Source organism: Pristis pectinata, chromosome 8 (genome assembly GCF_009764475.1).
Source record: "Pristis pectinata isolate sPriPec2 chromosome 8, sPriPec2.1.pri, whole genome shotgun sequence".
In the NCBI taxonomy this organism is placed as follows: domain Eukaryota; kingdom Metazoa; phylum Chordata; class Chondrichthyes; order Rhinopristiformes; family Pristidae; genus Pristis; species Pristis pectinata.
In genome coordinates, this window is record NC_067412.1 from 87,785,761 (window position 1) to 87,929,939 (window position 144,179).

Here is a 144,179-nt window from a genome sequence, read left to right on the forward strand (position 1 = left end):
ACTATTGCAGGAATCTGTAGAATTTTGTAAGGTGAAACTTTTTTTTCCAGGAGATTTTCTGTGAAGACAGGCAAAATATTTGTTTATTTTTTCTATCCCTTCTTTATTCCCAATACATTTTATCCTATTTCTGTCTATAAAATGTCAAATTAATTTTTTCTAATTTTTTACACACGTATAGAAGCTTTTACAAAGAGTTTTTATTTTTCATACTAAAATACTCAATTTTCTTGGTTCTCCTTCGGTGAAATGTGAAACTTTACCAATCCCTAGATTGGCTGCCCTTTTGGCAACATGATCATCCCTTTCCTTTGTCTTATGCTATCTTTAACATCTCTTGTTAGTCAAGACTGGAGTACTTTTTGGGCTTTTGTGCCTTGTACGATATATATTTGCTGTAAACTACGCATCCATTCTTGAAATGTAAGCTATCGCCCATTTACTGTCAGAACATATAATGTAGTTTCACAATTTGCCACAGCCAACTCGTGCCTCATAAGTATATTGCTTGCCTTATTTAATTTAAGACCTTGGATTCAGAATGAACTAAATCACTTTTACCTTGATTTACAATTCCATCATATGATCTTGCTTTCCAAAAGGCCCCTTAACTACCATGTTATTAATTAATCCTTTTTCATTGCAAAATGCTAGATCTAAAATAGCCTGTTTACTTGTTGGTTCCTCAATATGCTATCTAGAAAACCATCTGTACATACTCTGCATTATCACTGCTAACTTAGTTTGAAGTCTATGTATAAAGTCCCCCCTTATCACCCTTGTTACGTATGCCTTTAATTTTCTGATATATGCTACGACCAACATTACCACCACTGGTTTAGTAGCCTAAAAACGACTCCTATCAGTGTTTTCTGCCCTTTGCTGTTTCACCCAAACTGATTCTATAAATGTATTTCTAAGATTCTCCGTATGTAGAAACAGGTGAGCAGGGGAATGATAAAATTCTTGGAAATGCACGAAGGAGAGTCCTCTCAGGTTAGGGCACATCAATGAATTAGCAATTATATCATTTTTAAACAAAAAATCTCATAATTGTTTTTACAAAATGTAAAGTAGAAAGTGACATTTTTGACTGTTGCAGTTTTTTCTGGTTTCATGGATGGTAGAATTTCCTGTCTTTGAACCCATTCCTATCTAAACATCTGGGGCTTTGATGGATATCAGACTTTAAATTTCCTGTTTGTTATCCAGAGAATGGTTCTCGCTTATTTTTCATGCAGATCATATCTACGTCTTTTTATTATGATAAATGAGTTGTATCGATTCATAATGATAAAGCAGTAGCTGTATATTTGAGAAATAGTGGGGCGGGAATCTCAATTCCTCCATCTGGTTCCTCCATTTGGTGGCAAATAAAACAGCAACAATCCTGATTTGGTAGAATTTGGGTCCTTTCTCAAATGATAGCACCCATCATACTAAGCAGGAATTAGAGCATAGGAAATGAAAATCGAAAACTGCAGGCGCTGGAAACGTGAAATAAAAGCAGAAAACTCTCAGCAATGTCAGGTGGTATCTGTGAAAGGAGAAACACAGTTAACAGTTCAGGTTAGAGAGCCTTGGTCAGAGGGTTGTAAATGCACACTAAATTGAGCTCTTCATTTTCTGTCCAATACTTGTGCGTTTGGTTGTGGGGAAACCAGGCCTAAGCAGAATAGTAACTTTAATATTACATTGAATTTTCTAATCATTGGGTGTGCTCTTGGGTTTCTTTCAACTTGATTAATTCTAAGCCAAAAATTATCCAGTTTTGTGCATAAAATTAGGAATGCTCATAAAGATTTCAATCTTATTATAACATATGCCCATTAATGTAAGCTTCTACCTTGTAGTTAAAGGAGGAACGTTATCATAAACTCTGTTCAGTTTTGACTTTGACTTCAATCTATTGACTTTGATTTTCTACTGAACCTGCAAGAAAACCAGATCAGCCAAAATGATCAGAAGAGATCACTGCATGAGGGTAACTACCATATGAATAATTGGGATATTTTAATTCTCTTGTCATTTTGCAACTTTTGTGGAAATTATACTAGCTGAAACCCTCCAGGCCCTTCAACCAATATCAGTCTGCCAAAAACAATGTCCTCGTGTATACAGAAGTAGATGTGTGGAGGTGACATCCATATGACTGACAATAGATCTCAAAGTCAGAAAACCAAAGTGCCGGGAAATTGGATCACACAGTATGTTTTGTTCATTGCTATGTGACCCAAAGTTGATTCTATCTGATATAAATCACATGGAGGCCGATAACTAGTGATGTGCCACAGGGTCAGTGTTGGCAACCTTGTTATTCGTTATTTATATAAATGATTTGGATGTGAATGCACAAGGCTTGATCAGTAAGTTTGCGGATGACATGAAATTAGGAAGTGTTGTTGATAGTGAAGAAGGTTATCATAGATTACAGGGGGATCTTGATCAGTTAGGGAAGTGGGCTGAGGAGTGGTAAATGAACTTCAATGCAGATAAGTGTGAGGTGATGCATTTTGGAAAGTCAAGCCAGAGTAGGACTTATAGTAGGGCATTAGGGAGTGTAATAGAACAGAGGGACCTAGGAGTACTGGTGCATAGTTAGTTGAAAGCGGTGTCACAGATAGACAGGGTGGTGAAAAAAGCATTTAGCATGCTGGCCTTCATCAGTCAGGGCATTGAGTATAGGAGTTGGGACATTACGTTGCAGTTGTATAAATCGTTTATGAGGCCGCACTTGGAGTACTGTGTACAGTTTTGGTTGCCTTGTTATAGGAAAGATATGGTTAAATTGGAAAGAATGCAGAAAGATTTATGACGATGTTGCCAGGACTAGAGGACCTGAGTTATAGGGAGATGTTTGACAGGCTAGGTCTTTATTCCTTGTAACGTAGGAGAATGAGGAGTGACCTTTTAGAAATTGGAATTGGGTTATGATTATCACTTGTATCGAGGTACAATGAAAAACTTTTGCATACCGTTTAGACAGATCAGGTAGTACAAGGTAAAACAGTATGGAGTGCAGAATAAAGTGTCACAGCTACAGAGAAAGTGCAGTGCAGGTAGACAGGTGCAGGTCATAACGAGGTAGATTATGAGGTCAAGAGTCCATTTTATCGTGCTAGGGAACCGTTCAATAGTCTCATAACAGCAGAATAGAAGCTGTCCTTGAGCCTGGTGGTATGTGCTTTCAGGTTTTTGTGTCTTCTGCCCGATGGGAGAGGGAAGAAGAGAGAATGTCTGGGGCGGGCAGGGTCTTTGATTATGCTGGCTGCTTTACCGAAGCAGCGAGAAGTATAGACAGAGTCCATGAAGGGGAGGCTGGTTTCTGTGATCTGCTATGTCCACGACTCTCTGCAGTTTCTTGCGGTCAAGGGCAGAACAGTTGCCACATCAAGCTGTGATACATCTGGATAGGATGCTTTCTACGCTACATCGATAAAAATTGGTGAGTGTCAAAGGGGACATGCCAAATTTCTTTAGCCTCCTGAGGAAGCAGAGGTACTGGTGAGCTTTCTTGGTTGTGGTGTCTACGTGGTTAGATCAGGACAGGGTATTGGTGATGTTCACTCCTAGGAACTTGAAGGTCTCAACCCTCTCAACCTCAGCACCATTGATGTAGACAGGAGTATGTGCACCGCCCCCCCCTTCCTGAAGTCAATGACCAGCTCTTTTGTTTTGCTGACATTGAGGGAAAGGTTGTTGTCATGACACCATGTCACAAAGCTCTCTATCTCCTTCCTGTACTCTGACTCATTGTTTTTTGAGATACAGCCCACGACGGTGGTATCAGCCGAAAGCTTGTAGACGGAGTTAGAGCAGAATCTGGCTACTCAGTCATGAGTATACAGGGAATAGAGTAGGGGGCTGAGGACACAGACCTGTTGAGAATAATCATGCCGGAGGTGTTGCTGCCTATTCTCACTGATTGTGGTCTGTTGGTCAGGAAGTCAAGGATCCAGTTGCAAAGGGAGGTGTTGAGTTCCAGGTCTCAGAGTTTGCTGATTAGTTTGCCTGGAATTATAGTACTGAAGGTGGAGCTGTAGTCAATAAACAATCATCTAATGTAGGTGTCTTTACTGTCCAGATGCTTCAGGGATGAGTGTAGGGCCAGGGAGATGGTGTCTGCTGTGGACCTGTTTCGGCGGTAGGCGAATTGTGGTGGGTCAAGGTTTTCTGGGAGGCTGGAGTTAATGTGTGCCATGACCAGCCTCTCAAAGCACTTCATGATGGTGGAATTCAGAGCCACCTGGTGATAGTCATTAAGGCACGTTACCTTGTTTTTCTTAGGTACCGAGATGACAGTGGTCTTCTTAAAGCAGGTGGGAACCTCAGATTGAATCAGGGAGAGGTTAAAAATGTCTGCAAATACCCCTGCACAGGATCTAAGGACACAGCAGGGACACCATCTGGGCCAGATGCTTTCCATGGGTTCACTCTCCGGAAGACTGATCTTACTTCCCCAACGGTGACTGTGGGTTCAAGTGCATTGGAGGCTGTTGGGGTGGGTGGTGACATTCCAATCCCTTTCTGTTCAAATCATGCATAGAATGCGAGCCCATTATAGCATGTAAGCCCTGCCACAACTGACAGCTGATCTGGGACTTGATTTAGGACTGTTCAAATGTTTAAAATTATGAGAGGCATAGATAAGGTGGATGGAAACAGTCTTTTCCACAGAGTAGGTGAGTCCAAAACTGGGGGCATAGGTTTAGAGTGAGAGGGGAAAGATTTAAAAGGGACCTGGGGGACAACTTTTTCATGCAGAGGGTGGTGAGTATATAGAACGAGCTGCCAGAGGAAGTGGTTGAGGCAGGTAAAATAATATCTTTCAAGAAGCACTTGGATAGGTACATGGAGGGGTGGGGCTTAGAGGAATATAGGCTAAGTGTGGGAAATTGGTACTAGCTGGGTGGGTACCATGGTTGGCATGGACTGGTTGGGCCAAAGGGCCTGTATCCATGCTGTATTGTTTTATGACTCTTAGAAAACCTACAGCACAATTCAGGCCCTTTGGCCCACAAAGCTGTGCCGAACATGTCCCTAACTTAGAAATTACTAGGCTTACCCATAGCCCTCTATTTTTCTAAGCTCCATGTACCTATCCAAAAGTCTCTTAAAAGACCCTATCGTATCCGCCTCCACCACTGTTGCCAGCAGCCCATTCCACGCACTCACCACTCTCTGAGTAAAAAACTTACCCCTGACATCTCCTCTATATCTACTCCCCAGCACCTAAACCTGTGTCCTCTTGTGGCAACCATTTCAGCCCTGGAAAAAAGCCTCTGACTATCCACATGATCAATGCTTCTCATCATCTTATACACCTCTATCAGGTCACCCCTCATCCTCTGTCGCTCCAAGGAGAAAAGGCCAAGTTCACTCAACCTCTTCTCATAAGGCATGCTCCCCAATCCAGGCAACATCCTTGTAAATCTCCTCTGCACCCTTTCTATGGCTTCCACATCCTTTCTGTAGTGAGGCAACCAGAATTGATCACAGTACTCCAAGTGGGGTCTGACCAGGGTCCTATACAGCTGCAACATTACCTCTCGGCTCCTAAATTCAATTCCACGATTGATGAAGGACAATACACCATATGCCTTCTTAACCACAAAGTCAACTTGTGGAGCTGCTTTGAGCATCCTATGGACTTGGACCCCAAGATCCCTCTGATCCTCCACTGCCAAGAATCTTACCATTAATACTATAATTCTGCCATCATATTTGACCTACCAAAATGAACCACTTCACACTTATCTGGGTTGAGCTCCATCTGCCACTTCTCAGCCCAGTTTTGCGTCCTATCTACAGAATGTCCCGCTGTAACCTCTGACAGCCCTCCACACTATCCACAACACCTCCAACCTTTGTGTCATCAGCAAATTATGCGAATGAAATTGTGCCATTTTGGAAAATGGACCAAGGGGCTCTGACTGCAATCCATGTATAGCATGCCTGATATTTTCCTGTTCATTATGCACCCAGTTAATGCCATCAATTGACTTGAGACAAATATTTCATGTCATAGTGACAAAATTTGGAGCCAAAGTTCTAAACCACTGCTGCTGTGGAAGTCTCAGGGAGAATCAGGAGCACAGCACTCTGAATTCTTCCTTTACTACAAATTTGAAGGGACGTTCTGCTGACATTGGATAGCTCACAGATCAGCTTTGGAACTAACTATAAGCTATTCAAATCCCATTCTCGACAGAGCATGCTAAAATCATTAGGGTGTGCTCTTAGCAGCCTTTAGCTGCTGAGCTGCTCATTCAATGGATCCCTCCATGGTGACTGGGCTGGTTGCTCTCCATTAGTGTAGGATTTGGACAGCATTGCAGCCAACACAGAGAGGGTTGGGGACCAAGGGGAAGGAGCAGTTGAGGTACCATAACACTCTATTGTACCTGGATTTCAGATAGGCAATGTGTGTGCAGACTTAGGTTTCCCAACACTGTAATAACCAAGAAATGTGGCAGTGTGAGTGATGTTTCATTATGATTTTCATGGCATAACTGCTTCTTCTGTGGAAGTAATCCTCACAATGACTCTCAACTTATTGACCACTGTGTCACTCCAGGCAGTCCATGCTGACTTCTGCAGGATTTCTCAGTTTTGCTGCTCATCACAACATTGGAGAGGTTACCTCAGATCTGTACTCAAGAAGCAACAAGTTCAGTTATTTTGGCTTCACTGAGGAGAAGCTGGGTGGAAGGTCATCAGCTCGGTGAAAGACGCCATTTGGTCTGTCCGAAACTTGTTGGTCTCCAAGCTTTTGTGAGATGTCCGTAGGGGAATGCTGCCGACTGGAAACATTCCAGGCTGCAAGAGTACATGCTGAGGGACGCACTGAAGCTGGGTGCAGCCAATGCAAAGGCTTGGTGGGGAAGGACGACAGTTTTAGGGTTCTTCTGCCACTGGAGAGGGAGGGGCGGGGTCAGGCGAGAAAGCCCCTTCAATATTGTAAATACGGGACTAGGGTAGCCCCCAGGGATCACACGAGTGGCATCAGTGCTGTGTTTTTTATATAAAAAAACTAACACTAATGATTGATCTGTACAAGAATGTAAAGGCTTGCACTGTTTTATTATTGTATATAGTTTCTCTTTTATTATAAAAAGAGAAACTATATAACTATTATAAAAAACTTTATAATAAAGGTTTATTTTGGGAATAAAAAAAATTGGGATTTGCCAGCATTGCTGATTTCCCTTGAGGGCAAGCAGCCATCAATTGTACTCAAGGGTTCCATTAAATAACCTAGATCTTTTCACTAACAGAAAGGGTTTCCAGTCCCTAAATGCCCAAGTCTTCATAGGTCATGAGAAGAATTTTCTGATGTTCAATACCATGTTTCCTAGCAGATCTTTTCACCTCACAGAGTCCACACTGCCTGACATTTTCTGTGCAGCACTGACTACGCTGCCTGGACGATGCATAATGCACGATGCATAATGTTGCTTTGCAAGTCCACCTGCACAGTTCTTAACACATAAATTGATTATCTGTTCCAATAATTTAAGTGGATTGCAACAACATTCCTGCATTTCCTGATGAAGGTTATCCAACTGAAATGGTAGGCCAGGCTTGAGTGGCCGAGAGGTCTACCACTAATTTGTATGCTTGTCTGTTAATGCATAGAATTAAAACTGACAGGAACAGCAAGTGATTGCATGAGCAAGATAGTGTAGAAATGCGATCTGACCTCTACCCAAAATACATATTCCTTAGAGGAGCTGCAGCCTACAGGTGTTAGCGGAGGTTGAGATGCTTTGGCCTGCTGATTAACATCAATGGTGGATATTCACCGCTGCACTTGATGTAGCTGGGAGGGATGCACATCAACATATATTGATTAAATTGGCAGACAATAGGTAGGCAGTTGCATTGAGTGACTGATGTTTCAAGCCAGTGAAGTCCACATGCATTTAGAAAGAAGTCCTTTAGAAAAATCATTAAACCAATTGATCATTCTGATATTCAAACTGGGCAAGAACTGATGATGTCTCACAGTTGGATGCAATCAATGTATCGTCACTTTATCCTGCTCAAGCAATAATTTCCTGTTCCTGCCACTTTTAAATCAATGCATAACTAGACAAACATATAAATTAGGAAGTAGACCACTCAACTCCTCAAGCCTGCTCCACCATTTAATAAGATCATGGCTGATCGGTATTCCCATCTTCACCTTTCACTCCCTTGCTTATCAAATATCTCCCTCTTATTAAAAAATATTCAAAGACTCTTTTACCATTACCCCTTGAGGGAGAGAAAAAAATTTACTTCATCTCTGCTTCAAATGAGCGACCACTTATTTTTAAACAATGACCCCTAGTTCTAGATTCTCCAAAAGAGGAAACACCCTCTTCACATCCACCTCTCAGGATCTTATGAAGGATAAAGGAGAATCTGGAGAGCAAATTTTCATTTCACCAAGCAATCTTGCTCATATTTTTCAGTCTCCTGTCCTCTGAGTTTGCCAGTAAAGATGCTGTAAGAACAGGGAGGTCATATTCATTCATTTACAGAATACCATGGCAGCAAGGCAACTATAATGGTAGAGACAGATGTCTACACAGATAAGGATGAGATATCATAGAAACAGAAAACTTCATGGCCTCCATCTGTGCCTCCACTGCTTCTTCCACCTGAACCAGCAGACCCTGTGCGATGGTTGCCTTCGCAATGAAGTCCAAACTCTTGTTAAGAAGTGTGCCTCCTCTCCCGAGTGGAGATTATGTTCTCCTGGATCTGCACAACCTCCTCTGAGAGAAGAGAGATGGAAAGTTCCATTGTACATGTCATTGCCTGCAACTGGTGAGGCAGGCCTAACAATGCTTAAACCTTCATGGTACACCTTCATTGTTCTGATAAAATGTCATTGACCCAAAACATAAATTGTTTCTCTCTTCACAGATACTCCCTGAATTAATTCCAGTATTTTGTGTTTTTATTTCATCTTATCAGCATCCACACTATTTTACTTTTGCATCCACAACAGTCTGGACGTGAAAGCAACTCAATGGTGGACCTCATCTTGGTTGCCTGGGGCAGTACAGACGCAGCAACAAATTCCGACACCAGATTTCCCAGTGCCAGACCGCAGATTGGTAGTACCTAATATCTCTACCTGTGAAATGCATCTCTCTAACCTAATCTGTTCATTCCTCTATATCCCATCACCTGGGATATGCTATAGGGTGTCATGTGTAATGATGCACTGTTCTCATCATTATCATCCCCTTCCTCCTCTTCTCTCTCTAATCTTCTCTCCTGTTCCACTATCTTATGTATCTTCTCATGCTACTCCCAGTTAGTGTCCAGATATTGTCATGAGGGGGAAACAGAGGGACTTTCCTCATACCCTTCAAAGGGAAACCACAAGAGAGTTACACAATACTCGAGAAGCTTTTAGGGTGCTGGTGCAGCACATAATAACAATGATGTACTGTATGCTGTCTTAATCACAGACATTCACAATGATGAGAGCTGGCAAACTTTCGTACAGCCTTTACTTGTGATGTGGTATGTGTCTCCATGATCATTTTGCCCATGAAGAGATTGATCTCTTCCAGATACATGCACTAGGGAGGGCCATCTTCTCATGGATGGCAGTCCTATTTCTCACTACTTTTGCCTAAATGGATGAAATGAAGGACATTGAGTAACCTCTTTGTAATCCTACATTTGGATGCTTAACTTACGTGGAGGTAAAATATCAGTGCAGGTACAAGGTAGTAGGTGGTGTAGGAAAAGGTGGAAAGTATAGAGATTGTGTATGAGTAACAGTCAGCATGAGTGCGTGCCTCTCTCTGGATAACTGGGTCTGTATGAGAGAGTATTTTTAATGGACTGCAGCTCACCTTGACATATCTTGTGAGGTCACAAAACTTCTTGCAAAGGTACTCCATTTCTTATTAGTGCACTAGACAACTCAGGACATAGCCAACCAGCACTTCTTACACTGGCTTGTTGGGTTTCTAGGCCTCCCTGGTGTATTGGGCTTGCAGATTGCATTTTAGTACTCATTTGTACAAGTAATATATGCTAGTGCTGTTGCATGGTCGTTTTGACCAATTACAATATTTTAGAGGGAGACCAGATTTGCTGCTAGTGCTGGACACAGATGTATTAGCATGCCAAGAAAACAGTGCAATCCAATTTCTATGCAGAAGATGCTTTAGATGATATGCTGTCATTACTGTATTCTTAAGTTATTCTAATACATGACCTCTATAACCATCAGAACATCCTCAAGCCCAGAATTTCCTTAACATAACCTCAAGGTACTTCTTCAATGAACTATAGCAAAATCATATAAGGTACACACCTATGCTGTTGCAGTCTCTGACTGGAACTAAGCACTTACATTTTGAATAGGGATGCATTTCACAATTGATTTAATTAGAACTGGCATTCAGTTTTGTTGGTCTGCTTATCTATGTTCATACCATCTAAAGCATCTTCTGCATAGAAATTGGATTGTACTGTTTTCTTGGCATGTTAATATTGGTATTGGTTTATTATTGTCACTTGTACCGAGGTACAGTGAAAAGCTTGTCTTACAAACTGATCATACAGGTCAATTCATTACACGGTGCAGTTACACTGAGTCAGTAGAGTGCATTGATGTAGTACAGGTAAAAACAATAACAGTAAAGTGTCACAGCTACAGAGAAAATGCAGTGCAATAAGGTACGAGGTCACAACAAGGTAGATCGTGAGGTCATAGTCCATCCCATTGTATAAGGGAACTGTTCAATAGTCTTAGCACAGTGGGGTAGAAGCTGTCCTTAAGTCTGGTGGTACGTGCCTTCAGGCTCCTGTATCTTCTACCCGAAGGAAGAGGAGAGAAGAGAGAATGTCCCAGGTGGGTGGGGTCTTTGATTATACTGGCTGCTTCACCAAGACAGTGAGAGGTAAAGACAGAGTCCATCTGTGTTTGGCATTAGCAGCAAATTTGGTGTCCCTCTAAAATATTGTAATTGGTCAAAACGACCATGCAACAGCACCAGCATATATTACTTGCACAAATGAGTACTAAAATGCAATTTGCATGGTTCCTGACAGGACCAGTCTAAATTCAACACAGATGCTGTAGCCTGAGGTGCAGATGAAGCTCAGAAGCAATGGAAAATTGCACACATGAAAAATTTAAAGGGATTCAAGAATTAAAGACATCAGGAGAGCACAACAATATTTTTTCCAGCCTTATGAAGAACTCAGCGGATATCGCAAACCATTGAAGGAGTCTACCAAAGCTGAAGAGTTGGACAAACAAAAACAAAGGGATAGGTGTAGGTATATCATTGCAGACAAATGATAGAGGAACAGAGCAGAGCTGCACTATCACTACTACTTCCATTTCAAGATTGTTGTGTGGATGGTACCGCCTGCTTTAGATTATTAACTCCACAGATTGGTCTGTAAAAGGTAACTGGAAATGTAAGGGTTAAACTGGGCATGTAGGGGTTAATGGTGTGCAGCTATTATTCCTTCAACCATGGCGTGATATTGCTTCAACCATGGGTTGACCATAGTTATGGCTACAAGTTTTCAAGTGCTGGTGAGAAACAAATAAATATTTAAGGCATATCTTGCTTTGCTACGAGTTTGCTGTTAGCAGCTGTCCTAGAATGTGCAACTTCCCACAGAGGCTTCCCATGGATTAAATATAAAAGTAGGGACACTAACCTGTAAATCTCTGAGTGGGGATCAGTACAGAGCTCAGGTTACACTGTTTACTCTTTCTCAGTATCCCTCCCTCCCGCTAGCGTTAAAATAATAAAGCATTAATTATACACTTCTTGGTTCTGTTGTCGTTGGCTTTATTACAGCGTGGGTCAACTTTCACAGGTCATCCTGTATGACCGCAAGAGGTGCATGTGAACTTGGACTCACTTTGGTAATGGTGGATGTCAGTATTATTTCAGTAGCTGACGTCAACGCTCCCGAGTACCTGTTCCCTAGAAAGGCAATGGGTACAGGCTACAAAATGGTGGTTCACATCTTCAAAAAGGTATGAAAATCAAATTAAAAATCAGCTGTAGATTAGAGTGGAGTGCCTTCTTTCACAGAGGTATCAGCATAATAACAGTTTAATTCAGGAAGTGGATGCAAATTGAAACAAAAACCTGGAAACCAGATGCAAAGATCCAGCAGTTACCTTGGGAGGAGAGCACTAATATATTCTCAGGCGCTGAATGAATTTGGATGAAGTCAGTTAATGAAGAATTGAACCCTAGAGGAGGGAGTGGTTAATTACAGCACTGTTTTAGGATCATAGCAAGATCCAAGACTCCAACAGGAGACTGCAGGTGAGTAAAGCATATGAACCTGCGAAAGATCAGGGCCCCTCTCAAGCAGCAGCAGCCCAAATGGGCACAAACTGTTGGGACCACATTCGCGAGTTGCAGGCAATAGTCCTCAGATGAATATGGAACTGGATAACTGGGAAGCAGCAGAGCGAAAGATTGACTGCGAGGCCAGTAGATTTGCAACATGATCCAGAAACAAATGTGGTCATTGCAAGTTCTAGAAGCTAATGGATTTTGAAACAGTAACGCTGTGGGAAAGTGCAAGGCCCGGAAACCCAAGGGCCAAAAAGGTAAAGGAAGTCACCACCACCAAATCTAAGATCACTTTGTACAAATAGGTTTATCCAGAGGCAATAAAGGCAAGCTAGGCTTGAAAAATAATCCCATTATCCAGATGCATTCACCCAAAATGATTGCTGGAATCTATTTTGGGTGAATGTACTTGGATTTGATGGAAGTATATTTAAGATTTTTCATACAAAAAGAGGAAAAACAAGGTGATGATTGTGTATGCATCTTTATTACAAGAATCATGTTAGTACATGCCAAAACATAGATCTGGAATGACTATCTGAAGGGATGCTGGAGGTAGAGACTCTCACAACATTTAAGTAGTATCTACATGAGGACTTGAATCGCTGTGGCAAAGGAGACTATGAGCCAAGTACTGGAAACTGAAATTAGTGTAGATGAGTAGTTGATGATCAGTATGGACATGGTGGGCTGAAGGGGCTGTTTCCTTGCTGTACAACTGAGAGGTACAGAAGGTTGTCAGAGAAACAGCTCTTATGATCAAATTTTATCTCCAAGTATGATTTGCTCCAAAGGAATGTTCAATATTAGAATAGGAACTTTATTCACTGGAGCCTAAGAGAATGAGGGGTGATCTTAGAGAGGTTTATAAAATTATGAGGGGCATAGATAGGGTGAATGCACACAGTCTTTTTCCCAGGGTTGGGGAATCATGAACTAGAGGGCATAGGTTTAGGGCAAGGGGAGAGATTTAAAAATAACCCGAGGGGCAACTTCTTCACCCAGAAGGTGGTCCGTATAATGGAATGAGCTGGAAGGAGGCGATTGAGGACATTAATAACATTTAAAAGACACTTGGACAGATACATAGGTAGGAAAGGCCTAGAGGGATATGGGCCTAGAGGGACTAACTGAGATGTGGTGCCTTGGTCAGCATGGACCAGTTGAGCTGAAAGGCCCAATCCTGCACAGTATTTCACTATAACTTTAGAACTGATTTACATGTTAAATGCTATTTCAATAATCTCTTTTCACCTCATCTGAGTTACAGACAGGTGTCAATTTAACAAGTAAATATATTCTAATATTAAAATAAAATGGAAGCCCAAGGCCACTGCTTCATCTGCTAACAAATGCATTATTCTCAATGAATTACACAAGTCTACTACTATTTAATAGGAACCCATGTATTGTACTGGACATTTCTAGCTATGAAATTAACATGAACATCAATATCAGAAGGTAGCCATCGTAGGAACGCAACCCAAATAAAAATTGGCAGATTTTCCTCCCATATGCTGTATGAGGTGCAACAGTAAGAGAGACAGCAATCCAATGTGACTATCAATGAATTCATTGAAGTGTGTTTAATGCCAGAGGCAAGTTGAAAATTAAAATATAAGAAGTTGTTAAAACTGGTCTTTCACATTGGTGATTTATTCCTTCTCCTCTGCTTCCCAAGGAATGTCATGTAGATCGCTTGTTAGCCCAAGTGAAGGGAAGAGCCACACATAGTCAAAAATGATGAGTAGAACCCAACTAAATGTTGAGAACTGTGCTATCAGCACTCATTAAGTATTAGGTCTTTTACCATTTTTGACAGTAATTGAGCCCAGTTTTGTCTTTTTAAAAGCTGCAAACATTTTTAGCACAAGCAGCAGCAAGTCATCTTAGACGTAGGAGGAGAATTAGGCCATTTGACCCATCGAGTCTGCTCCACCATTCGATCATGGCTGAATTATTTTACCCTCTCAACCCCATTCTCCTACCTTCTCCCCATAACCTTTGATCTTCATTTTAATCTAAATAAACTTGAAGTGCAGCTTATTAAAATACTGGAATTTCAAAGTGGGGAGCACATTCAGATGGGAAATAGGAAAAAAGTACAAAGAGAACACACAGTGCAAGTTTGCTCAGTGGACAATTCTGACACTGTAAACAAAAATAAAAAGGGGATTTATTCAGCCATCTGTGTTGCTATCACTTTAGCCAGTGAGACTTCAAGTACAAGCCTAAATACTTCAGGAGTTGCAGGTAATGCACCATGTAATGTGCACATTATGTGGAGAAGAAAGCATGCGATACACAAGTGTCCAGAATTTATTTTCCCCACCTTATTCTCAGTCAATGTTTTGAGAGAAATGCAAGTTCACTTTCAACCTTCTATTATCCTGCGTAACTGTAGGCCAAGTCCACCTTTAGCCATTTGCAGAGGTGTCTTTTCTTCCTTGTTTTCAATATAAATACTTGCTCCATTCTCCACCAGCAGCTTGGCTTCCTCAACCCGTTCCTCATCACAGGCCAAGTGTCTGAAAAAAGAAATTTAAAACAAGGTCTTATCTCACACTCCAAATCCACTAGCTATCCCTTCAACTTCTTGGGCTCTTTTCCTTGGATATTCTTCAAATTCTACCACATTTTCAATCTCTGAGTTCCTTTAAAAATCACCTCTTTATTTAAACTTATAAACAGCTCTCCTAAACTCACCTCTGCATTGCTCAAGCTTCTGAAGCAAGTTTGGAATTTTTACTTAAGCCAAAATGCAATTGGAAATTTCTGTTTCTATTTGTTCCTTGGAATGCTTTAATTACTTGTGTAATGGACAAGTAAAGGCACAGTCCAATTTGCAGAAAGCAAACGCCTGCACTCAGGAATGGTCATGAAGTCAGAGAGATATAGCATGGAAACCGGCCCATCATCCTACCTAGTCCATGCCAACCGCCAAGGACCCATTTTGTTTAGTTTTTACACCAACCCTACCTTAACCTATTTTATTCTCCCTACATTCCCATCAATTCCCCGAGATCGTACAAATTATTTACATACTAGAGGCAACTTACTGTGCCCATTTGACCAAGTAACCTACAGATCTTGGGAATAATGTGGAGGAAGCCCGCAAGATTGTGGAGGAAACCCACTTGGTCACACGGAGACTATGTGCAGAGTTCAACAGAGCACCAGAGGGTCAGGATTGGATCCAGATTGCTAGAGCTGTGAGGCAGCAGCTTTACTAGCTGCACTACTGTGTGCCCTGGAGGGGTGGTGCAGTCTGGTGTCCATCATATATTTTACATAGAAACATAGAAAACCTACAGCACAATACAGGCCCTTTGGCCCACAAAGTTGTGCCAAACATGTCCCTACCTTAGAAATTACTAAGCTTACCCATAGCCCTCTATCTGTCTAAGCCCCATGTACCCATCCAAAAGTCTCTTAAAAGACCCTATTGTATCCGCCTCCACCACCCCATTCCACGCACTCACCACACTGAGTAAAAAACTTACCCCTGACATCTCTTCTGTACCTACTCCCCAGCACCTTAAACCCATGTTCTCTTGTGGCAACCATTTCAGCCCTGGAAAAAAGCCTCTGACTATCCACACGATTAATGCCTCTTATCATCTTATACCCCTCTATTAGGTCGCCTCTCATCGTCCGTCACTCCAAGGAGAAAAGGCTGAGTTCACTCAATCTTTTTTCATAAGGCATGCTCCCCAATCCAGGCAATATCCTTGTAAATCTCTTCTGCACCCTTTCTATGTCTTCCACATCCTTCCTGTAGTGAGATGACTAGAACTGAGCATAGTACTCCAAGTGGGGTCTGACCAGGGTCCTATATAGCTGCAACATTACCTCTCAGCTCCTAAATTCAATTCCACGATTGATGAAGCACAATACACCGTATGCCTTCTTAATCACAAAGTCAACCTGTGCAGCTGCCTTGAGCGTCCTATGGACTCGGACCCCAAGATCCCTCTGATTCTCCACACTGCCAAGAGTCTTACCACTAATACTATATTCTGCCATCATATTTGACCTACCAAAATGAACCACTTCACATTTATCTGGGATGAACTCCATCTGCCACTTCTCAGCCCAGTTTTGCATCCTATGTCCCGCTGTAACCTCTGACTACCCTCCACACTATCCACAACACCTCCAACCTTTGTCATCAGCAAACTTACTAACCCATCCCTCCACTTCCTCATCCAGGTCATTTATAAAAATCATGAAGAGTAAGGGTCCCAGAACAGATCCCTGAGGCACACCACTCCATGCAGAATATGTCCATCAACAACCACCCTTTGTCTGTCTTCTGTGGGCAAGCCAGTTTTGGATCCACAAAGCAATGTCCCCTTGGATCCCATGCCTCCTTACTTTCTCAATAAGCCTTGCAAGGGGTACCTTATCAAATGCCTTGCTGATATCCATATACACTACATCTACTGCACTTCCTTCATCAATATGTTTAGTCACATCCTCAAAAAATTCAATCAGGCTCGTAAGGCAGGACCTGCCCTTGACAAAGCCATGCTGACTAATCATATTATACCCCTCCAAATGTTCATAAATCCTGCCTCTCAGGATCTCCTCCATCAACTTATCAACCACTGAAGTAAGACTCACTGGTCTACGCTGAAGTAAAGTACCTCTGCTATTTCCTCCAGATCCATACACACTTTCCCACCGTTACGCTTGATAGGTCCTATTCTTTCATGTCTTATCATCTTACTCTTCACATACTTGGAGAATACCTTGGGGTTTTCCTTAATCCTGCCCACCAAGGCCTTCTCATGGCCCCTTCTGGCTCTCCTAATTTCCTTCTTAAGCTCCTTCCTGTTAGCCTTATAATCTTCCAGATCTCTAACATTACCTAGCTCACTGAACCTTTTGTAAGCTTTTCTTTTCTTCTTGACTAAATTTATTACAGCCTTTGTACACCACAGTTCCTGTACCCTATCATAATCTCCTTGTTTTATTGGAACGTACCTGTGCAGAACTCCACACAAATATCCCCTGAATGTTTGCCACATTTCACCCGTACTTTTCCCTGAGAACATCTGTTCCCAACTTTAGCTTCCAATTTCCTGCCTGAGAGCCTCATAATTCCCCCTACCCCAATTAAGCGCTTTTCTAACTTGTCTGTTCCTCTCTCTCTCCCCAATGCTATTGTAAAGGAGATAGTGATCATAATTCTATCTCCAAAATGCTCTCCCACTGAGAGATCTGACACCTGACCAGGTTCATTTCCCAGTACCAAATGAAGTACAGTCTCTCCTCTTGTAGGCTTATCTACATATCGTGCCAAGAAACCTTCCTGAACACACCTAACAAACTCCACCCTATCAAAACCCCTTGCTCTAGGGAGATGCTAATTGATACTTGGAAAATTAAAATCTCCCATCACGACAACTCTGTTATCATCACACCTTTCCAGGATCTGTTTCCCTATCTGTTCCTCAATATCCCTGTTACTATTGGGCGGCCTAGAAAAAAAAACAGTAAAGTTATTGACCCCTTCCTGTTCCTAACCTCCACCCACAGGGACTCTGTAGACAATCCCTCTATGACATCCACCTTTTCTGCAGCTGTGACACTATCTCTGATCAACAGAGCCACGCCCCCACCTCTTGCCTCCCTCCCTGTCCTTTCCGAAACATCTAAAACCCAGCACTTGAAGTAACCATTCCTGTCCCTGAGCCATCCAAGTCTCCGTAATGGCCACCACATCATAGCTCCAAGTACCGATCCACACTCTAAGCTCATCCGCTTTGTTCACAATACTCCTTGTGCTAAAATAGACACGTCTCAAACTGTCGGTCTGAGCGTGTCCCTTCTCTATCACCTGCCTATCCTCCCTCTCGCACTGTCTACAGGCTTTCTCTATTTGAGAGCCAACCGCCTCTTACCCAGTCTCTTCAGTTCAGTTCCCACCCCCCAACAATTCTAGTTTAAATTCTCCCCAGTAGCCTTAGCAAACCTCCCTGCCAGAATATTGGTCCCCCTGGGATTCAAGTGCAACCCATCCTTTGTTCAGGTCACACCTGTTCCAAAAGAGGTCCCAACGATCCAGAAATCTGAATCCCTGCCCCCTGCTCCAATCCCTCAGCCATGCATTTATCCCCCACCTCATTCTATTTCTATACTCACTGTCGCGTGGCACAGGCAGTAATCCCGAGACTACTACCTTTGTGGTCCTGTTCTTCAGCCTTCTGTCTACCTCCCTAAACTCACTTTTCAGGACCTTATCCCTCTTTCTACCTATGTCATTGGTACTAACATGTACCACGACTTCTGGCTGCTTTGCCTCCCACTCAAGAATGCTGTGGACCTGATCAGAGACATCCTGGACCCTGGCACCTGGGAGGCAACATACCATCTGGGATTCTCCCTCATGTCCACAGAACCCCCTATCTGTTCCCCTGACCATCGAGTCCCCTATCACTATTGCCCTCCTCTTCTCCTCCCTTCCCTTCTGAGCAGCAGGACCAGTCCCAGTGCTAGAGACCTGGCTACTGCTGCTTGATCCCTGTAGGTCATCCCCCTCAACAGCATCCAAAGTGGAATACCTGTTTTTGAGGGGAACTAAAAGCTAAAAGTTCAAAATCACGGTGTTATGGTTGGTACTGGACCAATGAAATGGCAAGTAAACAAAATCTAATTATCACAAAATTATTATTTTTAAATGAAAAATCTGCATCATGGTTAAGTGATTGAAAGTGGCAAATGAGGCTTTACTACTATTCAATAATCTGGTTTACAAGCAGCCATGTGATTTTATTTTAAACTAGTATGCCAGCAGATTTCTTGATGCACAAGCTGTATGTGATAGGTTATGCTAATGTAAAGGATGATTTTTACAAGGATGATGAAAGGATATGAAAAAAAACATTCGAACATTTGTGACAAACGTGTTCAAAGACAGTTAATTTTTTTTTGAACACCCAGGACAAGAAGCCTGTTTGACTGGCACCCCATCCACAATTCTAGATTCATTTCCAGCAGTACATCATGGCTGCAATGTTTACTATCTGCAGTTACTCGCCAAGCCTACTCCAATAGCACTTGCCAAACTTGCAAGCTCTACCACCAAGAAGGACAAGGGCAACAGGCGTATGGGTTAAAGGGAAATAAGGATTTGGTTGGAGGAAGGGGGGGGGGGCAGGAAGAGGGAAATGGTACAAATGGGATTGCTCCCCCGGGAGCTGGGATGTATGTGATGGACCGAATGACCACCTTCTGTGTTATTACAAGTTTAACGTTATTCTTCAAGTCATACACTACTTTTACTCTGAAATACATCACTGTTCCTTCTTAAGTCTGAATAGTCCCTACCCAACAGCACTAGAAGGACTACAATGTTTAGGAAGGTGAACCACCAGCACCTTTGGGGGAAATTAGAGATGAACAATAAAAGAATATTCTTGAAAACCCAAGCATGGTGGACATAGATCAAATGCAAACATCACATGATACTAAATGTTCCATGGCATTTCTTGTAGGATGCTGGATTATGAAAGGCAGGTGAAAAAATTAGAACCATGCCCACAGAGAAGAGAATCAAATTCTTGAGTGAACAGGTTATGTTTTCAGAGTTTACTTGTTTGTTCAGAAAATGCTTGTCATGGAAACGTGCGTACAAATAGGAAGTTCAAGACAGAAGTGCAGTTCAGAAGTAATAAGAAATTTCAAATGCTATAACATGTAAAAAAAACCTCCTGCATGTGACAGTTCAATTTCCATTAAATTAGACTTTTAAATTCCATTCGTGGATCTTCCACCTCACTGGAAGCAGGTGTTGGGTGACAAGGGCAAAGCTATTATATGATAATCAGTTTGTGGAGCGGGAGGAGGCGGGGAGGAGGGCTGCAGCAGTTGTTGTTTTTAAATCAAGCAGGCATTCTTTTCATTGTATCCTGGAAATTCCATGGTTGCTTTCAAACTTGCACTATAAAAATCACATATGAACAAAAATTTGTATGATACATCTCATGTATTGACTCACTTTCTAACAGAAATCTTTGAAAGTTAACTTTTCATAAAAACCTCTTAACATGAAGGAGACTGAAATGTACACCGAATTCATATTTCCAAGATGTTTAAAATCACTCAGCTCTCTTATTTGTTACATATATACAGACGATAGTGACAGGAATCATCTGTATATGTGAAGACCAAAGGCAAACAAAAGCTGCTTAAGCTACTTCATGTTTTACCCTTATTTCTCAGTACATACATCCCACATGAACTCCACCCAATAAGAGAGGAACTTACAGCGGTGTGTTTCCCTCCAAGTCCTGGAGGTTTGTAGATGCTGTATGCTTCAGTAGGAGCTGAACAAGACGGAAATTTCCTTTTGCTGCGGCTCTATGCAAGGGAGTAGAGTGGATGTTATCTGTGATATTGGGGTCTGCTCCATTCTCTAATAACATGCTAGCGATCTAAATCAACAGATAGTGAAAACAGATTAAGACTTACAAAAAAAAAGTGTGCAGCTTACAATTATAAATATTTTATAGTGCAAAGGCATGAGTAAAATGCTGTGGAAGATGGAAATCTGAAAGAAAAAGAGAAGATCATGGAAACATTCAGCAAATCAGGCAGTATCTGTGGAGAGAGAAAAACAGTTACTGTCTCTGATTGATAATTGTACTAGAAATGTTTACTCTTTTTTTTAAAAGAAAAAGAATGAAATTGTTCCCCAAAACTACATTTGTTCTACAGGAAGAGATTAACAAAGAGAATATTAATTCTCATTAGCAACTGGATGACAACGATCCTCCCATGCAACTACTGGGAATATCTCCATAAGGATGATATAACCATAAAGCAACAATAAAAAAAACATAATTACCTATCAGAATAAGAGACATAATATGACTGTTGATGATTGTAATATGAAACAGAGATCGCATTGACTTCAAAATCTCATGCCACAGCATCTCCTACTTGTTACACAATGTAACTACTTTAGTTGAAAGGGGGTGAAGTTGGTACATGGTAATAACTTGTACTTCTTTTGTGCTGCTATTCAAAAATGAGGATTTTCATCCCAACATGCATACACAGGCTATTTCAAATGTAAATTATTGAAGGAAAAGACTGACAAAAAATATCATGACATCAAGTCTGCACAAGACAAGCAAAGTTTTATAGAAATAGGCTCCTGAAGTCTGTTTAGTTTTCATCAAGCTGTAGATACGCCTATGCCTGACGTGTAACTGTGATTTGGTTGAGTGATGCCAGTGTAATGAACTTCCATGGACTGTATCTTTCAAATAATAAACAGGCCAAATGTCTAAAATAATACATGCAACTTTAAATGGCCATCAGTCAGGACTCCATAGTAAAGAATGGCCTAAACCAGATTGAACTATAGCTTAACTGGAAAAAAAATTAAGTTAACTATTACTTGCAGAATAACAGATGGAACTATTAATACCTAGAAGCTGAGAATGCAAGCCACTTTGTCACTCTGATATCAATAGAGCACAAATCCAGTTTTTGTCAAGATGTGCTTTTGGCTTTCTACGTTCTCTTCCCTGTACTCAAAAATATATCTACATCCCAAAAGGAGGTACAAGGTCTCAAATATGAAACAAACAGGGGCACGAGAAAAGAATAAAAAGCACCAAAGAAACCAAGTGCAGAGCTTTAATGAGAATTAATTTAGTCCACTGTGGTATTTGTTAAGTAGAACCTTTATTGGCCTGCTGGGTGAACCCAAAAGATCTGATGAAGACTATGATATTGGGATACCCTAAAACACTGAATACATGCAAACCTGATTCACATGCTACCTGGAGTGCAATTAAATTTCAACTGTTTATTAATTAGTCAACTTGGTGGCTTTAAAGAAAAAATAAACACATTTTAGAATTATACATTGTGCCTTATATAATGGAGTTCCTCTATTATTAAAAAATAACTTCGGGATATTAGCTCAGAATACATTAAGAACATTTGTCAGTGAATGCACAGGAAAACAAAATCAAATCTTAAAATGCTGTAAACTAAACTTTGGTGATATTTCTATTATAAATACACATTTGATCTTTAAAAGAGCACTCGATAGCACAGTCCTGCAGTGATTTGAAAGGCTACATTTCCTGATTTATTGAGAGAAATACTACTTCTCCTAATCACTATATACATTTGATGTGCATTGGGTCCACTGTAAATCACATTTCCAGTGTCATAAGTATAACACAGTAATTCTTTGCAAATGAAAGTTAAAATAACCAGAAGGATAGGGAACATACAAAATACAATGAGGGCTGAAAAGTTAACAGTTAAAGAAACTAGTAAGGCATGTGAAACCAACAGAAAAAGAGGCAACAGTAAAAGAAATCAATAAAGATAATCATATCAAAATTCTGCACCAAATTAGTTAGGAATATTTTTTCAGTATTCATCTTGGGTTCTCCACTGAACTAAAAACATTGAGAAATAGAGAGACAAGAGTGCAGATGCTGGAATCTGGAGCAACAATCTGCTGGAGGAACTCAGTGGGTCGAACAGAATCTGTGGGGGGAGAGGAATTAATAATACAGGACCAGAGAGAGGGATGAATAGCCTGCTATCACACTAATTTGCACTGCACATACTGCTTAGATGAATACTTAGGGCTGCAAATGTTTGTGCCACCACATTCCAACTCTGGTGGAAAAATTTCAATTGGTCATTGTAGAAAATTTAGATGAGAGAAAGTCAAATTGTCTATACTTTAAATGTTTTTCTTTATATAAATTATAATCTGTCTGGTATATTTTGAACCTAGAAAGGTTAAGATGACCAACGTGTCTTTGGTAAATGTTTGATATTTATGATTTTCAGACTGGTTTGAAAGGCTAATCAATCCTAAAAGATTGTGTAGGAGTTTTAATCACCTTCCTTTCTACGCATAGTTTCATTCTGAGGCAGACATTGTGGAAAGGCTGATGAGCAATGAAAGATTGCAAATTTACACATTACAATTGGTGCAACTAAGGAAGGGGCATGTGACGTTGAGCATCTCTGAGGAAGGTGTTGAAGTATGTGCTAGAGTAAGAAAAAGACTTTAAATTGGCTATGTTTGAATGAGCAAGTCGAAAGATTCAAGCACAAGAGCGCCATGGGCATTTGGGGAACTATGACCCAAAATGAATTACATCTCAAGAGAAATGGATAACAGAGCAACAATAAAACAGGGTATTGACGAAGGAGAAACTGACTCATTTTTAAATGTTAGTCTAATACCTCATATCTGTTTCGGGAGGCAGCATAATGCAGTGGCGAGCAGCCATTCTGATTGACAGCATTGACTTGAGCTCCTTTACTAATCAGCACCTTCACAATTTCTTCTCGGCCTGCTGATGCAGCAATGTGCAGGGGAGTCCAGCTGACCTGTAATAAACAAAAACGGTCAGCACAGTTCACAGACTCGATAAAATGCTAGGCCTAAGAAACAGAAAATAAATCGAATTGCACGATTGAATCAGTGCAATTGAATCAACAACAGAAGGAATGTGCACCACCTTTCAGCAGCACTGATAATTGGCAATAAGTTTACAGCTGCTGACTGTCTTGTGACTTTTCCATTTCCTGCTTTTATTTTGGGTGTGCCACATTTGTAGATTTTTCTTCTTTTTAGAATTTTTTACCTTCTATTTAATAATTGTTAAAATATGACATAAAATTACATATTTGTTCTGCTTACTGTCAGATTTATGAACCAACTGCCAGTAGGGGACATTCCCAGATTACAAATGAATGAAAGATCTTGTTTTCCCTTTAATCTGCCTCACAAAAGCAACTCAATTCCCTTGAGCACTCTGTTATTATAAGAGTGTAAAACACAACCTTATGTAATTCTGTCTCCATAATTAAACACTTTTGCATTATAAAGCAAGAAATTGTCTGTGCAAGTGTATTTCTTTTTACAGCCATAGAGCCACAGAGAGATGCAGCACACAAACAGGTCCACATTTCATTCAGAGAGAGGAGACTCAAGAGACTGCAGATGCTGGAATCTGGAGCAACACACAAAGTACTGGAGGAACTCAGCAGGGCAGGCAGTATCTATGGAGGGAAACAGACAGTCGATGTTTTGGGTTGAGACCCTTCATTTCCACATTTCATTCTTCCCACATTCCCATCAACTCCCCCAGATTCTACCACTCACCTACACTATAGGGGTAATTTACAGCAGTCAAATAAACTACCATTACCGTGAGTAAAGTATCAGCTGGGAGCGGCAAAAGGGCATGCCTAATGTAACTGAAATAATGCAGGTGCCAAGAGGTTTCTGAAAAGGATGGTACGTTCCCCCCAAATGCCACTACTTGGCCAAAATTAGAACTTAGCAAGGTCACAGAGAGAAGTCAAGAAATAAAGATAAAATAGGAAAACAGCACTCTGATACTGAAGGAATGTGACTGCACTTTAGAAACTGGAATAATGGACATTCACATTGTATAGCTGAGTGACCTTTATCATATGTTATTAAAGGCCTAAAATTATGCAGAGCTAAAAATATAGTGTTAGTGTCAAAGATAACATTGTTCAGCTCAAGTTCCTGGGAGTGAACATCTCCAACAGCCTGTCCTGGTCAAATCACGTAAATGCCACGGCCAAGAAAGCTCACCAGTAGCTCTACTTCCTCAGGAGGCTAAAGAAGTTTGGTTTGTCCTCTTTGACTCTCACCAGCTTTTACCGATGCACCATAGAAAGCATCTTATCTGGATGTATCACAGCTTGGTGCGGCAACTGCTCTGCCCAAGACTTCAAGAAGGTGCAGAGAGCTGTGGACACAGCCCAGCGCATCAGAGACACCAGCCTCCCCTTCTTGGACTCTGTCTGTACCTCTCGTTGTCTTGGTGTAACAGCCAGCATAATCAAAGACCCCAACCACCCAGGACATTCTCTCTTCTCTCCTCTTCCATCGAGTAGAAGACACAGAGCCCGAGGGCACGTACTACCAGACTTAAGGACAGCTTCTACCCCACTGTGATAAGACACTTGAACAGTTCTCTTATACAATGAGATGGACTATGACCTCACAATCCACCTTGTTGTGACCTTGCACCTTATTGCACTGCACTTTCTCTGTAGCTGTGACATTTTACTTTGTACTGTTATTGTTTTTACCTGTACTACATCAATGCACTCTGTACTAACTCAATGTAACTGCACTGTGTAATGAATTGACCTGTACGATCGGTTTGTAAGACAAGCTTTTCATTGTACCTCGGTACAAGTGACAATAATAAACCAATACCACTACAAATTTAATTTGAAAAATCAAAAGAAAAACTGCAGATGCTGGAAATCTGAAATAAACACAAGAAAATAGTAGAAATACTCAGCAAGTCAGGCAGCATCTGTGGGAAGAGAAACAGAGTTAGTGTTTCAGATCAAAGACCCCTTTGCAAAACTGGAAAAGAGGGAAAGACAATTTACTTTTAACTCTGTTTCTCTTCCCACAGATGGGGTGCCAAACCTGCTGAGTATTTCCCAGCATTTTGTTTTTATTTCAGATTTCCAGCTTCCGCAATTTTTTCTTGATTTTCAATTTAGTTTCAAGTTTCAGAGAAGGTGGGGGAGAAATGGATTTAAAAAAAAGGAATATCTGTAAAAGGCCAAGGCCAATGTTGCATGGGGATAAGTTGTGCAGGTCCTTCAGTCCTGTTAGTGGGAATGGTTAGAGTGTGACCATGGGAGCTTAAAATGTGAAATGCAGGTCTGTAGGACATGCTCAGCAGTCAGGCTGTGCTGATGGATAGAGAAAAACTAAGCCAATATCACAGATGGGTGACTTGCATCAGAAATGGGAAGTTCCAATAAAGACAGGGAAAGTTGTAGAAGTCGATATTGAATCCGGAAGGCGGCACAGCTGGAAGATGAGGTGCTATTCCTGAAGATTGCATAGGGCTTCATTATAACAGTACAGGATGTCTTAGACAGCAGGAGGGAATGGGATGGAAAATCCAAGAGGCAGGCAACAGGATGTTCAGGGTCCCTCCTGTGGACCAATCACAGGGGTTCTGTAAGGCATTTCCAGTGTTTTCTGTTCAAATTTTAATTTGATTTGAGTGAGATTAATTTATATTGGCAGTTTGTTATATATAAATCATAAGTCTGATTTATAAGGATATTTAAAATTTTGCTTCACAGGAAAAAAATTTACAAAAATTAAAGTACTAAATATTTTTTTAGAAAAAAAGCAAAGCTAAAATTGAGCAACTTACCATCCCCTTTGCTTCTTAAATCTCTGCCCTGCACCCTCCATTGAAATCTATTGGGTCTCTGATCCTGCCACAAGAATTGGCTCTGTTGCTCAACTCTGAGCAGACCGAGTGCATCCAGGACTTCCATGTTTCACAACAGATATGTGGAAATCCAGGGCTTTGTGTAGTTTCAACAGTTGATTGCCACCCACTTTATGGTGACCACATAACCACAAAAACACAACAACTTTCATTTATAAGCCATATTTAACATTACAAAATGATCTGAGACAATTTTAAGGCGTGAAATTGACAGTGCTAGATAACCAAAAGCTTTGTTGACAGTTAGGTTTCCAGGTGGGTCTCCTCTGCTGAGCAGCATAAAGGCAACTCAGGGAGGCCAGAGCTCTTGGGCTAGAAGGAAAGCACAGTGTGATGGAAGTGGAAGAAGGGCACGAGACTGGAGGAACCCAGTGCTCTTGGAGGATTGAGATGGTAGTGGAAACGGAAATGGGAAAGGCATGTCCGTGGAAGAATTTTAACAGGTGAAGGAGAATGTTAAAATGGAATGCAGCCATAGACGATAAGGAATAGTTGCAGAAGAATTAATCAACTCAACTCACATCATCTTTAGGATCTACTGGTACTCCAAGACTTAACAGGAAGTCTACAATGTCCTTATGTCCAGCTGAACATGCCCAATGTAAAGCTGTTCTGCTATCCTATGCAAATAGAAAGGAAAAAGAATTCAGATCATCCACTTAACATGTTGGGATTGCATACTATAAGCAATTAACTCCACAGATTCACTGCAAGTGATTTCAGATACATCTAAAGCTATGATCATTATTATGATTATATTATTATGCTCAAGAAAAAGTTCGATTTAGAAATGCTTTGCAGTCTGTGCATTATTGTAATGCAGCCAGGTTCCACAAACAAAAAGGGGATAAATAAATAATGTTTTCCCCAAGAAAGTCACATTGGTTGAAGAGAAAATTCTCTCCAAATCAGAAAAAAAGCACAAAGTTGAGGCTAACACTGATGTACACTATAGTGCTGAGGGAGTAAAGTAGGCTGCAAAATCTCCTAGCACCATTCCTTTAATTTTTTTGTCTAGTCTGTCTATTACTATAGTAATGCTATTACACCATCAAGAGTACAATTACTCTAATAATTAATAAAACTAAAATACTGATGTATTTGCCACTTCATTGGTGAGTGCAGTGGGTATCACAGGCAGAGCACAACAATGATTTCCTTGCCACAAATGTTGCTGATTTTCAATTGAGGTGTCATTAGTTAAGAGCAAAGATTGCAGGTTGCTGGAAATCCGAAATAGCAAAATGCTGTAGATACTTAGCAGGTCAGACAGTATCTGTGGCAAGAGGTTGGTAACACTCTAATAATATGTCAAAGTCATTAGCATGAAACATTAACTTTTTTCAAGAACAGCTATTTCCCTTCAACCATTCGGTTCTTGAACCAACCAGCAAAACCCTGATCACTACAATTTAGCAACACTATGGTCAGTTTGAACTTGCACCAAAATAGACTTCTTTTGTTCTAATTGTGGTCTTTCATGTAAAAATTGTGTAATTTATGTTTTTCTTGTGAATGCTGCTTATATGATGCTATGTGCCTGTGATGCTGCTACAGTAAGTTTTTCATTGCACCTGTGCATACAAGTACTTGTGCATATGACAATAAACTCAACTTTGATTTTCTCTCCACAGGATCTGCCTGACCTGCTGAGTAAGTATAACATGAAGTTGAGGAAAGATTCTCAGTTTGATTAACAGTTTGGCAGGCTACAAAATCAATGTGGGTTCAATGGTCATAACCACGTACATATCAGATATTAGGCTGGTTTGTTCTGTATAGCAGCAGGGTTTTATGGACCCACACAATCTGTGCAATGACCACATATATTTTGGTGCCACCCATATATACAGAGGGCAACTGTCAATGGATGCCAACTTTTACTTGTACACAGAATATGGACATTGCAGGCAGGTCCTGCTTTCATTGATGTCCATAGCTGTTGCAACTGATGCAACTGTCTGACTAGAATTTGCACCATAATTATTTGACTCATTGGCTTTCAGGAGGCTGTACAGAGGCACTGGAAGAAAGTCTGTGTGCTGAACTGGATCAACATTGAGGGTGGTAACACAAGAGATGTGATTATTCTCCTTTAGGAGTCATAGGACAGGTCTGGAAATTAATACTGTATCTTACTAATTTGATAGAAATTTCTGACTTTACCAGGTTAGTAGATCAGGTTAGACTCTGTCCATTTGGACTCCTAATACATCTTATTAAATTTTGTGGAATTGGCATCTTACACTACCAGCACATAAAAGAAACCAGTGTTTTAGGTGAAGGTGTGTACAGAACAACACTCATGTAGGAGTTCCTGGAATTTCCTTCATTTGTTATAGCAAGCAATTCACTGCATAGGCACTCCTAGAGAATACAAGATGTTTGCTAATGTCTTAGGGGAATTTTCCAAACTCACCAATGTTAAAAGTGACATATTATTCAAAACTCAAACATATCTGTGATATGCACTGTTCCCTTTAGAGAAGTTTGTGTAATCACTTGGCTCACTAGACTAATTAATTGGTTTGCTGGTTTTACCAAAGAAAAGAATAACAACATTGCAATGCCAAGCTCTGGCAATTAGACCAGTTCATCTGCAAGTCAAAGTAATGGCAGTACTGATGTTTCTTTGGCCAATGAAAGCTGCTCTTTTATATGTTTACCCTGGACCATCTCTGATAAGGTTGGAGTCACTACAAGCTGACTTCCAACCCTTCCCTATAAAGGACGTGGAGGATACTTCCAAATTATACTATTGTGCAATGTGCTGTTGATTTAAGAACTTATGGGTAGTCCATATGTTGACAGTTAACTGCATCACATGTGAACTTTTTTCCATTACTTTACTAAAAATATGGCTTGACCAAGAACCTGGTTGCAATTATTACATTTAGGAGCTTGAATAAAAAATATCCAAGATACTGTTTAAATAGCCCAGTAAGAAAACCTGCATCCAGCTGCAGCATAAAGTCCTTAGCACCTTGATCCTAAGCTGATGCCACTGACCTTGATGTACCATTATTTGACAAACTTTAATACAGCTCTTTCACTGCTAGTGAATTTTCATGATGAACATTGGACTACTGGGTTCATCTCTGCAAACCTGTATACCGGGTGGGATCTATCAGTGAAAAAGTCAGCTGCCAACGAAGTGGCCATCCAATGCACAAAAAAAACAGCTATTCATTGGAGACCAAGCTATTCATTGCAAGCTATTCACATCATCTGAAACCAAGCAAAGACACTGCTAAATGCAAAACACTCCATCACTCCAAGTCACTTAACTACTTCTCATAGCTCAGAAGTATGTACGTTCTACAGTAATTCTTACTAAACTTGCCCAATGGAACTCACATTAACCTTTCGGGCCCAAAGCAATGCATCTTCATGAAGAATCCTCGCTCCTAACTTTGGGCAAAGTAATAATAAAGTGGCTTTGCTTACTTGGTCAGTTTTTGTAGCCAAACTCTTGTTTGACAAAATAAGGGCCTTGAGCTGCTCCAGGTCCCCTGAATAGGCCAAGTTGCAGATCTCCACATTGGACACAGCACCGTCCATGCTGCTGAATCACTCCCTTAGCAACCAGCTGGGGATGGTCCCGCCCTCGACTGCCACTCAATATGTCAGACGCTCTGATTGGTCAACATTTTATCAAGCCTGCACTTCCGGCTATTCAGATCTCTGACCACGCCCCTTCTTCCTGTCAGTCAAACCCGTGATGACGTCTATCAAATCCTCCTGTCAATCATGGTAGGCCGACTTCCATCCACCAATCAGATTGAAGAAAAACACAACGGGGCTCAGCCGTATCAATTGGTGCGTAGAATCTCCCACAGCTTTCAAAACTTCCGGAGCTGTAACTCGAATTAACCAATGTAGTGAAAGGAATTCGACCACTGAGCTTAGGGCACCAGACACCTCTGTGCCCTCCTAGTTTTGAGCCCTAGCAACGGAGGCAGGGCTTCAGGCGACGCCAGCTCACACCGGGCACGACGTCACAGTCAGGCTCGAAGCCCTCTGGGAACTGTAGTTCAGTCAATCATGACCCGAACAAAGGAGAAGCGGGTGGAGGGACTACATGGGCCAGAAGGCACCGCGCGGTTTGCGCAGGCGCAGCCCTCTGCTGCTATGATGACACTGACAGAGCTGAGAATGGAGGCAGGTAACGTCCTGGCTGTTGGTCACTAAACTCTAATGTGTAGTCTCAAAGTAAGCCGACCTCTAGGTTGGTGAGCGGCGTGGTCGCGTTGAGTCCGTGTTGTTTGAAAACGTTGTCGTTGTGTACACGGTGACTAAAATCCGAGGGTACAACTTCACTTCTGGTTAGTGTGGTGATGCTCCCAGTCCCCAAGATTCCGGTAACTATTGTGGTAGTTCATCTGAGTTGGTCGTTCATGTCGTCAGTTATTTATTATATGTAATGTCCTCAACCCTAAAGAAACCGGTCTACGCCTTTTTTCTGTTGATGTTAGCCGGGTCGTCTATTTGTTGGATCGTTGGAAGGAGCCGCTCCTTCCCGCACGGCATCTGTTCAACTTTCTTTTGTGCTTTGTTTGTTTATACTTCTCGTCAGAAAGCTTGATCGATCTAGGTTAAGTGGGGCTTGCAATATGCGCATCTTAAATGAGATGAGAATTTAAGGAGAGCTTATTGACTCTTTTCACGATGACATGTACTTAAATAAAGTGACTTGGATCCAGATAGTAATAACATCCTCTGGTTGATTCTTGGTACAGAGTGTTGCTCCTTTTGACAGTTTGTGAGGATTGAGCACAGCTGCCCCAGTGCCACATTCCTGCCAATAAGTTTCAACATGTGAGGATGAATCTATTTGCAATGTGTTGCAGCAGCATTGAATAGTGAGATGCTCCTTGACACCATAGCAGAGAGAGAAGTTTTGGTATTATATTTATTTTTCTACTTACAAAGTAAATAAGTGGGTTTTAAGGAACTCGTCGGTGGGAATAGCTAATCAAAATTGGAACAAATTAGACCACATGACTTCCCCTAAATGAATTAGGGAGTAAATGAAGTGAGCTTTGTGGAGAAAGAGGCTCCCATGTTCAATCTTTGCTCTTTGATGAACTCTCTGATCTCAGTAGGACGGTGCCACAGATTATCTTTGTTGAAAGGGAACAAAAACAGCCTTAGTCTGGACCCATAATTTCTGTCAATGATTGACACAGGAAATCACATGGGTGTGGACCCTGATTGTGGAGAAGGTAGGATTTGGTAATAGTAATCCTACTACTAGTGTCATAGCAGTTATTGTATAGACTTCCCTGAAAATAGAGCCACATTTATTACAACCTGAAATATTTAATCGAAAGTTAAATATTTAGTCCAAGATAGCACCTGTCAGTATACTCTTTCAGACCTTCACTAGAATCTGCCACTGAGGCAAGAGAAACATATTTTTCTAGTCAGAAAATCAGACAACTAACAAAAGAGTAAAAAAAATCTCGAGCATGGTTTATTAAGTTCACCAGAGCAGAGTTTGTTTAAAATACTCACTCCTGGGATTTAGTACTGTTGGCAATGCTGATATTTATTGCCTATCCCTGTTTCCTTAAGAAAACCATTGTAGCTATCTTCTCATCATGCTGTCAAAGGTTTGATGCAGCTGAGAAGCTTGCTAGGCTACTTCAGAGGACAGTTTAAAGAAATGTCATGTATAGGTAGAGTAAGAATGGCAGGTTTCCTTTCCTGAAGCATATTGGTGAACCATGGCTTAATGACAATTGAATGGCACCATTGTCACTTCACTGATGTCAGATATTTTCTGAATTTCCTGATTTGCTGGGTAACAATGTTGTTGGTGGTTTTGAATGGTTTGTCAGAAGTGCATTTTGTTTGTGAAGAATAGCTATTCTTTACTGGGCCATCTGTTTTCTATCACTACAGTTTTGGCTAAGTGTGAGAACCAAATTCCTGGCTTTTCTGAGCTACTTGAGGACTTCCCAGACACTGAAGAGCCTACGTGGATTCTGGGAAAACAATATCACTTAAAAACAGGTAGGTTGGTTAAAGTAAATACATTGTAGCCCTCTCAAGACACTCAGCTGGTTCCAGTTTTTGAAATCTGAAATAAATATAGAGAAAGCTGCAAATGTTCACCAAGTCGGGAAACATCTGTGGAGGGAGAAACAGAGTTAACATTTCAAGCTGATGACTGTTTTGATGAAACTGAGTGTGGAGGTGTACGTGGATCAGTGGTGGAACAAAGATGAAAGTTGTAGTGATTCTGTGATGTGCAATAAGAATGCAAGTGTATAAAAACGTTAGAAACAGAAACATGAGGAGGCTGCTTGATTCCCATGCACCTGCAATAAAACCATAGGTGATCTTTTACTTCAGTTCCACTTTCTTGTCCCAACATGATAGCTCCTGATTCTCTTAAAATCCAAAAATCTATCAATCTCTTGATAAAAGATATTCTGTCTTGAATAACTTACCTGGAGACTGTGTCCTTTAGTACTAGACCCCAGCCCGGGGAAAAATCAACCCTGCATCTACCCTGCCAAGCCCCGCAAGAATTTTGTATGCTTCCATGAGATCACCTCTCATTCCTCTAATTCTAGAGAATATAGGCCCAATTTGCTTAAAGGTAGTCTGCTTATATTCCTTAGTACACTAATGTGTAACTTCAGTTGATCATATGCAATGTAATTTTACAGTACTTCTGTAACATTGTGAGCAGAGAAATGTATTGCTTGATTCTCAGTGTCTATTGTTTATATTTCTTCTTGTAGAAAGATCTGAACTCCTGTCAGATGTCAAGTCAAGGTTATGGTTTACATATAGGAAGAAATTCTCCCCAATTGGTAAGTATTGTGATTGTAATCAGTCCAGTTACCCGGTAGTTCTTTTAACTCAATGGGTAAATGCAGTTTGTGATTTGACATTGAAACACCAAGTAGAAGGGGTACACAAGAGATTCTGCAGATGCTGGAATCTGGAGCAACACACATAAGGTGCTGGAGGAACTTAGCAGGGCAGGCAGCATCCATGGAGAGAAATAAACAGCCAACAGTTTGGGTCGAGACCCTTCGTCAGGACCGGAAAGGAAGAGGGCAGAAGCCAGAATAAGAAGATCGGGGGAGGGGGAAGGGGAGGTGGAGGAGGAGTACATGCAGGCAGGTGATAGGTGAGTCCAGATGAGAGGGGGGAAAGGAAGGGGGGGGAGGGAGAAGTAAGAAGTTGAGAGGTGATAGGTAGAAGAGGCAAAGAGCTGAAGAAGAAGGAATCCGGTAGGAGAGAGTAGTGGACCATGGACTAAAAGGAAGGAGGTGGGGAATAGATAGACGCTGATCTTTCTGTTTGTGGCCTCCTGAATGATACAACAAGGCTCAAGACAAGCTCGAGGAACAATATCTCATGGTATTCTGATGAAGGGTCAAGGACCTGAAACATTAATGGTTTCTTTTTCCATAGAAATTTAATTCTGACCTGATTTTTATTTCATATTTCCATCATCTCCAGTTTTTTTTTATTTTCACGAAAGGAAACAGCCATTTAAGCTATCTAAGATCTGGAACATCTCTATCAAATCCCATTTCAGCCATTCCAAAAAAGACCACCCTAACTTCTCCAACTGTAGATGAAATCTTTCATTTCCAGACCATTCTAGCAAGACTTCGGCACTCTATGTAGGACTTAAGATAAGATAAGATATTTATTTATTAGTCACATGTACATCGAAACACACAGTGAAATGCGTCTTTTTGCGTTACTGAAAATGTGCTGGGGGCAGCCTGCAAGTGTCACCACTCCTCCAGCGCCAACATAGCATGCCCACAGCTCCTAACCCATACGTCTTTGGAATGTAGGAGGAAACCGGAGCACCCGGAGGAAACCCACGCAGACACACGGGGAGAACGTACAAACTCCTTACAGACAGTGGCGGGAATTGAACCCGGGTTGCTGGTGCTGTAATAGCGTTACACTAACCGCTACACTACAGTGCCGGTGTTAACCGCTTACACATCCTTACTAAAGTGTGGTGACAAGAATAGGACACAATACTCATTGCACATTGCCTAATCATTGTTTTGTAAAGGTTCAACATAAACTCTCTGCTTTTGTCCTCTGTGCTACAATAAAAACACAAAGTGCTGGAGGGACTCAACTGGTCAGGCAGCAATGGTATTTCAGGTTGGTGACCTATCAACAGAATTCTGTTTTTCTCTCTGCAGAAGCTGCCTAACCTATGAGTATCTTCAGTACTTTTTATTTTTGATTTCTAGCAACTGTAATTTTTTGATTTTTGTATTCTACATCTCTGTTTATAAAGCCCAAGATCCCATATGCTTTACTTACTGCTTCTTCATATGACTTGCCTCTTTCCAAGATTTGTACATGTATACACACCCAGGCCCTTCTGTTCTTCCCCGCCCCTTGGAGTTAGGACATTTTGTTTACATTGTCTTTCCTTGTTCTTCCTCCCAAAGTGTATCACTTAACATTTGCTGGTATTAAATTTCATCTGCTGGTAGGCTTCTCATTCTCTCAGCAGTTTTTTTTAGCCCATTACTGTTCTCCTCACTGCTTATCATAGCTCAAAGTCGAATGTCATCTGCAGTTTTGAAATTCTACCCTAAGTACCTATTTGCAAGTCATTTATACATGTCAAGAAAAGCAGTGAACCTAGCGTTGACCTCTGGTGAACACCAGTTTGTCCTTCTCCGGTTCTCCAGCATTAACCACGGCTTCCTGTTCCTGTCCATAAGACAATTTTTTATCCATGCGTGTCCATTTTGCTACCCAGTCTAATGGGTGGGACTTGCCATACGCCTTGTAGCTTCACCAATACACCATGTAACTGAAGCATAAACTCCCTGTGTGAAGCATAAACTCCCTCCCTTCCAATAAACAATAAGATTCTGTTATCTTTAATTACTTGCATACTAGCCTTTTACAAATCATGCAGTAAGCCAGATTGCTCTGAATCTCAGAGTTCAGTAATCACTCACCGTTAAGATAATATGCTTTGTCTTTGTCTGTCTTGCTAAAATGGACAATTTTACATTTCCCTACATTATATTCCATTTACCAGATCTTTTCCCATTAAGTTGGTTTCCTTATATCCTCTTCACAACTTACTTTTCAACCTATCTTTGTGTCATCAGGAAACTTAGCAACAATACTTCCTGTCCCTTCAAACAAATTGCACATATAAAGATACTGTAAAAGGTTGAGGCTCCAACTTTGATTCCTTTGGCAGACCACTCATTGCATATTAACAACCAGAAGAAAATAAACATTTATGCCACTCCATTTCCTGTTAGCCAGCCAATCTTCTATTCACTATGTTAGCTGCTATGCCATGAGATTTCATTTTTTTGCTGAAGTCTTTGATGCAGAACTTACCAAATGCCTTCTGGAAAATTAAGTATAGTATATCTACCATTTGTCCACAGCACAAGTTAGTTCTTCAAAGAACTCAAGTAAATAGATCAAACCTGATTTCCCTTTCATAAAACCATTCTGACACGTTGGATTACCTTGTTTTTTTTTAGGCACCCTGCTTCAATAATAGAACATAGAACAGTATAGCACAGTGCAGGCCCCTTGGCTCATGATGTTGTACCAACCTATATAAACCTACTCCACGATCAATCTACCCCTTCCCTCCTACACAGTCCATAACCGTCCATTTTTCTTACATCCATGTACCTATCTAAGAGTCTTTTAAATGTCCCTATTGTGTCAGCCTCTACCACCACCCCCGGCAGTACATTCCAGGCACCCACCTCCCTCTGTGTTTTAAAAAAAAACCTACCTCTGACATCTCCCCCAAATTTTCCTCCACTCACCTTAAACGGATGTCCTCTGGTATTGGCCATTGCTGCCCTGGGAAAAAGGTGCTGGTTGTCCACTCTATTTATGCCTCTCATAATCTTATACACCTCTATCAAGTCGCCTCTCCTCCTCCGTCGTTCCAAAGAGAAAAGCCCTAGCTCGCTCAACCTTTCCTCATGAGACATGTTCTCTAATCGAGCTTCTAACATTTTCCCTATGACAGATGTTAAGCTAACTGCCATGTAATTTTCTTTCTGTCTCCCTTTTTTGAATAAAGGAGTTGCATCTGCTTTTTCTCTAATCTAATGGACCCTTCCCCAAATCTAGGGAAAAATGGAAAATTAAAACCAATACATTAACTATCTTACAACACGTAAAGGCACTGGAGGAACTCAACGGGCCAGGCAGCATCTTTGGAGGGAAGTGGACAGTCAACGTTTTGGGTCAAGACCTTCATCAGGACTGGAAAGAAAGAGGGGAGATAGCTTGTATAAAAAGATGGAGGTAAGGAGTGGAGCAAGAGCTGGCAGGAGATAAGTGGATCCAGATGAGGGGGTGATAGACTCCCTCCCAGTGTCTGACATCATTCCCACTCTCACCCCTTTTATCATCTGCCTCACTCCCTCACCTGAATCCACCTGTCACCTGCCAGCTCTTGCTCCACTCCTTCCCCCCCCCCCCCCCCCACCTTCTTATACTGGCTAGCTCCCCTCTTCCCAGTCCAGATGAAGGGTCTTGACCCGAAACGTTGACTGTCCATTTCCCTCCATAGATACTGCCTGACCCACTGAGTTCCTCCAGCGTCTTTGTGTGTTGTTCCAGATTTCCAGCATCTGCAGTCTCTTGTGTCTCCAACTATCTCGCAAGGCATTTCTATTTAGATCCTGAATGAAATTCATCAGGGGCTGGGGATTTCTCAATCCACAGCACCACCAATTTGCTCAGTATCACTGACTGGCATGGTAATTGCAAATTTCCTGAGTTCCTCCCTCCCTTCCATATCCTGATTTACAGCTATTTCTGGGATGTTATTTGTATCCTCTATCATGAAGATTGATGTAGAATACCTGTTTAATTCATCTGCTGTCACCATATTTTCTATTATTAATTTTCCAGATTCATTTTTTATAGGACTGATGGTCACTTTGTTAACACCTTTCTTTTAAAAATATCTGTCGGAACTCCTGTTATCTGTTTTCACATTTCTAGCTAGCTTTGTCTCACGCTCTCTATTTTTTCCTTACCACCAGTATTCCCATGCCTAAAGAATACTTTTGGAATATGTTGTTATGGTGAGATTAAGGAAAGTGGAAGCATCCAGGGAGCATTAACTCTGACCAAGATCATTTAAGCCAAATGGCCTGTTTATTGTGTTGTAAATTCCATATCCTGTGTGGCCACCCATAAGCACAGTCTGTCTGTTACTTACACATGTCTGCTTTGGTATATTACAATGATCTGCTTTAAATCAAGAAGAGCACATATACCTACATGTCTGATATTTCGCTTTTCCATTCCATCTTTTCAAATGTGCTTTAAGGGAGGTTACAAATTAGTGCTGAAGTATTGGAGAATTTGTGTGATGGATATTTGCTCATTGGAAACTAGGAGAGATCGGCCAGTCCTGTTTCAAGTGAAACCCTCTAGCCTGCAGGAAATGAAATAAACCTGGCAGTTCATTGCCTGTCCGTGACATTGTTTAGAGTACCTTGGGTGACATTATAGTCTTTAAAAACTAATGTATCTAATTTGGGCTGCATCATCTAGTCATTCAGTTCACCAGGCTCCACAAAATCTGCAGAATTGACAATTTTTTTTGGCTCAGTGATTTGCCCCAGTAGTCCTCTGATATTTCCTCTCTGTCCTCTGCAAGTGCATTTTATCAAAAATGAACCTGGGATCTGGAGAACTCATATGTAATATATTACCTCCGGATTATTCATTGTATACGATTTCTGTACCTGCGTTGAACTAAATCTCAAACTAATGCAGAAGATATCAAATAAAAAACAGAAAACGCTGGATATATTCACAAGGTCAGTTACAAAATACTGTTTGTTTGGCATTATGCAAATGAAAATCATTGGCTTCTGGAGTGAAATCTGATAATGATCCCTTCCGGACCATTTTACGACATTCTAAAGATTTCACCCAGTCACATCCAGATGTGAGTCAATCCAGGGACAACGGTCTTTCCATGCGGAGCTTCTCTAAGATACCTAACAGGTAAGTAAACTGCCCTCCTTTATTCTCCGTGGCCACCTCCAGCCCCACAAGCCCACGAAAACAGACCTTGATCTGCCTTTCCCCAGGTTCTGCCTGACCTGACTTTTTGTTTTCCTTTTCCTCCCCAATTGACTTGAATACAGAGATGTGGTTACAATTTTAGGGGTGGCCATTTAAACCTTGCTTAACTTCTTGCTGAGGGTAGTGAATCTCCGGGAGTTCTCTACTCTGGAAAGTTGTTGAGGCTAGATCAGTGTGGGTATTCAGAGAGGGAGCTGATGGATTTTTGAAAGATCAGGGACTTGAGGGCTATGGAAAAACTGGAGCTGAAGAGGAGATGAGGCCTGGGGCAGATGAACTGTGATCACATTGAATGGCAAGGCAGGTTTGAAGGGCCAGGTGTCCTGCTCCTATATTTTTTATATTCCAGTGATCCCGCTGGTCCTTGATTTTCTGTTCCCGATTCCACACAGCATCACAAATGCTGGTTTTCCCCTGCCCATCTTTTGTTTACAAAATGCCAGCCAAATTTGTTACCACCTCCGTATGCTCTCCCCTCACCTGGACTATGGCAGTTTCACCCAAAGCACAATTGAATTTTTCAGCAGAGTACAAGCATCTGAAGTGGTCAATGGATGCCTCACTGATGTGCCCATATAGTGCACCCATTAGGAATTGTAGTTTCCGACATTATTATTGTTAGTTGTGTTGATTCATCATCAATGACTGTTATACATTTGATACTTCAGCATCATTAAAGATAATGAAAGGCCAAATTTGACCATAAAAATTACAGTCCTATTCCACAATCCATCAAAAGTAGTAATGTTAGTCTGGAATATTGAATACAGAAGGATAGGCTCCATAGGGAGCACCATTAATTCTGAGTAGGAACTCCCACCAGGACCACAGAAGGTAATCTGAATGAGCTGTCCCCTACAGGCAGGTGTTGTACTGTCAGAGAACCAGTCCTTTGCCTGGAAGCTGGACTGTGTGTCTTTTGGTGAATCAGGTGGATTTAGATCTCCTTACAGATTTTGAAAAACAAGAAATATCCATCTGATAATTATATCTGTGACTTTGCTATGTACAAAGCAGCACGTGGTAATAACTACTGCACTTCAAGGTATTGCATAGTGTGTGAAGTTGAAGGTTCAAAGGGATATGATGACATGCTTTATAAATGCTAGTGAAAAGATAGAAAAATAATATTCTTCTAAGCATTCAAAATTTGAAGTTGAATTATAGAATCACAAAATTATAACAGTCCGAAGGAAGCCATATGGCTCATCAAGTCTGTGCAAGCTCCTTGAAGAGGAATCGAGATGGTCCCTTTTCCCTTCATAGCCTTGCACAGTTTTTACCTTCAAGTGTTTAAGCAATGGGTTTTTTGATAACCAAACTTGAATCTTCATCCATCACACTTTCGGGCAGTGCATTCCGGATTATAGCTACTCACCATGTAAAAAAACAGTTTTCCTTACTACACCCTGGATTTCTTGTTAATTGCATAAATGTCCTTTGTGTATTAGAGCAAAATTTGCTGATGAGGCAAAGATGGGGGGAGGGGAAATGTTCTGAAGAAGAGACGGAATCTGCAAAGATTCAGTAAAGAGTTGCCTTCACCCCACCAGCCTCGGCATCCAACACATCATCCTCCACCATTTCTGCCAGCTCCAATGCAATCCCACCAGCACTAACATCTTCACTCTCACTCTCACCCCCTTTCTGCTTTTTGCACTCTCTTTAGGACTCCTGGGTCCACTCATCCCTCCCCATCCACCGCTTCCCATCCTTTGGCACTTTCCCCTGCAAGCGAAGGATGTGTAACAACTGTCCCTTCACCTCCTCCCTCACCACCATCCAGAAACCTAAACTGTCCTTCCAGGTGCGTCAGAGGTTCACCTGCATATCTTCCAACCTGGTCTACTGCATTCAGTGCTCATGATATGGCCTCCTCTACATTGGTGAAACCAAGCGTAGACTAGGCAATGGTTTTGCGGAGCATCTGGGCTCTGTCTGGTGGTGGCATGTCATTTTAGTTGGTCTTGAGCTTCTGGTTGCATGTCATTTTAATTCTGCTCCCCAACCCCACTCCAATCTTCTGTCCTTGGCATTCTCCGTTGCATTGGAAAAACAGCATCTCAAATTCTGTTTACGTAGCTCACAACTCAATTGTATGAATACTGAATTTTCCAATTTCAGTTAACCCACACTTCCAGTGCTCTCCTCCCACACAGACCCACCTGTCCACCTAGTTTTCTTTTCCCTTTGTTCACCTTTCCTATCCCTTCCTCTCCAATATCATCTGCCCATCATCCCCTCCCTATCTGGTTCCACCTATCACCTACCAGCCTCTATCCCACCCACCTTTGTACTGATACAAACTGGCACTCTTTCCTCTTCCCTCCCCGTCCTGATGCAGAATGTTGACTTACACTTTTTGCCCCCACAGATGCTGCTTAACCTGCTGAGTTCTTCCAGCATTCTGTTTATTGTTCCAGATTCCAGCATCTGCAGTCTCGTCTTCAGAGCAGCCAAATATCCTGCACTGCTCCTACATTGATCCCTCGTCTAGTGGTAGCAGTTTCTCACTTCTCTATATGAAGCCATCAATATTTTGTGCACCACTATCAAATCTGTACCTTGTTGTCTGAGTTTTAGTTGAATATTTATGTATTACTATGATTTTTCTCCACAAGTGAATAAAAGGAAAACAGAAATGTAAAAATATATGAAATTCAAACAACACTTGAGGAAAATTACACAATCATGTGGTCAATTTATATGTTAGCAATTGTCTGAAAAGGTAAAATATTCACATGTGCTGAAGGTGTATAGCAAATTCTCCACTTCTGTTTACACAGGGGGGACTGGTCCCTCTTCTGATGCTGGCTGGGGGTGTATGCTACGGTGTGGGCAGATGATCCTGGCACAAGCATTGATATGCAAACACCTTGGGATAGGTATGTCTTTATTGTAATCTATTATTACTATTGTGACTGAATGAGTAACGCAGAGACTGGACCTGTAGATATAACAAGTCTTTATTCAACACAAGCAGACATACAGGGAGACCTGGTGACAGAATCTCTCCTAACTCAAAGTACATTGAGTTTTTATTCTCTTTAGGCACAAAGATAGCAGCAGGTGATTAAATACAATTTCAATAATTACAATTGCTGAGTTTACTTTAATATTTGGGTGTGGACAAATGATTCCATTTTGTTGGGATTAGGTAATCCACATTGATATTGTAAAACTTCTGAGTTTAAAAAACCTAGGTACTCAATGTATTCTTTGTTTATCGCAGTATTGCGAGGGCGCCTCTCTGGATACAAAAACACCCCAATGAAACGACGATGCCTATGACCATGTTTTATGTACTATGTGGCAAAATAGCCAGTCTGGAACCTTCCTTGATCTCGGTCACAATGGTGCAAAATATCTTAGCTCATGATGTTGATGCCTGGTTTGATGTAAACCAGTTTACACAGCCCTATTGTGTGTACATTTGGCCATTGCATATGAGAATATCTCATGGTCGTGACAGTTTCAAACCTTTATCTTAAGTAGCCTCTTGCTGTGAGCCGGTAGCCTGCTCTCTTCACAATCTTTGCTATTTGTTTGTGCAGCTGTCCTTGTAGGTTACATATAAAGACAGTTTGAAGGCTGCTTCTTGTATTAAATGGCTACTACACCATAACCCCTGATTATGGCTGCTAGTTCCTAACAAAAACCTGAACAATGTAAAAGTTAATTGATGAGAATCACAGTGTATTGGAACGTCAACTTTGGGCTTTGTTCACTCTTGGATCATTTTGTCCAGTGAGATAACTTTCATACAACATTTTGCGAAAGAGTGGGAGATAGTCATCTGCAGGCATATCTGGCATCAGTTCTGTATTTCCTTGGTTCTCAGTTAATTATTCTACACTTACACCTCTTCTAGATTTTTGTTATCTGCCATTATCACCCATTTTGTTATGTAATCTCACCTCTATAAGGCCCAAACACAAATCTTTCCTTTTGTTCTGTCCTTCTTTCTCACCTTTCTCTGCATCCTAAAATCTATTTATGTCTAACTATTCCCAGTTCTAATGAAACATCACTGACTTGAATTGTTAACTCTGGGTCTCTCTGTGAACTGCTAAGTATTTGCACTATTTCCTATTTCATGAATAAAACAAGATGCTGGAGGAACTCCAGGCAGCATCTGTCGAGAAAAACAGACAATCAATGTTTCACGTCAGGACCCTTCTTCAGGAAAAAAACTATCCAAGGAGAAAAAGGAGAGAGCAGCTAGGAAAAGGAAGAGGAGGCATGGTGTGGGGGGAGGGGGGTGATTTGTTTACTTAAAATAAACCCTGCCTTGGTGAATCTGCTCTCCCCTCCTCCCCGGCATCTGCCTATCACTATCTCTTACTTGCATCCACCTATCACCACCTTTTGCCTACCGTGCCTCCCCTCTTTTGTCCGCCTATTACTGCTCTGCTTTTCTCCCCTTTATTTTGGGCTTCCCCCTTTCTTATCTTCAGTCCTGACCCAAAATGTTGACTGTTTTTCTCCACGGATGCTGCCTGGCCAGCTGAGTTCCTGCAGCATCTTGCTTTTTCATCTAGATTCCAGCATCAGCAGTCTTTTGTTTTCTATTTCCTATTTCGTATCTTGAAAGCAACTTAAAGATCATGGAGCAAGTAGGCATGCCTCACAGAGGGGCCTGACCCATGGAAAAAAAGAAATTTCAAGCCAGTTCGCTGTAAATAAGGCTAACTACCATGAACTATTCATTGACTGCATATTGATTTGCGTTTTCAAATTGGCAAGGGTACCATGAAAGAGGAATTTGTAGAGTGCATCAGAGATTGTTTGTAGAGCAAAATGTTCTAGAACCTACCTAGGATTAGGCCATTTTAGATTTGGTCATGTGGAATGAGGTAGGACTATTAGGAGATCTTGAAGTTAAGGATCCTCTAGGGAGCCTTGATCATAACATAATAGAATTCCAGATATAGTTTGAGGGTGAACACTTCAGATCCAAAACCAGTGTCCTCAACTTAAATAAGGGCAATTCTAAAGGTATAAAGGAAGAGTTGTCTGAAGTGGACTGGGTAGTAGATGAACACTGGCAGATACATAAGCAGCTATTTCATAACACTGAGCAGAACTATATCCCAATTAGAAAGAGGGACCAGGTAAGAATGATGAGCTGTGGTTAATGACGGAGGTCCAGGAAAATAGTAGATCAAAGCCTGGAGCACACAAGGTGACAAAAGCTACTAGTAGACTAGAAAATTGGGAGACTTTTAGCTGATAGGGAGGGCAAAAATTTGTTATGAGAGTAAACTGGTATGTAATATCAAAAGAAACAGCAAGGACTTCTATGGATATGTAATAAGGAAGAGGTAGTTAAAGTAACTAGAGGGTGAGGTGGGGAAATAAGGAAATGGCAGATAATTTAAACTAATACTGTGGAGGACATTGCAAATGTCCCAAAGATAGCAGATGGGCTAGTTTCAATTTTAATTTAGAACTGGTAGCAACCCCTATCACAAGGGACAAAGTATTGGAAAAATTAATGCAGGCAGATTGCCAGGACTAAATGGCCTGCATCCATGGGTTTCAGAGGAAATGGCTGCAGAGATGGTGGAACCATTGGCTGAAGTTTCTCAAAACTTGCTGAATTCCAGGAGGATAATAGCTGATTGGAAAACTGCAAATGTGACTCTCTTGTTCAAGAAGGGAGGGAGACAGAAAGCAGGAAACTATAGGCCAGTTAGCTTATTATCTTTTGTTGGGAAGATTCTGGAGTGTTTACTCAAGGAATAAATAACTAGTCCTTTAGAGAAGTTTAATGCAATCAAACCAACTCAACGTGGGTTTGTGAAAAGAAAATCATGTTTGATAAATTTGCAAGAGTTCTTCAAGGATACAACAAGCAGAGTCAATAGAGTAAATATAATGTATTTAGATTTCCAGAAGGCACTCATTAAGGAGTAATATAAAAGGCTTGTGCATAAGAGCTCATGGTATTAGGGAAAGTGTGTTAACGTGGATTGAAGACTGGTTATCACATAGAAGACAGAGAGTCAGAATAAATTGTTCAGAAAATGGAGCACCCCAATGATGTTCTTGGCCTGCAATTGTTTACTATATACATTCATGACTTGGTGGAGAGGCCAGAGTGTCAGGATATAGATAGATTGAGTGAGTGGGCAAAAACTTGGCAAATAGAGTTCAGTTTTGGGAAGTGTGAGGTCATGCACTTGGTGGGTGGAATCAAAAGACTGTCTATTATCTAACTGAAGAGAATACAAATGACGGGAATACAAAGGGATCTAGATGTTTTTGTGTGTGAACCACAAAAAATTAACATGCAGGTGCAGCAGGTAATTAAGAAGGCAAATGGCATATTGCTCTTTATTGCTAGGTGACTGGAGATTTAAAAATAGAAAAGCATTGTCACAGTTGTACAGGATGTTGCTGAGGCTGTACCTGGAGAACTGTGTAGAGTTTTGGTCCTTTTATTTAAGAAAGGATGTACTAGCATTGGATGCAATCCAGAAAAGAATTACTAGGATTACAGGGTTATCCTATCACGAATGGCTAAAAAAAATTAGATCTGTATTCTTTGGCATGGAGAAGACGGGGAAGTGATCTTATTGAAACATGTAAGATTCTAATGAGACGTGACAGGGTAGATGTTGAGATGTCTTCACCAGAGGGAGAGTGAGGGCACATTGTTACAAGAGATAAGAGGGCAGTCATTTAGAACTGAGGTGCGTGGGAATTTCTCCTCACACAGGGTTGTAATTCTCTGGAAATCTTTATTCCAGAGGGTTGTTAAGGTTAGATCGCTAAAGGTATTTAAAGAAGGGGGGTTGATAAATTTTTGAAAAATCAGGGAATGGAGAACTATGTGGCACTGACACAGAAGAGGAGCTTAGGTCTGGGATCATATTGATTTGAGGGACAATTTTGAGGATCCAGATGACCTTTTTTTTGTGTTCTTGGTTTTATAGCTTTGACAGTAGCTTGGCTCATGAGTGATAATGCCTTGCCAATCAGTGAAGCCTGTATGCCTGGCTGTACTTTTTCTCAACTTTGGTGATGAGGTGGCCTTTTCATCAAATTTCACTCTAGTGTCTTTCCCCCCAGCCCACTTCTCCAGCACCTTTGATTTGAACACTTACTTAGTTCCAATTATTTCATTTACTTTAAAATTCTTTGAGTCATAGAATCATACAGTATTGAAGAGGCCATTTGGCCCATAATGTTCATGCTGACCAGTGGGCACCTATCCATATTAATCCCATCTTCCAGTACTTAGCCTGTATCCTTCAACACCAAAGTGATTCAAGTCACCTCTTAAATGCTGTTAGCGAATCCGCTTCCACCATTCTCTCCAGCAGTGCACTCCAGGTACTTACCACCCTCTGAGTGAAGGTGCCCTTCAGATATCCTCTAAATCTCTTACCCCTCACCCTAAATCTATGTCTTTTTTTTATTCACCTCTGATAAAGGGGAAGGATGCCTGCAGTCCACCATATCTATAGCCCTCACAACCTTATGTACCTCAGTCATCACCTCTTAATCTCCTCCACTCTAGGGAAAACAGACCTGTCCTCTCTAGTCTCTCCTCAGAACTAAAATGGTCCATCTCGGGCAACGTTCTGGTGAATCTTCTCTGAACCCCCTCCAGCACTATCACATCCTTCCTACAGCGTGGTGACCAGAAATTCATGCAGTACTCCAACTGAGGTCTGACCAAGGTTTTATGAAGTTGGAGCATAACCTCCCTGCTCCTGCATTCAGTGCCCCGACTAATGAAGGGTAGTATCCCATATGCCTTCTTAACCACGTTATTTACCTGCATTGCTACCTTCAAGCATCCTTGTACCTGCAACTACACTGTCTTACCCAAGTTTTTTCTTAAGATATCCTCCCTGTACATCATGCAATCCTTGTATATTCATGAATTTTAGATTTCTATCTCAATTAAACTTTCCCCTTCTCCTCTTGCTGTACTCCCTTCACCTTATGTGCCACATATTCCAGCAATATTCATGTCCATCCCCTTATCCTTGTCCTCTTGCCTCTACTCCCATTATCTCATTTGTAGGTAAAACCATCTCCAACTGCTTCTTTGTGCCACTGTCTATATCTTCTTACCTTCTTTTATGCATCTATCATTAGACATATTCCCCTACCCACACTTCCTTCTGCATTCCTTATGGATTCCTTTGATTAAATCCAACTATTTCTGCTATCCTTGAACCAGTGTCTCACACTATTTTCATCTACTTTTTTCATATCCTCTCTGACTTTTTGTCTGTGAGAGCTATGTCCTGTCCTCATTCCTGTTCCCATTAAGTTATTAACCATTCAGCTTTCCTTCCTGGCCATGTATTAGCTAATATTGTAAATTATTTGTTTTCCTTGAATACTGTTACCTGCTCTGTCAAAACAATCATTATCAGTTCTTTCAGACCCTGAACTTGCTGTTCTTGCAACATACTATCAGATCTGTACATCCTCTATTTTATGTCTGAACATCCATCAGTCACTGTTACAACAGTGCATCAAATTTTTTTTTTGACATTCTCGCCCTTTTTGTAGGTTTTACGCAGTTAACGATACCATTTGCCTCTACTGCCCTTCCTCCTTTTTGTTTTATTTATTCATTTTCCAGGATCTGGACATTAATTGCCAATCCCTAAGTAGCCTTGAGAAGCTGGCAGAAGCTTGAATTGCTGCAATTTATCTATTTCAACAAAACTACTCATTTAACTTTTGTCTAACCAATCGTAGTCAGAGCATTTTCAAAAATGACACCTTTCTCAACCCCTGCATTGTCCCCAGGATCTATCAGCTCCTTTCTTATCTGGTTGAGTACCATAGGTATGCTGATGACACTCAGCTCTACTTCTACCAACTTCCTTTACCCACCTACTGTCATTGTGTTGTCAGACTGCTTGTCTAATATCTAATCCTGGATGAGACACAATTTCCGTCAGTTAAAGATGGCCAAAGCTTATTGGCTTAGAACTTCAGACACAAAGAACTAATTCATTCAGCACCATTTATCTTTTTAAAAAAAAATGTTTGTTTTTCTGGAATGGAGCATGATTGTGATTGTTTCTGGATTGGATCTCACCACTCTAGAAATGCAACCAGGCAATTCTGGTCATGAATCAGACTTGTGCATCTGATGCAGTGAGAAGTACATCAAATGACATTATTCCCTGTGCATCACCTTTTGGAACATTGGCTGGGAAATTAGAGCAGGTTGTTCCAAGGAACATTCATCAATATGTGCTCTTACAATAACAACATCCTAATAACTACTCTGTGCTGGAACTCAACTCAGAGAAGTCCCATCACTTACCACTTGAATAGGCATTGAAGGTTACGGACTTAATTTGGGCAAATGGGATTAGTGTAGATGGGGGAAAAGGTTGGCATGGAAGTGTAGGTGGGAGAAATGTTTGGCATAGACGTGATGGTCCAAAGGACCTGTATCTGTGCTATACAACTCTGCAACTCTTTGACCTTTTAGAGTGTGCATCGCTTCCTCAGCCACTGTTTTTGAGTACCGCCACCCCCTACCTCTCACCCCCCGCAATTCTATCCCTTCATCACTAACACCTATGAAGAAATGTATTTATTCCAATCTGTAACCAATAATGACACCACTAGGGATACCATTAAGTTCCATGCTGAACAACACATCTTGAGTAAATCATGGTTATGACTGATGGTATCTACATTATTACATAAGTTGCTCACGCTGCCTGGGTCATTTATATCTTCGCCTGACACATGATGATAACTATGTCACTAATATGAAATAAGTTTCCTTCCACTGGGTAGTTTCTTCTATGTAAAATTAATAAGTTGTTTGTCTAAATTGATTTATAATGTATTAACGTAGCAGTTGAAGTCAGGAGTGTGTTAATGCCTCTTGATGCTAATAAAACTTTACCAATGCTTGCAGTTAAGTGATTCATTCCAGCAATGTTGTTTTCTTCCCAGCCATCCTGCTTAAACAGAATTACCGAAACAAGCAGATATTATCATTAATATGTGGCATGATACTAATACTTTAGCGTAACTGCCTTTTATACATATGCGTATGATTAGTTGGTTAACTGAAATGTTTTCATGCAGATTGGCGATGGGAGAAAGGCAAATGGCAACCTGAGCCTTATTACCGGATTCTGCAGTGCTTTCTGGACAGAAAGGACAGTTGCTACTCAATTCATCAAATGGGTAAGGGAGATCTGATTTATTAAATAACAGCAAAACCACTACTAAGGATTAGCTGTGCATTTGCTCCACTGTGACATAGACAAAATGGTGCAGAAATAAACTATAATTGTAACAGTATGTCCTTAACACCTCTCCAAATTGAAATTGTCAGGCAGATAATGTTTTGGCTTTGGACTTAAAGGTATTGCAAATTAAGAAAAATGTCTCATTTCCCCATGCTGTACCTGTTGTGGAGATGGTAGCAATGGCATTACAGGTTTGGTAGCATTGCACATTGGACAGCTAGAAATAGCAGCACCAATTATCTACCCATTTGAATCCTTATGCTGGGTACTGGTGAGTTGGTGCTTTGTTTTACTTGTGATACCTCAACAGGTAATTTTTACAGTCAGGTTTGTTAGAATATTGAAAGTTGGCTACAACTTGTAGCTGAAGCAGAATCTATTTTACTTCAAAAAATAAAAGGGTTTCGAGAAAATGAGGACTGTCTGAGAGCATGGGTAGTAAATAGATAGAGGAAAACTCCTAATGTTTAGGATGAATGGCCAATTTAAACTGCATTATTCAATAATTTTGATAAACATTTTAACCTTTTCTAATCTCCAAGAATTGTTTGTTAATAACTTCAAAATGCCTGTTATCTGCTGGTGGGACTGGTTAGCCAGGAAATGCGAGGTGTGTTGCATCAGCAATAGGATGGATGTGAGGGGACATTTTACTTTGCTTGCAGTGCTTATTTGAATTAATATTCAGGTAGAAACTGTGAAACTGAAATTATCTATGTTCTTCAGTTTTACTTCTGCCTTACTCTAAGTTACTGATATGTTTCTCATTCTGAAATTTATTTGAAGGTTTCAGTTTCCTTGGTCAGCAAATGAAAAACAGCAATATCTGATAAATCAATAAGCCGTAGAGACTGGTATGCCTGATGTCTGATGGAAATGAATTTGCTCATTCCAACAACTGTCATTCAGTAATCTCTGCATTTTTGTGAATGACAAGTTATGGTCCAACCAGGATGTTCTCTTTCTGGGTCTCTCAAGTTTCATTGGAATTACATATTCAAAATGAGGTGACATTTCATCTGAGAAAGTACAAACTTTAGAACTTTCCCACCTGTATCTCTTTTGTTAAAATGAGCTAATAGCATATTGGTACCAGTCCTGATGCAAGGTCTCAACCTGAAACATCGACAGTTCCTTTTCTCCCACAGATGCTGCTCGACCCACTGAGTTCCTCCAGCAGATTTTTTGTTGTTCTCTTTCTACATTAATCAGCATTTATCACTTGAGCTCATAAAATGTAATGAGAAGATTGCATGCTGCTTGGTAAGCTGGATTTGTGCAAAAGTTAAGACCTTCGTAAATGTCAAGTAGAAGATTGGGTGGAAGAACATAAGCCCGACCAGGAAGTACTCATCCCTTTCTCTTTGCCCCTCCATGTTACAAGCTGAGTCCTGTGCCCTGCATGCTCATGACTGTCTTGTGGGTCAGTCTACCAATGATCCATTGAGGCACAACTTCTGAGGCATAGCTGAATTGCCCTTCTCTGAATGTAGCCTCTAGTCTCCATTTGCTAACATCTGGTGATTGATCAGATAACCCTTCCTTGACCTGAGCCTCTGTTTCAGTGGTCCACTTGTTGACATCTGTAGTGACTGAAATATATTAATTTTAGGGACCCCCTTGCAGGCTGTTAACAGCTGGATTTGCACCTTCCCCTTTGAACTAACTACCCTTCCCCTTCTCAACCTGAGCAAACAGGATTTTCATCTCTTTCCTCCTCTTTTGCCTAGTATCTGTGTTAGCTGTTTTAATATAATTTTAATGTTACAAAGTTACAATTCCAAACAATTTCAATTGTTGCAATCAGGTTATACTTTAATGGAGTTTCAGATGGGAGGAGAGTTTCATTTGAATTACATATTCACAATGAGGTGATGTTTCAGGTGAAAAAGTACAAACTACAGAACTTTCCCACCTGTATCTCTTTTGTTAAAATGAACTAACAGCATATTGACATGAAGTGACAAATGCAAACATACAGCAGATTGCCAATACAATGCTTCTGATTTGTTTGCATAGCTTGTGCTCTTTCTGATGTTGTTTAACTCAACAGCTTTTACTAGCATTTCCAAATGCTCTGGGTACAGTCTCCGATGCATGGCTGGCACAGCTTATAGAGCCACTGCCTCACAGCGTCGGAGATCGAGTTCAGTCCTGACCTCGGGTGCTGTCTGTGTGAAGCTTGCGGGTTGTCCCTGTGGGTTTCCTCTCACATCTCAAAGACGTGGGCTGGTAGGTTTATTGGCCAGTAAGGTCTTTAATTGGCAACTGTAAAATTGCACACTATTGTGAGTGGTAGAATCTGGTGGGGTGGGGGGGCAGAGTTGAGGAGAATGTAGAGAGAATAAAACATTGGGTTAATGTAGGATTAGCATAAATGGTTGGCACGGACTCAGTGGGCTGAAGGGCCTATTTCCATGCGGTATCTCTCTATGTAAGGAGTCCTTATTTATTTATGACTGTATTGTAAACATTATAGGTTTGTAGTTTGGCAAAAAACAGAGTCAGAGAAGAAAAGACCTGAATAAACTTTAGCAATTACACCCCTCTCTTTCTCTCTTCTCTCTCTCTCTTTCTCTCTCTCTCTCTCACTCTCTCTCTTTCACTCTCTTTCTCTTGCTCTCTCTCCCCCACCCCTGCATGCTGGGACATTAACCTTTTGGTCAGTTTCTAGATATGTGGGCCACAATCTGCCCCCAGTGTCGGGTGTCTGGCCTTGCAAATGTAGGTACAGTTAGCTACTCTTCCTGAGGTATGACTACGTGAAACAAAGTTAATACATGACCTCTCCGGATTGCAACAGGGTCCTGTTCCTGAGAAAAGTTCGTAAACTGAACAGTTTGGAAGTTGGAAATGCAGTTGCCAGGCAATATATTTAAATAAAAACATCAGCCAACCAAGGGCATAATTAAACCAGGGCGTGCTACATCGTGCTACAGTGCTTAAAAGGCTAATTCAAATTCTGTTTCAGTAAGGTAAGCTGTATTGTTTGATGCCAGAAAAATAGAGCAGCAGTCCAAAGCGTGGGGCTGAGCTGAACTGCCTCATTAACAAAGTCAATGTATAGGATTTCTGGTACTAAAAGAAAATGCCAGAAAAAGCTAATTTTATTTCTTTGGATTGGATAACCAAACAATTGGCTGTGCAACCAAAAGGTTATAAACTAGCTGTTTTAAATTTGAGCCTTATTGCATGTCACTTTCCAAGCATATTCCTTAAAGGATTTATTGGTCTTCTGGCAGAGTTGTCTTGTTATGCACGCTTATGATTGTCCTGATTTATTTCTCTTTCCATTTTGATCTTTTTAACAGCTCAGATGGGAGTGGGAGAGGGCAAATCTGTAGGGGAATGGTATGGACCCAACACAGTGGCGCAAGTATTGAAGTAAGTGAACATGTAGAATATGAGAAGTGTCATCAACAGTTCCAAACATTCTGCTCTCCACAACTTGGTTTTATTGATATTTTTGTGTGAATCTTCTCTGTATTAGTTTTAGAGATTAGGACATTTGGGTGTATGGGTGGGAAAGAGTATGTTTTTAGCCAAGAGACTGGAAATGACTGGAAGTTAACATTCGTACAATCCATTTCCCACTCAATGGCTGGCCAGTGTGAAAACCATGTGAGGAAGGCAGTGAAAGAAGACTGCAGCCAGGGACCACTGGAGCTTGTTCCCATCAATCAGAAGTAACAGCAGAGAGAAAGGAAGGAAAAGAGAAAACTAGAACATAGAACAGTGCAGTACAGGAACAGGCCCTTCGGCCCACAATGTTGTACCATACTAATTAAGCTAATGACACTGAATCCCTTCTGTCTGCACATGGTCCATATTCCTCCATTCTCCACGTGTCAATCAAAGAGTCTCTTGAACACCTCTGTTATCTCTGCCTCCATCATCACTCCTGGCAGTGTGGTCCACTCTCTGTGGGGGATAAACTGTCCCCACACATCTCCTTTGAACTTTTCCCCTCTCACCTTAAATGCATACCCTCTAGTATTAGACATTTTGACCCTGTGAAAAAGATACCAGCTGTCTACTCTAGCTATGCCTTTCATAATTTTATAAACTTCTATCAGGTCTCCCCTCAGCCTCCGCTGCTCCAGAGTAAACAACCCTAGTTTGTCCAACCTCTTCTTATAGCACATGTCCTCTAATCCAGGCAGTATTTTGGTAAACCTCTCCAATGCCGTCACATTCTTCCTATAATAGTCCTATAATAGGGCAACCAGAATTGAATGCAATACTCCAGATGCAGCCTAACCAGAGTTTTATAAAGCTGCAACATAACATCCTGACTCTTAAACTCAGTGCCTTGACTAATAAAGGCAAGCATGTCATACGCCTTCTTTACCACCCTATCAACATGTGCAGCCACTTGCATGCACTTTCAAAAATGCTGAATAATGTGGGTGGGGGAGTCATTGAATCTTGGGAAAGTAAGATCACGGTAGCATTTTCCTAAAGTGTCCTTGGGAGGAGCACTCTGGATCCTTTAGTAGTGCCCCAGAATATAGTTAGAATTATTGATATTTGTAGAGGGCTATTTAGCCCATTCTGCTCCTTGTCACCCAGAAAAGTATAGACCACTCCCACCTCCTGGCCTACAGTCTCGTCTGCTGCAACAACCTTTCCCTAGGGAGTTCCAGAGCTTCACTGCTCTCTGAGTGAAAATTTTTTTCCTGAACTATCCTAATCCTCTCATTAATAATCTATGCACACTGGTTATTGATCTCTCTGCTAAGAGAAATCGGTACTTCCCATTCAGCTTTTACGTGCTTTAATTAAATCTTCCCTTAGTCTCCATTGTTCCACCTTGCTAATCTCACCAACTCTGACATAATCCTCATGAATCTTCTTTCCAGTAATGAGTCCATCACCGATATTAAGATGATGGGTCTGTCATTACTCATTCCTTCTCTTTGTCCTTTTTAAAGTAACAAAATTACTGAGTGCAGTAGGAAGCTTCCACCTCCCTTCAGCTTCTGGGTTTCCCGAATGCCTCGGAAACCCAAACCATCATTGCAAAATATAGATGGATTCTGAAACTGTGCAACAGGACCTTATTTAAGTATTTAAAATAATGGACTATCCTCTCTGGAGTAGTTAACTTGGATAATCAGTCTGTTACGCTTAAACTAGTCGGCATGTTTGCACTAGGTTGTGGTCAGATGTGACATATTTACCAATTGAGTACCACTGAATCTCTCTCCTTGGTATCAACACCAAACACCTTGTATCATCAATCTTGGGGATTGAAATGGAGTAGGGTTTCCATTATTCTGCATTAATATGCTATTTTCCCAAACCCCATTAAAAAATTTGTATCACGAGCAACAACCTGGGTGGGATATGAACCCATGTTGCAGAAGCAAAGTGGCAATCTCTAACCATCATATAGTTCACATATACCCTACCCCACTCCCCCACCTTGTTTTAAATCATTGCCGTTTAGAGTAACATAATTTCTAAATAAACAACATGTGGTTTCAATTTCCTCTGAGGTCAGTCATGGAAGTATAAAAGGACTTGGGTTTATGTAGTAGCTTTTGCAATTTCAGGACATCCCAGAGCATTTATAGACAATGCAGTACTGTTTTTGAAATACAGTCACTGCTATAATGTAGGAGAAATGGCATCCAATTTATATGAAACCAGCTCCCACATGCAGCAATATGATGATGAGCAAATATTCCCTCTTAAAGGTGTTCATTGAGAGACAACAGTGGGCCAGGACTTTCAGGAGAATTCCCACGCTGTTCTTTAAAATAGTGCCATGGAATCATTTGCATCCATCTAGGGGAGCAGATTTGGCTTAACTTCTAACCCGAAAAATAACACCTTGAAAATGTACTAATCACTCAGTACAGCAATGGAGAATCAGCCTAGATTTCTGTGCTCAAGGTGAACCCTAAGTCTTCTGACTCAGAGGCCAGAGTGCCAACAAATGGGTCATAACAGTCATGACAAATTCCCTTGCATGCTAGTTCATTGGAATTAAATTCAATGGAGTCCCTTTATATTATCCTTAAGGAGAGTTATTTGCTATCCCAGAAGGAAGGCTGCAGTCAAATGGAAATCCTAATTGTGTATATTATTAAGATTCTAAAAAAAGTCTTCAATTCAATTTTTCAATTACTGGTTTAAATCTAATTTATCTTTATGTAATCACTTCTAGGAATCCATTTCCCTTATCTCCAAATAGAAATGTACAGGATGAATGTTTCTTTTTTCCACAGAAAGCTTACATTATTTGACGACTGGAATGCACTGGCAGTTTACATTTCCATGGATAATACTGTAGTTATTGAAGATATCAGTAAGTCTTAATATTTTGCTTATTTAGTTAACAATCCATAGTCAATTATTGAACATGGAAAAATTGCAAGATTCTATGAGATTTGGCATAAGGTGGCTTGACTTTTGCAACTTAATATGGAAATCAGCTCCACTGTCCGCCTTACCAGTGGGATTGTTGTACCATTAATGGGTTAATGAAAAACTACATTGGGTGAGAATTTATTTTTCTGTCTCTGCATGTTTCTGGTGCAAGTGCTGAATGCCACCTTTTAACCACACAATTCCCAGCATTGATTGGCAGCATTTGCTTTGTACAACAATAAAACACTCTGTTCTTGGAAATCCCAGAATTTCTATTTCTTTTGACCTCGTGCCAAACCCAAATTGAGCATCATAAGAAATAGAATCCTTTCCACAAGCCCGTTGTTGCTGTGGCACAATTGTATGTTGATATCCTAATTGTTTAAGTTTAATTTTATAAACCAGTCGTCAGAATATCACATCACTCTGTACTACCCCATCTACTCCATTGCCCAACCTACTTGCTCTTAGCACATTCCACTGTTAGAGATAACAACATGTGGTATCTCCAATGCAACAGGGTTTGCCTTCAAAAGCAGAGAATATGAATGTCCCTCATTTGCTATTTAAATAGGTGTATTTGCTATTGGGACAAAAACCTGGAACTTCCTACCTAACAGAGCAAAGGGAACATATTAAACATGCAGATTGTAGTGTTTCAGAAAGGGATCTCACTGCACTCTTTTAATGTAATGCAAGATGGCAAAGAAATGCTACCTTTTTCAACTATACCCACATACCGTGAATAAACATTAACAACAAATCATGCTACAATTCAGTGAGATATGAATAAGCAGGTTAATGTCTTGAGTAAAATTTAGCTCATTGAGTTGGTCCTAATAATGCAGAATTTCAGTCGCCTGGATTCTACCAAGCGTGACTACTCGTTATGTTCCCTTCTCACCTGGACTTCTGCATCTGAATGTGGAAGGCCCATCTTACTGTTCTGAAGCATACTGGAACTGCATTGCAAGGCCTTCAACAATGCAGGACACCATATTGAAAAGTAGATGTTACATGGAGCACTGGAACCAAGTCTTGCTCACAGAAAAATGACAGAAAACCAGAATATGGCCTCAAAGCCAGATTGAACTGCCAGCATCAGTGCTGAACTCAGCTTTCATAGCTTGTACTAAATTCTGTTGTTTTTGATTTAATTTAAGTATGCGTCTCAATGATTCTTTTTCCTTTACTAAAACCTAAATCCTTTTATTGCACCCCCTCAAGCAGGTGCCTTCCTATTTTGAGGTTGATGTGAAAGGAACCCAAAGTGGATTGAATCTGGTTTCAAACAAACCAGCAAAGTCAAGTGAACTACAGATGCCGGAAATCTGAAATAAAAATAGAAAATACTAGAAAAACTCAGCAGGCCAGGCAGCATCCATGGGAAGAGAAACAGTCAACATTTTAGAATCGAAAATATTGACTGTTTATCCTTCCACAGATGCCTGACCTCCTGAGTTTTTCCATCATTTTCTCTTTTTAGACCAGCAAAGTCAGCATATTTGCACACTGAAGAGCTTAGGGGAGAGTGGGAAAGATATATACTAAGGTTCTTATTCCTGATTGCTACGTGGTGATACCTGGCAGAAGACGTAGACACACAGCAGAAGACATTGAATGAGCAAAGGATTGCATGCATTCTGATGTTCCAACTCCCAGAATTGAATAGCCTGATCCAACCAGGGTCACACATAAAGAATTATCATGCTACAGGGCGATGAAGAAAACTCTGAATTGAAATCACATTTGTGCTTTAAAAGCTGCCACATGCATGAAGATTCAAGTTTGAAGCTATCAGCCTATTTTTCATGCACATTTAAAATGTTTAAATTGTCGGGTGTTATATGAAAGAATTCCATTAAAAACCTTCGCTACTCTGAATAATTTCTTCAGAGAATTCACAACATGATACCTTCTTCATAGTTATCATAGCCTTTTAAAAAAAAGCCAGGGTAAGATAAAACCATAGAAACCACAGGTAAAAGATTGCTCATGTAAAGGAGCTGTTAACTGAATGACTGGCTCTTTTGGGGCTGTGTAACAGTCAGTTACATAAGTTTCAGCAGTTCTAAGACAGGCATATAAATGAAGTGGGCAAAATTCCTTGCCGCAGAATTGAAGGGCAAATAGGGCCCCTACTGCTGCTGCCGAACTGTATGAGCATTATAATGGCCGATCATAGTGAAAGAAATGGCGCTGGTTATTTATTTGCAAGTTTGGGATTTCCATATCTGTCTACACATACACAAAGAGACAATCTTGCTTTCATTTACATGTGGAGCTATCAGCATTTACCAGGAAAATTTTGCTCATGCCTTTGACCTAACGTCCTGTGGATTGTTAAATGAGAGCACTAATCCTGCTAATTTAAGAAATTTTCTCCAAAAGCATACATCAGTATTCAATCTCTGCCATTACAAACAATCAACAGTTCCTAAACTTAAAACAAATGATACAAACTTAGGAATGGACTTTTTTCTCTTAATCTTTAGACCAGAAATTCCACTAATGTGTTGGGAGTCCAAATTTCCTATAAAAGAATGCAGCATTTATCTTTTTAAGTAACAAATATTAAAAATAATGCTTTTTTGAGATTTTGTATGTGACCTCTATAAAGAGCTTCTTGCCAAAGGGGAAGAAATGCTATTTTATTGTTTCAATGATTTTATTGCAATTCTATGTTCTATAACACTGAACGTTTTTATCAGAGTAGAATATGTCTGACACTCCATCACTCATACACTTTTTCTAATTCCTCGTGAATTGTATAGAACTATCTTTATTTCTTTTTTCTTGACCCTTTCTACTAGTCTTTCCCCCTCCCTTGAATTCCCTTGACTATTTAATGTGTTTTATTTGACCATTTCTACATTAATAAATTGACAATATTAAATGACCTAGAAAGTTATGAAAGCATATTAATGTCCAGTGATGTAATTTGAATAGCCACTTTCAAGAAAACTAGTGTTTTGGCATTGATGCTCTAAGTAATATATTTTACACCTTTCCCTTATATTCTCCATTGGTTACTGCTTTAAATTGGTGTGTTTCTTAATTTTTTTATTTTTAAAATTGTTTCAGAAAAACTGTGCAAACATTGGTCTGAGAATTACAGGTTACAAACTGATACCTCTCTGTACAGAGGAGATGTACCCAAAAACCAGACTGTGTCTGTGCACCATAGGGACTGGAAACCACTTTTGCTGATTATACCTCTCCGTATGGGAATAAACCACATCAATCCGGTTTACATCAACGCATTAAAGGCAAGTTTAAATCCATCATGCTTTCTAAAAGGCTTTGTCAGGAAGTCTCTTGAATGTAATGCTTACTGGTTCTGGAATCATCTTGGAGATGCTTTTAAAATAAGGTGCAACCGTAACATACAAAAGGAGGGTGAAGGTGAAGCTGAGCTGGCACTGCAAGAGGATTACAACATGAGGCAAACACTGGCCGATTGCCCATCTACTGTTTTGGAACAGTTACTGTTACTGGCATCCTTAGGCCTCAATACAAGCAACTTTGTAACCCACCACTGATGATTCAGTCAATACTCTTGCTTCTGAATTTTATGTCTTCATGGTGATTCTTTCGGTTAACCAGGCTGAGAGTGGAATCATGGTGTTGTTCTAAGGAACAGTGTACACTTAGAAGATTAATCTTTTAGTTTCAACATTTTTTATTATTTCCGATTTACAGCATTTTTGTACTATTTTTGTTTATTCATGGGTTGTCAGTTCCAAAATTTGAGGATTGCATTCTTGTGCTGATCGTTTTTAAATTTTGATTTACTTTTCTTCTTTTCTGTTCCAGGAATGTTTTAAGATGCCACAGTCTTTAGGAGTCTTAGGTGGAAAACCAAACAATGCTTATTATTTTATAGGATTTCTTGGTAGGTACATGGAGTAATTACTCAAGTTTCAATAGTGAACAGAATTAAAGTTGTTTGCACCCTGTTGCCTGCTGGAAATGTTGGATATTGCAACCTAAGACTTAAACAGCTACTATTTAATTATAATGTTGAATACTACCAAATGTGTAAATTACATAATTACTTATTTTGATTTGATTTAATTTCTTTATTAGTCACATGTACATCGAAACACACAGTGAAATGCATCTTTGCGTAGTATGTTCTGGGGGCAGCCCGCAGGTGTCGCCACGCTTCCGGCGTCAACATAGCATTCCCACAACTTCCTAACCCATACGTCTTTTGAATGTGGGAAGGAAACTGGAGCACCCAGAGGAAACCCATGCAGTCGCAGGGAGAACATACAAACTCCTTACAGACAGCAGCCGGAATTGAACCCGGGTCTCTGGTGCTGTAATGGCATGCTCGCCCTTATCAGCTAATCAGATCCACTTAGGGAAAAGAGAGAAACTTTGAGTATTGCAGATTTTGAAAATATGATCGAACAGTACTGACAGAACAGAATGTAGTACTTGAGTCAAACTGTACCATCACCTTGATTTCACAATATATGTCAATCCTTACTGATGGTTACTTAGTAATTGCCAAATGGCTTTGCATTATTTTCTTGCAAAGTGATTTTAAATTATCCGATTTACAATAGCAAATCACCTCTTCTTTGACTCCCCTTTCTATTGTGATATTTTTATTCTTTTTAGCCTCAGCTGCCATGCTTCTTTTATAAAATGAAAGAAAAAGAAAGATGTGTTTCTGTGGTGCCATTTATGACCTCAAGTTATCCCAAAGCATCCTACAGTCAATGAAGTAGTTTAAAGTATTAATTACTGATATAATGTAGGAAAGAAGGTAGTGAATTTGTATACAGCAAAACTTCCACAAACAGCAATGTGTTAATGACCAGATAATTATGTTCTAATGTTATTTGAGGCATTAGTACTTAGGAGAAATACTTTGTGTGGGGGAAGGAAGATCTGGGGATCTAGGCATTGCTGGTGAGGCCAACAATTATTATCCATCCCTGATTGACCCTCAGAAGGTGGTGCTAAACCAAATAGCCAACCAAGTGGCTTGTGGGCCATGCAAATGGACATTTAAGAACCAACTGGTCAGATGCTGCAGGCAAATCCCCTGAACCACTTCAAAACACTGCCATTGGATTTTTTATGTCCACCTAAGAGAACAGAATGGGCCTCAATTTAATATCTCATCCAAAAGATGGCACCTCCAGTGGTGCAGCTTTCCCTTAGCACTGTACTAAAGTGTCAGTGTATATTACTGTGTTCAAGTTGCTGGAGCTGGACTTTAACCCACATTCAAGGGGAAGTCCAATCAGCTGAGCCACAGATGATGCCATCTCTCTGCTTATCTGAATACCCTTTTAATAATTTTGTTTTATCATAATCATCTCTGCAGGATTTGTGTAGATTTTATTATTGTTGGTTTTAATGTTTCTGATTTGTTAGCATCACATTGGTTTAATTTGATCTTGTTTGTTTTTGGTATGCACTTATCCTCCTTGCTCAATACTTGCTCACCTTTAATGATGTTTCACATCGATGACTAAAACTGCATTGAAAATCAATATTTTTTACGGTTCTTCATTTCATTGTTTTGGGTGTTTCCAACTACTTGACTGTTACACCCTCTCTTCATTTGGCAGTTACCTTCCACGTGCTCAGTGGCTTCCATTTCTTGTTTGGGTCATTTACAAACTACAGTTCAAAAGGAGTATGTTCTGCAATGCTTGTTTGATCTGGATCATAAACCAGTCAAATATTATCAATTATACTAACAAATTCTGCTCAATTAATTTTAAAGTTTTCCTAGAAGATAATTCTCACTTCTCAGTTAACCTTGCTGTTTCTTCGTAGAGCAAACTATCCATCTTCAAAAGCTGACCTGCTGCTTTGTATTCTAATTACCGAGTGTATGAAATGCCTCCAGAGTTGAATTTTGCCATAACTCAACATGACAATTAAATTATTCCATTCATTGGAAATGTAGTTACTGTCATATCCCTTGACCGAATACATCTAATCAAGAGTACGTGACCAAAAGAGTAATAGGGATTTTGAAGTTGTTTTAAAATTCTGCTGCGGCAGGCTTAATCCCATGGTGCTACTAGTATAGCAGTATCAGAAAGTCTGTCAAGATAACAAGTGGGCTGGGAGCAGCAAAAGTGCAATTTTATTATTGCATTAAGGTGGCACGGTAGCGTGGCGGTTAGCGCGACGCTATTACAGCGCCAGCGATTGGGGTTTGATTCCCGTCGCTGTCTGTAAGAAGTTTGTACGTTCTCCCGTGTCTGCGTGGGTTTCCTCTGGGTGCTCTGGTTTCCTCCCACATTGCAAAGACGTATGGGTAGGTTAATTTGGGTTTAAAATGGGCAGCGCGGACTCGTTGGGCCAGAAGGGCCTGTTACCACGCTGTAAATAAAATTGAAAAAAAATTAAAACATAGTCTAAGCATTGCCAATCCTAAAATGATTCAAGCCCAAGGACTTTCAAAGTTGACCTAATCTGAACCAGACACACACCGTTGGGTCCTGTCTGCTCAGGTCAGATAGCAAGGATCTATCATGCAAGTCATCTCTAAGTGGACATTTCCTATTAATATTAACCTGGTTGAATTCCACTAGGAATGCTATTTTTTTTTCTCAGTTCTCTCTTTTAACTGCAATAATTTGCTGAGCTATTTTTTTTGTATTTCTGTTGTAGCAAATTTTAAATGTTTTTCTCTTTTGACCATAAGAGGCAGGAATAGGAGCAGGCATGATGCCTCTCAAGCCTCCCCCACCATGCAGTACGATCATGGCTGATACAACATTCCTTAAGCCACTTTCCTGCGCTTTCCCCATAATTCTCGATTCCCTTACTGATAACCAACCTATCTATCTCAGCCTTAAGAATATTGTAGAACTCTGCTCCTACCGTTCTCTGTGGCAAGGAATTGCAAAGACTCTGAACTCCCTGAGAGAAGAAATTCTTCCTCAACACAATCTTAATTGGGCAACTCCTTATTCTCAGACTATGCCTTTGGTTCTGGACTGTCCCATAAGAGGAAATATTGTCTCAGTGTTTACTGTGCCCAGCTCCCTAAGAATCTTAAAAGTTTCAGTAAGATTGCCTCTCATTCCTCTAAACTCCAATGCATAGGGTACAACCTGCTTAATCTTTCCTCCTAGGATAACCCTTCTCTACCTGCGATCCTAGTGAACCTTCTCCGAACTACCTAAAATGAAATAACATCTTTCCTGAAATAGGGGACCTTGTACAGCTACAGTAAGATTTCTCTGCTTTTATACTCCAATCCCCTTGAAAAAAGCAACATTTTTCCCTTTTCAATTGTATGCTAATTTTCTGATTTTCATGGGCAAGTACTCCCAAATCCCATTGTTCTGCAGATTTCTGCAATTTTTCTCCATTAAACTGCAGTAAAGCTCCAATAATTTGGCATCCACTATCTCAGTAGCCACATTTTGGGATTCAAGGAAGCAAACTGTCTGGGCCAGGGGACCTATTGGCCTTTAAGCCCCTTTAGTTTGTCAAATGCCAATTCTCCTGTGATAATGGTGGTATTTAACCCTGCTCATCATTATTCACTACTAATGGGATGATCATAGTATCTTCTACCATAAGGGCTAATGTAAAATATCAGTGTAACTCTTCTGCTCTTTCCTTGTTCCCCATAGTTATTTCCTGAAACTCATTCTCCAGCAGACCAATATTCAGTGGACCTCTCTTCCTTTTTAGATGCTTAAAGAAACTCTTATGATCCATTTATTCCTCTCTAGGTTGCCCTCAAAGTTTACTTTCTCTCTCTTTAACTCTTTTTTTTGCTAGATTCTTAATTTATCCCAGTCTTTGGATCTACCACTAACTCTTGCTACCTTGTGTGTTTTCCCACTCAACTTTATACCCACTCTAATTGGTTAGCCATTGTTGGTTCACCCCTCCCTTAGAACCTTCTTACTGGGATATATTTTTGCTGAGTATCATGAATTACCTCCTTAAATGCCTGCCACAGCTTTCTTGCTGATCTGTTGATCCAGTCCATTTAAACCAATGCTATCTCATTCCATTGTAATTCCCTTTGTTTAAGATGAGCACAGTTGTTTTTTTTTACACAAATTTCTTCCTCCCAAAGTGAATATGAAATTCTAGCATAGTATGACTGCAACTTTCAAGGGCATCTGTTATTGTAAGGTCATTTATTAAACCTGCCTCATTACCCAGAGATCTTTCTGTTACGGTGCCTGGTAATCCTGTTTTGACTATCTTAACTTTCCAAGTACTCTTGCACATTAAAGCAATCCTTTCTTCTGAAAGCCTTTCTTTAAGTTATAAACTCACTTCATCATTAAATACCACTAGTCCACTGGAGTGCTTTTTGCACATGGATGGTAGAAATATTAAAAATACTGATCAAGTTTTCTCTTTTGTCTCCTTAATCTCTCCATTTGCCCCAATCTTCCCTTTATTGCCAAGGAGAGAGGGATCAGGCCCAGGCCTTCCTCAGAGCCAGTCTTCCCATACAGTGGGCAGTATTTCTATCTACCACTTTGTAGCCAGCCTGTCACCCACCCGTTAGCTCCAGATATGGATGTGCAGCTGTGATGGCTGCCAGGCTTGGACTGTAGGCCTGGAGTCACGACAAAGCCACAGTAAAGCCTCATCATAAACTTCTCATTACAGGGATTGTCTGTCAAATGTTCCCCTGCAGACTTTAATATGCCAACAGATACATCCCCATTGTTACATTGAACAATGCTGTAACTTTTAAGGAAAAAAGTACTCATGAAGAATTTATGGAATGGTTCCAGCACAGAAGGAAGCCATTCAACCTGTTCAGTCTATATTGGATCCACGTTAGATCAGTGCAGCTAGAACCACTCACCCTCCCCTCCTCATTGCCCTGCAAATTCTTACTTTTCAAAAACCTATCCTATTCCCTATCGAATGCTAGAATTTAATCTGCCTTGACTACTACCTTGGCAGTGCATTGCAGCCCTTAAACGTTATGCCACAGATTCCAGAGATACAGTGCATTCCAGACCCTAACCACTCTTTGTTTTTAAAAAAAAATCCTATCAATTTTGGTTCTTTTTGTCATTCACCTTCAGCCTCTGTCTCCTGGTTCTTGGCATTTTTGCTGAAGAGTTCTCCCTATTTACTCAGTTTATACTGTTAATAATTTTTAATACCTCTAACTGGCCCAGTATGATCCCACACCATCCTGAGGATATTTTTTGATATCCTGAGCTCGACATATATAGTTGGGTCCTTCAGGACTTGTGTCATATAGCTAGGCTATAATTTATGTCAAAGAAATTTGTTCTGATTATAGTATGCCAGTATTGTACAATGATGTAGAACGCTATGGTGTCAGTGTAATATTGTAAGACAGACCTAAGTGTGATTGCTTTGGTGTGTGTGTATGCATAAGAAATTGTCATTTGGAGGTTTTGTAGTGAACAATTAATAAATTTTATTCATTCTGGTGCTACATTGAATGTGATACATATGACTGAAATATTTTTTGCTGTCTGCATAGGAGATGAGTTAATCTATTTGGATCCCCATACCACCCAGCCTGCAGTAGACACAGAGGATGATGGGAGTGTGGATGATTACAGTTATCACTGCCACCGAGCGCCACATCGTATGAAAATTACGCATCTTGACCCTTCAGTAGCTTTAGTGAGTGATGCAACCCAATCCTTTGTTTGCTGTTTCGACCAGGAATATCATATGTAATGACCAGGCTCTCAAAAGACGGGTTTGTTTAATCTGAGGGATACATATTTAGCACACACAGTTGGCTAAAACAAGTCGGGACACAGGTTTCTCTATATTTCGCATAAGCTATGTGGAACTGAAACAAGACATTTGGCTCAACCACTCTAACGTTTATACTTCATTCAAGCCTCATCTTGCCCTTCCTCATCTAAATCTTTCTGCAAAACCTTCATCCTCTTTAGCCTTATATGCGTGACCCACCTCCTTCAAGGGTATTTAGAATGTTCACTACAATGACTCCTTGTTGTGGCAAATTTCACATTCCCATCGCTTTTGGGTAAATAGCTTTAAATGAATTCTATAATGAATTTCCTGGTGACCTCCACTTTAGCTCTTCCCCACCAATGGAAATATTTTCTATATAATCACTCTGTCCAAGCCTGCTATGATTTCAAAGACAAGCCTGTCTTCATACTAAAGATGTTAAATACCCAGTCTGTTCATATTTTCCTGCTATATACCCTTGCATTTCTGGTGTCATCCTTGAAAATCTTGTCTCCAACACCTAGTTTTTATATAATATAGTAAATCGAATGGTGAGATCTACCCAAGGCTCAATATAGATTTAGCATAACTTCCTGACTTTCCAATTCCCTCCCTCTAGGAATAAACCCCAGTGCATGGTTTGCTGTTTTTTTTTTCATGGCCTTGCTAGTCTGTAGCATAACTTTTAGTGATAAGTGCACTGGTCTTCCAAAATCCCTTATTCCTCTATTCAGCCTGAACTCTCACCTTCCAACCGATATGTTCAGTTTCCTGTTTATCTGGGTTGAACTTCATTTAACAATTATTTCCCGTTCGACAAATCCTGTAATTTGTTGCAGTACTCCTCAGTATTGACCATCCTTCATCAATCCTGACCCAATTTGGTGTAGTCTGCATGTACATAATATATATATAATATTAAATATTGATATTTTGCTATTAAAATAGCAGTTAGGGGAACTGTGTGGGAATGAACCTTTGAGGGGATGAAAATAAGGCAGCAGCCTACAATCTCCAATTAACTCTTTCTGTTTTTATGAAAAAATTATTGACAAATTATTGGAGATTGTCAGTTGCTACCTTATTTTCATTCCCACAAAGGTTCATTCCCACACAGTTCCCCTAACTGTGCTATTTTAATAGCAAAATATCAATATTAAACAGCTCTACTGAGTAAAGATCTGCATGCAAGAGTGGCCAGATGAGGAAAATGAACAGCCCTTCCCTGAAATGATCCATTTCTTCCTCACCAATGGAATAGAGAAAATGTTTTGTTTTAGTATTTAGGAACTTTTGTCTACTCTGCAGAAAACTGGATTTGATCACTTTTTCTATGAAGGACTTCACAAGGTCATTGAAACTTACACCTGTGCTGAGTGATCGAAGGAATATTTATACTTAATCCCACACCTCATTCTTTGCCCATGACTACTTAGTTCCTCATTTGGTCTGGGCATTCAAGCATGCTTCTAAAATAAGTATAAAAACTTATTATAAAAATTTGAGCAAAATTTCTTTCAACCACATTTTCAGGAAACGTTCCAGATTATAATGACCCTCTGATTGAAAAGATATTTCATCTCTCCTTTAGATTTATTGCCTTTGTTTTAAATCTATAACTGGTTATCTATCTACTTGTCACAGGGAATAGGTTTCCTGCATTTGCTCTGAGAAGGCTTCTCATTAATTGGAAAACCTCTATAACAGTACCTCTTAACCAATTGTGTTCCATGAAAAACAACCACAATTTTAGTATCCTCTCTGTATCTATTGTATCTTCTTCATATTCATCAAAACGTTTCCCTTTTACTAGTTTCAACTTATATCCTGCCTGCAATGAGATTATATTAAATTTTGCATGAACTTGTTGTGTACCATCTTGTATGTCTCTGTAAAATCTCCTATTGGTGTTATTTTTAATAGTCCTCAGTAGTTGAACATCTGAGCATCATTTTCAAAACACCCTAAATTTCTTTCAATTTTCCTTCAGAAGTACATTTGACTATTTTGACATTGCTCTTTGAATATTTATGTTTTGCATTTTTTTTGTTCTTATCCAAAATGATGGTAGAAGATAACTTAATGAGTTGGCACGTTTTCAGGGATGAGGAATAGAACACAGAACATAGAACACAACAGCATAGTACAGGCCCTTTGGCCAGCAATGTGCTGACATTCCATCCCACGCCAAGATCTATCTAACCCTTCACTCCCACATAGCCCCCTATTTTTCTATCATTCATGTGTCTAAGAGCCTCTTAAATGTCCCTAATGTATCTGCCCCCACAGTGCGTTCCACGCACCCACCACTCTGTGTAAAAAAAAAACTTACCCCTGACATCCCCCTTATACCTTCCTCCAATCACCTTAAAATTATGTCCCCTCACGTTAGCCATTGTCACCCTGGGAAAAAGTCTCTGACTGTCCACTTGATCTATGCCTTTTATCATCTTGTACACCTCTATCAAGTCACCTTTCGTCCTCCTTCTCTCCAAAAAGCCCTAGCTCGCTCAACCTATCTTCATAAGACATGCTCTTCAATCCAGGCAACATCCTGGTAAATCTCCTCTGCACCCTCTCTAAAGCTTCCACATCCTTTCTATAATGAGGCAACCAGAACTGAACACAGTACTCCAAGTGTGGTCTGACCAGAGTTCTATAGAGCTGCAACATCACCTCGCAGCTCTTGAACTCAATACCCCGACTAATGAAGGCCAACACACCATACGCCTTCTTAACAACCCTATTGACCTGCGGGCAACCTTGAGGGATCTATGGACATGGACCCCAAGGTCACTCTGTTCCTCCACACTGCTAAGAGTTTAGGAATTCTGGGCTGAAAGTAGGGATATGGACGAAGCAGAAATACATATTAAATAGGAGTTTTTGAGGTTCACTCACAGTCTTTCATGGACCTCCTACAAGCCAGACCACATCAGGAACAGTGCAATAGCTTTGCTGAAGGATTTAGAGGTTGCTACTGCTATGAGGGAGGGATTAAATTATTTTAGCAGGGGGATGGCAATGTTTGGGTAGAATTAGAACAAATTAAACTGAAAGTAGAAAATAGTGTGAAGGGGTATTTTGGAGGGCATAGAAAGGGAAAAGGCAACATCAGGGGTAACAATAACCAGAGTATCTGGGAAAGTGCAGGTGGTACAACAACAAATAGAGTCAGAGTAGGGACAAATGATAAAATGAAATTAAATGCTCTTTATTTCAATGTCTGTGGCATTCATAACATGATACATGAGCTGATAGCACAAATAGAATTAAAGGCATATAGATGTGCAACGTGACCAAGATTGGGAACTGATCTTTCAGAGGGATTTGACATTTTGGAAGGATAGGCAGAAAGGGAAAGGTGATAAGGTAGGTCTGTTAATAAAGGATAAGATCACTGCAGTGGTAAGAAAGGGTATTGGCTCTGATTCAAAATGTAGAATCAGGTTGGGTGAAGATAAGAAATTGTATGCGCAAGAAGTCACTGATGGGAGTAGTATATAAGTCCCCAATAAGTGGATGCTAATATTTTTCACAATCACTTTCTATTTAGAAACACACAGATCAGTCAAGCTTCCCCTTCTGAATATTAATTGATTTTAACGTGTTATTCTGTTAGTTTGTCAAGCTTAGGTTTTATCACCTGTTCTGCTATTGAATAGACTTTTGAGCCTGTTGTGTCCTGACTGGTGTTTTTACAGTCTAACAAGCCTCCCCTGCATATATTGACTCCTTTCTAAGGAGCCCCATAAATCTACCCACATCCCTTTTAGTATTCTAGGATAAATACCATCGACCACTGGAGAGTTTATTCTCTCCAGGGCCCATCCAAATTGTATCATTCATTAATTCTAATTAGGCTGATGCTACCAAGGAAAAAAATTGTTCATGGTTACTTTGAGAGATGGACATTCAGAACGTTAATGATATTACAGTCATTCTCAGTACTGTGTAATGTTTTCAAGTTCTTCCCTCTTTTAGCTTTTCCTCTGCTGATAAATTACTGAAACAAATTCTTGCTGTCAACTTTTGTATTTGCATCCATCTTTCTATCATGTCTGCTTTTGTATTGGTATTGGTTTATTATTGTCACTTGTACCGAGGTACAGTGAAAAACTTGTCTTGCATACCGATCCTTTTGTCCTTTTGATTACTTCGTTTAACGTACTTCTGCTAGTTCCTGTATTTTTTCCCTGTGACTTGCAGAATCCAGTGTAAATCTGGCAGGGCTAGCCAGTCAGTCCCACTCCCCTGCTCTTTTCCTGCACCTTGTTCTTGTAATTTTCTTACTCCATCAGATGTATATCCAGTTCAATTCTGAATGTTAACCTTGAATTTACTTTCATCATAGTTATACCTGCCAAATCTTCAGGCTATACTTTGGAAGATACCTTAAAAATGTTCCGCTCATGTACTTACATTTATGCTTGAAATGTATTGTCATTTCTCCAGTATTAATCTCTTTAAAGTTATGTACCTGGCTTCTAGAACATGGTATTGGTAAATGTAAAATACTTCACACTGATTTCAAAATTCAGCCATCATTACCTAATTATGTCACATTTTTCACATTTTCTATACAGTCAAGATATGCATTGCCTCCTAAGGCTCATCTAATCATTTTGTAATGTTTCATTTTCCACTGGATAAACTATATTCATGTCACACAGATCTTTGACCTGTAGGAAGGGAGACATACATTTATATAACATCCTTAATGACATTAGTGTGCCCAATGAAATACTTTTACACTATTGAAACAACAAGGCCCCAAAAACAGCAATGACATAGTAGAACCATAGAGTTATACGGCACACAAACAGGCCCTTCAGCCCAACTTGTCCATGCCAGACAAGTTGCCTACTTAGTCCTATTTAATTGCGTTTGGTCCATATCCCTCTAAACCTTGCCTATCCATGTACCTGTCCAAATGTCTTATAAACTTTGTAATTGTACCCACCTCTACCACTTCCTTTGGCAGCTCATTCCATATACCCACCACCCTCAATATAGAAAAGGTTGCCCCTTAGGTCCTCTTTAAATCTTTCCCTTTTCATCTTAAATCTATGTCCTCTAATTTTGGACACCCCTAACCTAGGAAAAAGACTCTAACCATTCACCTTATCTATGCCCCTCATGATTTTATAAGGTCGCCCCTCATGATTTTATAAGGTCACCCCTCAGGCTCCTATGCCCCAGGGAAAAATGCCCCAGCCTAGCCAGTCTTTCCTTACAACTCATGCCCTCCAGACCTGGTAACATCCTCGTGAATTTTTTCTGCACCCTTTTCAGCTTAATGACATACTTTCTATAGCTAGGCAACCAAAACTGCACACAATACTCTAAGTGTGGTCTCACCAACACCTTGTACATGAAGTAACATGAAGTCCCAACTCTGGTACTCAATGCCCTGACCAATGAAAGCAAGGCGTAATGATTAGCTAAATTACTTTAAATTATCTAGGTAAGGATAAATGTTTGCCGGATTACATAGAATTATGTTCTGATGTCAGTGTTTTAAAAAATAAGAAGTCACCCTTTTAAGATAGAGGTAAGGTGAAATTTCTCACTCAGAGGATCATGAGCTTTAGAACTCCCTTCTTTTAAAGGGCAGTGGAAGCAGGGTCTTTGAATATTTTTAAGGCAGAGGGAGATAGATACATGATAAGCAAAGGCTGAAAGGTTCCTGTGGGTAGATGGGAATGTGGAATTGAGATTACAATCAGATCAGCTAATTGGAGCCTGTTGCTAATTCAATGTATGTTCATAGTAATACCTTCCTTCTACTCAACTTTTTGACTAAATTTTTATTAATGCTTCCTAATAATTCCTTTAGCTGAAAATTGTTTTTTTACCTAATTACACTTGCATGAACCACCTTGGGATGCTTTCCTATTTTAAGGTAGTACATAAATAAAATTGTTTTGTTGACAGGCAACTGTTTATATTCAGGCCCCAATTGTTAATGTTCATGTTTTAATGCAGAAATGAGGGTTTATAGGCAGGAAGACAATGCCAATCATATCATTTTATTTTGTGGAAAAACTTGCCTTCTTCCTTGGCCCCATGTTTATTTCCCATTCCTTTATGTTAGTGAGTTATTGGTGTTTGGTCCTGCATGTTTGACTATCGCCATCTGTGGTCTCAAAGGTCCAGTTCCTCCCTTGTCAACTGGCTATTTGGTTTAAGTGTTTCTTTATAAATGCTGTGTTTCTCCTTGCAAGCCTCACTGTTTTCCTATATTTATGTCCAATCTCCTTTTCCTGCACCTGCCACTTTGTCCTGAAAATATGCCAAGGCTACATATGTGACAGAATTATTATGTTCACACTAGGTTCACAGGCACACAGTTAGATTTTTAATTTTCTTGGAGAATGAATTTTTTTAACCATTTAAATGAAAATTTCTGTGCACCTTCTATGAATTTCAGACTACAGCCTTCAGTCTATTTGTTTCCTTTTAGTTGCCCTTCTAACTTTTTTCCCTAATGTACATTGGTTTTGCTCTAGGTATGAAACACACTAGAAAATAACTAGTGTCCTTGCAATAGACATTTCTAACCAACTTTCCCCAAAAGAGCTACAGCAGCGGTCTCTGTGCATTTTTTTAAAAATGCTGCTTTTTACCCCAATGTTAGAAAGTTTGAGACTCCCTGGTTCATGCTGAAATCCCAAATTTGCAATCTGCTCAACACTGGAATTCCCTAACTGTGCTTCAGCATTGGAGTTCATAGAGTTCAGCTGTAGAGAGAGAATTTGCTGCACTTCTGCACAGTTCTGCTTGAGAATTGGCCTGTCACATAGTGAGTCCATTCATTTCAATGGAGAAGGACAACTGTAAGACTAAGCATAATTTTTTTAAATTAATGCAGTTTCATTATTTTAAAGTTTTTTAAACTGCTTTAATTTTCTTTATTAAAGTAATTTGCTTTTTTAACAGAAAATAGAATAGTATAGCACAGGAACAGGCCCTTCAGTCCACAATGTCTACGCCGAAGATGATGCCAAATTAAACTAATTCTCTTCTACCTCTACATGATCCACATCCCTCCATTCACTGCATATTCATGTGTCTATCTAACAGCCTCTGAAACACTACTGTCGTATCTGCTTTCACCACTCCCTCAGGAGCCCCTTCCAGGCACCTACCACACTCTGTGTAAAAAAAACACTTGTCCCGCACATCTCCTTTAAACTTTTCCCTCTCTCACCCTAAATGCATGTCCTCTAGTACTTGACATTTCTACCTGCGATAAAGATCTGGACTGTCTACCCATATATGCCTCTCATCACTTGTAAATGTGGATCAGGTCTCCCCTCAGCCTCCGCTCCAGAGAAAACAACAAGTTTGTCAACCTCCTTATAGCTCATGCCTTCTCATCCAGGCAGCATCTTGGTGAACCTTGTCTGCACCCTTTCTAAAGCCTCCACATCCCTACTGTAATGGGGCGACTGGAAAATTGGTAACTTGGTTTATTATTGTCACATGTACCGAGGTACAGTGAAAAACTTTGTTTTGCCTGCCATCCATACAGATCATTTCATCACATCAGTAAATTGAGGTATTACAAGGGAAAACAATACAGAATAAATATGCACACAATAATTGATTTTAATTGATTCATTGATTTTTAATAGTTTTAGAGTGCTTCTGAGTCTCTCTGGCTTTCACAAGCATATGACAATGACAGGTTTAACAGGCAGCAAGAGCCAGGGGCATATTCAAGTTTTCTCAGTTGAGAAAAAACTGAGCTTGCTTTGAGAAATGGTTCTCAGTTGAGAAAAAACAGAGCTCGCTCTGGCCTGCTATTATCGTGCTGCATTAGGGCCTCACTGTTTGCAACTGGGATGGCTTCAGGCAGCAAGCCAACATCATGGATCTAGAAAAGGTTTAATTCGTACTTACTGCTTGGCCACTGGAAACTTGCCACTGACAACAAGTTCTAGCCACTGAGCTTAATACAAGCCATTCACAGTCAATTACTTTTATCAATCCTTACTAGTTTCTATTCTGTCCACTTCCTTAAGGTTTTTGTATTAATTAGAAATTAATGCTAAGTCAGTTGTTAATTATAAATCAAATGGACGGCTCTCAGATAACCCAAAGGTATTAAGGGATATGGAAAAAATGTTGTTATATGGAGCTCAAAGATGAACAAATAGCTTGAATGTCTAAATAGCCTGTTACAATTCTTGAATAAAAACAGGAAATGCTGGAAATACTCAGTAGGTCAGAGTTAACGTTTCGGATTGAAGATTCTTGGTCAGAACTCATTTAGTCAATACAATTCTTGTGCTCATAACAAAGGAAGAAGAGTAACATTTTTAGTCTCTTAAGCCTAACATTACATTTAATGAGATCATGATCTATGAACTCTTTGTCTCTGCATTTGTACTGTAGCAATATACAAGTTTTATATCTCTTCTACCTACTACATCTAATATTCTCAATTTAACCATCTCCGAGCATGTACATCTTATCCTATGGTACCTCTTTTTGATTCAATTTCCTTTGGGTATTCATTTTATAGTGTAGCTAGTTGAATCCTCACCAATTAAACCAATTTCAGCCAAGCTACTTTAACATTTTTTTTAACTTAAGTACTTCTTTCTAATTTACCTAATACCTTAGTGCTCATCATTTTTCTCTTCAGTATCTCATTCAAATTACCTGGGCTCCCAACTGCTTCCTGCTACTCAGACTTGTGGAATGCAGCGACGCACTTGATTGATTTGAATCTGACATGTCATCCCGAAAATATCCTCTTTGTGCTCCCGCCATTTGCTTTCTGTTGAAGAATAAGGAGTGACCGTATTCAAACATATAAGATCCTAAAGGGGCTTGACAGGATAGATGTTGATACGGTATGTTTCCACTAGTGGGGGAGACACGAACAAGGAGACATAGCTACAAAATAAGGGTCCGGCCATTTAAAACTGAGGTGCATTAAAACTTCTCTGAGCGGTAGTGAATCTCTGGAATTCTCTGCCCCGGAGTGGTGGAGGCCAGATTATTAGATTTGTTTAAGGTGGAGATAGATAAATATTTGAAAGATTGAGGAATTGAGGGTTATGAGATACTGACACAGAAGAGGAGTTAGGCCAGCATAGATTATCCATGATCATATTGAATAGCAGGGCAGGCTTGAGGGCCTGGTGCCTACTCCTGCTCCTAATTTCTTTCTCAACCAGAAACATCGACTGTTCATTTCCCTCCACAGATGCTACCTAACCCACTGAGTTCCTCCAGCAGCTTGTGTGTTGCTCCAGGTTCCAGCATCTCTAGCTTCTTGTGTCTCCTATTTTCTTGTGTTCTCTGGCTTCAAAGTCCTTTTTAAGATGCACTGTAGCTCTGAAAGTAGGGCAGAATCACAGTGTTAAAAGGGAAGAGACAAAGGATTTCCATTCTTTGTGAGATACTGAAAAATGCTCCAGACCGCTGAATAAAAATACCAGTTTATTTCAGAAGTGCAATAGCACCATCTGCTGACAAAATTATAATCCACTATTAAATGGCAAACATATGTCAATGACTCGTAAGGATTGTTAATAGCATAGAAATATCTGAAGAACCTATATGAAGACCAGAGATTTCTCACAACCTATCACTCAGAGCTTCAGGGAGTTTTACCAGGCAGGAATTCTACAAGCTACAGATGAAGCAGAATTTCTGGACAGTTTTTTTCCCCTGTAAACCTTTGAGAAGTTTTTGACATCCTGACCACACTTGGGGATATGATATTGAATTAAAGGAATTGCACTGCATTATTAGGTCACGGAGTCATAGAATGTTACAGTACAGAGGGATGTCATTTGATCCAGTGTGAATGGACACTCTCTCCATTAGAACTAGGCACTTAGTCCAATTCTCTTCCATTTCTTATAAACCTTGGGGGGAAATGATTTATTTCCTTATTATTCCTGAGACGGCATTAAGCATTCTCACAACCTTCCATGTAAAAATATTTTTAATACTGTTTCTTTCTCTTATAGTCATCTGAAACATAAGCACCCAGGTTATCAACATGCTGACAAGTGGAAATAATTTCTCCCAGATTACTTTATCAAAATCCTCACTGTGCTCCCTGTTTTTGTGGCATTTGCAAATAGTAGCTCCTTTGCAGAAGCTTAAGATATTTTATAAATTAACATGGGGGATGCCAATGTTTCATCCTACTAATATCACAGCACACCAGCTGCTATGAAGCGTAAATCAGCACTGTAGGTTGATTCACCCACTAATTTTATTAAGTTGCCTCTGGGGGAAACACCTTACATCAATCTTGCTTCCTCCTTTCTTTCTCCATCCATTTCCTAAATGACCCAGCTAAGAACAAAAACATCTATACAGGCAAAACTTTGTGCTTGAAGAGTGAACATTTGCTTCATTTTGTTCTACATTTCAGGTGTAAATTTTATCTGTTTCTTTTCCCTGGGTCACAGAACAATGCCATATGACTGATTAAATTATTCAGCTATGTATCTGTCATGCACAGAAGCTCATTTCCAAGCTTAACTTTCACTGCACTGAGCAAGTGAGAAAGCCACAAAAGTAAATTCTATTTATCGAAAATGGATGGTTTCTTCCTAGAGGAACACACCCCATTAACTGAGTCTAAACAACATAAGTGCGAATTTTGTATTAATCAAGAGTCAATATCCCCAAATGTAGTGCTGCACTTTGGTGTAAAAGTAGGATCCAGTGAGAAGGATTGCTTAGTTTTTCATTACTTCTCTAACAAGGACCACCCTATCTGACAGACCATTAACTTACAGGACTCCCTAGAATCAAGTGGGAGGAGTTTCAGTTTTATGATGGCTATTATTGTTGCAGGTCCTATTACAAAGACAGATTAGCTGCTTCATCTTCTTTTGAGCAATGCAAATATGCCTGCTTCAGGCAGTGTGATGCAGAATCTTCCACAAAGTGCAGTAAATTCTTATTTTTTTATCTCTAGGGATGCCATTTCAGAAACATTTCAATTTCAAAGCAATTCACTGTTCTCCTTATCCCCTCTCCACAAAGGGTGAGAGTCACTACGTTGCATTTAGAAGCACAGTTTTCCATTATTTTCAGACTAACAGAGGTACAAGGACTTCTTCACAAGCGGCATGACTCATCTTTATGGCTTGGTGTACCATCACTCACAGGGTCTGAAGGAAGTATCTTGTTATGGGTCTGGGGGTTCTGAGCTATAAGGGGACCAGGATGGAGATGTATTGTAATGCCACAGATTTGATCTGTTTGGGTAAAACAGAAAAGGAAGTTGACTCCTCAGCATTGTCTAAAATAAAACTCCCCTCAGACCTCCACTAATGCTGAGGCAAGTGGCAGGAGCATCAGAGATCAGCTTGAGGCTTCTTGGTCTTTTTGTTTGCTTTTCTTTCTTCACTTCCTGTAGGGAAGGAGTTTGTTAACAGTTGTAGGCTTCTGGTATCTGTCAGCATGATGCCTCGCATATTCATCCACACAATTCAGTCTGCTAACATTTAATTTACATATTTTAAATCTATTGTTGTCAAAGCACAAGATTTAAAATATGTAAATTAAATGTTTAGACCCTGAATGCCTTGTGTATGATTACATAGACATGTATCGGATGGTGTCTGTATTTTCCTTGACATCTGCTTCTTATTACAGGGATTTTTTTGCAACACTGAAAGAGATTTTGAAAACTGGTGTAATTTTGTACAGAAGGTATGAAATAAAATAATTTTTTTTTAGTCATTCTGATTTTTTTAAAAATTATTTATTCACTTTTCAGGATCTGGGTGTCACTGGTAAGGCTAGCATTTACTTTCCATTCCTATTAGCCTGTAGAAGATGGTGGTGAGCAGCCACCTTGAACTTCTGCAGCCTATTTTCAGATACTGGTGTTGTCTGAGATCAGTATCTTTTGGATTTCCAATTTTCTAAGCTCATTTTGCTTTTTGGAAAAAAATAGTGGTAACACCTGGCATGAAAGGCAGCACAGCCGCCTTGGTCATTGAGAACCGTAGTTCTTCCAGAAATATGACATGCACTTGTAGATTTTCTTTTTTGGTTCTTTGCTCAGACCAGAAGGAATTGTCTTTTGCAGAAAGAGGTCTGACATTTAAGAAAGGATTCTCAGGAGGGAGTCACATATAATATTTGTTAGTATCATCAGCAGTGACATTTCTGAGACAAAATAAACTTTGCATGTACTGTGGACTCCTAATCACCTGGGCCAGAGTTTAGATGTTGCTGAGGAGGTTGGAATAGGTAAGAGAAGGATATTGCCTTTTACAGTTTTCATTGGTTTCTGATCTAGAACCTAGAGACAAAGTGGGCATGCAGGGATGTAGTTGTACATTATATTATTTAGTCTATGGTATAAGATATAGACCTTGTTTAGTTTGTGCCTAATGATGTGAACATCAAATTGATAGGAAATCCTGAAGACACAAAGTTTCCGGATGTTTGAACTGGTCGAGAAGCATCCTGCTCATTGGCCTCCATTTGTTCCTGCAACCAAACCTGAAGTACAGACCACAGGTGCAGGTGAGGACAATGCTGGGGCATTTGTTGTTTAGTTTATCCCATTCAATATCCCAGTTGCCTTTTCAAGATACCAGAGCTTCCATGTCCTTCATTGCTGACCTCCTCAGCAACAGTCTGTGCCAAAGCTGCATCTGGCCTACATTATGCCTGGTATGACATTCACCCAGTTCCTGCTCATTCATTCTTTCTTCTCAACGTCCCCTCCCCCCCTTTTTCCCAATGATCTAATTCCACACCAGCTCAGGATTCTTCCTAGGATTTATTTCAAAGCAAACACACAGCACTCTTTCACTTACTGTCTATGTTATTATTTCTAATGTATAAAATCATGAGGAGCATAGACAGGGTGAATGCACACAGTCTTTTTCTCAGGGTTGGGAAATCAAGAACTAGAGGGTTTAAGGTGAGAGGGGAGAGATTTAATAGGAACCAGAGGGGCAACTTTTTCACCCAGAGGGTGGTCCGTATATGAAATGAGCTGCCAGAGGAAGTGGTTGAGGCAGGTACATTAACAACATTTAAAAGGGCACTTGGACAGCTACATGGATATAAAAGCTTTAAACGGATATAGGCCAAACATGGGCAAGTGGGACTACCTTAGATGGGCATTTTGGTTGGGTTGGGCCAAAGGTCCCATTTCTGTGATATATAACTCTGTGATTCTGTGACTCTACTCCACCATAGACACTCCTCAAACCTCTATATTGCTTAAGAATCTTATTCAAAATTGACTTCTTTGTCTATGTCTCTGCTCTCTTGACTTTCCCCTTACAAGGTGCTTTGCCCATGATTCATCCCTCAAACTCCTTGAACCATTTTAAGTTCCTTTTGTTATTTTAGTCCTTTCAACAAGATAATGAAAAACTGTTTCTTATTTTGCTGTATCAAAAAAAATTACTCACATAAAGAAAGTAGGGATTGAGAAAGTACATCGGCTTAATTAAAGGTCCTTCCTCCAGTACACTGTGTCTCTTACTGTTTTTAACTGTTATTGAATAATCCCATGACTTTACCTGGCTTGGTACTATGAATCAGAATATTTTTCTTTATTAGCCTGAAAATTCAATTTTCAGTACTTTCTCTCCTTTCTTTGTATATTGTGAAGTAAACACCTGTGTGTACATGTATTAATCACTTTTTTTTTACTTTTGTATTTGTTGACGTCCCCAGAATTTGTTGAGCCAGCTGACAAACTGTTTGAATCAGAGGAAGAATTTGAAATCCTGAATGTCTAAAGTATATGATTGGACTCCCTCCATGCATCAAGCATTGTTGCTGAGTGACAACAGCAGAGACTCTCCACTGTTTTTACCAATCGAGCAACCTTTTTAACAAGTGCCTGATTTCATAAGGGTAGAAGAAATTCTGCAGCATGATTGAAGATAATGAAATAACTTCCATTTAATGAGCAGGTTGCTTGCCAAGTAGTTTACTCCCAACCTCATGTATTTAACTTTCCTTTGAACAAAACAAGGAAAGGCAGTTTTCCAAAGAATGGATCCTCTTCTGTTTCAGGGATCTAATAGAAACAAGTGTTAGTTAGAGAATATTCTTGAGAGGAATTGATGTTATGGGGCAGGACAACATTGAGAAAAAGATCACTGGATTCCAGTTGAAGAGGACCTCTGATATAGAAAGATGATAGTATAATGCAGTGCTTGCTGCATATTTGTGACATAGATGTCATATAAATCATCTGGAGCCCATCACACGCTTCAACAGATGAGGTTTTCCCCTTCTTTACCTGGCTGAGTGCTGGACTGCATGCCTCGTATTGTAACGAGGAGTCTTTCTTTAATACTGCATTCTCATTCAAGTCTTCTGATTTTTTTTGGAGGTTGAAGAATCTATGAAGATTAATTCTGTTAGTTAATTTTCAGTATTACTGTGTATAATTCCGTGTATATAATGTAATCCACTTTTGGTCAGGGCTGTACTGATTCTGCATTTACAATGTATTTATAGTGTCCCATCCAGTATTTTGTACACTCCATTATTGTTCATTTGTTTGATAGTCCCAAAATATTCAATACAATTTTTTGTGTAATACACATCCATGCAATGTTCTTATGTACTGTATCAGTGTTATTTTTGAACTCCCAATAAGTTTGTTTGGTTATTGTTAACTTTGAAATGTAAAAAGGACAGCAAAGCACTGTACAGTACAAAAATGCATGTAAGATAAAATTGATGCATGTATAAAATATGACATCTAGGAGCTGGATGCCAGCTTGAAAATGTAGCAAATTTTTTTTAAAGATAGATCCCATTTAGCTGTTGAGAATTTTAGATAATGATACCAACTTCTCATGTTAGCATAGTCTGTCCTGCCCCACGAAACAAGCTCCTTTGTTGTGGTTGGTGCACTGCTTAACTAGTATGTGCAAACATGAGTGAGAAGACATTGAGCTTGTATGGATAATGCTGGACTTAAAACACTACGCATTAGAACCTCAATCTCTAAGCTTAGTAGCTTCTTAAATACTCTTAAGTTCTCAGTCAACCTTACTGGGAAAAGTCTGAGAGGGTAATATAGATATTACTAACTTTTAATAAAATAGAGCTTGAAATCTTGCTGAATATATCTCTTTGAGAAGACACAGAAATAATAAAGTCATATCCATCCTGCTCCTTATTGGCAATTCCTTCGACCATGTGTCTTTTTTCCTACCTTTTACCAGTTAGTTCATTTTTGTTCGTCAAGTATCGTTCGCTGCACATTTGATTGACATAATGAAAGTTCCCAAGGCATTTTCCCTGCAACACATATTTTCAAACTGCTTTATAATTTCCAGTTTCATGCAGTAGTCTTAAATTTGTATAGTAAGCACTGAAACATATTCCAAAGTATGTCCAATGTGTTGCCGCCGTGTGATTGATTTTTTCCCTTCCCGCTCAGCATTCTGAAGGGACCTTTTTCTGTCCGATGCTCTAGCTCATTCTTCCATTTCCTCCAATAACACTCCCTTATCGTATCCTTTCACGTCCTCCCTTGCCAGGAGCCCAAAATACTCCTTCCAGGTGAAGCAAGGATTTCATTTTAGGACTTACACTCATGGGTATGGAACAGGATACATTGCACTGTGGTCTCATTGGAAACCTAACACAAACTGGGTGACTGCTCTGCTGAACATCTCCATTCGGTCCACAAAGGTGACCTTCAGGTTGAATTGCCTATCACTATAATTCTTCCATTCCCACTCTGAACTCTCTCTCATTGACCTCCTGCATCAATCCAACAAAGTGCAATATACCATGGATAAAGCTGATCAACTATCAAAGTCAATTGTTCTAAATCCTTAATTTTAAATCAATATTAAAATGACAGCTTTCTATTTAAGACATTTTCTCATATGATTTGAACAGTTGAAAAGGAGGACCACATGTTAACGCAAAGTTTAATTGAGATATCATTCCAGAGCAATGGAAATCGAGAACTTCCAATTTCTCTTACCTTTCACATTGTGCTTGAGAAGTAAGCAACTGCCCAAGTGAGTGACAGGAAGATGAAAATTACCACATAAGGCCAATCACTCATGGTTTCATTTCCTCATTCAGCAAATATTCTTAAATGAAACTTAGTTGGTAGCTGCCTTCCATTCATCACTACTATAAGATTTTAACTATCAATATCATAGACTTATCTGCTAACAGTTAATAATTGTTATTAATGTCCCTATCTTTTTCAACAGCTATACTACTGAAGGATTTTTAAGACTCAGATTTTAACTTTGGAGTAGTGTGCAGAAATGTGTGAGGTGCCCATTCTAACAACAAATAAACAGCCTCATTTTAAGGTTCAGGCTGCACTTAAGTGAAATCGGACAACTCCCCAAATCCCAACTAGTGCAATATCAGATGCCCTTGGTTGCAATCGCTGCTGGACTGAGGAGGCAGATTCACAAAGATGATGATGATAAGAGACACAGGAGAACTGTAGTGGAGCAGTAGCCCTTCACAATTTTACTATTCTGCTGCTTTTCAGTGTAACCAGTGAGCCTTGTTGGATATCCAAGGGAGAGCCAAAAGGTAAATTGGAAACAGTAGACAAGTTTAAAAACTCCAGGATCCTGCCTTAATTCACTACGACCCCATCTCCTTGCTGTTTGTAATATACGTGAATGACTTGAATGTGGATGTGGGAGACGTAAAGATTGGCAGGGTTGTTGATAGTGTGGGAGAGTCTTAGGCTGCAGAGAGATATCGATGTTGTTGGTGAAATGGGCTGAGAAATGGCAGATGGAGTTTAATCCAGACAAGTGTGAGGTGGCACATCTTGGGAGCACTAATGAGGCTGGGTTTTTAGGGAGAATTGAGGAACAAATGGACCTTGGAGTACAAGTACATAGATCCTTGAATGTGGCAACATAGGTAGATAATGTGGTTAGGAAGGCATATGGGATACTAGCCTTCATTAGTCAGGCCATCGTATATAGAAGTAGGGAGGTTATGTTCCAACATTATAAAACCTTGGCCAGACCTGAACTGTAATATTGTGTGCAGTTCTGATTGCCATGCTATAGGAAGGATGTGATAGCATTGGAGACGGTGCAGAAGAGATGCACCAAAATGTTGCCTGGGATGGAGCAGTTCAGTTATGAGGAGAGACCGAAGAATCTGTTCTCCCTGGAGCAGACGAGGTTAAGAGAGAACATAATAGAAGTATATAAAATGATTAGGGGTATACATGGGTAGACTGCAGGAAACTTCCCCCAAATCAGAGACAGATAGAACTAGAGGACATAGATTTAGGGTAAGGGGAAGGAGGGTTAGAGGGGATATGAGAGACACTTTCTTCACCCAGAGAGTGGTGAGTACCTGGAATACACTGCTTAAGAGAGTGGTTGAAGCTGGGTTGCTGATAACATTTAAGAAGTGTCTTGAATTGCTGAGGCATAGAAGTCTATGGACCGAGTGCTGGGAGATGGGATTAATGTGGAAGGGTGCGCGGTGTGGATAAATTAGGCTGAATGGCCTGTTTCCATACTGTACAATTCTATGATGATGACACATGCAAGTGCAGCAAGCAAATGGTATGTTGAATTTTATTGTTAGGAAGTGGACTACAAGAATGAGGAAGCTTTGCTGTAAAGTACAGAGCTTTGGTGAGACCATTCCTGGAGCACTCTATACAGTTTTGGTCTCTGTATCTAAGGGAGGATATACTTTGCTTGGGGGTTCAGTGCAATTGATTCCAGTGGTGAGCTGGTTGTCCAATTAAGGAAAGTTGAAGAAATTGAGCTTATACTCACTAGAATTTCAAGAGGTGACTTTAAGAGATTCTGTGAGGAACTGCCTGGTAACCTTGATCCAAACAAGTAAGTAATAGTTAAATTCCAGATGGGAGGTGACGTTGACTAGACCTGACACCAAAGCGTTTTTCTGTGTGGGGGGCATTAAGAAGTAACTGAAGTCAATGAGAATCAGATATTGAAACTCTCCAGTGGCTGTGGTCATATTTGAAATAAAGGAAGAACAACAAACAGATCGTTCCCAGGTTGGCAGGCTGTGACTAATGGAGTCATTATCTGGGGCCTAGTTTTTCATAATTTCTATTAATAATTTGGCTGAGGAGTCCGAATGTCACATTTCCAAGTTTGCTGATGATATCAAACCGGGGGGATGGAGAGTACAGAGGACGATATAAAGAAACTTCCAGGGTTTATGCACAAACTGCGTGAGTGGGCGATACATTGGCAGATGCCATATAATGTGGAAAAGTGTGTGGTGCAGACAAAGGAAAGTATTTGTTAAATGATGAGAGACTGGGTAGTGTTGATGGTCAAAGGGTTCTAAGTGTGCATGTACACAAGTCACTGAAGGCCAACATGTAGGTGAAGCAAGTGATTAGGAGGGAAAGTTGTATTTTGGCCTTTATTGTGAAAGGATTTTAATAGACCAGTAAAAATTACCTTATGGCCTTAGTGAGATCACATCTGGAGTACACAATTTTGGGATCCTTACCTGAGAAAGGATATAGAGGGAATTCAGTGAAAAAGCACAAGACCACTTCCAGAGATAGCAGGTTTATTGTGTGAGGAGAGATTGAGTAGACATATTTCCTGGAGTTTAGAAGAATGAGCTGGGATCTCATTGAAATTTACAAAATTCTTAAACACCTTGACAGCGAGAGGCTAGGTGGAAGATCCCTTGGTCAAGGAGTCTAGGATCGAGGACACAGTTTCAGAATAAGTGCTGGGCCACTTAGGTAAGGAGACATTTTTTCACTTAGTGAGTGGTGGATTTTTGGAATTCTCTAGGGCCATGTTCAGCAGCTGTGTTCATTGAGAATGGAGATCAAAAGCTTTTTGGACAGGGGCGGTAGTGCAGGAAAATTGTGCTGAGGTAGGAGATAAGTCATTGTATTGTTGAATGGCAAAGCAGGCTCAAAGGACCAGATGCCCTCCTCCTACTCCTGTTTCTTATGTACTTAAAGATGTTTGTGGAGAGTGCAGCCTACATCTCTCTTGAAAAACGAGAGGTGATCTTGTTGAAATGTATAATATTCTTTCAGGGGTTAACAGGGTAGATGATATTCCCCCTGTCTGAGGTGTCTGGATCCAGGGGATCACAGTCTCAAGTTAAGGAACGAGATGAGAAGAAATTTCTTTGCTCAGAGGAAAGTGAATCTTTGGAATTTTGTGGAGCTCCGTCGCTGTGTATATTCAAGACAGATCAAATTGACTTCTAAATATTTAGGGAATCAAGCAAGAAAACACTTCTGAGGTTAAGGAATCAACCATAATCCTATTGGAAGCAGAGCTGACAGGAGTTGCTGAAAGTCCTATTCCTGCTTCTCTTTCCTATGTTCTGAATTGGCAACACCTAGACAACAGTCTGGGCTGTGCTAAGAGACAAACAGAAAAGGAGAAACATCTAAAAATAGGAGCAGGATGAGCCAATTGGCCTTTTGCGCCTGCTCTGTAATTCAAAGTAACAAACAATCTGCTGGATGAACTCAGCGGGTCAAGCAGCAATCTGTGGGGCGAAAGGGATTGCCGATGTTTTGGGTCGAAACCCTGTAGCAGTCCTGAAACGTTGACAATTCCTTTCCCTCCACAGATGCTTGCTCGACCTGCTCAGTTCCTCCAGCAGATTGTTTGTTGCTCCAGATTCCAGCATCTGCAGTCTCTTGTGCCTGCAATTCAAAGTGATCGTGGCTGATCTCTTATACCTCAATATCACATTCCCACTCTTTCCACATATCTCTTGATGCTGTTTGTGTTCAGAAATCGATCTCTTTCCTTTTTAAATATATTCAGTGACTTGGTCACCACAGCCTTCTGTAACATTAGCAGCATGCAGATGACCACCTCCAGCAAGAGAAAACAACCCAACTCCCCCTGACTCACTGGCACCTCCCTGGCAGAGGCCCATCAGCATCAACACCCTGGGGATTCACCACTGCTCGGAAGCTGACCTGGACCAACCCCTAATGCTGTAGCCACCACAAGAAGGCAAAGGCTTGTACGTTGCAGCAAATAATTCTTTGGGATATTTTACAATGTTAAAACCATTAAATGAATGCAAATTGTTTATAATCTATAGACTCCAGTGGGTGGAGACATTGTGTTGTGTTGTACAGCAGCAGAAAGTAGAGGAGGGTGCTGCAGAGAAGGTGTGGAGGAGAAAAAAGATTGGTCTTTTTAGTGTGGTAACACATCCAGGAGAGGTACTTATATTCTTGGTTGGCTGGTGATCCCGGGGCTGATTTCCTTGATGGACTTTTTTTCATTCTAATTGTGTCCTTTCTTGTAAAAATTGTGTTTATGTTTTTCTTGTGAATGCTGCTATATGGATGCTATGTGCCTGTGATGCTGCTGCAAGTATATTTTTAAAAGAAAACTTTAAAAACATTATTTATACAGCACAGTAACAGGCCCTTCCAGCCCAACGAGCCCGCACCGCCCAATTACACCCATGTTAACCTACTAACCCTTATATCTTTGGAATGTGGGAGGAAACCGGAGCATCCGGAGGAAACCCACACAGTCACAGGGAGAACGTACAAACTCCTTACAGACAGCGGTGGGAATGGAACCTCGACTGCTGACACTGTAATAGTGTTACACTAACTGCTACGCCACCATGCCATTGCACCTGTGCATACATGTACTTGTGCATATGACAATACACTCAACTTTGGCCTTAAAGTAATAGGTGGGAAGTTCAAGGGAGATATCAGAGGAAGGTTTTTTACCCAGAGAGTGGTTGGGGTATGGAATGCGCTGCCTAGGGTGGTGGTGGAGGCAGGTACATTGGTCAAGTTCAAGAGATTACTAGATAAGCAAATGGAGGAATTTAAAATAGAGGGATATGTGGGAGGAAGGGGTTAGATAGTCTTAGGCGAGGTTTAAAGGTCGGCACAACATTGTGGGCCAAAGGGCCTGTATTGTGCTGTACTGTTCTATGTTTGACTTTGAATGAGCTTGAAATGGCATTGGCTGGCTTAGGGCAAGCTAGTCTTGGAGTAGGGTGTCAGTCATGATCCCCCTTCTTTGTTTACGTAATGGTTAATTCTGGTGTGGATAAAGGATCCCTTTTTATTTCTCTTTTCCGATTCTGCACTTTTGATCAGTAATACACATACACTTAGTGATCTAGAGGCTGGATATTTAACCAAGAATTAATTGCTTCACAGCTAACTTTAGATATCCTTCCCTTCAGCTACCATCCTCACTCAGAGATGTAATGCCATCCTTTCACTGTTGCTTGGTCAGAATCCTCACAAGTCATACGCCAAGGAAACAGGCCCTTCAGCCTACCAAGTTCATGCTGACCATGCACCCACTTGCATTAATGCGACACTGATCCCATCTTATTCTCCCCACTCTGCCATCAACTGCCCCCCAGATTTTCCCACTCCAGGGGCAATTTACAGTGGCCGGTTAACGGACCAGTGTGATGTGGAAGGAAACCAGAGGACCAATCCTAACCCTAACCTCACAGTCACATTGAGAACGTGCAAACTCCACACAGACAGTGCCAGAGGTCAGGATTGAACCCGGGTTGCTGACACTGAGGCAGCAACTCTACAAGCTGCCACACTATGCTGTCCCTTAAGTAAGAGTCCTGGGACTTTCTACACTGTATGATGGCTTGATCATCATGGCTAAGCTTTCCTTCCCCCACCTCCCCAAAGAATAAGAAAACAAAATAAGGAAAGTATACTCTGCTCTCTGCCTCCATCATATGATTGAAACCGACCTGGAAGAATAACTTTTTTCTCTGTGAAGCAACTTCTCCCCCCAGTATGGATATGCAGCTACTCCTGTCATCAGCATCATAGCAGCTGGCAAAGTATCCCAGAGGCTCATTACTCTCTGGGTAAAGAAGAACAGTGTAACATCCAAACTGATACTTCACCACATAGTTTAAACCCATGTTCTGTGGTCCTCCTCAATCTGTTACATTGGAGCTATTTAGCGATAGAATTGCTAATTAATTCAAGACTTCTGATAGATCATGACGAAGTCTTTTCTGTTCTAAAGCCCTGAGAAATTGAGTCTTTTTTAAGCTCAGAATCATTTTTGTAATTCTCTGGATCTTTTCCAAGGCCACCAAATTCAGGGAGCACCTTTGCCGCAAGGATTTAGTGATTCAAGAAGAATATTCACAACCAACTTCTCAAAGGCATGTACAACTGGTAAATAAACATCAGCCTTGCCAGAAACATCTAAATTCCAAGAATAAATACTTAAAACTTCTGGGCACCACTCCTCAAAATATGGTATAACCTTCCAAAAGTTGTAACTCAATCTATCAACCAGTTAACAAGCAAAAAAGGGTTTTCTATAATGACAATGAAGACATAACTGACTGAAAAGAGGGATGGCTTTTTTTATGCATTCACCCACATATAAAACAAATGTGGGAAAAGTACATTACATTTAGTACCTAATTACGAATTGACCTATTGAGTAAATTCATCTCTGTTTAGGCTTGCAACTTCGAAATAACAGATGATAAGGCCCTTTTAAAAAAAAACAATTTAATTATGCAAATATTTCCATGAAATACAATTTCCTGTTCTCATTGCAAAATAACGCCTTCTGTAATACGAACTTCCTCTGTTGAGTAAAAGAATTGTACCAGAGTGACTGGAACTAAGAAAGAAAAACTATTTAAGTTACGATGCAAGCCAAATACTGGAATAATTTACCGGAATCAAGGACCAGATCTATCATGAGAGGGTTTGTTATAACTGTTGTTGTCCTCTTCTTGGCTGTTTTATGCTGTTTGTCACTGCTGGTGATACTGCTGCAGCAAATAAGTGATCTACGAAGTGAACTGGCAAATGTCCATAAACAGCTTCATGTTTTTAACAAGAGGACCAGAGTAAATGTTGAGGATAGCTCAATGCAGCATGAAAAGGAAATGGTAAGGAAATATTTCCACGAAATCTCTTGGATTGTTTTTTCATTTACTGGAGTAAATTCTAAGTGTCACCCTCTATTCTCAGTTGTCATAGTGAATGGGAGTAAAGCATAATACTAACGACCAAGTGACAACTGACAATAAAGGATAACAATTTTATGTTGATAAATGCAAAAAGATTATTTCATTAATGGAGCTCCAGGCAGATAGAAAATAGTTTCCTTGCAGTAACAACTTTTTTCAATTGCCCTAGGCAACTATAGAGTATGACACAATAATATGACCCAAATCCCAATGTTAGTACACATATCATTGTATGGTTATGTACAATGTATCCAAATATTTGGCTCTAAGTACTCTGTCACCCATTAAAAGTGCTTCTCTATACTGATTAGGTAGTGGTACCATTTCTCAACGTCCACAGATTCCTCCTTTGTTATTACTTAAGACTCTTCCACAAATATAAACTGCAAATAGAGTGAGATTACCTTTCTCCTGTACCTTTCAGCAGATAGCTAAAGAGGAGCATTGGTAAAGCCTGCACTAATGAGGATCATAAGCAATCAAATTTTTTCTGACAGATAACTGAATGGAACTGAGGTGATATGGGCCTTCTTGTGCAGATGGCAGGCTGATGTTTCCGGGGGAACTGCTTGCTGACTAGCTGCAGTATGTGCGTCAGCACATTCCAGACCTCTGGGCTTGTGCACTGCAGCACTTAATGATGGAATGTGCTGGAGTTAGGATCCAGGCACATCTAACCTCTCGCTCAGCCCTTGGATTTCACATTTATTCCATAACTCACTGAGCTGAAGATCTGGATACCCTTTATATCCCATCCCTCAGCTTCATGCCAATCATAGCTGGTGCATTGAGCATGACCTCAATCATTTGAATGGAGTCATTGACGTTCATTCAAAAGACAAGTGAAGGTAAATGTCGTTGTTATTTTAGAGTCATCGAGTATTTTAATTGATATTAATGTTTCAATTACCACATCAGTTAAGTGCATTTTTTAAAGTGAATTATGACTTTAATTTGTATTGTGAATTTTAATGTTTTAAAATTATTTATATTTTTCTGACTGTTTCTAAATGTCTCTGATCTTCAGAGACAAGTGGAAACAGAAAACAGGCCTTCTGGCAGTCTGAGCTGTCTAAAGGCCGTCAGATTGGTTATGGGCAGGATCTTACTTTCGATTGCCTGTGACTAAACCACTGCTCACAGCCCTCTCTGCCTGAGGGAACAGCCAAGGCAGAGCTGCCAGCAGTACTGAGGAGCCACATGACCTTAAAAAGTTTAGTGTGCCTCTGGGATTAGTGTATTGATGGGGGGGGGGGGGGTGGTGGTGGTGTGGAGCAGCAAGGTTCACCATTGAGTCCATGGACACTCCATAACTTCATGAGCCAAGGGACTCAATACACTTCATATCTGGCCCTTCAACCCATTTAAGTAGACAGATTCAATGCACAGGGTAAATTGGGCAACACTTAATGAGCAACCAATTTACGTCAGCAATCCTAAACTATAGGGACTGTGGAGTTCTCATCCAAGTTTCCTGGTAATGACTGGAGTGGACTGGCAGTATATCCAGTCTCAGAGTGTTGATCAAACTAAGATCAGCTTTCATGCCTCCCACAGTGAAATATGTTAACATTCACTGTATACATTCACAGATGAAGAATGTTGATGGGTGAGGAATTAGAGATTTTTTCCAATCTATGGACTCAGGAGAGAGGAAAAACAAACACTAAAATTTTCTATTCACATTTTGTTCACAATTCTCCTCAGGAAGATCTGCCTGAAAATCTAAAAAATGACAGTAATGCCCAATTCCAAATAAGAGAACAGTTAACCACACTGAATGACAACAGCCATGAAATCACGAGTCTTACAAGAAAAAGGAGAGATACAAGACCTTGTGAAAGTAAGCGAATGACTTTAAAATTATAATCAAGATAAAGACTACGTATTTCGTAGCTTGCATTCACAGACTGCATTCACATGTAGTGTTACTCCTTACAGTGACTTCCCTAGCAACCTCCAACAAAACATTCAACATTTCCCAGGATGGAAATGTCAATACTAGAGGGCAGAGCTTTAAAGTGAGGGGGGGAAAATTGAAAGGAGATTATGTGGCAAGGTTTTTTTTTACACAGAAAGTGGTAGGTGCCTGGAATGCACTGCCAGGGCAGGTGGTGAGAGCATATATGATAGCAACGTTTAAGAGACATTTTGACAGGCACATGGACAGGCAGGGAGTAGAAGGATATAGACCACGTGCAGGCTGATGTGCAGTTTAAATTGGCATCATGCTCAGCACAGACGTTGTGGGCTGAGGGGCCTGTTCCTGTGCTGTACTGTTGTACATTCTATGTTCCTATAACCCTGGTGGGTCTCCATAACCCTCACACTAATAGAACATGCTTCCTCCAGGCACCATTCGTCATCAGCCTCCCCAGGTCCTCTGATCTCTGGGAGCATTCCAGCTCCACCGTAGCTTGTGTTACTTTATGCCCCTTTAAGACCTGGCTGCAGAAATTATACCAGCTCTGATAAATACCAAGAACCTGCAATTAATCAACTGCGATTGCCACACTAAACTGATATGCCAGTTTCAGCATGATATAATACAGGAAAACAACAATGTTGTTCTGCAAACTTGCATTTGAAGACCTTGATCATAATGTAATTTGCAAAAACAGCATTAGGGTGATGTTGCTTTAAAGCCATTAAAATAAATTTCTAAACCAAAGAGTCAATATAAAAAAATACTCATGTCAAGTGAAAAGGCAAAGAGGTGGCAGATGGAGTACAATGTGGGAAAATGTGAGTTTGTGCATTTGGGCGCAAGAAAAGGATTTTTATGTACATTATGAGGAACTCGCAAATATTTATGTACAGAGGAACCAAGTGTAATAATTCAAGCAAAAAGTGAAAATGCAGGTACATAAAGTAATTAAAGCAGCAAATGTTGTGTTGTTCTTCATTACAAGAGGCTAGAGTAAAAAATTAAGGAAGTCCTGATGTGACTATGCAAGTTTTTAGATTACTGTGGGCATTTTGGGTCTATGTACCCAAGGAAGGACTTAGAATCAATGCAAGGTAAATTTACAGGATTGATTCCTGGGAAAGAAATTTTTTCCCAGGAAGGGCAATTGGGAAAGTTGACCTATATCCACTGCTGTATAGAACAATGAAGAGTGAATTCATCAAGACAGAGAAGCTTCTGATAAGAATTGAGAACCAAACGTGGGGACATAGTCTTGAGATAATAATTGCACATTTACAACTCAGATGGGAAAAGTTTTTTATACACAAAGTTCCTAAATTTTTGAAATATTCTGCTTTAGAGGTCTATAATGCTCAGTATTGGTTATATTTGAGGCTGAGATCCGAATTTTAATAATAAAGGACTCAAAGGTATGGAGATAAGCCAGCATAGTAAATTTGAAATGCAGAGTCAGACATGATCTTATTAAATGGTTGGTTATGTCTTTTAATTCATTTATGAGATATGGATATCAATGCCAAGTCAAACACATAATGCTTGCCCCTATTTACCCTTGAAAAGTTGGTGGCAAGTTGCCTTCTTGAACTACTGTTGTCCTTCTGGTACTCCCTGAATATTGTTGGCTAGTGTGTTCCAGGATTAGACCCTGTAACAAATAAGGAGCAGTGATATATTTCCAGCATGTGTTGGAGGGCAACCTGCGAAAGGTAGTGTTCCCTGCACCCACTACCCTTGTCTGTCTGAGTGGTTAAAGGTGTACGTTTGGGAGGTGATGCTGGAATAGTCCAGGCAAGTAACTGCAGTGCATTTGGCAGAAGAGATGCACTGTAGCCATTGTGCAATGGTGGTGGAGAGAGTGAAAGTTTAAAGTGTTGGCATCAATGGAGCAACTACTTTGTCCTGGATTGTGCTGAGCTTCTTTGTGTCATTTGGAGCTGTCCTCATCTAGGCAGACAGAGAGCATTCCATCATGCTCTTAAAACATGCCTTGTAGCTGGTGGAAATGCTTTGAGGGTAATGGCAATGAGGATACCTAGCCTCCTGACCTGTTTTACGTGGCTGTCAATTTGGCACTCCCACCCCCAGGCACCCAGGATGCTAATGGTGGGGCACTGGCAAATGGCAATGCCAATGATGTCAAGGGTGAGTAGTTGGACTCTCTCTTATTGGAGATGGTCATTGCCTGGCACAAATGAACATTGGCGAGGGGGTGAGGAAGTCTCACTGGACAGCAGCATCTTCCATCACAATTGGAGTAGACTGATTGGACTGTAATTAGCTGGACTGGATTTGTGAGATTTTTCACATTGCTGGTGTAGATGCCAGTGTTGTACCTGCACTTGAACAGTGTGGGTGGAGGTGTGGCCAGCTCTGTATCATGTCCTACAGCAGGATTTGATGAATCCCGTAACATTCACTGCATCCAAGTGCTCTCAGCTGTTTCTTTATATGGAGGGAATTGAATTGACTGGAGACTGCCTTCTACAATGGTGGGGACTTAAGGAGGGAACTGAGGCAGATCATTCAAAAAACTTAAGATCACTACAAATATTTCAGCCTTGTCCTCGCATTCCTATGCAGACTCCTGCCATTATTGAGTATGGAGAAGCCTGCTCCTTCTATCAGCTATTCAAATGTCCGTCACCATTCATGACTAGATGTGGCAGGATTGCGAGCCATTGACCTGCTCCATTTATCATGGGATCACTAAATTTGCATTGTTGTTAGCACCCACAAAGTCCTGTGTTGCAGCTTTAATTTATCAGGTTGGGACTTCATCTTTAGGTATTGATGTTACTCCTAGTATGCCTTTCCACACTCCTCTTTGAATCAGTGTTGGCCTGAAAGTATATCGCCAGTTTGGCAATTGGCACTAATTGAAGAGCAGCAGCCTTTTTTACATCATAGGCCTATTTTCTTTTCCATTGACTTCATTGAAGATGAAATCAGGTGCAATGTAAATCAGGCAGTCAAGTTGCCATCAGCTCAATTTGTGCTACTCGTGGCGACCAGATTCACTTGAAGATAGAAAGGAACAGTTGCTCTCCAAAGACTTTGAAGAATTTAAATTCCTATGAAAATGCCATGACGAACATCCTGTTTCTGATAAACATGTGGGGTAATACAGAAGCTGACTTACCCAAATAAGCTTTCCCTACCCCACCTCCAGCACACCACCATAGCATACACTCGCTACCCCTACCCACTCCCACTCGCTACCCTACCCACTCCCACTCGCTACCCTACCCACTCCCTACCCACTCCAGCACACCACCATAGCATACACTCGCTACCCTACCCACTCCCAACTCGCTACCCTACCCACTCCCTACCCACTCCAGCACACCACCATAGCATACACTCGCTAGCTATTAATGATTAAGTAAATGAAATAATGTATGGAACTTAGAATCTAGGGAGACAGAAGGGAATCTCAAGAATGGAGAAGCAAATGACAGAGCACAAAGAACAGAATGCTGGAAGAACTCATTGGGTCAAGCAGGTGTTTCTCCAGATTCTGTGTTTTGTTCCTGATTGCAGCATCTGCCATCTCTTTTGTTTTTAGTGACAGAGCTGTTTGAAGGGGAGGGAATATATCCCATTGTAGGAGAAAGGGGAAGAGGGACAACTTCTTTTGCTGTTAGGAACAGACACACATTATACTGAAGTGGAGTTACAGCTTGTTTCAAGGTTTCGTTTGCATTAATGGTAAGAACTTTAAGATGTTGCTTGAAGGTCTTGACTTTTTTTTATAAACCTATAACCCTTGGTGGACTATACTAAGGAGATTTAATTCAAGCTATGTTTTGGATTCTAAGTTTCAGACAGGGAAAAGCTGATTATCTCATTTCGAGAACCAAAAAGGGAAACTATAACTTACAATTTAACTCAAAATATTAACAATCAATTGGTTAATCAATTATCAGAGAGGAGTGTGATTATAACTGCAATTAATGTAAAATTAACTAACGAATACCTTTTCTTTGTAGAACAGATATCTTTCTTGCAACTGATCCCTGATACTGGCAGAAGCACAATTCAGCAAGGTAATTCAGCAAGGTCTGATACTGTGCTGTAAATACGTAGAATGCTGAAAATTAACTTCTAAGGCTTCTGTTATTTCCTACACTATTTCCTTTAGGATTCTGGAATATAACCAACTGTGATCTACTCACCATTTGGTGTTTCTTTCACTTGAACAACTTCTCTAACTTGTTCCTTTTATTTATTCTATCTTGTCAAATACTGCTTATCTGCTATGAACGTACTTTTTCCATCAGAAGTCCCACCTAATTTTTTTTAGCAGACAGGGTGTTGAGCAAAACTGATATGAAACAGGATACATTTGATGTAAGGCCCGAATCTTGTGATTGTCTTTTGTTTTGGTGCCAAAATGCAATCAACGTGTTTATGAGGCACTCTAACATATAAAAAATGCCCAAGACATTTGACAATGCTACAAGTAGAAAAATGGACATCAAGTCAAATGGAAAAGTTGGTTACATTTGTTTTACAGGAGAAAGGAAATGAAAAACTGATGGGTTTAGAGAGGGATTACAGAGGTAGAGAGTTATAATAAATAGTGTTTCAAGGTGGTCAAGTGCAGTTGTGGCGAAAGATGCCAGCTGAGTTCTTCTTTCAGCTGAAGGTCCCAAGTGAATATAATCTTTAAAAAACTTCTCAACCACATCCGACTCTTATCAAAGTGTTTCACCTTGCTCCTCCTACAACCATTCAATCTTGGTTTTCATCTTGAAAAGGAAACAGACCAGTGTCTAATTAGCTAAAGTCTTTTAGTGCCAGATCTGTTTGTAACTTAAATACCCAGTAACATGTTGGATTAATATGCCAGTGGAATAAATCACAATATTGGACATGTCTGAATCATATGTATACATTCTAAAACACGCTATCAAACCACAGGGTGAGGAGAGGCAGGTAACAATTAAAGGTTGTTGCTTTTGTGCACTAATTAATTAATTATGTCCCACCAGTCCTCCTCTCATTAGTCAAGTAAGGGACGTGGCAGAAATCATATGTTTGTGTTTTTAATTTGTGAACTCCACCTGGAGTCATTACTCAAGAATTAGGTGCAAATAATAAAATGGAGGAAGTTAATATACATTTTGAAAGGTTAATTACTGTAGTCAAGTAAACTAAAATCATTAAATGAACACCAATACAAACATAAAAGTAGTTTTTAGAAAATGTCTGTGTATTCATTTTGTTCATGTTGCTGTTTAATTAACCCAACCAATATATACTATAACCTGTATCATCTTCACAATTGCCAAAATATCCTTGTTTTACTGGATTCCTTCCTCAATGCCTTTTAATGTTATATCAACAGATGATTCAACCTTTATTCCCTGGATTGTGGCTTCTCAGAGGGGTGAGGCATTGGAAAAAAGTTCTGATAAATAATTGTGAGAGAAGAAGGCTTTTATACTGTGTACAGTCAGGTAAGCCGCTTTTATACTGTGTACAGTCAGGTAAGCCTAATGTAACAATAACAAGTGAAGAGTAGGGCTATCGATATGGATAAGTTGTAAAAGTGAGATTTTTAGTTATTTGCAGAGCACCAAAATGATGCATTCTGCAGGCTCTCTTTGCCACTTAGATGTTAGAAGAAATTCACAGTTTGGGCATCCACACACACTTCTCTGGCATACTTCCATTAGCAGATTAGAGATTTGGTAGCAAATTCCTCCAGATGGCCCTAGAAACACCAGGAATTAGACAATAGTGCAATAAATGTCCTAGGCACTATAAGCAACTGAGAAGGAAATTCATACGGGCATATGAACAATGGGTGCATTTTTTTTTCAACATCTCTGTACGTTAGTTGTAAAAAAAATGGGGTAAAACACCTGATTGGCTTTTGGGTGATTAATGCTGGAGACAGAAGGAGAGATAGTTGAGAGGATGTTGCAAGTTTTGTTGTGTTGTCCAGGACTGAGGCTTGGGGGAACAGTGAAGAGAGGGGAGTGTTGAGGTAGGCTGAGGATCAGGGCCTGGGTCAGGCAGCTGAGCAAGGTTGGTGTCGAGGCATGGACCTGCACAAAAGTTTGAGACTAGAAGGTAAAGGTGTTCTGCCAGGAAGATAGGGGGCCAGAGCCTGTATCAAGATCAAAGTCACAGTGCTGAAAAAAAATTCCAGGCCTCACAGTTCTTCTCTCTTTTTAAATGGTATAAAATGCCATACCTCAGAACACTGCATATGGGCAAAAATTAATCAACTCAGGAAGAAGTTACATATGCAGCAGCACACTGGAGTATTTCTAATCTTCTTCTATGATTTATTTTCATAACATAGTAATTTTTATGTCTTACACTGTACTGCTGCCGCTAAACAACAAATTTCACGACGTGTCAGTGATAATAAACCTGATTCTGATTCTGAAAATGTTCACATTTGAGTATTTCTTGATATTAAGTTTATATGGATGTACTCTGCAATACCAATTACTAGAAATTTTCAATTACAATTTTTGCCTTCAGCAAGACAATACAACTCTGAAACAGAAAAATGTATAACGATTCAATTATGATGACCAATTAATTTTGCTGTCTAACTTAGTAATAAATTCACACAGCTTATGACTTCACTTCTGCATTAATAAAATCAGTTTGTATCTTTCTTGAACTATGAACTTTCAGAAATGATGAATAAAACTTCAATTAACAATATTTCAATTAGCAAGTCCAGCCCACTAACTCTCATTAGTAACTCCCAAACTATTACTCTAAATAAGGCTGCTTTCCAACTATTCTAAACCCTAAGTACGCTATATACCTGTTAGGAACTTCCAGCTTCAAATATTTGACAACTGACAAACCCTAACCTCAATCTAATTATTCAAATTAACAGTCCAATCACTGACATGCCTGCAATTTTTCAACTATTCCAATTATAATTAACAAAACATAGCTCCACTGCCAATTCTTAACTACCTCCTACTCTAATTCCATTTGTTGTAATTAGTAATAATCCAAAAAGATCTAATTAGCAAACAAGGCCTTGAAATACAGGGCATCAGCAGTGCCACAAACCAGAAAAAAACATAAATCCTAATTTTCTTACTTGTCAATTCCACTGGATATTTTATCCAACAGTTTAATTCTCCAATATATCACAGCATTGTCGAGATCGTCTCAACAGCAACAGACAGTTCATGTACCTAAATGAACATGTATGACATTATATTTTACATGTTCTAATCTACAACTATACATGAAAATCCTTAGGTTTGTTATTTCAGTCCAGTAATACACAGATAAAAACAGAAACTACCAGAAACACTCAGCAAGTCAGGCAGCATCCGTGGAAAGAGGCACAGAATTAATGTTTCGGGTCAAAGACCCTTCAGAACTGAGGACGAGGGAAAACACAGTAGTTTTACGTGCATGGAAGTGAAATCTGACACATTTCCTCTCTTTCACAGTCCTGATGAAGAGTCTTTGACCTGATATGTTAACTCCCTTTCTCTTTCCACAGATGCTGCCTGACTTGGTGAGTGATTCCAGTGTTTTCTATTTTTATTTCAGATTTCCAGCATTTGCAGCTTTTTAATTTCCACAGTAAAACACTTAATTGTTTCCAGACCATATTTAAACATTGATTGTTCATTTTACAGGTTCTGTACCACGATAACTGTATGGCTATGGGTCATGTTGTACGGAGAAGAAAGGTAATGTATTTGGGAATGAACAGCGTATAATGACATTATTTCGGTGCATTCAAAATATGCCAAACAACACGGCCAGTAATACATGTTTCACTGCTGGTAAGTCCTGGGCTGTACAAGTGTATATTGTCTATCCATATCACTCTTTGGAATGTCAAGTAAAAACTCCTGATTGAGGTCATACACTAACCTGAATCAAGCCCCTTTTGCTGCACTTTATCACTGCCTCCAATGGCCAGCAATACCTTAGGATGCAGCTCCGTAACATACTGTGGAGAGAGAAGCACAGTTAACATTGTAGATTGATTGGCTTTTATCCCATGGAAAGGTGAGGAAAAAAAGGCACGCTTTAAGTTGGAGAGAAGAGGGAGGGGTGGAAAGAACAAAGGAAATGCTTGTGATAGAATGGAGTTCAAAACAATCAAAATGCAAACATTCTGTTGGCTCCATCTAAGAGAGGGAGATGAATGCTCATTAATCAGTCTGAAGAAGGTGTAAGTTGAGGAGCAAATGAGACAGGGAGAGACAAAGAAAAACAAACAAGAAATGTTGTAAATGTGAATATTTCAAATGTGAAATATTCAGCAGATCAGGTCGCATCTGTGGAGAGAGGAAAAAACTGAGCTGATGTTCCAGAAATTAGCTGACATGAGAACTGGCCAATTCTAACACAAACAGGAGGCTGGTTACATGAAATTTTAGTATTTCAGTAAAGACACCCATGTTAGGACTATTATTTATTGACTACAGCTCCACCTTCAATACTATAATTCCAAGCAAACTCATCTCCAAACTCCAAGACCTGGGATTCAGCACCTCCCGTTGTAACGGGATCTCTGACTTCCTGACCAACAGACCACAATCAGTAAGGATAGGCAGTGACACCTATGGCATGATTATCGAAAAACACTGGTGCCCACAGGGCTGCGTCCTCAGCCCCCTACTCTACTCCCTATACACTCATGACTGCGTGGCCAGATTCTGCTCTAACTGCATCTACAAGTTTGCAGATGATACCACCACAGTGGGCCGTATCTCAAATAATGATGAGTAGGAGTACAGGAAGGAGATGGAGAGCCTAGTGACAACAACCTTTCCCTCGAGGAGAGCCTAGTGACAACAACCTTTCCCTCGAGGAGAGCCTAGTGACAACAAACCTTTCCCTCGATGTCAGCAAAACAAAAGAGCTGGTCATTGACTTCAGGAAGGGGGGCGGTGCACACGCTCCCTGTCTACATCAATGGTGCTGAGGTCAAGAGGGTTGAGAGCTTCAAGTTCCCAGGAGTTAACATCACCAATAGCCTGTCCTGGTCCAACATGTAGATGCCACGGCAAAGAAAGCTCACCAGCGCCTCTACTTCCTCAGGAGGCTAAAGAAATTTGGCAAGTCCCCTTGACCCTCACCAATTTTTTTCGATGCACCATAGAAAGCATCCTATCCGGATGCATCACAGCTTGGTATGGCAACTGCTCTGCCCATGACAGCACATCATGGAAACCAGTCTTCCCTCCATGGACTCTGTCTATACTTCTCGCTGCCTCGGTAAGCAGCCAGCATAATCAAAGACCCCACCCACCCCAGACATTCTATCTTCTCCCCTCTCCCATCAGGCAGAAGATACAAAAGCCTGAAAGCACGTACCACCAGGCTCAAGGACAGCTTCTATCCCGCTAGTATAAGACTATTGGAACAGTTCCCTAATATGATAAAATGGACTCTTGACCTCTCAATCTACCTCATTATGACCTTGCACCTAACTGCCTACCTACACTGCACTTTCTCTGTAACTGTAACACATTATTCTGCATTCTGCTATTGTTTTCCCTTGTACTACCTCAAATCACTGTTGTAATTAAATGATCTGTAAAGACTATAAGCAAGACAAGTTTTTCACTGTACCTTGGTACATGTGACCAATTTACCAATTTTTGAATTTAATATTGAGTCCCAAGGGCTGCAACATTCCTAGGTGGAAGTACTATTCCAATCAAGATATCTTTATTAGTCACATGTACATCGAAACACACAGTGAAATGCATCTTTTGTGTAAAGTGTTCTGGGGCAGCCTGCAAGTTGTCACACGCTTCCGCGCCAACATAGCACACCCACAACCTCCTAACCCGTACATCTTTGGAATGTGGGAGGAAACTGGAGCAACCCGGAGGAAACCCACAAAGTCACGGGGAGAATGTACGAACTCCTTACAGGACAGCTGCTGGAATTGAACTCCGGGTCGCTGGTGCTGTAATAGCATTACGCTAACCGCTACACTACAATGCTTGCCCTCGTACTTATGCTGAGTTTGACTGGAAAAGTGTAGAAAGGCAAAGGCAGAAATGTGAGAGTGGGAATGGGATGGAACATTAAAGTGAAAGGCATCTGGAAGCTCAGGATCATCCTTGCGGACTAAATGGAGGTGCTCCGAAAAGCAGTCGCCTAATCTGCATTTGGTGTCGCAAGTATTGAAGGGGCCAAATTATGTGATGCTAAAAGTACACTGAAGTGGAAGAAGTTTAAATGAATCACCACTGTTTGAGTCACTGGAATGGTAGGAAGGGGATTTGTAAAAGGACAGGTGATGCATCTCCTATGATTGCAAGAGAAGGTGCCACAATAAGGGGAGCAGTTCTTGGCAGAGATGGAAGAGAGAACCAGGGAGTCATGGAGGGAATGATCTCTTTGGATTGCAGAAAGGGGGAGGAGGGAACGCTGTGTCCTGATACTTACTATCTTGGTGAAAATGGCAGAAATTACAGAGAATTATAAGTTGAATGTGGGGACAGGTGGGATGGAAGGTGAGGACAAGGGAGCTTTATCCAATTCTCTGGAATGAGAGCAGAAGTGCAGGAAGTTGAGCAGATGTGGTTAAGAACCCTGTCCAAATATGATAGAGAGGAAGCCATGATTAAGTCAAAGGAAGTATAAAAGTCTCTTCATCACAACAGATAAATCCAATGGGAGAAAACTGGGAGAATGGAATGAAAGGCCTTACGGGAAGCAAGGTGGTGGCAAGTGGTTGGTCAAGACAACTGTGTGAGTCTGTGGACTTGTGTCAGATATTTCCACCACCTTCAATAGATGCTACCACCAGACACATCCCCTCCACCTCTCCCATTTCAGCATTCTAATGGAATTGTTCACTCCATGACTCCTTGCTTTCTCTTCCATCTCCACACAACAACTACTCCCCTTTTCATGGTATGTTCCCATCTTCCCATGGAGTTTAATGCAGGCAAGTGTGAGGTGATGCACTTTGGGAGGACAAACCAGTGTAAGACTTACACGGTGAATGGTGAGGCTCTGAGGTGTATGGTAGAACAGACAGACCTGGGAATACAGATCCATAGTTCCTTGAAAGTGGCGTCACAGGTCAGGTCGTAAGAGAGCTTTTAGCACTTTGGCCTTCATAAATCAGGGCATTGGGTACAGGAGTTGGGATGGTATGTTGAAGTTGTACAAGAATTTATTAGAGTATCGTGTGCAGTTGTGGGTCATCTATCTACAGGAAAATATACCAATAACTTGAAAGAGTGCAGAGAAATTTACAAGGATGTTGCTGGGACTTGAGGACCTGAGTTATAGGGAAAGGTTGAATAGGTTAGGACTTTATTCCCTGGAGTGCAAGAGAATGAGGGGAGATGTTATAGAGGTAGACAAAATTATGAGGGGTATGGATGGGGTGAATACATGCAGGTTTGTTCCCCTAAGGTTGGCTGAGACTAGTTCTAGAGGACATACAGTAGGTTTAGGGTGAAAGGTGAAATATATAAGGGGAATCTGAGGGGAAACTTCTTCACCCAGAGGGTGATGCGAGTGTGGAACGAGCTTGCCAGTGGAAATGGTAGATGCAGGTTCAACTGCAAACATTTAAGAGAGGTCTCAATGGTTACATAGATTGGATGGGGTTTGGAGGGATATGGTCTGGGTGCAGGTAGATGGGACTAGGCAGAAGATCAGGTTGGCATGGACTAGATGGGCGAAGGGTTGTTTCTATGCTGTAGTACTCTATGACTCTAAAACTGCAGGAGATGCAACTCACCTATCCTTTGCCTTCGTTCATCATCCTCTATTTACATCACCTCCCATTAGATCAGCTGTGATTAACACTCATTTACCACCAGCAGCACCAATAGCGATTACATCAACTGCATTGTCTTGGTCTCCATCCTACCCCATGCATTGCCTTGTTCTCTCCAACCCCTTCCCCTTCTCTGCACCCGAAAACATGTTCATCTTCCACCTTTCCAGTTCCCGTCAAGCTGAAACATTAAATTTATTTCTCTCTCCACATATGCTGCCTGCCTTGTTGGGTATCTCCAGCATTTTCTGGTTTTATTTTAGATTTCCAACATCCACCTTTTTTTTAATATATATTATACCTGTCATCAACTATAATATCGATTATCAAAATCAGAATCAGAATCAGGTTTATTATCACTGACATATGTCGTGAAATTTGTTGATTTGTGGCAGCAGTACAGTGGAAGACATAAAGCTACTATAAATTACAAAAATAAATAAATAGTGCAAAAGAGGAATAACGAGGTAGTGTTCATGGGTTCATGGACTGTTCAGAAATCTGATGGTGGAGGGGGAAGAAGCTGTTCCTAAAATATTGAGTGTGTGTCTTCAGGTTCCTGCACCTCCTCCCCAATGGTAGTGATGTGAAGGGGGCAGGTCCCGGATGGTGAGGGTCCTTAGTGATTTATGCTGCCTTCTTGAGGCACCACCTCTTGAAGATATCCTCAGTGGTGGGAGGGTTGTGCCGTGATGGAGCTGGCTGAGTCTACAACCTTCTGCAGGCCCTTTCATTCCTGCACATTGGAGCCTCCATACTGGCAGTATGTCAATTGATATTCATTGATATAATTGACATTATTTGAAAAAGCTGGGCCTGAGCACTGATCACTATAGCAGCCCTTGGTTACTGTCTCCTACTCGAAAATGATCTGTCTAATTCTACTCTTCAGTTTGTGTGTGTGTTAATCAATCCCCAAACTACTCCAGTATAGTTTTACTTTCAGTAATGAGAATATAAGATAAGATAAGACCTTTATTAGTCACATGTACATCGAAACACACAGTGAAATACATCTTTTGTTAGTGATTTTGGGGGCAGCCCGCAAGTGTCGCCACGCTTTCCGGCGCCAACATAGCATGCCCGTAACTTCCTAACCTGGACGTCTTTGGAATGTGGGAGGAAACCGGAGCACCTGGAGGAAACCCACGCAGACACGGGGAGAACGTAGCCCAGACAGTGCCAGATTTGAACCCAGGTCGCTGGCGCTGTAAAGCATTATGCTAACCACTATGCTACCGTGCCTTATTGAAGGGAAATATTGAAGGGAAAAGTAGATAAGAGTGAAGAAGGAGAAGCAGAGCAGAAACTAGAAGTGATACTTTGGAGGGAAAGTGAGGAGGAGCTGTCAATGCGGTTTTGGGACAGAGGAAGGAAGACAATGCAAGTTTTTATGATGGATTTTTAACTGGCTTTTAACTGTGAGGGAAATGGAAGATTGCCAGTATAAATTGAAGGGGCCTGAGGAAGCGGGCAGAGCCAACATGAACTGAGTGAGATTAATAGGTATTGGTTTGAATGTGAGAAGGAAGGAAAGTATGTCTTATCTGAGTTGGTGGAAGAGTGGTGTCATAGTCTGGGGAGCTAGAGAAGCTTCACGTATTTCTACATAAATGGAGGAGCTGAACAGGATATTATGTCTCTTTGATCTGAGTTTGGAGGGGATAGGGTTGTCCATCAAATTAAATCTAGGGAATGCTGGATTTGGTGGATGAGGTGACCCACGGGGTAATGATTCATGCGATTATTTTTCCAATCTTTAAAAGGAATAACAGTTGTAATGTGCAGTCCATTAAAGGCAAACAAATTGCACAATTCATTTTTGTATCTTAATAGTCTGAACGCCTTAATTGGATTCCAGTAAGTAAATTACTCTGAGATCCATCTGTATAAAATTTCAATCTCTTGTTCAATTACAGCCAGTAATTCACCTAGTATACGTACAAATTTAAATTTACTTAGATATGCTTCAGTTGATTTTTATCAACTTCGTATGATCAGTGCATTCTATTCATGCATTTTGGTTGTTGAAGGGACAGGAGTAAATGGGTCCTATTTTAGTTCAGCTGCCTGGTACCAGTGAGGCACCATAGGAATCAACACAGGGGCCTCCACTTATCAAAATCTACATGATCAACTTAGATAAAAAGACAGATTTAAAGTTTTCTGATGATATAATAATATGTGGGAAAAAATAAGGTGTGAAGAGGGCTCAAAATGGCTGAAGGGGTTTATTGGTATTGGTTTATTATTGTCACTTGTACTGAGGTACAGTGAAAAACTTGTCTTGCATACCGATCGTACAGATCAATTAATTACAGTGCAGATACATTGAGTTTGTACAGAGTGCAATGAGGTGGTACAGATAAAAACAACATTACTCAGAGTACAGAGTAAAGTGTCACAGCTACAGAGGAAGTGCAGTGCAGGTAGACAACCAAGTGCAAGGTCACAACAAGGTAGATTGTGAGGTCAAGAGTCCATCTCATCGTATAAGGGAACCGTTCAATAGTCTTATCACAGTGGGATAGAAGCTGTCCTTGAGCCTGGTGGTATGTGCCCTCAGGCTCCTGTATCTTCTGCCTGATAGGAAAGGAGAGAGGAGAGGAGAGGAGAGGAGAGGAGAGGAGAGGAGAGGAGAGGAGAGGAGAGGAGAGGAGAGAGAATGACGTGGGTGGATGGGGTCTTTGATTATGACCTGTCTAATTCAACTCTCCATTTTGTGTGTGTGTTAATCAATCCCCAATCCATTAATCAATTAATCAATGCATTTAGTGAATGGATTGGAAGGTGGCAGGTGAAATATGATTGGAAAATTTCAGGTTATTTCACTTAAGTTGGAGGAATAGAGATAGAATATTTCTTAAATAGTGAAAAATTAATATATGTTTTCTATACAGGGATCTTTGAGTAGTGGTAAACAAAAGGCAGAAAGCAAACATAAAAGCAGAGCAAGCAATTATGAAGGCTACTGCTGTGTGTCCTTCATAACAACTGGAGGTGCAGTTTTGACCTCTAATTAGGGAATGATGTATTTATTGTGGTGTTCGTGTAGTATAAATTATCTAAATTGAGTCCCAGATGAAGATGATGTTTCTTAAGGAGAAACTAACTAATCAACACTTTCAGATAACAAGGCTTTCCAGTTTGTATCAGCACTAACCAGTTCTGATGACCTGTAATGTTAACTTTTTCTGGCTCCACAGATGCTGACTGACCTGCTGAGTATTTCCGACATTCTTTTTTATTTGAACAAATAAAGGAACAAATGGAATGTCAGTGATAGGGGGAGAACTAGAGAAATTGAACAACACAAGTGATTCTGCAGGTATTAGATCAATACCGACTCTCAGCCATCATCATCATTACTTGTGTTCTTCAATTTCTCTAGGTCTCCCCCATCACTGACATTCCATTTATTCTCTTCACTCCTCCCCTTCTCTGCAGCTTATTTGATTTGATTTCTAAATTTCCCTATTTTTGAGGAAAGCTCATTGACCTGAAAAGTTAACTGTTTCTCTCTCCGCCAATGCTGCTCGACCTGCTGAGTGTTTTCAGAGTTTTCTGTTTTTATTTCATCCATTTGTTAACTCTCTCATTTTGGTTTAGGAATTGTGAAGCTTGACCGAGGAGACGAGCTGGAGCTTCTGTTACCAAGCCGTCCAAATGCTCAGGTATCCATGGAGAAAGATTCAACATTCTTTGGTGCCATACAACTTTTATGAATCAACTGTTTGAGAGCACAGTGAGTGTCAAAAGTGGGGTAATACTACCTGAGTTTTCAACTCTCTGACTCTCTACATTTTGATCAACGAACACAAAGTGATGATAAACAAGGGGGTAGATTTCTTCAGTGTCACCACTGGATGTGAGTTATCTGTGGTACCAAGATCTTCAATTGCCACTCCCTCACTGAACTATGTTACATTAATTTTAATTTTGGGTGTAATGTAGTGCACCTCCTCCCTCACTTCCATCACATGCAACAAGTATTTCATTTTCGTGTGTTACCTAATTTCATAAACACAACTTTCCAGTGCCGGCATTTTTTCCAAATCTTTGTATGTGCATTGCCAGGACTGCATTATTGTAATGAATTGCCTAATAGATATACGGTGGATGTTCCTGGGAGTTATCCATTGTGGTATGACCTGTTATCCAGATCTTTAAGGAGCTACTGATCTGCCTTCTGGCTGAGAGTTGCAGTGACTCACTGCTGGTCTTTTCTAACTCCTTCTTTAACAAGCAAGTTAGTTGCGGGGGAGAAGGACCAGAAAAGATAAGATGATATCTTTATTAGTCACATGTACATTGAAACACACAGTGAAACACATCTTTTGCGTAGATTGTTCTGGGGGGCAGCCCGCAAGTGTCGCCACGCTTCCGGCGCCAATATAGCATGCCCACAGCTTCCTAACACGTACGTCTTTGGAATGTGGGAGGAAACCGGAGAGCAGTGTAAAGTTATAAATCACATGAATCACAATGCTGCCAAATATATGACATGGCCATGCATTTTGATACACCTTATTATTAACATCATTAAGTAGTGTGTGTCCGATCAGTATTGATGAACATAAAGTTCCGCTATTGTCTTCCGTTTCCACCACAAACAATGTCACCAAGTTCTGACTATCCCTGACAACAATTTGAGGCTGTTTAAAACCGTGGTTATTTAATCCTGTTCCAATGCTGTAGCTGCCTACTTCCACATCCATAATACTGGTTGGTTCTAACTCTGCCTCACTTCATTATTTATCCAAAGCACTCACTTATGACCTTCTTGCTTCTAATTTTTTGACAAATTAATTTTCCATTTTAATCTCCATCCAAAGTTCTGATGCCCTCATCATGACTCACAATGTACCTGTCCAAGGCCATAAGGATGAGAAATCATTCCCTAAACATCTCTCTCACTCTCTCGCACTCACTTTTTAGCCATAATATGTCCTAATATCTCCTTGTATGGCTCCATAATGGTATCAAATTTTGTTCCTCTTGAAGCACATTGGGATAATTTACTACATTTAATGTACTGTATGAATGAATGTTGTTGGCTGTAAATAAAATATTTTGTTGCTTTTTCCATGAAGCTTTATTAATATAAATGGTTTCCTACATTATTCTCTAATTATGCACATATATAAACAAATGTATGCAAATTAGTATTAATTTACATGTCTGTTGTGTACTCATTTAGTTGTACGTTGCTGATGCTGATTGAAATAGCACATATGCTGATGTGCTTTTTCAATGTGCCATGATTCCATATCGATAACCACATCTTGAGTTCTTAGTATCAGTTGGGCCAGCAACCGAACACATCTGTAGAAAGGGAACTGAAGCAGGATGTTTGCATGTAATATCCTGAACATTAACTGTGGCATTGGCAAATACTACGAAGCAGAATGAGCAGGAGAAATGAAGTAACAAGAGTAAATTCTGGACATATTTACAACATTTGTATAACCGTGCCATTTATATAAATTAAGAAAGCTCATTTTCATTTATAATTAGAAAATCATAATTGATCTTTATCTTACTGTCTATGTGTGAAAGCTTCACTTAGACATGATTAGCATAGAACTTCAAATTCACATTTCCAAATGAGCCTTGGCTAATAATGTCCTTGTCTCTATTGAATAAAAATGGCATAGAACCTGTTAATATAGAAAAGGGTGAGAATCCTGTGAATTTCCAGAACGTGAAACAAAACTTCTGCTACTGTTTCAAGAGCAATCCATTGTCAAAACTAATTATGGCAAACAGTTAATAACTGCATCTTAAGATAACATTCACTTTGCATTAGGCCCACCAGTAAGGCAGTCCTGTGCTGCATCATGACTCATACAGTGCTGATGTAAATGTTTGCACTCACATACTGGCACAGTCCTCACATGGTTTACTGTCAAGTAACTAAGTAGAAGAATCTATTTTTATCTTTGGGTTTGCGTAAAGCATAGTTACATTCTGTCACTTTTTGTTATGTATGCTTTGTTGGAGCAGAAGTTAATCTACATCTGATTTGATCAGAACTTTATGACTCCACTTCTTCATCAATCCACCAGAATTAAAGGTGATACATATTGTAAATCTAACAGGACAGGAACTCTTTCTTATCTGCCTCTTCGGAGAACTTAAATGATTTTATGACTAGAATTTTGATGTCCATCAAGATGTACTTAACCCTTGACCTATCTACTGCATTAAACAAATCTCTCTCTTTCAATCAGTTAACCTCAATCCAATCAAATATTAATTTATTTACCCTTTCACCTTTAAAATTTCTACATATTTAATATATCTCTCCAGACCATTAATCCCTTCCATCTACTCTGCCTTCTTTCAATTACTTCATCCTTCAATTCGCCTAATCTCTCAGTATACAGTACCTCTGTGATTTATTCACTTATCCACTTGACTGGTTCACTTTCAAACTATCCTCATTGTAATCATGTTGCCCCCTACTGTAGTGGCAACCCCAGGCCCCCATTGTCTCAGTTAGATTATGTGTGAGAATTCAATCTCTCACTCATTTCACGTAGCTCTATGCCACTATCATCTGATTTCACGTTCACAGCCACTATATCAGATACTACCATTTTAGAGGATATGTACAGAGCTACATGTGGTGAGACACTGGGCACAGGTGGCCTGCAGCAGTAACAGGGAGAAGGGATAGTGTGGGCAGCAATTTTTGGAGGGTAAGTTCATTAGCAGTGGATTTAAGTGAGGATTTGGATGATTTAGGTAGAGCCGTTAAAAAGGTGGCTTATAGGCATGCACAGATAAAATGCCTGGTGCAAAGGTCAGCCTGTCCGACAGCATGTCTTCAATGTCCAGGAGCATGAAGAAGCCCAGCAACTATTGGCAACAGGTCTAAAGCAGTGTCTGTAAGCCCAACTCTTCCATTGGTCAACTCCACTTGCACGCACGAGGACCCAACTATGATCCAGAGTCTGATGGCTAACTTTGCAGCTTCCATTACACTTCCTCGTGCAGCCATTGTGTATTGCCAGGACAAGCTCAGATTGCTGCTATCATGGCTGATGATCATAACCAGCAGGGATGGTTACAGTCCATGGTGAACTATTCTAGTTAGCAGCCTGGCCTTCTAGTCACCGACTGGTTGAGGTCATTCTCCAAAGCTACCTGTGCTTTCCTGCATTAAAGTGAGTAGGTCATCAGCGACAGTGCAGCCACCGGAGGAGCAGCATGTGGGAACACTGGAAACAAGTACACATAAGATGACACCAATGGAAGGCGTAAGATGATTAATTGTCTTTAGTATGGAATGTGGATATACTCCCATTATAAATTTGGTCTGTAACGTTTATTTCGTCATAGTGGACAGTCAGACACTATGATTGCCTGTGACAGAGGGAAGGGAGGATCTGAGACTGTTGATGAGGAGGGAATTAGGATTGTAGTTATTAGAAATGCATTCGGAAGAGTTTCACATCAACAGCCTGAAGAGCAAGGGACTGTCTAGCTTTCTTCCTCCCCTTTCCCTTTTCCACTTTGTCTTCAGCTATTTAATGTAGAGTTAGTGGTGAGGGCTGTACAGAGTTGTAGAGCAGGCAGCAGACCACTAGCAATCTTGACACATGCTCTGCGATCCTGACACCTGCTCTGTGGGGAAATGCAGGGATAGCCCAAGGAGCAGATGCAATTAGTCACATGTACATTGAAACACACAGTGAAATGCATCTTTTTGCATAGTGTTCTGGGGGCAGCCCGCAAGTGTCGCCACATTCCATGTGGCAGTATAGCAGTCATTATGTACCTGCTATCCATGTGTGCATGGTTGTGTACTGGAGTTATCCGTGGCCAATGCTTGTCACACAGTCGCCTGTCATTTGTTGAAATGCAGATGGGAAAGTGGACTGTCACAGAATGACGGCATCATTGCTGCAACAAATTTACAGGCACTGACTGACTACACAGCTGCTAGCTATTGAGGGAAATCCCTTTTGGTTATGGAATAAGGCAGAGCTGACATGCAGGACACACAACGTGACGTGCATGCAGTGAATTATATCCTACAATCTTCACCATCTTGAGTGCTTTCTCTGCTTGCTAGCAAGAGAAAATAAATCATGGACAGCCTTCTTTGAATAGAGAGCTTTAGTAACCTCTCCCTTATAACAACAGATCATAAATCTGCAATGTTGTAAATAACAGCAACTTCAGCCTGGAAGCAGTCAGAAGGATAAAAAGTTCATTGTCACAATCACCTTGACAGCTACTGTTGATGGGCTCCTTGCCCTCTCTGATGATGCACCTAAATTTACAACAATGGACGTTTCAGCGAGGTCAGGCTTTGGAAGCAGAATTGCGCACACATTGTTCCTTACTGAGGAATTGTTGTCCAAGCATTGGGGGATTGTTGCCTCTGGCTGAAACCCCTTCCCTTCCCTCTTCTACCATCCCCTTCTATCAGTTTTTCCATGTACTATGTCACCTGTGCTAATTCTCCTAATTGTGCTGTCTTCCAAAGGATATGTTATCAATGTCTGGGATCAAATGGCTTGTGCAGAATCCTGAATTCATCAGAAAATGTTTCAGCATCTGCCACACCATTCCCTGTAAATTTCTGTAACAAGACATCTCCATAATCACAAAAAAATATAGAATCTCAAAAGGAGCAATGGCAACTAACCTGTAGAGCATGGGTGATCCTTTAGAGCTTAAGGCAGTGGGAGGTGGGAAGTGTGTTAGGTAAGTGCATTAGATAAAGCATTCAAGTCCAAATGGTAGTGCTGACATCAAATTAGTGTTGCACACTGATTTAGCATCACAACCTTGCCTATTCTGCAGTGTATTCAGTGCTAGCACCCTTACAAGAATGGCAGATTTGTGATATGTGTCATTAATGTATTATAGACTCCACTTTGTTAACTTAACAGTGCTTGACCCCTCAAAGGCCACTGCAGATTTGAATTCCATGCTAAAAGAGTTAACAAGTTAATATTTAATTCCTGATGCTACCAAAAGATGGCAGTAACACAACAGACTATATACATATGTAACTTGCATTTATTCTGGAGTGCAACAGGGTAGTATCCAACGTATATCCTGCAAACCTACTGATTGCTAGATGCATTGAAATATGTAGATCCTTGGAGAAACTGCACTGTTTTGATAAGGTGTCCCAGACCTGAGGTGTTAACTGTTTCTCTTTCCACAGATGCTGCCCAACCTGTTGAGTGTTTTCAACACTCTTTTTATTTCAAATTTCCAGCATCTACAGTTCTTTCTTCTTCTGCACTGGGATTACACTGACATCAAGTTACATGCTTTGCACAACCACCACTTCTGTACATCTAAAGCCATGCAGTAATGAGAATAAATAATGGACATGAGAAAGGAATAAGGATTATAGAGAGAATAGGGTGCTGAAGATATGGCCCAAGAAATATGGTTCAGATGTTTTTGAAAGCAGGACCCCAGATGGCAAAATGGGAGGAGTTAGTTCCAGTTTGGGGAATGACATTGACTATCAAAACAGACACCAATGGTGGCATAAAGCAAATGGAGAAGGTGAAACTACAGCTTCAACAGAGGATCAAAGGGTATGGATGAGGTGTGTGACTAGAAGGATTACTGAGGTAGATTAAAGGCAACATTTGAAATTATTAAAAATTGCTTCATCAGCTGCCAAACAATTTCTTGTAAATGCAACTTGAAACATCCACCCATAAATCACAAAATTGCAGAACCCCAGGAACAAGCAATGGGAACTATCTTATAGGTTGTGGATGATTCCCTGGATAGCACTTGTTACAGGGGTTGCTGGAACGGTGATGTTACATGAGGGCATTAGTTGGAACACTGAATTCCAAAATTGTGCTGCCAGTTTCAAATCAGTGTTGCACTGAGGGATTTAAAATGAGAATAAGAATTTGAAGGTGATCCAAAGAGACAAAGGAATCACTAGCGATTGGCCAAGACAAATGTGATAGAAGGTCATGATATTTTAACCACAGTTACTGTAAGTTGTAAATGGTGGTGGGTCAGGAGAGCCAGCTATATGTGTGTGTAAATAGGCCATGTGCCATCTTTATAACAGAGTTAGACCAGGAACATCTGAGGAACATCCTAACCATCTGAGGAACATTCTAACCATCTTGAACTGCAGCAGTCTGAAAAGGTGGCTCAGGGTTGCCTCTTCAAAAACAACTGGGAATAGGTGGTAAATGTTGAAGTTGCCACAACACCTACATCCCAAAAATGAGTAAAAGCAAAATAATTTTATATCCGTCATTTCCTCTATGATTTTTATAAAATGATGTTACAGAAAGCCAGCTCTCTCTTGCTTTTCAACCAGCTGGACCCAGATATTTTCATTTGCGTGCTCTGCAACGTGTGAAGGAAGGTGTGCAATGGTAGTTCAGTCGTGCCTGAGGCCCACTGGAGTTTGCACCTTCAGATCCATAACCAAACCATTGTGACTCTGATAGAGGACACAACGCCCACTGAGCATCACTTAACAAACTAACTTCTAGACTCATCTTCACAAGCCACTTCAGTGGGTTGATTTCAGAGATTATATAACATTGAAGATTCTCCAAATCCTGCTACTTTGAGCTAACCAGTGCAAAATTTCTCTCTTTGATATCCAATATTTCCAATAATCCACCCAATTATCCAGGCCCACCGAAACTTTTATGAACTATTAGCATCCTGAAAATCATTGTGGTTCCTTGGGGAAAAGGCAATTTTATCTCAGCTGGTTCTCTGAATATTAATCAGATAAAATCAGGCAATTTCACAAATCTCAGCCAGCATTATGATTCATGCTAACTGGTGTTGTGCAACCTCTCAATGCCATGGTAGACCTTGATTTCCTCTGGTCCTTCTCAAGAGCTACATTTCACAGAATTGGTCAGCCCAGGACAAGGAGAATACTTTCAAGGGACATTAACATATTCAGCAGTATTCTTGTGCACCAGCTGGATATGATAGTGAGTTAGAAGGGGTTACATGTGATGAAGTTGATCTTCTGGTCCTTTTATGATTGCACAAGTGCAGTCTATAATGGAAGCTACCATGGGTACAAATGGTAGAACCCTCTCATTCTAATTACTTGTCTAAGGGAAGCTGATGTAATGGTTAGGCGTAAACAAGGAGAACTTTGGCAACCTGCAATAGAAACAGAAAATGGTGGAGCCAACTCAGGTTAGCCAGCTTCTGGAGAAAGGGAAATAGAGTTAACATTTCAGGTTGAAGGCTGCCCGTCAGAGTTGGGAAAGTGAGGCAAGTTAAGTTTGAAGGTGCAGAGAGGATACAGTCATAGAGTCATAGACTTACACAGCATGGAAACTGGCCCTTTGGCCCAACTCATGCTGACCAAGCTGTTTACCTAAGAATGGGAGAGGGATGGATAGGACAGAGAGAATATCTTTGATATGATTTGAAGCATCTATGTATTGTTTGGTGAAGTGGATGACATCTGCTGTAATCCTGGAAGGAATCTGAGCCAAAAAAAAAATAAGAGTAGTGGTAATGGCAGAGCTTGTAAAATGGGCCATCAGGCAGCAGATTCCATTACAGAATAATAAGTAGATCAGCAACAGACTGTCTTGTAATGTGGAACTTCCAGTTGCAATACCCTTCAGTTTTGTACAAATGAAACCAATGGTCCGTGGCGCTATGGACTGTGTAAGGCAATCTACAAGCAGCAGTTCACAACTCAAGGCCTACCTGCTACTTGGTCTTCTTCCATCATGAGCAAAAGCTAAAAACAACATTTGTGGTAACTTGCGAATGCATAATTGGAAGAGAAGCATCTGCAAATGCATAACTGCTTGGAAAAGCAAACACAGATTGTTATAATCTAAGTACTTGCAGATGAGTGCCTCTTTAAATATAGCTTTCAGTAGTCGATCAGTTTACTCAACTCCACAGGTGTCACTTAGTGGGTTCACCACTAGGTGGGACATCTGACTCAGCCAGTTGAAATTACGTTGGGAGTCTAATTAGATCAAAGAAGCCTGATTTGCATCTAATAATGAGCCACTTGCCTATGTCTGGCATGCATGTAGGATTTTTGGATGTAAACGGGAAATACGTTGGAATTCTTTGCCTCTGCCAGGATTACATTTAGATCTTTTTTGTGTAAAATTATAGTGGAGACTGATCCAATGCACAAGGCATCTTGTCAATTTCAGCAGGAACAGAAAGGTATCATTAACAGCTTCCTTTGCACTTCCTGATGAGAAAATCAGCCAACTTTATAGTTTCCTCTTGTAAAACTTCCAAGTCCTTTAGTGCCAGTGAAACTACAATAGGAAGTTATGTTTTTTAATACTTTGAGAGATTTCATTGAGGCTACACCACTCTACAAAAGCTTATTTCCTGACCTTTGTTGTACAAAGGAAGTCTCTTTCCAGTAACGCATGCAAAGTAGGAAGGTGAAAAAGTATTTTCTCTGATGTGTATTTTTACTATTCCATACGAAAACAAGAGTTTTTTTTCTTTTCATCTCTCCTTCTTTAATAAGTATCGAATCTCTTGAACTATATATATATCAATAAATACCAATAATTCCAAAAAAACTTTAAAATAAATTCCTGTTTAGTCTATGTGCCACTGTGTGAAGCAGGAATAATATACAACCAAGTCGATCAGGAATTCATAGTGAGACTGGCGAAAGATAGGATGCTGCTCAGAATGTTCTACAAATCATGATAAACCAGATTTCACAAGTTTGTCAAAACTAGTTACAACATGACTTCCCAGCTTTTATACTCAATGCCCCGATCAATGAAGGCAAGTATACTATATACCTTCTTTACCACCCTACCTACTTGTGTTGCCACTTTCAGGGAGCTATGAACCTGCACCCCAAGATCTCTCTGTACATCTAAGCTCTTAAGGGTCCTGTATTTACTGTATACTTTCCTTTGATCTCCCAAAATGCAATACCTCACATTTGTCTGGATCAAACTCCATCTGCCATTTCTTCACCCCAAGTTCCAACTGATCTATATCCTGCTGTATCGTTTGACAATCTTCCTCAGTATCTACAACTCTACCAATCTTTGTGTCATCTGTGTACCTACTATTCAGACCACCTACATTTTCATCCAGATCATTTATATATCACTAACAACAGAGGTCCCAGCACTGTGGAACAGCAATGGCACAGTGGAGCACCACTGGTCACAAACCTCTATTGGAGAAACATCCATCCACCACTTTATTCTGTCTTCTACGACCAAGCCAATTTTGTATTCAGCTTACCAACTCACCACGAATACTTATGTGACTTAATCTTCTGGACAAGCCCGCCAAGAGGAACCTTGTCAAATGCTTTAATAAAGTCCATGTAGACAACATCCACTGCCCTACCCTTGTTAATCATTGTTGTCACCCCTCAAAAAACTTAATCAAATTTGTGAGACAGGACCTCCCCAGCACAAAGGCATGCTGACTTTCCCTACTAAGTTTATGCTTTTCCAAATGTGAGTAAATACTGTCCCAAGAATCTCCTCCAAAAATTTCCCTACTACTGATGCAAGTTCTGCTGGCCTATAATTTTGTGGTTTGTCCAGTTGTCCTTCTTAAACAAAGGAACAATACTGGCTATTCTCCAGTCTCCTGGGACCTTGCCTGTGGCTAAAGAGGATACAAAGATTTCAGTCAAGGCCATAGCAATTTCTTCCCTTGCCTCCCTAGTATCCTGAGATAGATTCCATCAGGCCCAGGGGACTTACCCATCTTAATGTTTTTCAAGAGATCCAACACCTCCTCCTTCTTAATATTGACGTGCCCGAGAATATCAACATCTCCCTCCCTGATCTAGGTGGAGGTCTTCTATTTTGTGGATGTTAATCGGAAGAAACATTCTCTTGTGTACTCATACTTCAGTGATTGTGACTCTAATCATACACTAAATGGTCGACTCATGTTCCTATCTGCATGGGCCTATCAAAATCTAGTCGTTAGTAATCAAACAGATTTATTGACAATGATGTTTGAAGGCTTTAGCTTGATTGACCCTGCAAAATTCTTTTCACTAACAAGTTAATGGCGGAGTCCCATAATTTAGACTAGTCAAATAATAGCTTAAAATGTAATACTAATCAGGTCCAGTATAAACATAATTATATTGCTTGATCAGGAGAACTTCCAAGTAAATTTAAAGCATGTATTCAAATATAGCGTCACTGATGCTTGATGGAGATATTGAGCTCAGCAATGAGTAACTTGCTATTTATAAGCGGTGCGTATATTGCATCTACAAGAATAGAAACTAATGCACTTACAAGCCATATAAATACCAGACATGAGTGAATTGTCACATGTTTCTGATGTTTACAGGAACTGACACAGAAATGTACATGGACCATGTGGTATAGCTAGGAATGAATATTCAACAGTTATTTGCACACATACACAGGATTTGAAACAAACTATACCAGACATGAGTGATTTATCTGTTGTCAGTGAATGTGGACCACACATATAGTTGCAAAAACATACAAATTAATTAGTGATCCAATCAAAAGTGCACTGTCAATTCACTTTGGAAGAATCACCGTACAATAACTAAGTTGGCTTGTAACAATTGGTAAGAATATCAATGCTCATAAAAAATTAGGGTAAATCCTAGATTTGCATCAATGCACTTGCTTACTTTTTTTGGGAGCTTGTTTCCTTTCATGTAGCTATTACTTTTCTGGAATCTCCCCACCTCAAGGTTAAAAGGAGTAAAAATAAAAAGTCTGAAAACAGTTCCTGACTTATATAGAGCATGGGGAACTCTGAATTGTAGAACTGCACCCAGTAACTACACATTACAAAGTGTACTCAAGAGAAAAGCTTAGGTTCCAAGGCATATTGGTTCATATTGATGAATCTAGGTGAAAGGGGAAGTCCATGATGCAAAACAATTTGTTGGGAACAGTAGAAAAGAAGACAAAGTAAATGAGAAGGTACTGATGTCATCAGGTTACAGTATGATTGCCCTAATATTGGGGTACTCAGCATCAGACTGGCAATATGATCCAGTCAAGTATTGGAATATTAGACTGACAGATGGTAGAACAGGTTGGAAAATTAATTTACCACATCAAATTGCTGATAGGACATGGATTCAAAACCCTGATGCTTCATCCTGCAAGCTGTTGTGAGCCTATATCTGAGGTAGATGCATTAATAGAGACAAAGTTGTTTGTGCACTTCCTTCATAAAGCAACTTTAAAAGCAGCATTAACTATTGATTTTCACATTCATCATGCATCCTATGAACAAATAGAGGCTACAACTTTCAGGGAAAGATTTCAGTGAGCAATACTCTTCAAAAAGAGTGAAATTATTCTGACAATTTTAAACAAGTATCACCTTCCAGCAACTCATTACCAGTCAATATAACCAAAGATGACCAGTCAGTGGATGAGGAATGCCGTCTGTTGTCAAGGCCATCAAAGGATGAAGGGGAAAAAAAACCCTATTCCATAGCATTTTATCATCGAACATCTGTGGATGTTTGCATAAATTCAAGAAGAGTTTGATTATTTTAGAAATCAGTATCAGCATCAAAAATTATTTGGCTAAAAGGTTGATACAATTTAAAACTTTCTCTACTAAGTTCAGTCTCACCTCAGAATTTTGTTCCTTGCTGCATCAATAATCATAGAGTTGGTATTATTTTGTATCCGTTAAAAGGTAGTGCCATCTTGTGTACGTAGGTTGTACTTAGATTATTCCACAAAGGGCTGATTAACTTATAACTTCCCCGTCTAGACTGAGTAATCCCGAGGTTAGAGCTGAAAATAACGAAATGCTAATTCACTACACCATCAATTTCCATACTGTGTCCTGTTCTAAAAGCTGAAACTCTTCCCCTTATTTAAGGCCACAAAGCAACATACCTCTCTGTGTTGAGAGATACTAAGGTGCAACTAAAACATAAAGTGCTGGAAATATTCTGCAGGCCAGGCAGCTTCTGTGGAAAGAATGAAACAGATTTAATGCTTTAGCTCTGAAATAAAAACAGACCTGCTGAGGTTTTCCAGTATTTTATGTTTTTATTTCAGAGCTCCAGCATCTGCAGTTTTATTAATTTTTATTAAGTTGCAACACTGTGCTATGATGATGACATATACCTCATTACCATGCCATGCTGCCGTACATTGTACACCAGTTACCACACCATTCCACTGCCTTCAAACCATGCACTTAATTCAAAAAAATTTACATTGAATTAAAGTGGCCCAAGATCTTTTTAAGATTTCAACATATGACTCTATCATTAATGCCAAATCTCCAATTATGACTCTGCAGAAAAAAATTAAACAAAAATTAAGAACAAAATTAAAATTCCTCTAACACATTTACTGTATATCACAGATAGCACAAACTGAAACAAGAACATACATTGGGATCTTGTACAGCAATATTTAGAAAAGATGAGGGAGCTGTCTTTCAAAAACAAGCTCCCCAAATGGCACCTCTCTAATGAGAACATCTCAATGCCTATGGATGTTCAACTGGTCAAAACCACCCTCTGACAGTAAAGGTCCAAGAAAGGACATGGGAAATGTGAACTGCTTTTCTTATTGCAGGAGCCACCTCCCAAGGAAGATAGACATTGATGATGAAAATCACAATTGCCTTCAGTGCATCAGTACAGCCTTTGGCCATCTGAGGAAAAGAGATTTTTTAGATGAAGATTTCAAGCTAGGCACAAAGCTCATGATCTCCCAGGCAGCAGTCATCTCTGCCCTTCTGAATGCCTGTATCATGGTCTACCTACCTACAGTCGGCACTTCAAAACATCGGAGAGATAACTTCTTATCCAGCCAGTGGATTTAGAGGACTTTGCTGTCCCCCATGGAGTTCCCCAAATTGACTGGCGGGATAAGAAGACAAACATCAATGTCCTCTCCAGATGAACATCACCAGCACTGAGGCTCAGCTGGCTTCGATGGACAAGACATGTCTTTCTCCTGCCCATCATTAGATTCCTGAAACAGACAATCTATGCTGAGCTTCGTCACTGCAAGAAGTTAGCAAGTGAACAAAGGAAATGATTTGGGAATGCTCTCAAAGCCTCTAGAAAAAGTGTAACATCCATACAGACTTGTGAGAATCCCCAGCCCTTTGACTGCCTAAAATGGAGAGGATTAATTGGGATGGCACTGTGAACCGAATTCATATGGTGGGAGCACAAAAAAGATTGGCATAGATGATGGGAAGAAGTGAACCAGCTCTTGTACTATCCACCTGCCCATCTATCAAGCATATCCTGCCCCACCTGAATCAGAGTCTGCCAGTCCCACCTTGCCCCTCAATTGAATACCCAGAAAACTGAAGTTAGAAGCAAATCATCCTCAATCCTGAGAGACTGCCTAAGGAAGAGGTGGGGAGATATTGGTTTGCCTATCTTGCCAATGAATCTGGAGGATTTTACAGAGACAGCATTGTTCTAGTGACGTGCCTGATTTTCACACAGTGCCTCCTGGCCACCACAGGTCATTCATTAGTAGAGAAAGTAGTGAAACTATTCCTCTGGATCTTCCCAATGTGCCTCTTAAATGGCCTCAAGATGGCTCTGTGAGGGAGAAGTGGAACAGAGATCTAAGGACTGCTTATCTGTTGGTATAGGGGCATTTAAAATAGTTATGGAAGTAATGTGCAGTGATCTTGCTGCACTTCTGCTTATTTTACATTCTGAATACTGCAATGCATGTGACTAAACCTGGGCAGTTACAATGTACATACCTAACATTAACATATTATTCCATGCCATTTTATTTATCTTTTAAATTTACAGTGTTGGTTTCTATGATCAACATTGGCCGAGAAATTGTTTGCATAGTTATCAGATACCAGAGGAAGGTTTTTTACCCAGAGAGTGGTTGGGGCATGGAATGCGCTGCCTGGGACGGTGGTGGAGGCAGGTACATTGGTCAAATTCAAGAGGTTACTAGATAAGCATATGGAGGAATTTGAAATAGAGGGATATGTGGGAGGAAGGGGTTAGATAGTCTTAGGCGAGGTTTAAAGGTCGGCACAACATTGTGGGCCGAAGGGCCTATATTGTGCTGTACTGTTCTATGTTGTCTAAACAAATGGTTCTGTGCAGGTGATATATGCAGTTCCCAACCCTAGGTGTTTGAGCACCCATTGGGAAATTCAACTCCTAACTTTGCAGTGGAACAAGCCCTGTTTTTTTCTGATGTCAAACACTCCCAAATAAGACCATAAGACATAGGAGCAGAATTAGGCCATTCGGCCCATCGAGTCTGCTCTGCCACTTGATCATGGCTAATTTATTTTTCCCTCTCAATTCCTTTCTCCTGCCTTCTCCCCATAACCTTCGACACCGTTACTATTCAAGAATCTATCACCCTCAGCTTTAAATATCCTCAATGACTTGGCCTCCACAGCTGTGGCAATGAATTCCACAGATTCACCTCCCTCTGGCTAAAGAAATTCCTCTGAATGACTAAATTTGCCTCTAGCATTATTTTCACACTTACTGGTCAAAAAACTGAAAGTTCTTCTTTCTCCCACAGAAAAAAAAAGATCTTGATGAAGACTCTCGACCTGAAACGTCGACTACTTATTTCCCTCCATTGATGCTGCCTGACCTGCTGAGTTCCTCCAGCATCTTGCATGTGTTGCTCCAGATTCCAGCATCTGCAGAATGTCACAGATCGTTCTAACCCTTTTTCTCTTCAATCTGTGCGATTTAATGACCAACACTCAAACTACATTTTTATCCTCAGCGAGATTTGTGGCCACCCCCCCCCCCCACCCCAGTGACTTCAAATACAACCTCACATGTGTGCCCTTGGAGGTCAATGTTACAGTTATTCTCAACTTCCCAGCCTCAGAGCTGTTCTAGGCTGCTGCTAATCTCTACCACCTCTCCTGGTTTTCTGCTCAGCACTGCATTCAGGAGGTCACCCAAACTCTGTACTCAAAGTGAGAAGGCTTCTTACAGGCAGAATAGATATAGAGATCTGCCTTCATTGCAGCTATCCCCAAAATGGAGACACTCATAGGCTGTAATATAACTCCTCACAGAGACCCTCTTCATAACCTCCAGCCAGAAGTGCCCGGGTGTTGACCTGGAGGATCTCTGAGAACACCCTCCAAAGGACACGGCTCCCATACGTTCACCATCAGTCTATTCAGCTAACCTCTGACCCTCAAGAGCACCCTCCCACTCCCTTCCCAATACGGCAACATCCATTCATTAAGAACCAATATTTCCAAGTTGCTGGAAAAGTCGAGTTTATTACTGTCATATGTACAAGTACATGTATGCACAGGTGCAATGAAAAACCTACTTGCTGCAGCATCACAGGCACATAGCATAAGTGCTGCTTGTATTGTGGAGTGTGTCTTCAAGGGGTGGTTAAACTTCTGCAGCTGTAATGACTTGCGATAGATCAGCAGAATTGTTCTGCGCTGAAACTGACACAGCATGGAATTACAGAGAAAGCCAACAAAGCTACTCTCGTGAACCTCACTGTACCTACAGGACCTTTACAAAGAGGATCAGGGTGACACACAACACTGCCTTAATGCCATTAAAATGCATTGAAGCAATTTCTAGGCTACTGCGTTCGAACAAACTACTTTATAATTATAGCTACAGATCTTCTGGATGGGTGAGTTATTTTTTATTCATCTTTTCATTCACCTGTTTTTAAAAACTGAATGAATAAATGACACAATATGTTTTTTGACAAATTTAAATTTTTCCCCTCAGTGTTAAGCAATTGAAATACAGGAGGCTGGGTGGGCAGGTGGGAACAGCAAGGGAGAGGGGACCCACTGTTCCCATCTGCCCACCCCACCCTCCCTTATTTGGTTCCAAGCTCCACCTTCCTTTCCCACCAGCTTCCATCATCTGCAGCCCTTTGTTGCCTCCACCTATCTCCCAGCCTCTGTCGCTATTTCCACCCTCCTCTTCCCTACTTGACTCCATCTGCCTATCACCTCCTCGCCTAGATCCACCTACTGCTTGTCAGCTCTCGCTTCACCCTGCCCCCTCATCTCTTTGTACTGGCTTTCTCCCTCCACTTTTTCAGTCCAGATGAAGGGTCTCGATCTGTCCATCTCCCTCCACAGATGCTGCCTGACCCACTGAGATCCCCCAGCAGTTTGCTTTTTGCTCCAGATTCCAGCATCTGCAGTCTCTTGTGTCACATGTCCTGTTGAAATCACACGCCATCTCAACTTGGAAGTATATGTCTGTTCCTTTCTTGACAGTGAATCTAAATCCTGGAATCCCCTACCAACATGGACTTTATTAAAGCACATGACAAGGTTCCTCTTGGCGGGCTTTCCAGAAGATTAAGTCACATAAGTATTCGTGGTGAGTTGGTAAGCTGGATACAAAATTGGCTTGGTCGTAGAAGACAGAATGAAGTGGTGGATGGATGTTTCTCCAGTAAAGGTTTGTGACCAGTGGTGCTCCACTGTGCCATTGCTGTTCCACAGTGCTGGGACCTCTGTTGTTAGAGATATATAAATGATCTGGATGAAAATGTAGGTGGTCTGAATAGTAAGTACACAGATGACACAAAGGTTGGTAGAGTTGTAGATCCCCTACCAACAGCACTGTGGGTGCACCTTCATCATAGCTGTAAATCAATTCATGGTGGTGGTTCATCACAAGCTCCTCAAAGGCAACTAGTGGTGTCTAATAAATACTGGTCCTGCCAAGGATGTCTTCATTGCAAAAATAAATTTTTAGAAAATTGCCTTTTATGTCTGCACCATGGCAGAGGAAATTTACCCACAGTTATATTCCTGATTACCATTCAACGATGTCTGCTGGAAAATATTCATGTGTATGAAAATCCTGTTGATACATTTGAAGCACAACTCTTGAGGATTTCTACTACTGTCCATAGAATGATCCTCAAGGGGAGAAAATGGGAAGAGGAAATGAAACTAAAATCTGGATTGCCAGTTATTGCTGAAACAATGGAAGTTTTGCTGTTCTTCTTTATCGTCTAGGTTTGGTTGGGAGAATTATATCCTGAACTTGACCTTTATCAGACATGGCGTGTTCATGGATTTTTTTAAAAACTGTTAAGGGACAGTGAGCCTGACTCTATGAAACAGATTTCTGGAAAGAGCACAGCAGTAAGGTACAAAGTGTCCTGATTGAATCGGCATGGAACATCAGTCACTGAAATCACTACACAAATTATATCGTCATTGGAAGTTTATCTGCCATGGTTATAAAGCCTTTTCAATGGCAAAAGTTCAATGCTGAATAGTTCATAGTGATCAGTGAGTGATTAATGTTTCAAAGCATCAAGCTTTCAGGCTGTTCATATTCTCCATATTTTGCATTTTGTTCATTCCCTTGGAGTTGTTCCATTTTCTCCATCTTTCTGGCTGTTAGATTTCACATTCATTTTTGTTTCCTAGTAATTTCTTTCAGTATGGTGACATATTCAGAGCTAAATTTTACATATGAATAGTAACTGCCCTGCTGGTGAATTGGTGGTATCATCTTGATGCTATTGCATTTATTAATTGTTATTGTAAGTTATTCTGATACTTTTCCAATACCCCATGTGGTTAAATGGAGAAATTATATGATTCTGAACAATGGAAAAAATTAGGCATGGAAGGCCTGGAGTCCTGATGAAGGGTCTTGGCCCAAAACGTTGACTGTTCATTTCCCTTCAATAGATGCTGCCTGACCTGTTGAGTTTCTCCAGCATTTCGTGTGTGTTGCTGCAAAAAATGATCCCTTTTTAGAATATAAGGAGTAGACCTTGAGCCTGCTCTGCAAAGATTGATCCAGAGCCTTGTCCACCTTACCATCATACCCACACATATCTTTATTTCCCTACTGTTCAAAATTCTAACAACCTCAAGCCTTGAATATATTCAAGAGTAAGCACACATAACTCTTGGAAATGAAAATTCTGGATACGTATCTGTCTTAGTTCAGTTTCCACCCACATTCCAAAGATGTACGGGCTAGGAAGTTGTGGGCATGCTATGTTGGCGCTGGAAGCGTGGCGACACTTGCGGGCTGCCCCCAGAACACTCTACGCAAAAGTTGCATTTCACTGTGTGTTTTGATGTATATGTGACTAATAAAGATATCTTATCCAGTTCACAAATTTCTCCTCATCTCAGAACTAAACAGACAAATGCTCATCCAAAAACTGTCCTCAGTTCTCGATTGTCCAGCCTGAGGGAACAGCATCTAACCTGTCAATCTCTTTCAGAGAATAACTTCACAATTTCTCATGTCGTTTAAACCGTCTATATTCCTTTGCAGACTCTTTCATCATCACAGTTCCCTTTCCCACTTAGCTTTGTATCATCAGCAAAGCTTGATATGTAATCTCTTTGCACTTAAGTCATTTATATAAATTGCAAAGCATTGGACTGACTCCCATAACATTCCAAATCCATTGTGCTAGGTTGGCTATTCTAGGTTAAAGCAGTAAGAAAAATTAGTGAAAATGGACAGGCACAAGGCAGATAAAAGTTAATTGTAAAGGGATTCATTTTGGTTGGTTGAATGTACAATGTAAGCTAGATGGTATAGTTGTTTTTAATCAGGTGGAGAACGACGAGGCAATAAGCTTATACACAATAGCCTTTGAAAATGTAGAACAAAAAAATATTAAGGAGTATCCTTGGCAAAAGCAAGGAGGATATGCAAAACATTTAAAATTAGGGCGGCACGGTAGTGTAGCGGTTAGGCGCGACACTATTTACAGCGCCAGTGATTCGGGGTTCGATTCCCGTCGCTGTCTGTAAGGAGTTTGTACGTTCTCCTGTGTCTGTGTGGGTTTCCTCCGGGTGCTCCGGTTTCCTCCCACATTCCAAAGTAGGTTTAATTTGGGTTTAAAATGGGCGGCACTGGACTTGTTGGGCCAGAAGGGCCTGTTACCACGCTGTAAATAAAATTTTAAAAATTTTAAAATTTAAAAATTTAATTAAAAAAAGTTGAAGCAAACTGCCCAGATTCTGTGGTCACCAGCAAAATGATGCCTATGATGCTGACAATAAAAGCTTCTCACAAAGGGTCTGGAGTTTAAGCATCATCTTTTATAATTGCGGATTCAAGGTGATGTCTTCTATAGGGTATCTTAATATAAATCACATTGAAATTAGTCAAGAAGCTGTAATAAACAATGGAATATGCACATGGGGTTAAGGGAGAAAAGTAAGTACCAGGAAATCATTTTAAAAATTCTGTTAACATTTACCAATGTTATATATTATTTTGAAGAAATAAGATTCCTTCATTGTAAAATTAGCTTTCTTGAGCTCGGGAGGTTGACAGTAGTAAATATGACCAAGGACACTCAGTTTAAAACTCATTTACAGTATGTAAGTAATTGAAGCCCTCACAAAAAAGTCAGTAATTCTGAATGATTGCAAATGTAAAAAAACTGCCCTGCTGAGGAGCAGATTAATACAAAACACAACACATTGATGGTATGCTATTGTTACTACCATCAATTTGGGTATGATGCCATTTCTGGACATGTCTTTTTGTCAAGACCTTGAGTACAATGCTGAGAACATTTAGTGGAATGGTTTAGAAACAGAGGACATCAGTTAGTGGGGAAGGTAAGCAGAAGGTTTAATTATGGCAATCAATATTCTGAGAGGTTGATTGGAATAGACAGTGTTCCACAACCAGGTGACCAAATTAATAGTAGACACAGACTTAAAGGAATGCAAAAGCACCAGATGATTTTACTTAATAAAGTAGTGATTATTACAAGGTGGAAAGCATGGACTGAAGAGGAAGTGGAAACAGGTGAATTATTATCTTCAAGGGGGTTAGATAAATACTAAAGATTCTGCAGTAATGGAACGTGAGACAAATTGGATCTCTCAAAAGCCAGGTGGACACATAATATCCAACTGGACTCCTTCTGTGCATCGTGACTTCATGAATTGCTCTTAACATGTTCTAGAATGGAAAAAAATCAAGACTTCTGATCCTTTATGCTATTCAAGGACTGTCTGCTGGAATATCAATGGGCATGTAGTGACAGTATTACTATGATATCCCCACCAATCCCAAGAATACATAAACAGGAATAGGCTATTAAACTCCATTGCCTTCAATAATATTGTCATTGGGAATAGTGACCATAATTCTGTAAGTTTCAAAGTCGTTATGGAAATGGATAAGGTTGGTCCTCAAGTTTAGGTCTTGAATTGGGGAAAGGCTGACTTCAATAGTGTATAAAGCTTGATTAAAGTAGATTGGAGCAGATGCCTGTGGTTAAAATGATAGCTGATAAGTGGGAATCTTTTAAAAAGAGTTATTAAGAGTTCAGGACCAGCATGTTCTGGTAAGGGTGAAGAACAAGATGGCAAGATTAGGGAACCTTGGATGACAAAGGATATTGAAAGTTTGATCATGAAAATAAAGGAAGCATGCAGCAGGTATAGACTACTGGAATTGAGGGAATCTTTTGAGTCACATTGAGTGTGCAGGAGAGAATGAGTTTATACAATTTTAACCTTTTAAGACCTAGTGTCCAATCTGGTGAGTTTACCCTATATCCTTCCAAGGCAACAAATCTTTTCTGAGGTGCAGTGCCTAAAACTGATCATTGTACTGCAGACGAGATCTATATCAAAATTTAGTTCTTCAATTTTGCATTCCAATCCCACCCTCCTTGAGATTGCATTAGACTTTTCAATTACTTTCTTATCTATGCACTGGCTCTTGATAGTTTGCGTAAGTGGGCAGCTGAGTTTCTTAATATGAAGATGTAGTGGGGGTGAGGTTGAGGTCTCTGCGAGGACTGATTGCCGGGAGAGGGGAAGATCAGAAGGGATGGTGAAACTATGGCAGGATGTGGAACTGGGGGGAGAGATAGGGTTAGAAAAGGGGGTGGAGTTGGGGAGTCAGGAGGTATTGGAGACCAACAGCTGGTGAAGGTCTGTGATCTTGGCCACAGAAAGGAAGGAAAAAAGTCATCTGTTGCAGCACTGAATGTGCGGAGAATAAAGTGGAACTGCGGACCACAACATTTTTGAGATGAGAATGAGCCAGTGTTATTACAAAGAGAATGTCAAGAGCATGCATGTGCCGATGCATGGCAATAAGCATGGATCTCAGGATGCAACAAAAAGCACTGCCTCAAGAAAAGCTGAAATAGTGGAACATACCTGTAATCCTGCGTGGGTCTGAATTGTGAAGGGACAGACTTTGAGTAGAACTTCATGTGGGATGAGTGGAGTAGGAGGCATTTGCTCTGGAAGGAAGTGTGGCTCTGGGAGCAAATCTGGATCAACACCTTATCACAGACAAGAAGGGAGAGAGAAACCACAAGCATAAGGGACAGGTGGAATCCCACCAGAGGAGAGAATTTCTTCAACGTTGACCTTCCTGGAAGAAAAGTTGCCGTGAATTCAAAAGTAAATGAAAATCAAAGAGACTACAGACATTGGAAATCTGAAATATCAGCACTATGGACCAGTAAACTAACTTTACTCTGCTTCCACTGACCTAAGTATTCAGTGCTGAGAAACAGATGCTATTGCTTTCCTCCTACAGGATGACCTGCCTTCCTGCTTTCAGTACAACAGCTTTCATTGCACTGACTACCATCCCCAACAACAATTAAAAGAAAAAATACAGTTTTTTAGCAAGTCCCATTGCAATGGAAGGCTATTATTTGTTGTTTGCCCCTGTTTACAATACTCATTAATGGCTGTAGTACTCTGCAGTCTACATACCATATTTAGCCTGACTCAAGAGTGTTAAGTACTTCTATTGTTCTTCCCTGCTTGAGATGTGTAATAATTATTTCTAGCAGCATGTTAAACTGACCTGAAAGCCTCCTCCAAAATGGTTTGAAAATCTTACCTCAACCAGGGAACGGTTCATCTGTACACTGCATTTAATATTGTAAAGTATTTCTACAAAATGCGGCAGCTTTATCTCTTATATTGTAAATGTATAAAATGTATTTAAATGCAATTATCGTGCCATTTGTGCATTATATTGTGATGTGCTTTTCAAATAATCCTCTCAATCACAATATGATATTGCTATGTATCAAATTGTATACTGAATCCCCAAATGAAATGGCAACACAAGAGTGGCAACACAATGAAACTCTCAAATCCTCATGAAAGTTCAGGGCTCATACATTGTCTTGCATTTAAAGCACTCCAACCTCTCAATGTGGTTACTGTTTTTTAAACATATGTAACTGGAGAATTATTACAGGCTTCTTTTATTATAACTTATTATAATTTTCATGGTAACCAGGGATTTGCAGGAGGGTTTGCTAGTATCAATTTTACTGCCATAGGGATTATATATGAATTATAATCTGTACATAGAGAGGGAAGAACAATTCCAAATGTGTGGGAGGTATAAGCGTGGGCACAAAAGTGGGAGCATCACATTCAAACTGGAAGTGTTGCAGGTACTGTGATGCCTCCAGTATTGACACCAATTTCAACACCTCTGATTGATAGTTGAAGTGTTCAGGTTGGAAGAAAGACACATAAATTGTTATCTCACACAGAAGGATGTTTGGGGAGTGTGTACAAAGTAAGTAATAATTACAAGGGCTCCCACCTGTCCAATTAAATATTATATGAACAGAAAATGAAGTATCAATTACAGAAGTTTTATCTATGCAGCTCTATTTTAAATAGTCTACGAACTGAAAAAATACGGCAAGCTAAATAAATCTGGGAAATGTCATACTTGTTTCTGCAAAATTGTGCCAGCAGAATATCCAGCTAGTCATAACCAGCATGTTTTTCTGTCTACATTTTATTTTCAGTGAGCTGCAAAGCCACAATTGAAAGAAATAATTCTAATGATCAAAGTATTGAGATTTGTTGCTAAGTTTGGCTAAATTTCAGCACCGTTCTCTCTTGTCCAGTAAGAGGAAGTAAGGGAATAATATCATGAGCGTCCATTAAGCATATAAAAGTTTCCAGTACAATTAATGGTAATGCAAATTTCTCTCCAAAGTTTATTATGTGTCCACCTTGCTGTTGCTCACATGGAGTGTTTGCAACCAGAAGCCGACTGTGTGGAGAATCGACAGTACTGAGGGCTATCACACAATCTCAGTTTCACAATGAAGGCGCTTGTTGATCTGAGTTGTGATAGCAACACAAATGTGTTTAGTTTTATGTTCCATCACACTGTGGTGCAGGCCTGTTGGTCAATTGATGAGTGACTATCGAGCATAACATTGCCTCCAACGTAGTTCTTATTTTATAATTGAGAGTAACACTGTGATTTATCAGAGAAGTTTTGAGAACATTCTTGAACATCATAATTAAGATATAATCTATAAAAGTCTTTAATATTTGCTATTTTACATGTGCATGCAATATCATTTTGTTCTTTAGCTGCAGAGAGCCAAAGACAGCAGCAGAATCAAGAAATTAAACTTTAGTCCAAAAGAATGTTTAATAAAAATATGCTGTGATGGATTCAGTGGTTGTGAATGATTGACATAGAGGATAACAGCTGGAGTGAATTAATAACCAATGACTAGAAGACTAGTTCAGCCAAATGGTTACCTAAATGAGCAGTGCAGCAGTATGTTAATGACTGCTTCAGGGTCTACTGATGGGGCATTGTACTTTTCCAAAATGAAAAAAAATACCATCCAGAGCCATGGCTGGGAAGGGAGGAGGGACAGTGGGGAAAACAGAGGCAGGGGCTAGAGAACTAGGTTCACACCAAGAAGGAACATAGCCAGCAAGTGTTCTTCAAGGATTGGGCCTAGGAGGGTTTGTCCCCAATGAAAAATAGAATCAGGGGTCTTCAAGGAGGACATTAGAGAGACTGCAGATGCTAGAAATCTGGAGCAACACACACAAAATGCTGGAGGAACTCAACAGGTCAGGCAGCATCCTATGGAGGGAAATGAACAGTTGACGTTTCGGGCTGAGAACCTCCATCAGGACTGGAGAGAAAGAGGGCAGAAGCCCGAATAAAAGGGTGGGGTGAGGGGGGAGGAGCACAAGCTGGCAGTGGAGAGGTGAGTCCAGGTGAGGGGGAGATTGTAGGTGGGTGGGGGAGGGGGGGAAATGGGAATGATGTAAGAAGCTGGGAGGTGATAGGTGGAAGAGGCAAAAGGCTGAAGAAAGATAGAATCTGACAGGAGAGCAATATTATGTCATCAACTCCGTTCCTCCAAGTTGGAAAGTTATTGAAAGGGGATCTACATCATGTGAAAATACTGAATAAATGGACTCCAAATATCTTCAAATTTAAGCGAAGGATCAACAGTACCGCTCCTAATTTTTTCCAAGTTTAAACATGATATAGTTTGAGAAAACATTGAAAAGTAGTAGGGGGTATTGGATCCTTCCATTTAAGCAAAATGGATCGTTTGGCCAATAATGTAAGAAAAGCAATCATTACGGTTAGCGGAAGGAGATAAATGGCCAGACTCTATCCTTGGTAATCCAAAAATTGCAGTGATAGGGTGAGGTTGTAAATCAATCTTCAATACGTTTGAAATAATGTTAAAAATGTCTTTCCAATATTTTTCCAGAAGAGGACAGGACCAAACATATGTGTCAAAGAAGCACATTCGATTTACATCTATCACATACATTGCTCTGTTTCTACTGAGAAATTTTAGCCCAGTTTTTTTTTCTTTTTTTTGTGTTTGTTTTTCTTTTAAAAGTTTTTTTTTGTTTAGTTTATATTATTTAATTTTTTTTATTGATTTGGGATTTTTTTTTAAATTTATATAATAAATCTTTTTCTTTCCTTTTCTTTTATATTATATTCATTTACTAAGAGATCGTTGGATCTACAGATTTTTTTTATATTTTATTGTTCTTTATGCTATATATGCTATGATTGTTATCCTGATCTCTTTGTATTACATGTATAAATATTGATGCTATATATCAATCTGTATTAATTTGAAAACTAATAAAAAGATTGAAAAGAAAGAATCTGACAGGAGAGGACAGTGGACCATGGAATAAAGGGAAGGAGGTGAGGAACCAAAGGGAGGAAGGTGTGGGTGATGGGCAGGTTGTTAGGGTGGGGGAGGGGAAAGAGAAGGGGTAAAGGGGCCAGAGGGGCAAGGAGAACAAAGGGGGGAACAGGGGGGAGCAGTTACCAGAAGTTAGAGAAGTCGATGTTGATGCCGTCAGGTTGGAGACTACCAAGGCGGAATATGAGGTGTTGTTCCTCTAATCTGTGTTTCGCCTCAACTTGGCAGTAGAGGAGGCCCTGGACAGACACGTCAGTGTGGGAATGGAAGTGGAATTAAAATGGCGGCCACCAGGAGATCTTGGTTGTTCCGGCGGAAGGAGCAAAGGTGTTCGATGAAGCAATCCCTCCATCTGCATCAGGTCTCACCGATGTAAAGGAGGCCACACCGGGAGCACCGGATGCAATGAATGACACCGATGGATTCACATGTGAAGTGCTGTTTCACCTGGAAGGACTGTTTAGGGTTGTCAGGTCTCACTGATGTAGAGGTGGCTGCACCAGGAGCATCCTGGGTCTGGAAGAGGGTAGAAAAGAATGGGGACAGGAAAGGAAAGGTTTTCAATGAGTACTGCAGTCTTGAGTTGAGGTCCTCCCCAAGGTCTGGGGAGCAGGGGGTGGTGGAGGTGGGGGTATGGGGCAGGGGGAGGAGAGCAGGAGGTTTTCAATTAGATTTAGGTCTGGGCACAGAGTCCTTAGAGATTGTCTGAGTTATTAGCTGGAGGGCACTGAAGACATGTTGAAGATCTGGAACTTGCATAGGAACCCAAGGGATCACTGGGTCACGGAGCTGCCCTTGAGACACTGAAGGGGTTAAGACAATGGGGTGGATTGGACACTGGGGTAGCAAAAGTCCAGAACAAGATCAAGAGATTGAGACAGTGGATCTTTGGGAAAGGATGAGGACCATGCACGGAGGATCTAAGGGATTTAGTTTATTGGGTCGCTTTTATGGTTGATCCAGCAGTGTTCAACAATGGTCATTCCATTGTGGAGGAAATCTAGATCGCAGGAATGGAATGTTTGTGTGGGGAATAATATCATACTGTGACTGAATGAAGCGGAAACCAATTGTAACTCACACCAGGAAGTACCTAATTAAATTTTCAGAATGATGTGAAATGACCTGGAAATGGTCTTTATTATGTTTCACCCAGGTAATCAGATTTCAATTGAAAAATAAACTGTATATGCAATTGAATATCGAAGCCATAAGATGCAATTGTGGAGTTCAGACACTTTATACGATATGACAGATACCAAAGAAAATATGCAATGGCAGATAGGTGCCAGTCCATGCATTTTTAAGATGTATCATTTATATTAATGTTCACTAGTTACAATACTAATCAATCACCTGTTATTAATTTCACAATGGGTGTAACAATATCTTCTTTGCCTCTTCTCACAACAGATGACAAATCTATGATGTATATTTTATAATTGAAAGAATTCTATTGACTGTATGGCTTGGCAGATCTTTTATATTGTTATTTCTTTGTAAATCTTGGCATATTACCCTACTATTATTCACTAACCATTTTGGGGCCTCTAGGTCAGTAAAGGACACTATTTCAGATAAGATTTAACAAGAATTACAGGGAAAAAGCAGCAACCTACAGGGACCCAGAAAGACTAAAAACATAAATGAGGCCAATGTCACCAAATTTTTGAGTGATTCATGGCACAGCTTCAGCTTCCAACTTCACAAAGCTTTGAACACTGAGGTAACATCTTGAAGGACTTCTCATGTAAAAATAGAATTATCCTAGAACTCTGTCATAGGGTGATGTATTTGTAAAACAGGAGTTTTAGTTCTTTTTTGCTGATGAGATTTTAAGCGTCTCTTCCCCAAAGGTGAGGATATTTTGCAGATATCTCTCACATATTTTTTCAACATACTGTCATTTTCTAAATCCTGTCTCTCAGTGATGCATTGTTCAAGCTGATGACCGCCCCACCTTATTCCTCCACACAGATGTAAGGTCCAATCCTTTCATAACTGCAAGACTGTGCAACATGCAGCAATCTTTCTTGTAATATGTTGTAGAGTTCTACTTACTCCACCAGGATGAAAAGTGAGATTTCAAAATACTGATGGTCTATTCAATAATGATGCTTGTAGGGTAGAGGGCTTTGTAAAACTGGTTGATGCTCTCAATCCTTGGATGAAAGTGGTATTAATTATCATCTATGGTTGGAAGTGAGTAACTGGTCTCCAGGCAACTATCCTTGCCACACTGCTCGAGATGAACAATGCTAATATATTTTCACTATTAGAGAATAAAAGAAATGGGTAGCATACAGTCATTTTAAGAATAAAATCTGTCTGTTTAACTTGATTTGGTGGATAGATTAGGGCAGCCAGTGATGGTACCATACCTGAAAAGTTGCGTTTAAAGCAGCACTGTCCCCGGAGACCACACTGGTTTTGTGCGAAGCTCCACGGCAGTGAAATTCTATCAAGTACAAAGCTGAAACCTTCTGTGCGATAAAGCAGAGCTTACAACCTTTGAGTGCACAAGGGATTTCTTCTGCAAGCTTCTGCCATTGTGGAGCAGTAGAAAGGAGTCACTTGGCAGAGGATTGTTGGGATTGATGATTAGGGGAGGAGTGGTAAGTGGAGCGGATGGAGAGTTGGATTGGTAAAAGGGGATTGGGGAAGGTAGTGACAAGACAGGAGACGTAAGGAAGATTGGGCTGCATCCAGGAACACAATGATCATTCAGAGAGAGGACTGGGCCAGGATTGTTTGGGCAAGTAGTTGGGACCAGGGGTTGGTCAGGGAGATAGGGAGGGGTTTGTTGAAAGATGATCATATTTGCAAGGTGATGGTTAGAGCTGGTCAGGAGATAAATGGAGGACCCAAAAGCACTAGCAGCGAAGTGAGAAGGTGCAGGGACTGTGAACATTAAGATAATCACTACAAGGTGGACCTACCTGGAAGATGGTCATGCCCAACAGTCTGCCAACAGCCCCTGGTAAGATCCATCCCTCTTTAAATAATGCCTTAGATAAGCAGAACAATTTTACATGCGATATTAAATGTCCCTTGTGCTACTACGAACAGAGCCCCCGAACCAAAATCTGTGAATGTGTTCCTGTTGCTCTTTGTGATAAAATTGTGTAAAAGTATTTCTAGGACAGGCTATCTGCATTCAGAGTTTAAATGCACATTTAAGTCAATAATGACATTCTATCATTGAATAATTCTGCCACTTCATTAAATGTCATCGCATGTTATCTCCACTCTGATATACGTATGGTAGAGGACGTGAAGTCTAAAGCATGTTTGAACGAGGCATGCATTACTCATTTAGTCCAATGCTAATTGACCTACATGACATGGCCACCAGAGGTTGTCTGAAAATATCCAACTTGGAGTGTAGAGAATTTTGCCAAATATTTTGGGTGCTGAAGAGGTGTCCAATGTAAGCTTTTAAACAGAAACTCCTCTTTGACTGCACACAGCTCAGTAAAAGAGGCAGCACAGTGGCTCAGTGGGTATCACTCCAGACACCAAGCTTCAATCCTGACCTCCGTTGATGTCTGTGTGGTATCTGCAAGTCCTTCCTGTGAATGCGTGGATTTTCTCTGGGTACTCCGGTTTCCTCCCCCGTCCCAGAGACGTGCAGATTGCTAGGTTCATTGGCCACTGTAAATTGCCCTTTGTGTGTTGATGTGTGGTAGAATCTGGGTGGAGTGAGGCAGGTAGGGCTATTGATGGGAATGTGGGGAGAATAAAATGTGTTAAAATAGGATTAGTGTAAATGGGTAAAATGGGAGCTTGATGGTTGGTGTGGATTTGGTGGGCCCACGGGCCTATTCCCATATTTTCAAACAGACAAACCTTATTTGCAATGCATCAATTTGGCAGTTCTTTTCTCTACCTAGTCAGAATAACTGTAGTGAAATTAATCAGGGACTACTGACCCCCTCACAGCCTTGATCACATACAATAGTGGAGTGGACAGAGTCTAGGTAAGCAGACCTGAGATAGAATCAATGGACGAAACGTAGAATGCCTCTTTGTGGATCTCTCCCTTCAAGAACTCATCAATATAAATTCAGCAGGGATTGTCTAAGGACAGCTAGATCCAAATCAGTACAGACGTCATGGTAGTGTAGCGGTTAGCGTGACTCTATTACAGTGCCAGTGATCGGGGTTTAATTCCCGTCGCTGTCTGTAAGGAGTTTTACGTTTTCCCTGTGTCTGCGTGGGTTTCCTCTGGGTGGTCCAGTTTCCTCCCACATCTCAAAGATGTACAAGTAGGTTAACATGGGTTTTAAATGGGCAGCGCAGTCTCAGGCCTGTTACTGTGCTGTATACTAAGTTTTTAAATCTAGGATCGTTGTAGTCATATGAGCAATATATTTTTTCAATATTTTGTACTATATTATTTAAAGCCTGCATAGAACAATGTCCCTGGTGCAAATCAGTGATCTTCTCCACACAACCATTCAGAACACCAACAAAACACACCATTATCAATCAGATGACACATAAAATTCCTTCACATCTTGCTGCGCATGTTTACCTGCACTAAATATAACATATCACTGAATGTTTCCCCAATCCCACAACCTAAATAGGTTGGTATGAAAATTCAGTTTCTTTTGACAAATGACATCTACTTTAGTAGCTAGAGATTAACATTTTCAAGCAAATGGAAGACCAGTCATTCAGCAATGAGAATCTTTTATTTTTATTTTATTTTATTTACAGCGTGGTAACAGGCCCTTCCGGCCCAACGAGTCCACACCACCCATTTTTTAAACCCATATTAACCTGCCCGTACGTCTTGGAATGTGGGAGGAACTGGAGCACCCGGAGGAAACCCACGCAGACATGGGAGAACGTTACAAACTCCTTACAGACAGCGACGGGAATTGAACCCCGATCGCTGGCGCTGTAACAGCGTCGCGCTAACTGCTACGCTACCATGCCGCCCCTCTTGAGACTCAAACTGAGATTTCATTTTAAGCCACTGTGCTAATTGAACATTCCAAGGAACGAAACAGGACCCAACTGATAAGCAGTAAAAGTTTGCAACAACTGATCTGATTGTTATATTGTCAAGTTTTTCCTGCACAACAATAACCTCTCACTAACATTCTCTCACCGTTTGCTATTACTTTCAATCCACTGCATAAAGAGCTGCTCCTAGAGAATGCGCAAACATGAAGCAACCGTCTCATCTCAGCTAGTTCTGGACTTCAGGCTTGTTCCTGGTGGCCTATTGCTGTTCCTTTAGAGCTTCAAGCTGTTCCCATGTTGCAGAGACCAGACCTCTAGCTGGATCAGAGAGAGAATGCATTGAAGCAGAAGGCTTTGTGTAGCCTCTCACTGAGACTCTGCAGCAGCTTACCTTTATTAGAAAACATAATTTTTAGTGGTGTTCTGCTCATCTTGTGAGATCACGAGATTTCATTTGATACTGCTCCATTGTACAGCGTTCTCCTATCTAGAGGAAACAGTTCTAGCCACCACTTGTCAGGATTATCTAAGGTGGGCTCTGGCCCTTCTCCTCCCTGGTAAAAAGACCTCTCCCCTGGCACGTACTTCATGAACCAGGACTTTTAAGTCACTTCCTTAAGATCACAGTGCTCTCTTCTCTCCTGCAATGTCCTTTTCCATAATGACACTCATAATTGTGTGTTGTTGTGTTGCTGGCTTGTAGAGTGTGCCTTTAAGCATCGTTATCCTTCTATAATCACTGTGCAATAAAGTGTCATTCAGCTGAGCCTGGATCCATTGGGAACTGCTGAGGTCCAACTTTAGCCTTTACTTCTGAGTGTAAACCACTTTAACAATATTACAAATATAGAAAAGAGAACATACAGCACAGGAACAGGCCCTTTGGCCCACAATGTTGTGCCAAACTAATTAAACTAATGACACCTAATCTCTTCTGCCTGCACATGGTCCATATCCCTCCATTCTCTGCATAGTCATGTGCCTATCCAAGAGCTATAAACACCTCTATAGATCAAATATCTTTTTTGATCAATTTCATATTTTTTCCAGAGGATCTAGTTTATTAGCTAGGACTGTTAAAATAAAATCTGTCCCACTTAGTTCTCATTTGGCTTCTGAAATTTAGTGAAATCAGAGCACGTGTTCTTTTGGTGACAAATTTAAACCCTGAAACAATGATGTCTACTGTCTTTATATTTCTCTGCACTCTCCCAATGTTGATGAATATTCTTCTGAATCAGTTCTACGGATAGTGGTGCACTGCCATGCTGGTAATAACTGGGAGATTAAACAGGGATACAAATTCTTATGGTTATAGCACGACAATTCTGACACTGTAACAGTTCAGGATAAAATTGGACCCTTATGAGAAAATGTTCCATATTTTAGAGGCAGTAGGATTTAAATGTTAAACAAATGCTACTAAATGCCATGAATTGTTTATATAATTTCTATCAAAGGATATAAAACAAACTTTCAAACTTATATGTTCAGAGACGTTTTATCAGGGCTAGATACAAGCTACTCCATCATATCTAGATATGCATAGAACCCTTTTGTGGGCAAGTGCTCAGAAACCAATGAGTGATATATGCTGTTGCTTTATTGATTGAGGTCCTCAGAGGTACAAAAAGGTCTGTGAGAGATGGATAAGCATCTGAAGGAGTGAACTCTTCAAAGGGACAACTAATTTAATCGGTTAATAGAAATTTTCTTTCCAAATTAAGGATATCAACTGATTGCCAGGGTGTAAACTTAATGTTGATCAAACACACATTGCAAGAACTGCCAAAATTTATTTTCCAATCAAGCCAAAGGTAGTGAGAATCAGTATTTCCTATTATTCACAGGTCATCTGTAATGCCAATTTATAACTGACCAGCAAGTTGAAACTGTACCGCAATGTTTTTGACAAAGATTGTACCTACTTTTAGTGCACAGTCCTTAGTTCCTAGTTTAGTTCTACACCCTTTATGGTTCTTTCGGTATTCTTTGCAAAAAGAAAGTGCAGAAGTTCAGCATCTATTACTTGCAGAAGATTGGCAGAGATGACCATCCAAGTTTATGAACAAAACAAGCAAATATAAGGCAGTCTCTTGGACATATAAATTCCTCTGAGATCAAATATATGAGATTTAAGACAACTAATTTAGCATAATGGAGACACAAGAAATTCTGCACATGCTGGAATCTGGAGCAATACACAAAAAGTGCTGGAGGAACTCAGCAGGTCAGGCAGCATCCATGGAGGGAAATAAACAGTCGATGTTTCGGGCCGAGACCCTTCACCAGGAGAGGAGAGGAAGAGAGCAGAAGCCAGAATAAGAAGATGGGGGAGGGGGAGGAGCACACAACAGGCAGGGGATAGGTGAGTTCAGGTGATAGGTGAGTCCAAGTGAGAGGGGGAAGGTAGGTGGGTGGGGGAAGGGGAGAAGATGAAAGCTGAGAGGTGATAGGTAGAAGAGGCTGAGGGCTGAAGAAGGAGGTATCTGGTAGGAGAGGGCAGTGGACCATGGAATAAACAGCATGGAAGGCAAATTCAATTGAGTAGAGAACCAAGAAAGAATGGATAGCGGGTTTCAGGTAGTGTAGGGCAGTCACGGTAGTGTAGTGGTTAGCGTAACGCTATTACAGTGCCAGTGACCCAGGTTCAATTACTGCCGCTGTCTGTAAGGAGTTTGTACGTTCTCCCCATGTCTGCGTGGGTTTCCTCGCACATTCCAAAGACGTACGGGTTAGGAAGTTGTGGGTATGCTACGTTGGCGCCAGAAGCGTGGCAACACTTGCGAGCTGCCCCCAGAACACTCTATGTAAAAGGTGCATTTCACTGTGTGTTTCGATGTACATCTGACCAATAAAGATATATCGTCCTCATCATCTTCTGCTCTCTCAGAAGGCTAATTCCAGAAGAAATTAAGGCAACCGGTTCATCTAAACCAACTCATAAGGAAGTGGTTATGCACATTCTGAAAAAAATTGCTTAGTACAAATGAATAGATTTTATCTCACTCAATTGACGACTTAACATTGTTAACTTTTCATTTGCCAAAGGAGTCTAATCCTCATCTCAGCTACTGATTTTAATTGTATGTTTATAATGAACAAATAATCAGTGCCAAGTTACTTCCTTTGTAACATCTGATTTGTTTATTCAATGACTCAATGGACAGCAATGGATCAACATTGTTGTCATGCTCTCTGTGAATACTGAGCTAAGCAGTGTCAGGACAAAATGGGACACCACCTGGGAATACCAAGTGTAGTAGGTTGGCTGCCTGTGGAAACAAATGATCCAACAGCAGATTGAATTCAAAAGGATCTCAAGTCATACTGCATTGCATATGTCAAGCAAATAATGAATTCATTCTACTAATTATTTGTATAGTTAGTAATAAGCCACAATTCTAATAATGATTAGTTCATTGATCTGGCTCAAGATTTCTTTTTCCCAGTATTAGCAAGAAAGTATTTAAAATATTCCCTCAGTAATATATGCAGACCTCAGTAATATACACAAATGCTAATATAGCCCAAAATTGTTATTACAAAACAGCTCAAAAAGCCAAATTTAGGTCATATTAAGTCATAGACATAAATTGGATGCCAAACCCCAGATGCCTCCTTGATGAGCTGAAGGAGTTACGGATTCTTCTGGGCATTTTAAATAAATATTCCTTGTTATTCTTACAATTATCAGAACTCATGAGCAGAGTTTGAATCTTCCAAGAATTTGGAGCCAGCATTAAAAAGGGATTAACCTTTTCAAAGATATGATCTAATTTGGAGCATTATAAGCAATGTATAAAATAGCCATGCATAAATTGATGGAAATAGGAGATAAAAGCACCTGGATTATTTTAAATTGTGATTTCTGATAAATAAATACAATTATAAAACTAGAAGCTGTCTACAGAAATAAAGTATTAATTACTAGTACCCTCTAGTGGTTTCTGTGAAAAAGTGTTTTAATAATCCAAATATGAGAAACAGAAAGTTTACAAGGTTGGAATCCCAGCACAAGAGAACCACATTCCTCCATTTTATATAATGAGCTATTCAAATCAGGAACAGACAACTCTTTAGAAGAGCAGATAACAAAAGAGAGCAATCAGTAGAGATGAAGCAGTTCTGGAGAACAAGACATAATGAACAAAACTGCAAATCTCAAGGCAGCAGCCTAGCTATGGTGCTGCAGTATTATACAAATGAGAGATTAGCGGGGGATTTAGCTCAGGTTAAAGAAAGAACCTCAATGAAACTTGAACAATAGCAGTCCCAGCAGGGGTTAGAACTTCAAGAGAAATTAGCCCAGGGGATTTAAGAAATTGCCTTATGTGTTCAATTTGAATCATGGGTAACTCAGGAATTTTGGGCTCAGGAAATGCCTTACACAATGAATTTAAATGGCAGGCACATTGATCAGAAAGTATAAATCAGGTAGCCTGTCTTTGTTAAGAGATGCAGAAAGTAAGCATTAATTAAGCTAAAAAGATTTTCCTTTTGCTCACACTTGTCGCAGGGAAGGAATATTCTGATATTTCTCTTGCAGGGTTGAAATGCTGCAAGCTGATGTACAAAAGCCACTTAAACTGCATTGAACCAGAACAGAACTAAGTTACATTAGTCAAAGAGATACAACAGCTGCTATGGTAATAAGTGAATTGCAATAAGTGCACTGTTCATTCACTGCTGACTACAAAATTTGCGCCAATACTATTGATCATTATCTTCATATCAGCTCATCCGTGTATGAGCAATTTTGTTCCGGAATTAGAAGATCACAAGGTCCACTTCAGAAACTTAAGCACGAGATCTGTAGTGACGTTTCATTGCTGTTTGTTGTATGCTTTGCTATACAGATGCAGTGTGTCCACCAGTTCTCAGGTAAACATGGAAAAGAGCAAGTGAGTATGGACAAAATTTATCGCACAAGCATTGTTATAACAAATTATCTGATCAGTTACTACATTATTCTTCTGCCTTCTTGCACACAAATTCGCTGCTGCACTTCTAATAAAAAGCATCCTATCTGGATGCATCACGGCTTGGTACGGCAATGGCTCTGCCCAGGACCACAAGAAACTGCAGAGAGTTGTGGACACAGCCCAGCGCATCACGGACACCAGCCTCCCCTCCTTGGACTCTGTCTTTACCTCTTGTTGTCTTGGTGAAGCAGCCAGCATAATCAAAGACCCCACCCACCCGGGACATTCTCTCTTCTCTCCTCTTCCGTCAGGTAGAAGATACAGGTGCCTGAGGGCACGTACCACCAGACTTAAGGACAGCTTCTACCCCACTGTGATAAGACTATTGAATGGTTCCTTTATACAATGAGATGGACTATGACCTCATGATCTACCTTGTTGTGACCTTGCACCTTATTGCATTGCACTTTGTCTGTAGCTGTGACACTTTACTTTGTACTGTTATTGTTTTTACCTGTACTACATCAATGCACTCTGTACTAACTCAATGTAACTGCACTGTGTAATGAATTGACCTGTACGATCGGTTTGTAAGACAAGCTTTCCACTGTACCTAGGTACAAAAATTTTTTTTAAAATTAAATTTTATTTACAGTGTGGTAACAGGCCCTTCCGGCCCAACGAGTCTGCACTGCCCATTTTAAACCCCATATTAACCTACCCGTACGTCTTTAGAATGTGGGAGGAAACCAGAGCACCCGAAGGAAACCCACACAGACACAGGAGAACGTACAAACTCCTTACAGACAGCGATGGAAATCGAACCCTGATCGCTGGCACTGTAATAGCGTTACGCTAACTGCTACGCTACCGTGCCAATAATAATAAACCAATACTAATACGTTTTAGTATGCTATATAAATGCAAGTATTTTTCATTCCCAATTTATTCAGCCTGATAATAAGGCTGAAGTTATTTGTTTTGTGGCTAACCACTTGTTTGTTAATAAAGGATCCTCCTGAAATATTCAAGCCAAGAAAAAAATTATTTGCAACTGAAAGCATTTATGTATATAAATTCCTTCATAATTTTTGTCAATGACAAAATTAATAACAGAAATATAGCACCCAGTAAATAAGAAAGCATTCCAGAGGTCATCACAGAAGCATTATAGAACAAGATTTGACACCATGCCACAAGGAGTTATTAGTACAGATAACCCAAAGCTTCGGTCAAAGAGATAGGCTTCATGGACCATCTTAAAAAATGGGAAAAAGGCAGCCAATCAGAGAGGTTTAGGGAGGGAATTTTAGAGCTTGTAAACTGGACAGTTGAAAGCATGTCTGCCAGAGGAAGAGCGATGAAAAGTGTGTCTCTTCAAGAAACCAGAATTGGATGAATGCAGAAATTTCAGAGGCTGGGGAAAACTATAGTGAAAAGGAGGTTTGGGGCCATAAAGGGATTTGATAAAAACTTCCCAAATAATAGAAGACACATAGTCTTCTTGTTACATCATTGTTATGTCTCAGGCATTGGTTGATAACCAGCAAGTAACAGGAGGTCAGAAATCAGAGGCACAAAAGGACCTGGGAGTCCTAGTGCAGGATTCCCTAAAGGTTAACTTGCAGGTTGAATCAGTAGTGAGGAAGGCAAATGCAATGTTAGCATTCATTTCAAGAGGACTAGAATATAAAAGGAAGGATTAATGCTGAAGCTTTATAAGGCATTAGTCAGATCACATTTGGAGTATTGTGAGCAGTTCTGGGCCCTATATCTAAGGAAGGAAGTGCTTGCATTGGAGAGGATCCAAGAGGAGGTCTACAATAATGTTCCCAGGAATGAGAAGGTTAATGTATGAGGAGTGTTTGATGATTCTGGGCCTGCACTCATTAGATGGATGAGGGGGGATCTCATTGAAACCTACCAAATATCGAAAGGCCTGGATAGTGAACATGGAAAGGATGCTTCCAGTAGTGGGAGAGTCTAGGACCAGAGGGCACAGCCTCAGAATAGAAGGATGTCCCTTTAGAACAAAGATGTGGAGGAATTTCTTTAGCCAAAGGGTGGTGAATCTGTGGAATTCATTGTCACAGACAGTTGTGGAGACCAAGTCATTGGGCATATTTAAAGTGGAGGTTGATAGGTTCTTGAATAATAAGGGTGTCAAAGGTTATGGGGGGAAGGTAGGAGAATGGGGTTGAGAGGGAAAAATAAATCAGTCATGATCAAATGACGGAGCAGACTCGAAGAGTTGAATGGCCTAATTCTGCTCCTATGTCTTATGGTCTTAAGTAACGTTTGCGCCACAAAAGTGTTAGGCATTAACCATCTCTGACAAGATAGTCTACAACCTATACTTAATATACTACCAGCCCTGCCCCCTCTACGTCCTAGGATCATTACAGACCAGAATCTCAACTTGATGAGTTACATGAATACTGTGGCTACAAGAGAAAGTTAGAGATAAGTGACTTACCTTCCAGCATTTACAAGGGATATCGGGAGATACTCCCCATCTGAAGGACGAACGGTACTCAGAAACTCCAACACTGTCTGGCTAGGACGCCATGTACCATGTGCAACATTCACTTCTGCACCATCAGCACACCTCTGGGCACAAAGTGCAGTGTTGGGAAAATATTCTGCAGTTACTTATCTATGCTACTCTGATCAAACTGCTCAAACCCATGACCTACGTTAGGTATTATTCTGGAGTTAGGAAAATATGGATAGCAGATATTAACTAAAATGAGAACCAGTATAAAACCTGTTGACAATTTAACTTCAACTGATTCTTTAAGGCTATTAAAACCAATCACCGGTGTGGGACATTCTGATTCTGTCCCATTGGAACGAGGGAGGGGAAGACAATAGATGAATGTTCATGTTAATTGCTGGTCATTGAGAACTTCAGGATGAGATCAAGAAAGGTGTTAAGTAGCCGTCTCCTGTATTAACACATTGTTAAAGGCGCATCCCTGCCACTTAATGCGCAGTTCAGGACAGGTCTGTTTTGTTACTTAATATTCTGGCTAATTGTATATTCAGGGTGCCATCCCTCAACACTGTAACAAATGGGGTATATTTTGGGGTGTTTGGAGTTTGTGCTCAGAAGTTTTTGGACCAGCCACTCATACTGAATATTCAAAGTGGTTCTGCTAGTCGGGATGTGCTTCCATTGTAATTATGTAATTTTGCAAAGTTACCTGTCTACATTCAAAATGTAAAAGTTAAGTAGGTGATTATAGCCATTGAAATTGTAGTTAATCATTTACTGTTTTCTTTATGTTTAAAAGGCATGAAACATTGTGTAAGATTCTCTACAGAAGATCTGCTGTGTTGAATAAAGACTTTTATATCTCCCAATCACAGCTTCTGTGTGGCTTAGTTTAGTCAGTCACAACAACCTCTACCAAGAAAAAAAAGGTCAGCAGCTGCATATGGAGATCACAACCACAGGATCCTATCCTAGTCATACACTATTATGATTTGGAAAT

The 144,179-nt window shown here is 40.3% G+C and overlaps 3 protein-coding genes across 6 annotated transcripts; 2 read left to right on the forward strand and 1 right to left on the reverse strand.

Annotated features, from left to right (window-relative positions):
* Nucleotides 1–12,818: 12,818 nt before the first annotated feature.
* On the reverse strand, nucleotides 12,819–30,628 carry psmd10 (proteasome 26S subunit, non-ATPase 10). Of its 2 annotated transcripts, XM_052021610.1 has the most exons (5): nucleotides 30,107–30,628; nucleotides 27,181–27,279; nucleotides 23,589–23,735; nucleotides 20,625–20,791; nucleotides 12,819–14,878 (listed from the first exon to the last, which is right to left on the reverse strand). In XM_052021610.1, the coding sequence occupies exons 1-5, from the start codon at nucleotides 30,218–30,220 to the stop codon at nucleotides 14,725–14,727; spliced, it is 681 nt and encodes a 226-aa protein (XP_051877570.1). In that variant the 5' UTR covers nucleotides 30,221–30,628; the 3' UTR covers nucleotides 12,819–14,724. The 2 variants fall into 2 exon arrangements, with proteins under 2 accessions (XP_051877570.1, XP_051877571.1); XM_052021611.1 differs by lacking the exon at nucleotides 27,181–27,279.
* Nucleotides 30,629–30,677: 49 nt separating this feature from the next.
* On the forward strand, nucleotides 30,678–80,291 carry atg4a (autophagy related 4A, cysteine peptidase). Of its 3 annotated transcripts, none has more exons than XM_052021658.1 (13): nucleotides 30,678–30,824; nucleotides 32,567–32,677; nucleotides 33,415–33,486; nucleotides 41,557–41,655; nucleotides 48,860–48,961; nucleotides 52,338–52,410; nucleotides 55,263–55,342; nucleotides 58,489–58,673; nucleotides 59,221–59,299; nucleotides 64,892–65,037; nucleotides 76,765–76,821; nucleotides 77,535–77,646; nucleotides 78,817–80,291. In XM_052021658.1, exons 1-13 carry the CDS (start codon nucleotides 30,704–30,706, stop codon nucleotides 78,879–78,881), a joined length of 1,302 nt encoding a protein of 433 aa, XP_051877618.1. In that variant the 5' UTR covers nucleotides 30,678–30,703; the 3' UTR covers nucleotides 78,882–80,291. The 3 variants fall into 3 exon arrangements, with proteins under 3 accessions (XP_051877618.1, XP_051877619.1, XP_051877620.1); XM_052021659.1 differs by lacking the exon at nucleotides 30,678–30,824 and adding an exon at nucleotides 30,846–31,020 and having other exon boundaries at nucleotides 78,817–80,282; XM_052021660.1 differs by lacking the exon at nucleotides 30,678–30,824 and adding an exon at nucleotides 30,951–30,984 and having other exon boundaries at nucleotides 78,817–80,282.
* Nucleotides 80,292–87,733: 7,442 nt separating this feature from the next.
* LOC127573437 (tumor necrosis factor ligand superfamily member 13B-like) lies at nucleotides 87,734–105,549 on the forward strand. The gene is given in 8 exon segments (XM_052021662.1): nucleotides 87,734–88,026; nucleotides 89,815–89,950; nucleotides 94,027–94,083; nucleotides 95,388–95,456; nucleotides 95,459–95,499; nucleotides 97,675–97,726; nucleotides 97,729–97,824; nucleotides 105,414–105,549. Coding segments are annotated over 8 exon segments (813 nt in total). The 5' UTR covers nucleotides 87,734–87,780; the 3' UTR covers nucleotides 105,530–105,549.
* The last annotated feature ends 38,630 nt before the right edge of the window (nucleotides 105,550–144,179 follow it).

Bases quoted from the DNA above. Each gene is read 5' to 3' on its own strand.
- psmd10 (XM_052021610.1), bottom strand. From the start codon at position 30,220: ATGGACGGTGCTGTGTCCAATGTGGAGATCTGCAACTTGGCCTATTCA. The intron at 23,736-27,180 runs GTGAGTTGAGTT...TGTTTATTACAG, and splicing joins CAGTAGATCCTAAAGATGAT to GTCAGCTGGACTCCCCTGCA. The intron at 14,879-20,624 runs GTAAGTTCCTCT...TTCTTTTTTCAG, and splicing joins TTGGAGGGAAACACACCGCT to ACACTTGGCCTGTGATGAGG.
- atg4a (XM_052021658.1), top strand. From the start codon at position 30,704: ATGACCCGAACAAAGGAGAAGCGGGTGGAGGGACTACATGGGCCAGAA. The intron at 52,411-55,262 runs GTAAGTGAACAT...TTTTTTCCACAG, and splicing joins ACAGTGGCGCAAGTATTGAA to AAAGCTTACATTATTTGACG. The intron at 76,822-77,534 runs GTATGAAATAAA...TCAAATTGATAG, and splicing joins GGTGTAATTTTGTACAGAAG to GAAATCCTGAAGACACAAAG.